The following is a 103,717-nucleotide window of genomic DNA, read 5'->3' on the forward strand; positions in this document are numbered from 1 at the left end:
TCTTCCCCACTCCCAACCACAATCCTCTTTCAGGGGGCAAGGGGAGATGTGATACTTGCGCATCAAGGGACTCGCCCTCTATGCCAGATTCCAGCAGGATGATTCAGACCCTGCCAATAAAGACCTCAACTGGACTAGTGTAGTGTTTAGAGACCCAGGTCCAAATCCCCAGTCAAGTTCACTGGGTGACCTCTGGGCCAGTCAACCTTTCTCAGCCTAACCCACCTGACAGGGTTGCTGTGAAGAGAAAATGTAAGGGGGCTATGTGGACACCTTGTGCTTCCCCTAGTTACGGAACTCCCTTCTGATTGAATTCTGCTACCCTCTTCAGAACAAGCATTCGGTGTTGAAATTATCCCCCTTTTCCCCAATTGATAATTGATGTGATGCAGGGCTGCTTTCTCATACTATTGTATACTATTCTGATGTGTTTAAAGCAGGGATTCTGAAATGTTCTACTTGCAGGGCCCACTTAGGACAGATGAAAATTAGAGACCCACCAATTACAAAATGGGGGCAGGCAGAGGCAGAGTTTGGCATGATCAGCTGACAATTATTAGCATCACTTTCTGCTGATATTGAATCCATCTTTGGGAATTGCTGAATTATTTGGCACAGTGTTTTCCTTGTGGCAAATAGTTCCCTAGTTCAGCTTTCCTCTAGCTAAGTAGAGACATTTGCTCTGGAGATATTATGACAGCCTCCCTCATTTTAAGTAGAATTTCTTGATCCAGAGGCAGAAAAGGGTTTTGCTTTTATATTTTTCTCCCTTCCCAGCCCCACATGCTTCCTTTCCCCTAACATTGGTGTGATGTATCTTCATTTTTATTTTTCGTTGTTTGCAAGAGCATGACCCAGAAAAACAGCTTTATAAGTACTTTGAATAACCAACAAAGATGGAGAAGAAAAAAAGACAGAGCCTGCAAGACTTTATCCATGGAGAAACCAGTCAATGCTTTATTACTAGGGCTGCCAAGATGACCCAGCCACACAGGGGGGAGGCTGAGGACACAGTTCTGAGCAGGGGAGTCCGTAATACATACAGACAAACATACAGGAAACAGAATAGTAATAATAGTAATGACAAAATGGAAATGGACTGCCCTTCAAGTTGATTCCGACTTATGGGCAACCCTATGAATAGGGTTTTCATTGTAAGTGTTGTTCAGAGAGGGTTTACCATAGCCTTCCTCTGAGGCTGACAGGCAGTGACTGGTCCAAGGTCACCCAGTGAGCTCCATGGCTGTGTGGGGATGCGAACCCTGGTCTCCCAGGTTGTAGTCCAACACTCTAACCACTATGCCACACTGTCTCTCAATTATAGTAATAGTAATGGCAATAGTAATACTACTATGAAAGAAAGAGGGATTCTAGGAAAACCGTTTATTGCAGTGAGTTCAAGACATTTTGGGCAGGAAATCCATTTTCAACTACAAGTACCGTACAAGTATTCCCTCACTTGGCCTTAAAGATGATGCTGCCATTCCCCCCTCCCATACGAACGGTAGAGAGATTTTGCAAAACGTTCTGCCTGCTTGCCAATCCCCAAGTTATCTGAGCCGAGCTCCCCTGGGCTTTTATACCTCCATTTATCCAGCTATCAGGTTAACTTCTGTTCCAATACAAAAAAACTGGAGGTCAGAAAACCACAGTAGTATTCCAAGACAACAGCAGGGGGCACTTGTGCACTGCTTGAACCCCTTGGAACACCAGGCTACACGGGCTGGTCTCAGTCAAGCTGTAAGCCAGGGACGGGTGAAATCTGTAGCCCTTCAGATACTGTTCCCATGAGCTGCAGGCAGCATGGCCAATACTCAGGGGTGATGCAATGTCGTATGGTTGTAAGTGAAGCTCTGCTCTTGTTTGGGGCCTGCTTACCTGTTGGATAACTTTGAAGTTTTACTCTGGGTCAGAGTAACAGCAAGCAGGCTGATTTCAGCTATATGCTTCAAAACTGATGTTCTCCAAAAGACTGCTACTCAACACAGTGGAAATGTTCCCAGGACCCTCTTGTGATTTTGCCCAGCAAGGGATGGGTGGGCAGGATGGAGCTGTGCTGGCTGGGGCTGGCTGGGAATTGTAGTCCAAAAAAACTGGAGGGCACCAGGCTGGGAAGGCTAATCTAAAGAAAGAACGTGGACCAAAAAGCTAAAAGGACTGGGAGGGGGAATTGAAGGAGGAGGAAGAGAGGCAGGGTAAGAGGAAAAAACGGTGTCAGCAAAATGAGGCTGGTGTGGGGAACCTTTGGCCCTCCAGATGTTGCTGAACTACAGTTCCCATCAGTCCCAGCAAGCATGGCCAGTGACCAGGGATGATGGGAGCTGTCATTCAGCATTATCTGGAGGGCCCAAGGTTTCCCCAGTCCTTGCTCTAAGCAGCAGCATTCCCTAACAGCATTTGAAAAGTGGAGGAATGCCTCTATTTAGAAAAGGCATTCCTGCCTGAGAGAGGGAATGCCTCTTAGAGCCCGAATGGGGAACCTGGTGCCCTCCAGTTGATGCTGAGACTCCCATCAGCCCCAACCAGTATGGCCAGTGGTTCAGGGATGATGGGAGTCTGGCAACATCTGGAGGGCATTGTGTTGGCTACCCGAGTGAGGCTCTTGGCAGGATAATGGGACAGCCAGGAGGACACAGGGGTGCAGAGGGCACAAAATAGCTTGGTCTACCTATCCCAGCAGGCAGCCACAGAAGAGCATCGTTTGGGGTCCCTCGGGCTATGAATCCCTTTGGTCCATACATTGGGAGGCTATGCTGACACCGGGGCAGGCTGGTGAGGATAATACTCAAGGTCCCTTGCCCTTCCCAGCATCTGCTAGGTACTGCGGGCTCAGTCATCCCAGAAAACGTGCCACTGCCACCAAGAGGTTGCAGGGTTTGTTCTGTCCTTCTTCCATCTCGGCACTTTCAGGCAGATTTCTTCCCAGATTTCCGGTTTTTCCATGTGATGGTGGCTATAAACGTTCCTACCCAACAAAAGAGAAGAGAAATCCAATTAAGGACACTGCCCTGAGCAACAGTTAACACTCCGGCGTCAGGTTACTGGAGAAAGGAAGCTGTTCTGCGGAGAGGGAGCTTTGGGAGCTGGAAGGGAAGTTGTGCCCTGCTAAAACTCTTCCCCAGATATTTCGAAGCAGGGAGGAATCTCATTCCACTCCCCTTCCCTGCTAGGCTTTAAATTATTTATTCATTTTTATTTAACAGAATGTACAGTATGTACCACTTGATTGTGAGAAAACCTGTAAATGGCTTACAAGAAACTTTAAAATTATTTAAAAAAACAGTTTAAAAAAGTAATCAAAACATTTGAGAAACAAAATAGCAGTAAACTAAAAAGAGATGAAAACACGTCAGCATCTATGATTCTGGATAGGTTTGCCTAAACAGAAATGTTTTAAGCAGGCCCCAAAAATACAGAGAAGGCACCTGCCTGAGTTCCAAGATGTAGATGCTGCCACACTAACAGGCTGATTTCTTACAAGTGCAGAATTAGTATTATGTGGCACCTGTAACAGGTCCAGTTCCACAGATTGAAGCAATCAAGCGGGCATATTTGGGGTAAGGCAATCCCAGAAGTAAACTGATCCCAAAGTGTCAAGGGCTTTATATATCAGGTTTTCTAGGTTATCATGTGAAAGAAAGAATTGAAAACAAGTAAGACAGGCTCTGCTGAGAAGTCACTTCCATCCAGACTTCTCCCTCCCTCAATTGTCACCTGGCAGGAGCTATTCCATCAGGCCACAGAACAGAAGCAGAACTACTCTATCAGCTCTGCTGAAAGACCAGCAGTTTCTGATTCTTTAAACTGTTTTCCAGTCCAGCTCGTTGCAAGGTATGGTTCAGTCCTGCTTTCCCCAGGGTTCAGGTGCATCAGTCAGTTCCCAGCAGGAGCTTGCTGGCACACCCGAACCAAGCAGGATTGAACTCACCATGCATCAAGGTTCAATCCTGCTTGCTGTAGGGTTTGAGCACATCAGCTAGTTCCTGGTAGGAAATGGCTGTCGCACCCAAACCAAGCAGTATTGAACTGCTTGAGTCAAGCAATATTGATCAGCTGATGTGTGAGGAATTCAATCCTGGTTTTTGCAGCCATGCCTCTCCATTTGCCACATACCAGATGTCACATATGTCAGGGTGGGGAGGAGGATGTGGACTGCAATCAGGCCGCACACCAGAAGTTTCCCATCCCTGAACTAGTGCCTGAATTTGCTTTTCCCCTCCACTTCAGTTTTGAGTAAAATCTTTCTGAGGGCAGGGATTTTCTTCCTGATCTTTGTAAGTCACTCTAGAAGGCTTTATTCACATGAAGAGGGGGGTTAAAAAATGCTCTAGATAAATAGTTGTGGGTTTTGGGTGCATGTGTGTGAATTATTAGAGCGTAACATTTCAAGACAATGTCCAACTTTATTATTTTCACTCATATAGTTTGACATTCTGCTTAAAATATAATTGCAATTAAGGATGCCTAATAAGTGTATACAGCACTCTTTAAACCATGACTTTCGTATATGGAACATGCAATTATGAAATTATATTTATGTTTCATGTTTACATATATAATGTTATTTATTTTGTTTGTTGTTATATGTCTTCAAGTCGATTTTGACTTATGGCAACCCTAAGAATCTTTTTTTGGATATATTCATAGGGTTTTCTTGGTAAGAGGTATTCAGAGGTGGTTTACCATTGCCTTCCTCTAAGCCTACGGCACCCAGTATTCCCAGGCGGTCTCCCATCCAAGTACTAACCAGGCCTGACCCTGCTTAGCTTCCGAGATCAGACGAGATTGGGCGTGTTCAGGGTTGCTTGGCCGTATTTATTTTGTAATGATTTTAATTTTTGCAGTAAAAATTTAAAAATCTATTTATGAGAGGTTATTCCATAATAATTTTTTTCTTCTCATCTTTAAACATGGCGTAAGAGAGCCAGTGTGGCGTAGTGATTAGACTGTTGGACTATGACCCAAGACCAGGGTTCGAATTCCCACACCAGCCATGAAGCTCAATGGGTGACCTTGGACGAGTCACCGCCTCTCAGCCTCAGAGGAAGGCAATGGTAAACCACCTCTGAATACTGCTTACCATGAAAAACCGTATTCATAGGGTTGCCATAAGTCGGAATCGACTTGGAGGCAGTCCAAGACTCTTTTTTCAAATGGGATGCCATTAGGGAGGTCATGTTTTAATTGATTAATGAATTACATCAGGGAAGAGGAATGTGCAGCGCTTCAGACATTGTTGGACAACTCCCATCATCCCTGGCCCCATGCTGGCAGGGCAGATGGGAGCTGGAATCTAATGACATCTGAAGGCTCCCCCCAAAAAAAATTTATGGCTTTTAAATAATATATTGTTTACTCCCCAGAGTATTTTATCTATTGGACAGTATAATAATGATAATAAATGAATGAACTAGTACAAAGATCCTTTGCTAAGTTCTTATCCCAAGCTTCCATCTGAAAAAAAAAACCACCAAGACACAGATCTGACTCACCTACAAACAACAGCAACAGCAGCCCTGCAACCACAGGGATGATCACAGAATATTCCCGTGGCAAAAAATACTTGTGAATCAGATGGTCGCTTTCAATGAAAGGCTGAGGGAAGACACACAAATGTCAGTGAGCGTAAGAGGAGAAAGACTTCTGCCTGCTCCCTTTAGCAGTTGCGCGTAACCTCAAAGCTGTTGCACAAAGTCCCCGGCACTTTTTTGGGGGGTGAGAGTTTGTGAAAGTTGAAGGGCTTCCTTATTAGTGGAAAGACCACAAACTCAACAATAAGGGGGGGCACACTTTGCATCCAGCAATCCCTGGATCTTCCAGTTAAAAGGATCATGCACCAGGCAATGGGACTTTCTTGGGAAAGGTCAATAGCTCAGTGGGAAGGCATCTGTTTTCCATGAAGAAGGCCACAGGTTCAATCCCCAGCATCTCCAGATCAAGACTGGAAAAGACAACAATCTAAAACCCTGGAGAACTGCTGCCACTCAGTGTAGACAATACTGAGTTAGTACTAAACCAGCTAGGCCTGGAGGACCACATTTGGCCCCAGGGCCTGAGGTTCCCCACCTCAGGATACAAGTGTACCAAAATAAAGATTTAGAAATACAATCATTAAGCAAGTAAAGACCATACCAGTATGATAATCCAGGTGGTATAGTAAGCAAAGAGAACAAGACTGAAGGCTACTAAGCCATATCCGACCAACTGGTCTGTAGCAGTGGCCTGAAACAATGGAAGGAAGAAGAAAAATGAGGGTCATTCCAATGATAAACAGTCAAGATAAAACATAGATCTGCAACTTTATTATTTGACAAAATTTGTATGCCACTTACTCAACATCAAACCTCTAAATGGTTTACAAAGAACAGATTAAAGCATTCATTAAAAATACCAATAAAAGCAGACATTAAAAATAAGTTGACATGAAATGTTATCAATATTTAAACACAGGATTAAAAAAAACCAATTATACATAATAAAAGTGCAGGTTAAAACTACATGCCTGGATAGCCTTCCTGAAATAAAGATGATTTCAGGTGTTGAAAACAGTACAGGGTTGGTCCCTGCCTAATATCTATAGGCAGGGAGTTTCAAAGAGGAAGTGCTGACACACTGAAGGACTGACTCCTTGCAAGTGATTTCAGGGTGGGATATAAGATATAAGTGGGATATACAATGAAACAACAAGATATGATTAAAACTGTCAATAACCCGTATAGTTATCTATAGCAACTTTCTGTAACTATGCAGCTATGTCCATAGGCATTTGGGAGGCCAGGAGTAAGAAAAAGGTATTTAGCTGGCATTGAAAGTTAAATGAAGTTGGTGCCAGCCAGATCTCTGGGGCAGGGCCAGGAGGGTGGTCCACAACCAGAGCGCCATTGCCGAGAAAGCTCTCTGGCAATCTATAGATCCGCTAACCCAATGGCTTGCAAATGTTTTTGCTTCTGGGCAACCTTCCAAGGGCCACATGCCTGTGGTGGATGGGGCCGGAACCAAAAGTGGGCAGAGCAACAGATGTAAATTTCACCTTTGTACACCAGGCTGGTTTCTACACACAATCACTCACACGCACGCCATCCATGCAACCAAGGAAGTGAGTTCAAGGACACATCCTAGCCAGGCAAACACTCAAGGAGTGGGTGAAGCAGGGCTGGTGAGTAGTGTGGCTTGGAGAGAATTCCAGGATCCAGCTAGAGAGGCCCAGAGGGCTGCATTTGGCCCCCCGGCCTGAGGCTCCCCACCCTTACTGTACTCTCATTTAATGATGGTCCTGCCAGAAGGGCCCCTCAGGCCAGTCAATCTCAAAAGCCAGGCAGGATGATATAGGAAGAAGCCCTCATTCAGTCCACTGACTCCTGAGCCATTCAGGGTTTTAACATGTTAGGGTTCAACAAAAATGGGAGCCGCTCAAAAAAATGGGGCAGACAAAAAAAGTCTTACCCCTTATAGATCCAACCAATCACTGCACCATGTGGGAGAAGACCTCCTACAGATACCATCTCATCAGGTGGGATGAGAACCAGGTAGGAATTGGGCCTTTAGTGTGGTACTGCCTACCTTTTGGAACTCCTTTCCATTACATCACACAGGTACCATATTTATTGTCTATTTGGCAGGTACTGAAATCTTCCTTTTTCAACAAGCCTTTTAAGTGAAGGTCTTTATCCCAATCTGTACCTGTACTGGATATGATTTGGGGGGGGGATACTTATTTATTTTTACATTTAAATCCCATCTTTCCTTCAAGGAGCTTAAGGTGGTCTACATGGTTCTCTTCCCTCTCCATTTTAACCTCACGACAACCCTGTGAGGTACGTTAAGCTGAGAGGCAGCAACTGGTCCAAAGTCACCCAGCAAGCTTCATGGCTTAGTGGGGATTTAAATCCTGGCGTCCCAGGTTCTAGTCCAACACACTAACCACTACACCATAAAACTGTTCATAATTGTTCTTTAATTGTATAATTGTTTTTAAAAAATGAAACTGGGTAATTGTTTTCATTGCTGACTTTTTATTGTGAAATCACTTCACGATATTTTATGGGAAAATGGAAATGGACTGCCTTCAAGTCAATTCCAACTTATGGCGACCGTATGAATAGGGTTTTCATGGTAAGCGGTATTCAGAGGGGGTTTACCATTCCTCCCTCTGAGGCTGAGAGGCAGTGACTGGGCCAAGGTCACCCAGTGAGCTTCATGGCTGTGTGGGGATTCGAACCCTGGTCTCCCAGGTTGTAGTCCAGCACCTGGATTTATAAATGGAGTAAAATAACTAAATAGGTTTATTGATTCCACACATTTCAGACATCTGAATTTTGAAGTGTTGTTCTCTGAATTTCCCGAGTAAGGGAAAACTCTTTCCTGAGTTTTATACACTGAATATTTTCTTACAGAAACTTGCAAATTCTGTAACTAGAAAACAATTTAAATAAGTGAATGAATAAATGAAATGCATTTTCTTTGTTTGTTTTTCTGAACGTTTATACATTATGTTTTACAATGTAAACCATTCGTTAAAATTGTTGTAAATTTGGAAATAATATTAATTAGTTAAATTGCTGGGGGGCGGTGCCAGAGAAATGTTGCAGCCCTTCCAACGCCATTCCATTTATTCCCAACGAAGGAGAGAAAAGGGGTCGTATGCTAAGTCCTACTCAAAGTAGACCTACTGAAATGAATGAACCTAAGCTAGTCATGTCGATTAACTGCAGTGAGTAGGACTAGAACTGAGCACCACCTAAAGAAATGGGCATCCCTTCTCCGGCCCTCCAACGAGACCCTAAACCAGGGCAGAAGGGACTCACCATAGCCCACCGTAGCGGCGTGACCAGCGCTAGTCCTCCCTCTGCTGAGGGGCTGCTCTGGCTTTTCCAAGGCCTGCTCTCTTACTTCCTGTCCGGCTGTCCAATCACACCTCGCAGAACTGAGAAAGAATGGGCAGACAGCAGCCAATAGTCACACAGCCATAGAGATGGGAGGAGAAGGTTAGAGCGACACATGCACATGTCGGCAGCTGAACTTCCGGTAAAGTCGAAAGCCCCTGTAGACTTGTTAAATACAATAGAGTGAACCACTGAGCACGTTTTGGTCTTACAACCTTTATTTTATATTAAGGACAAGCTGCTCCCAGTCAGAGCTTGGAAAAGTTACTTTTTTGAACTACAACTCCCATCAGCCCAATCCAGTGGCCATGCTGGCTGGGGCTGATGGGAGTTGTAGTTCAAAAAAGTAACTTTTCCAAGCTCTGCTCCCTGTTATCAGTGAACAATATTTTAACGTAACTGAAATTGGGCGGCAGCCTGCGTCCAACGCCCCAAACAATAGGGGCCAGCAAAAGAAAGGCTCTTCTTTCTCAGTTAGATATTATTTCATGTGAAACGTTTAATTTTGTTGAGTGTTCGAACCTTTTCAGTGCTTCTACTCGGAAATAAGTTTCATTCATTGGCTTCAGTGCGACTTTCTCCCAGGTAAGTATGTATGGGACTGCAGCCTTAAGCACTGAAGAGGGCTTCTTCTTTTTTGGGGGGGGAAGAGTTGGTTGAGAATTCAAACCAGTTTCAGCCCACCTGCAGTATTTCCTTTGGAAAAACATTGCAGGATTATGGTCAACTTCAGCCCAGCTTGCAGTGTAGGGCTGACGACAACTCTGGACACCACTGCAGGGGTGCTGTGTACAGTACTTTCGGCCTGATGTCAGCACCCTAATTAAGCGCAGCGTTGTTGATTCTCTCTACACTCTCCTTCTCTGCCTCAGCCTGATCTCCAACCTGTCATCAGGGTGAAATATGATCAGACTACATGGCAGCGTAGTCTCAGCCTCGGCTCTCAACGTAAGAATGTCAGAATGACCTACACTGCAGGGCTGTCATCAGCCACTCTTCAATCTGCAAAATGTATTTTAATTACATTTTTTTTTTAAAAAAATCGTTGTCACTGGCTTTCATACTTTGTAAACCATTTCAAAGGCTATTTTGAAATTAAATGGTATATAAATGGACAACAACCTGAATTTGCGTGGGAATTTGCATTGGCAGGGTTGTTTTTGTTAGGCTGCAAAACTATAGATAGATATAAAATAGCAGAGGTGGGCAACTTTTTTCTGTCGAGGTCCACATTCTCTCAGGGATAACCTGGTGGTGGGCAAGGCAGAAACAGAAAGAGGGCAGGCCCAGAATGAATACGTGGGACCCCCTCCGTTTCTTTCTCAGGCTTCCACCACCTTCTCCATTGCCCCCTCCTTGCCTTTCACATTAAATTAAGCTAGGCTGCCAACCCCCATTTTACTTGGAGCAGCACCCGCATTAGAAAGAGCAAAAAACTAATTTCTTTGCTGCTATAGTATTTGTTTGTTTGATGATGGAGTAGCCACATGGATGTTCAGTTAAGAGCATCATTAAAAGAGGGCGTTTCCCCACTGATTCCTATGGGCAGCTTTCACTTACGCCCAGGGGGCCTTCAAACATGACTTCTCCCTATGAACTACTAGGAAATGTCAGGTGACACCATTTCCTGCCTTCTTCCGAAAACTATTATTTAAACAGGCCTCTCCCTTTTTAACAAGTATTTATGGATGTTTTGTTGATGTTTATAATATTTTAGGGATACTTTTACTGATTTTATTATAATTTGCATGTTGTATACAGCCTTGATATACTTTTATGAAAGTGCACGTTATAAATAAAGAAAATAAACTCTCAAACGGACGAGCGGCTATAACCTTTGGAATCTCTATGGTGAAGTCCCACCACACCAGTGGAGGCTGGCTTTGTTAGCCCCACCAACCTCAGCCGGCCCTCGCCTGCCTGCCTTACTGACAACTCAGCTGAGCCTGCCTTGGCTCCGGCTCCACGCCTTCCACGCCACCAGTCCCAATAGGCACCAGCTGGCCCTGCACACCAGCCCTATACGATAGATACACACACCTTTCTAAATGGTATACATAGGACTCAAATGGTGGTTGTTTTGGACCCCCACGTCCCTCCTGGCAGAAGTAGGTGGCTGGTGCCCATTGGGACTGGTGGAGCAAATTGCAGAGGGACCAACACTAGGTGGAGTCAGAGGCAACTCATACTAGTTTGTGCCATCCTTCCATAGTGAGAAAAATGTAAGAATTCAGGATGTTTGCAGAGGTGTGTAATGAGGCAACAAGTTGTTGTTGCTGGAGGCGGCGCTGCTGCCACCACCCTTTCCTAAAGTAACATTAGCAGCAACAACAGGCATTCCTACATTTTCTAACTCAGGTCTTATTATGTGTGTGTGTGTGTATAAATAGAAAAAAACTCTTTACGATTGCAACCCTACACAAATTTACCTGTAAGGCATTGCTCCTGGAGTAGACATGCATAGGACTGCCGTGCAAATTTCAAGTATAGTGAAATATACGTTAGTATACTATATTTATACAAGAGGCAGTGATGGCCAGCAAACCTGGATGACTTTAAAAGAGAATGAGACAAATTCATGGAGGATAAGTGTGTGAATGGCTATTCGTCACAAGAGCTCAGCTCTGCTTCCACAGTCAGGAAGTTTACTTCTGAATACCAGTCGCTACAAACCACAGGAGGGGAGAGTGTTCTTGCTCTCAGGTCCTGCTTTTGGGGTTCCCACAACGGGCATCTGGTTGGCCACTGAGATAACAGGATGCTGGACTAGATGGGCCCTCTTTGGTCTATTCCAGAAGGTTCTCTACACATGGACGTATGGAAACTTTTAAAAACAGTGTGAAAAAGAACAGAGAAACCCCATGTTAAAAGAACTGATTTTTCAACACATGTTTTTTTTTTGTAATAATTTTTATTATTCAAATTTTTATAAAACAAACACAACAAAATCAAACAACAAAAACAATACAACAAAAATAAAAAGAACTTGACTTCCGATTTGTTACAGATCAGCTATAAGTATATAATATATATCAAACCTGTCCCCTAAAACATACGAAATTCACTTTTTTCCATAGTCTATCTTAATTAATCGTCAAATCCCATTATCATCATTTCATTTTTTTCTTTCAACAAAAAGTCCAAAAGAGGCTTCCATTCCTTAAGAAATGTATCTGTCGTTTTTTCTCTGAGAAGGCATGTCAATTTGTCCGTCTCTACTAAGTCCATTAATTTCAATAGCCATTCTTCCATTGTTGGTATTGATTCCATTTTCCATTTTTGTGCATATAATAATCTTGCTGCCGTAATCATATATAATATTATTCTTCCATATTTCTTTTCCTTTTGTTTATCCATATAACCCAATAAAAAAAATTCTGTCTTTGACTGAATGTTTATCTTGAAGATTTTTTGCATCATCCTACCTATCTGTGCCCAAAATAATTTTGCCTGTTTACACGACCACCACATATGATAAAAAGATCCTTCTTGTTGTTTACATGTCCAACATACATTAGAAACATTACTATACATTTTTGACAACTGTTCTGGAGTCATATACCAACGATACATCATTTTATAAAAATTTTCTTTAAGATTATAGCATAATGTAAATTTCAAACCTTTTTTCCACATATTTTCCCATTGATCCATTTGTATATTATAACCAAAGTTTTTTGCCCACTTGACCATACACTCTTTTACTTGTTCTTCTTCCATGTCCATTTTCAATAAAAATTTATACATTTTTGCAATTATACATTCATCATTTGTACACAAACCTATTTCAAAATCAGATTTATTTATTTCAAACCCATACATTTTCTTGTCCATTTTGTATCTTTCTAACAATTGTAAATAGGCAAACCATTGTGAACTATATCCTTCCTTTATTAGTTGTTCTCTCTCTTTCATTATATATTCTCCATGCACATTTTCTAATAGTTCTTGGTAAGTTAACCATTTCTCTTTTCCAGCCATTTCTCTTCTATAAAATGCTTCTTGACTTGAAACACAATGTGGTATTTTAGAAAAAAACCTTGTTTTGTATTTATTCCATATTTTCAACAAAGGACGTCTTATAAAATGATTATTAAAATCCACATTAACTTTTACTTTATCATACCATAAATATCCATGCCATCCCCACTTCAAGTTGTGACCCTCCAAATCCAATAATCTTTTATTCCTCAATACAATCCATTCCTTTATCCAGACTAAGCAACAAGCAGCAAAGTAAAGTCTCAAATTTGGTAATCCCAATCCTCTTTCTTTGGCGTCTTGTAATAATTTAAATTTAACTCTTGGTTTTTCCCCCTGCCAAACAAATTTAGAAATATCTTTTTGCCATTGTTTAAAAGGTAAATCAGAGGATATGACAGGTATTGTTTGAAATAGAAACATCATTCTCGGCAATACATTCATTTTTATTACAGATATTCTACCCATTAATGACAACTGTAATTTATCCCATTTTAACAAATCTTTCTTAATCTCTGTCCATAATTTTTCATAATTATTATGAAACAACTTTGAATTTTTATTTGTCATAATAATACCTAAATATTTCACCTTTTCTTCTATTTTAAAATCTATCTTCTCCATTAACTCTTTTTGATCCCTTAAAGATAAATTTTTCACCATCTTTGTTTTTTGGTTGTTGATCTTAAATCCTGTTAATGGTCCAAATTCTTCTAGTTTATCCATCAATACTTTGATTCCTTCCAAGGGATTTTCTAATACAATTATCAAGTCGTCAGCAAATGCTCTCAATTTATATTCCTCTTTTTTTATCTTTATTCCCGAAATCCTTTTGTTTTGCCTTATGTCTCTAAGCAGCACTTCTAGAACCAAAATAAATAAAAGAGGGGACAGTGGACATCCCTGTCTTGTACCCTTTTGTATTTCACATGAGTCCGTTAAATCCCCATTGACAATTATCTGTGCCTTCTGTGATGTATAAATCGATCTGATCCATTTTATAAAATTATCTCCAAAGTCCATTTGCTCTAGAACCTTAAACATAAATTTCCAATTCAAATTATCAAATGCTTTCTCAGCATCCAAGAAAATCAAAGCTGCTTGTATGTCATTTCGTTGTTCTAGATATTCCAACACATTCAAAACATTCCTGACGTTATCACGTAATTGTCTTTTAGGTAAAAACCCCGCTTGATCTTCCTGAATAAATTGTTGCAATATTATTTTCATTCTTTCAGCCAAAATCATTGTAAAAATTTTGTAGTCATTATTCAATAAAGATATTGGCCGATAATTTTTTGTTTTGGTTAGATCCTGCTCCTCTTTAGGTATTAATGTTATATTGGCATTTTTCCAACTATCCGGTATCTTCCCCTCTTGCAAAATAGAATTCATTGTATACTGTAAAGGTAATAAAAGTTCCTCCTCCAAACATTTGTAATACATTGCTGATAGTCCATCCGGTCCTGGCGCCTTTCCTAATTTAATTTTACTTATAGCCTCAGATATTTCTCTTGACGTAATAGGACCATTAATAGCTTGTCGCTGAAAATCTGTAATTTTAGGCAAATTCTGTTTAGATATATACTCTTCTATTTTTTCAGAGGGAATTTCCTGACACTTGTACAAAGTTGAATAATATCGATGAAAAACCCTTTGGATTTTTATATTGTCTGTCAACATCTGATCTCCTTCTTGTATATTTAAAATAAGATGTTTTTGTCGTTCTTTTCTTAATTTATATGCTAGCAATTTCCCCGGTTTATTTGCAAATTCAAAAGTCCTTTGTTTAGCAAAGTTTAATTTACTTTCAATTTCTCTAACTGTCAACATTGACACTTGTTTCTGTAACATTTTAATTTGATTTACAGTAGAAGTTTTAGTTGGATTCTTTTTCAATTCTTCCTCTTTTTGTTTTATTTCTTCCAAGATTAATTGCATTTTCTGTTGTTTCTTCTTTTTTAATTCAGAATTACATTTAATAAAATATCCCCTCATAAATGCTTTACTTGTATCCCAAACAGGTGTGTCAAAAGCAAGCACCATGAAATGTACAAAGCGAGAAAGGCCCTTTTACGATAACAAAATGTCTTGCGGCACCTTAATTCTTTTTTAAAAAAACATATACATTTGTTAGATTTTTAAGGTGTCCCAGTCTGTTGATTTGCCACAGGAGAGTGAAACTACTACCCTTCAAATAATTATTTTCTGAGTCTACGCCATAGCATTCTTTGCTAACATTTTCAGGCCTGCATCTTCGCATCCTTAACTTCCAATGCACCACACACCTCAAGGTCTAGAGCAGGGTTTCCCATAGTTGATATTGATCCCCTGGGGTCAAAGGGACTGTGCAGGGGGTAAATAAAGACCTAGGGGTGGAATTGTGAGCCTCAGAAATAAAAGGCATGGCCATGTACAGAGTACATCATCCTTGCCAATGAACCCATTTTCATACACTTGCCAAAGCCCATCAGGCCCATTCATCTCATTAGAGAAGATTACAAGTACAGTATCATTTTCACTTGTTGTACTTATTTTTTTACATTTTATAATTCCTAGTAATGGGGATTGATGATTATTAAACATAGATTATATATTGATATTTCTTGACTTTATGTTATTTACATACATTCCTAAGTATTGGTTTGGGGTTGATGGCAACTTCCTAAGCTCATCAAGGGGTCAGCGAATTCAGAAATTTGGGAAACCCTGGTCTGGAGCAGGAGTTCTTAATTAGAGGTGCATGGAAAGACTTCCATGAACTGGGTGCAAAAAAACAATTTCCAATGCAACAACATGAATTTGATTTATTTATGGAAGTCCATCGCTTTTGTCAGATTCTCAAAAGGGATCTGTGACCCCCAAAAAGGTTAAGAACCATTGGTCTAGAGCAATGGTAATCATGGCAATGGTTAACTTTCAATGTATTTCCCGCAAACCAAAAAAGTTTGAGAACCACTGGGCTAGAGCAGTGGGCTGAAAACAACAGAATGAAATTCAACAGGGATAAATGCAAAGTTCTACACTTAGGAAAAAACCCAAATGCAGTTGTAACAGTGGTTCTCAAACTTTTTTGGTTTGCAGGGCACTGTAAAACATATATAAATTTCCTGGCGCACTTAGTGTACAAAATTAAAAATATATTAATATATTTTAAACTATGAATAAAAATAACTATAGAAAATTATTACTTACCCTATACAGATGGGTTTCTTCTCATTTTTAAAATATACTTTCATAATATTTGAGGCACACCTAGTGTGTCTGGGCACACCGTTTGAGAATCACTGAGTTATAAGATGGGGGATACTTGGCTCAGCAATACGACATGTGAGAAAGTTTGTGGAATTGTTGTTGATCACAAGCCGAGTATGATCCAACAGTGCAATGTGGCTGCAAAAAAGGTGAATGCTATATGAGGCTGCATTAACAGAAGTATAGTTTCCAAATCTCATGAAGTATTAGTTCCCCTCTACTCAGCACTGGTTAGGCCTCATCTTGAGCCCAGTTCTGGTCTCCGCACTTCAAGAAGGATGCAGACAAACTGGAACAGGTTTAGAGGAGGGCAACAAGGATGATCGGGACTGGAAACAAAGCCCTATGAGGGCATGCTTAGCCTGGAGAAGAGAAGGCTGAGGGGAGATATGATAGCACCTCTTCAAGTACATGAAAGGTTGCCACACAGAGGAGGGCCGGGATCTCTTCTCGATTGTCCCAGAGTGCAGGACACAGAATAATGGGCTCAAGTTACAGGAAGCCAGATTTCGACTGAACATTAGGAAAAACTTCCTGTCAGAGCCATACGACAATGGAACCAATGACCTAGAGAGGTAGCAGGCTCTCTGACACTGGAGGCATTCAAGAGGCAGGTGGCAGCCATCTGTCAGGAATGCTTTGATCTGGATTCCTGCATTGTGCAGAGGGTTGGACTCGATGGCCTTATAGGCCCCTTCCAACTCTACTATTCTATGATTCTATGAGGCACACAGCCCCATGTTAGACCAACTCAGGCAGCAATCCTTCATCCACGTACATTGAAGCAAGCCTTGTTAAACTCAATGGGTCTTACTTTTGAGTAGACACAGAATTGCTGCCAGAATCCCCTCTTCTCAACCCATCTAACACTATCGCCAATCCAACAGAGTGCACTTCAGACCAACACTTCATCTGCTTTCATCTTCTCTAGAGCTGCAAACAGTGGAGGGCAAAAGGGGGCATGGCCCCACCAGCTTCAATCCGCTCCCAGCCACTCACCACCTGCCTGCCTTCTTGCTTACAACTAGTCTGTGGTGGGGGGCTGGCTGCCAGCTTTGTCCTCCTCCTTAGTCTCAGTGTTCCCATTTGAACTCGGCAGTGGGGAGGATGGGAACAAACCAAGAATGAGTGGGTTCTGCCTGTCATTGGCTCTGGCTACACATACTGTTCGGGCTCCCTGCCTTCCGACCCACCAGTCCAAGTGGGCACCAGCCACCACTGGCTGCAGACATTCTTTGGGCCTAGATGCTACGCTAGACAAGGGATGCAGCAACTGATGTTGATTAGTGCTTTGTGTGTACCTTCTGTCCACATCAACCCATTTATGGAGTGGAAGACTGTTTCCGCATCCATGAGAAGGGAGTTTTAGGTAATTATGGTTCCTGTTGAGTTAACTGCACTGCATTCCTCATGCTAATAAAAGAGATCTTTAGCTTAGTCAGCATTCATGTTCTCCCTTTTAACTGGAGGGATGGGGACACAAAATTGAGGCTTGTAAAATTATGCATTGGGCAGGATAGAGAGATTTTTTTCTTCCAAATTTCAAATGCTTGTTTTATGGATAAATCAATGGATATGATGGGCTGTAGATTCAGGACAAAAAACTCTTTCCTCACACAACACATAAGCAACTCAGCAATACAAAGTAAATTCTAAAAGAAGCTGTTTCCTTCACATACCATTTTAGCTCTAATTGACACTAACTGTAATGTTTGCAGCTCATTGCCATTCAGTTCCAGCCTTACAATTTTCTTTTATATACCGGCCAACTAAGATTTCACTTCATGCATTGGACATGTCTGGTAAACAAATTTATGACAAGAACCTTCGTGCTGCGAGAGACTTAACACCGCTACCCCTCTGAAATGTTCAGTTAATGGAATTCACACACAAACTGGTTCTCTCCAGGGGGTTTGTACTGTAACTCTCAGCAGCAGATTGGCAAAGGCTGCAACTACGGCATGGTACAATAGTGATGGATACTGGCTGGTTTTCACCTATAAAGCTCTTTACAGCTCAGGACCACAATATCTTCTTAATGCCTCTCCCAATATGAACCTACTTGGACCCTTAGACCTTCTTCTGAGGCTCAGAGGATTGCAACAAGGCCTTTTTATTTGTGGCTCCCCACCTGCTCTCCCCAATGAGGTCTGTCTGGCACCTTCATTGACATCTTTTCAGCATCAGGTAGACTTTTGATAGACTATGTTGTTTTGTTACTACTGCGCTGCCAAAGTTTCCTGCGACCCTTGTACTTTGTTCTGTTCTTTTGGTATAATGTTTTTCACGTGCTGTCAGTCACTAGAAGACCTTCAGGTAACAAATGACTGGCAAGTCTAATAAATAATAATAATGACCAAGGCAGCAAGCTAGGCACCATTGTCTTCATGAGTTTCCCGGATGGGCTTCCTGGAAGCAGCTGGTTGGCCACTGTGGGGAGCGGGATGCTAAACAAGGCGGGCCTTTGGTTTGACCTAGCAGGGCTCTTATACTCTCAATGTCAACAGTGCTGTATTTAGAGGCGTTTATAACTTATGGATACCAAAGGACTGAAGACATAAAGGTAACACACACACAAAAACAGCCAAGACAAATCAGATGTGAAGTACCAAAAAAGGAAAAAGAACACCTTTATTACCCTCAAAACAGTAATAACATTTGACATTATAGTGATTTTCTCTTTTTATATTGGTGGCTTCTCTACATTAGGAACCAGGTATCAGAGTACAAACACAATTGGTTGAATCAGAGACAGCACACCATTCCATTAGGGAAAAACCCCAGAAAACACTGGTGGAGCAAGTTAAAAACTGTGGGGTGGTTGTGGTGGGGAAAGACACACTTGCAACAACCATTCTCCTCCAGCCCCACAAAATTTGTCAAAGAATCATTGAAAGAACAGAGCAAAGAACAGTGTGGTGGAACTAACATCTCTTCTATACTTGCTTTTTAATGACAACGGCATCTCTAGATTTTTTTTTTAAATCATTTAGATTTCAAAAGTTTAGAAAATGTTAAAACTATATCTTCAAGCGAGCAATTTTTTGAAGTTTGCATAGTCCCATTTTCCCTTTCCAAAAATATCTATGCGCACTCTCACACACAATAGAATTATCTGAATATAAACGGAGTGCATCTCTCTTCTGAGCTTCAATAACTTTTCCAAGAAAATAAACGTGATTTCTCTCAATTTTTTTCCTCTAACCCCCTCAAAAATATGGGCTTAAAAAACAAAACTAGCAAACATTATTTCTTGAAGTAAGGTAAAAGAATCAGATACTCTCCTCTTAAGTTCCACATTCCTTTTACTTCTTGGGAAGAGAGATCCCCCCTACTAGCCAAGGAGGGGAGAGGAAAGGTTAGGATAGGCTGGGGGTGGGGGGAACCTGTGGGCTGCCAAATGTCTTTGGACTACAGCTCCCATCGTCCCTGACCATATTGGCTGGGAATGATGGAAGTTGCCGTCGCCACAGGTTCTCCAACCCCGTCATAGGAGATGGCCGAATGCAGTCAGCCCACAGTGGGGACTGCAGAATAAGGCCTTTTGGAGGTGGAGGGCTGCAGATCCTACAAACACTTGCTACCAGGCACAGAGTTTATAGATCAGGCCCTAAGGATAGCAGCCCTGTCCAGAGGGCAAGAGAAAGAGCAGCAGACAGGTAGCTTGAAGGGGGGAGAGCAGGAATGGTGGATTCATTTAGCAGCTCCTGAGATCAAGCAACAAGGGAGAGATCTGCTCTCCCTCTTGTGGTCCCCCTCTCCAGGAGGGTACATTTCACTTGGGGACTTCAATGCAATGCGTACCTGGTACAGGGCCTTCCAGAGGTTCACAATGTGCGCACAGACCAGCTGCACAACCAAAATATTTGGGGAGGGAAATGCACAAAATGAAATATAACAGCAACTCACATTCTAGACCTTAATTCAATGATTCTTGGGATCTTGCCCTTTCTTTAAAAAAAAGAACCAACCATGCCTTTCAAAAGAAAATAAGTTCTCTGAAGCAGCCAGAGGCAGGCAGGTGAATTTAGAACATTTTTAGGGCAGCACATCACCTTCCTCTCCTCCAAGTGCCCGACAAATTGAGAAATTCAGCTCCTTGAGTTTCATCACCATTCTGGTCTTCAGGGACCCTGCTGTGTCCATCTCCAGCATCCGTGCAGCAGGGGATGAGCATGATTCCTTACGGCTCTCGGTAGTGGCGAGGCACCTCAAATGACACCACTTCCAAGAACATGACAATGAATACCTTTTGTATTCTGCAGAGCAGATTTACATACACACAGTGAGAGATATACCAAAACATAAGATTTATGTTGCAGAACAGTTGAAGGCGAATCTGTTCTCATTTGGCACTAGACAGGGAGGACAAAGATACCAGCTCTGCTCCCCCTCTATCAGTTTAACAGCAGCATTCTCCAATCTGCTCCTCCTCCAGATGTTGCTAGACTACAGCTCCCGTTGTCCCTGACCATTGGCCATGCTGGCTGGGGCTCCTGGGAGTTGGGAGTCCAACTGCACCTGGAGGACACAAGGATGGGAAAGGCTAACTTAAGAGTCTGAGCTGTATCCAACTACGTTCTACTCAGACCCACTGAAATTAATGAACCCAAGTTAGTCATGTTCTTTAGTATCAGTTGGTCTACTCTGAGTAGAACTAACACTGGATATATCTCTTTGCTCCTATAAAATCTTTTGCACAACTTGAGGGCTACGAATTTGACCATAGGGAAGGGGGGGGGGTTTCATCAGCAAAAATCCCAAAACCTCTGGATTTCAAAATATAATTCTCTCAAAAGGAGAAGCTTCCTGCTTTCTCCCCCCCCCTCAGCTAGAAATAACCATAATTTAAAAACCCTAAAAAACACAAGATAGCAATGAAATAATGGGTTTTTGAAAAGCTGCAAGACACCAGCCTGCTGGGTTTATAGACAAAATTCAACACATTTCAAGATTAAAAATAAAAAGGTTTCCAGGTGGAACCAGTGGTCTGAGAATGCCAATTAAAGAGAAACCAACCAACAGTATCTCCAAGCCACCTAGAAACAAACACACCAGTCATGCCAAGGGAGATAGTGCTTGCTATGTGACCACAATTTTAAGCAGCAGGGGCAGAATTGTTGAGTAAGAAACAACAATATTCCCAGCTCTATCACCACAGATCCTTTTCGACGAGCGAACTGCACTTAGGAAAAGAGCCACAGATGGAGTTTTAGGATAGACTGCGAAAGATCTGGGACCTTGCCAAGTCAGCAGTTTGGTGGTCCCTCCAAACCTGTATGCAAAGCACTCAAGAGAGAACTTTGATCTGCCTGCACCAGGCCCTATGCAAAGCACTCCACAAGACCCGTAAGAAAAGTTCACCCAACGTCATTGCGATGCCAGGTGGGCAGCTCCACCCACATGATCTAGCCCACCAAACAGACCCAGTTCCCTGCTCCTATAGTAGGTGATGCTCAGTCTTGAACTTTATAGCTGTGTGTGGCAGCAGCCACTGGGCTGTGGCTCCGTCTCAGAAGACAGTGGCTTAGTCTATAAGCACCAACAGCAACCCTAGAGCACCCCCCCTTTTCCCTTCCCAGTTCCCAGTCATCCACCTGAATTCCATCTGTGGTACTCCATTCACATGCACTTCTATTACAAACTTGGTCATTAGTTCACTTGGATATACAGGGGGAAAAGGAAACTGGAGACCCCTACCAATCCATTCTCCTTTGCTGCATGTGAAGTGGCTCACATGTGCCTTTGTGTACACACGCACCAGGTGCTGAGCTCACATGCATTAACAGAACATAATGGCCTCAGCCATGCTCTTCAATAGTGGCTCAGAGTAACCCACAAACATGTAAACTGGCAAGTGCGCCATCTGCAGAACTATGGCAAGAAAAGTGAAGCGGGGAGAGGTGCTAAAAGGAAAATAGCTTATAAAATGAAATTATACACAAAAGACCTTGCTGTAACCAGATCGTTTAGATCTGTGCCCAGAAATCTACTTGCCAGGATTATTGGGGGGGGGATTCAGAAACTTCAGGCTCTCCCCTGCTGTACTCACACAAATTGTATTTTTTTCTACAGTATCTGAATGTTGGCTGGGTGGGGTGGGGAGGAGGAAGAAGTGGAGGGAAAGCTCAAGCATCCTTTTCTTTTAAAAACTCAACCCTCTCACCTCCGCCCCAAAATCCTGGCAAATTAGGAGGAGGAGGAGGACACAGTTAAGCCTAAAATATGGCACATGCAGGCAGGAGAATGAAGTAGCAGCTGGCCTCAAGATGGCAGGTATTCCCTCATATAAAGAAGCCTCTTCTGCAAGTAGAAATCTAGCACAGCAAGGAGCAGATTGAACTAGACCTCTTCCTGCTGTGTTAAGTCTTCTATTTAGGAGAAAGGGTTTTTACTTATTTATATGGGGGAGTATTAAAAATGACACCTCTCACCTGCTGTTTTACTCTACCTCCTCATTCAGCTGCCCATGTGCAGCAAACTTGGCCTAGTAAGGGTGGAGTAGGCTCCATAGCCTAAATGCAGGAGGTTTCTGGGCAGATTTTAGGCACATGTTAGGCAAAGCTTCTCCACGATGGATTAGGTAGAGGGAGGGGGCTGGACTCATTATAGCAGCAGCAACCCCTGATCTAAATCAAAGCCTAAGGAATTTTTTTGCAGGGGGGAGGGAGAAATATCAATCATGTCTTAGCTTTGGAAAAGCATCCAACCTCTCCCACCCAGAATGGGAGGAAGACTACCCTAATTCAACGTCCTTTTCTGACCCAGAAGGCAACCATATTTAAGCGTATTAAAATGTTTCTCTGCTGGCCTCAAATGAGCAGACAAAATCATAATTGGATTCAGATGCGTAACCGTTGCAACCACCCCCACCAAACTATAACAGTGGCTCTCAATTGCAAAAATAAAGGAGAGCACAGATTCCACTTCTGAAAATGGCCTTTTGAGCCCACATCTGGAATCTGGAAAGCACTCCCTCTAATGGGAAGCCAAGGCTGGAATACCCTTCCATGCGCTGCAGTGGAGGGGGGGGGTCTGCAAGACTGCTAAGAGGTGCCCAGCATTCATAACCTTTGTTTCTTTTTCTTCAAATTTTTTTGTTCCATTTCTTAGTGACTCTCAAAATGCACTTTCAGAAGGAAAAATGACAACAAGCCATTTCCTATGAATGGATGATCTTTGGGGCTTCAAAAACAAATATGTCGGGTGCTTTGCTCAGCAGCTGTCCTCACAAGAAAGTTCTCCCATGATCCACAAGGCAGAAGCCCGCTGAAGAGAAAAAACGCATCAGTAATTGCACCCAAGTGGCTGCTTTCGCCTCGCCTTTTGCATTCAATTAGCAATGCTTCTCCTCAACACCAATTTGAGGGGGAGGGATGGGGGAGATGAAGGGAAGCGTTCACAGTGGTATAACCCAATGGCTGAGAGACAAAGGATCTGCAAGGTCCAATCAGTGAAAAGAAGCGGCTCATGGAATGAGGGTTTGACATGGAGTGCAGAATTCTCCTGCCCCTCCCCCCCCCCATGAGCAGGCTTTCAGGACGACACTTTTGAGATTGGCAGGAAAGTTATGGGTTGTTTCCAGATAAATCTGGGGAGACAAGAGGCGGAAAACGGCAAAGGTGCATGTCCTGTTCTTGGAACAGGTCTGCATTGCGCACACGTCAGGGGAGGGGCTTTGGAAAGTCCTGCTTGGAATGTTGCATGAAGAGAGGTTAAAAAAGAAAAAATGGCATTCATCATGATGGCAGACGGGGCAGAAGACCGTTTTCCAGCAGGTCCACCCCCTTCTGTTCACATTTAATGGGTTTCAATTACCACTGGCTCGTAAACTCCAGATGAGACTCTGCGGGAGAAAGAGGGGATAAAGCATTATCACCTGTGTGCGCAAGCCTCACTTCTAGAGTGCTGCAACTTTAAAACTAAGAAATTAAGAACTGTTCTAATGGAGATGTTGAAGGTAACTAACTGGGCCTGAAATCAAAGGTCAGAAAGCTTTTTGTAATTTTTTTTTGGTGGGAGAGGAGAGAGAGAGACAGACATCGCTTTAATATAAGACACTTCACTATGTTATTAGCAGGGCATTTCTAGACTAGTAAGAGCTGGATTTCCACAGAAGACAATATCCAGTTTCCTCCTCCTTTTTTTCCTTGTGTGCTATGCTTTTATTAATAAGACTGCCAAGTCTGTAGATATGGCCAACTTCTTCTAACTTAGTACTAAACCAGGGATGGGGAATCTTTTTTGGCCCAAGGGCTGCATTCCCTTTTGGCAACCTTCTGAGGGCCATATGCCAGTGGTGGGTGGGGCCAGAGGCAAAAGGGGGCAGAGCAACATATGTACATTTTGCCTTTCTACAATAGGCTACTATGTACACACTCTATCCCCCTGCCAGACAGGCAAGAGGCATTGTTAGAGTACAAGGACGCATTTCACCTGGGCAGAAACCAAGATGCAAAAACGGGGCCCATGAGAGGTATGCCTGGGAAGAGACAGTGTGGTCTGGGGAGAGTTCCAAGAGCCAGACACAGAGGACTGGAGAGCCACACTCGGCCTCCAGACCAGAGGTTCCCCACCCCAGTAGTATACAAAGGTGACTGTGACTTGGGAAGTGAAATAGCCTAAGGACAGTAGATTTGCACTTACAGAACAATGCCTAAGATTTATTATTTACAGCAAAACATTAAGCAATAGGATCCAAAGGAAACAGAGCTGAGGAGGATAGCTCAGGGCGAGAGTGCATGCTTTCCATGCAAAAAGTTCTGTGGTTCAGCCCTTGGCATCTCCAGGCAGAGCGGGGAAAGACTCCTGTCCAAGACCTCAGAAAGCCGCTTCCAGTGAAAGGAGGCCAGCGTCAGGTCCACCAATTGTTGCTGGACTCCAGCTCCCATCATCCCCAACTACCATGACCAATAGTCAGGGATGCTGGGATCTGTGTAGACAATGCTGAGCTAGATGAAGCAAAAGCTCACCTTTTGGAGGCAGCCGTATTCATTGGACAGGAAGACATGTGGACTAAGGGGTGACCAAGCAAGTGGCTGTAAAAACAGCACTGCCATTTTTCACCTTGCCAGTGCCAGGTCCTTCCCCATCCTCCTGCCAGAGAAGTATTTCCCAAGACCTTCTACTTCAGGATCTCTCAGGCACTGCTGAGATTCCCCCAACAGGACTTCCAAAGTTCTGTATTAGTGCACCCCCCCAAAAATATATATATACCAGCCAGAGCTTGGAAAAGTTACTTTTTTGAACTACAACTCCCATCAGCCCAATCCAGTGGCCATGCTGGCTGGTGCTGATGGGAATTGTAGTTTTAAAAAGTAACTTTTCCAAGCCCTGATACCAGCATACACCTCTTGTATGGGCATGGACTAACCCAGGCCTTTCATCAGGCATCTACTCTAGAACTCTTACCTGTTTGCAAGCTGAATCCCACTTAGTGTCGTTGTGCCATCTCTGCTCACAAACAGTCTCAGGTTGCTATCTGTAAAGGAGAACAAAGAAAGGAGAAGACTGAAATGGAATACCATGCCAACCCCCCTGGAGGCTTCCTATGGGCTACACAACACCGTGCACAGCAAGGGAATATACGCTCACGGTCACCGTTTTGCTTAGCCAGGAAATGACACCTTCTTCAGCATCCTACAGCATGCTTAGTGGCTTATGTGGGAAAGTGCTGTTCCTGCTAGGTTTGGCACGGTGAAGAGGGAGTATGTGGGACTCCTGGATCTGATCACACACAAGTGAAGTAAAAAAACAGGAGGGGGCTCCTCAGATATAAGAAATAAAAAAGGGAAAGTCACCAGAACCCAAGTGAGAGTAAACGACAGTGATTATTAGAACATGAATGACAATGTATGTACCCATGTGGAAGTATATGTGTACAAAATTACAAAGTGTAAGCAGTCCAAGCTGTAGCCACAATATATATAAAAAAATGAAGTTCTCCAAATAATACAGATAAGAATTGATGAGATCTCCAGGACTGTATCTTGTTTCATGCTTCTTCAGAAACAAAACAAATTGCAGAATTAGTAAATAACTGACAAGATCTCCAGGATTGTATCTAATTCTCCAATTTGTTTCTGAAGAAGCATGCAACAAGATACAGTCCTGGAGATCTCATCAATTATTATCTGTATAATTTGGATAACTTCATTTTTTTACATTATGGCTACAGCTTGGACTGCTTACATTTTGTACACATATACTTCCATATGGGTACGTATATCGTCATTCATGTTCTAATGATCACTGTCGTTTACTCTCACTTGAGTTCTGGTGGCCACAGCTTGGACTTCTTACATTTTTTACACATCTACTTCCAGACATATATAGTATGTATGCTATAGAATGTATACGTAAAGTGTGTATATACATATATATAGTCGTTCCTGTCCTAATAATCACTACCATTTTGCTGGGTGCAACTGAAGACAGGAAGTTGGACTGGGAAGCCACAAGAGGGATTAACAGAGCTATACACAAAAGCAAACATGCCTCACGCTCAAGAAAAGGCCTTCAAATAAAAACACGCCCATCGAGAGGACATTTACTTCAGGGCCAGCTTGTGATTTCATCACTTCCAAAAATAGCACTACCCTCCCCATCCCCAGATACACACACACACCACATTTTGGAAACTCGTTTGCTCTGCATTTGGACACCTCTTAAGATATTATAACAAAATTTTGCAAGATGCTTCCCAAGATGAAGGAACAGGCTGTTTATGTTTGGATACAAGCGGATGCCAGTTTGAATCAAGACAGTGGACTGATCCTTTCAAAACTGCACTGGGTTGTATCTTACTACATCCTACTCAGAGCAGACACACTGAACTTAAAGGACCTGAGTTTATCATATCCATACATTTCAATGGGCCTACTCTGACTAACATTAAATACAACCCACTGATTTTAACAACCATTTTCAAAACTGCACTGATTTTTTTGTTTCTTAGTATGTCTAAGCAATGCTGGATACGAGGCTGCTAGTAATTAATTACATGCCACAAGACATCCATTTGGGATAAAGTGATGCTGAGATGCCACCACTGCCACAGTTAACAGTGCCCAGGGGTTCAAGAAGGTTAGAGACTATGCCCTCTGGAAGGAGTAGTCTCATCGCCTCTCTGCCAGAGCAGCAGAGATGGCACTTGGGTGGCACAGCTGTATCTTGCAGGGGCTGGAGGAGGAGAACTGGCACAGTCTCACCAAAGCCAGCTGCTGTCCTCACCAGTAGCCCAAGCAAAGGACTTGGGTCCCCTCAGGCTGCTGCCAGGAACTTCATGCCAAACCCAAACTGTGCACTTAGGAAGCAAAGCGTCAATCCCCAGGGCCAAGCCTTACAAAGAGAGAACACCCCAAGACAGAGACTAGCTTCATTATGGAAAAGCTAGAAACCGCACCTTCAGTGTTGCTGACGTCTGTGAAGTCCTGGCTCTGCATGATCTTTTCCACTATGTCATCCGCATCAATTCTTGTGTCATCCACCCAGGTGGGGTGGCTTTCCACAGAATCCTTTTTTCGCCTGAGGGATATGGAAAGAATAGAAAAAGTGAAATGAGGATATCCTGGTAATGAAAATCTCAATTTCGGCTCAGAAGGGAAAACACAAAGATCTTCTTTTATATCCAAGGACTGGTGTCTGCATGTTTCAGCTCCATCTCTTTCATTTTAACCCACCCCAGAAAATTAAAATATTTGCTGTACGTTAAAATGCAAGAAAACCTTCAGGTATGCAAGATGCACATGTTTAAGAGGCTGTACTCTCTCCCTCATGCAGCATTCATACACTTAAGCACTGAAGAAACACAGGGGACAGTTGTGAGCTAGCGTCATCCCAAATTAATCTTTGGCCATTTCTGCATTTGTGCCATTTTAAATGTACAACATTCCATTGACTTACGTCTCAATTTCAAAGCCAGTCCCAAAAAGTAACTGAGGGCTACAGCACAGTGGTAGCACCCACACTTTGTATACAGACAGACCCAGGTTTAATCCCAGGCATTCACAGTTAAAGCAGGGGTGGGAAGCCCATCAGACCATTTTGGGAAAGCGATAGCTGCCTGCCCTACACCTGTTGTCTGGTAAAGGTGGGTGTTGGTTGAAAGAAGTGCTTGCAAAGCCCCACTGTGCAGTGCATCCCAGTCACCAAACAGCCAGCTTGGGAAGCGCTGCACAACCAGGGACTATCAGGTGTGAATCAACTGGCATCAGTATGACATCAGAGGACTGACAGATGGATTATTCCGCTCACCTGTCAAGGTTGGCCCACAGGGTTGGGGAGATAAGGATCTGGCCCACTGGGCCAAAATGATTCTCACCACTAAATTAAGGGATCTCATGGTGCAGACCTTTAAGAACTGCTGTCCATTGCAACTGACAGCCCAGGATTTGATGAACTTGAGTTCCGATTCAGAAAAAAGTAAAATGTTACAGGGACAGGCCATTAACTCAGTCACAGAACACACTGCATGCGTAACATCCAAACTGCAGACTCCAACAGTGATGGGAAACCTGTGGCCCTCCAGATGTTGCAGGACTACAGCTCCCAGAACCCCTGACCTCTGGCCACCCCAGCTTGGGCGGATGAGAGCTGAAGTCCGACACCACCTGGAGGGCCACAGGCTCCCCACCCCAGGTAAATGGTTTTGGGAAGCAGAGCTGGCAAAGGCCTTGGAGAGTGGTTGCAAATTAGAGTAACGTTAAGCTATATGGACCACTGGTCTGACTTGGGATAAGGAAGCTTCATATGTCCTTCAAACGACACAAGTGAGTTTTCCCCCTTTACATCAGGTCTGGGGAACCTTTTTCAGCCCAAGAGCCTCATTCTCTCTCGGGCAACCTTCTGGGGGCCATATGCCAGTGGTAATGAGGCCAGAGGCAAAAAGCTGGTGCAGCAATGGATGTGACTCTTTCCTCGGTACAGTTCAGCCATGCAGAAGAAGTCAGATGTTTCTACACACTCACCTACACATATATCCTCCACTCAGGAAGCAAAAGGCATTCTCAAAGTTCAAGGCACGCAGCAGCCGAGGAGGATGTGTAACAGAGCCCGTGAAAGAGGTGGGGCCTGGGCAAAGTCCTCCTTCAGCCTCTGGGCCTGAGGTTCCCCACCCCTGCGCATTACACCAACCTAGAGTTCCTCACCTGGACGATCTATCCAACAAAAGGCTGGGTCTTGGTGGGCGAGGTGGCTTCTCTGGCTTGTGCTCTCGCTCACCCTCTGGGCACTCCACTGTCATGCTGAGTCCTCCCGAGGTACTGCTGCTGGTGGAAGTGTTCCGGCGGTGGGTCAGGTCAGACAGGCTGGAGGACCGCGAGTGCTCAGTGCTGTAGCCTGTGAACAGATGGACCGAGTACTACCAGCGGATCCACTTCACACACCGCAGCCACAGGGCAGGGTGTATTTGCATGCAGCCTCTCCATATACAAGGAGAGCTTTAATCTTGCTACAAGCATGAAATCTCAAGTGCCTAAAAAGAAACTAAATGGAAGACCAAGGCTGAGAAACTCAGCTTGGCACCAAGAGAAGCCTCTGAGGGTGTGGGTCTATATATATATATATGTGCACGTAATTGCGAAAACGTTTCGGCTTCTGCCTTCATCACCTGCTAGCATACAAATGCTGTTACAGTGGCAGTTACAGAGCTTTGAGGATGGAATGCTCAGAGGGGCTTCACTTGCAGAAGCTAAGTGATGTTGGTACTGTCCTCCAGGTTCAGGCTATGTGGTGCCAATGTGTCCAGAGAGTATATCCAAGAGTTCTCCCTTTTGGTCAATGCTGCTGGATCTGTTGGCATCTCTATAGCTGTCATAGAAAAGTCCAACAGGCTGTGGCCCTCAGTGTTGAAATGTTTTGCAACTGGTTGCTCCACTTTTTTTGGTTAAGATTGCCAATTTGTGGTTTCTGAAGCATGTGAGTAGGTCAGTTGTGGTTTTTCCTACATATTGGATATGACATCCTGGTCTTTTGCATTCGATGACATAAATTATATTGCAGGACCTGCAGGTGATGTTCTGTTTGATGTAATAGGTCCTGCCTGTCCTAGTGCTTGTAAAAGTGGCTGTCTCCCTGAGGTACACACAGGTGATACAGCGTTTGGAGCGACAAGGATGAGACCCTGGATTGGTGACAGGTGGCTTAAGCACAGCTCTCACCAACAGTCTGCGCAAATTAGGAGGCTGGCGAAATGCTACAACAGGAGGCCTGCTGATGGCTCTAGCGAGATGCTCAGAGTGTGCCAGCAATGGGTAGCTCTCCCTGATTGCCTTTCCTGTATTGTTCACAACAGCCTGCATCAACTTGGTGCCCTCCAGACGTTTTGGACTACAACTCCCATCAGTCCAAAAACGAAGGGCACCCGGTTGGCAAAGGCTGCTCCTCAAGGTTCATGTATGTGTAGTTTCTGGCTTCATTTTCCAAAGTGGGAGCATTACAAACATGGAGCCCCATTAAGGGTCAGGAAGCAGCACACAGCTCGGCTCCTCCAGACACCGTTTTATGTGCCTTGAACTTGCCTTTATTTTTTTAGCAATATGTCTGGCTCTTACCAAAGAATTTTGCACTATCTGGAGTTCTGCAGAACTGCAGAGTTCTCCAGATTGGGCCAGCAAGAACAGGACAAAGCTTGCCAAGGGACAACCATACAGTGTATTTCATGTTTCCTCAGCAAGCTATGCCATGGGCATACCTACCAGAGATCTTGGATTGCTGGCTGGCGTAACTCGAATTCCGCGAATGTCCTGAATGGAATACTTCATCCGGACTGGACAGGTTCTGGTCCGATTCCTCTGTTAAACCTGATAAGGGAAGGAGACAAAGTAAGAGAAATTTGTTGGCTGACCATGAAGTTTTTTCCATGTTGAAAGATCACATGCAATCTCTGTTTCAACTGGCAAGTAGTGAGGAAGCCACACCAACTCAATATTATCTCTGCAGTAACAATGACAGCTTTGGAACTGCTAGGCAATTTTCTGCAGTGACTGCATGAGACATCACCCTTGGGACTGTCTTCCCTGACTTGCTTGCTGAGAGGCCAGCCAAACCCTGAACTTGCGAGATCCTTCAAGTTTCATTGGGTGAGGTTTACCCTCCATCTCTGCAGATCACTGATGGGAAACTTGCAGCCTCATGGGCCTAATTAGGCCGCGCATGTATCACAATTAGGCCTGCAAGGCCATTTTCCCCAAACTAAGCCCACTTTCCCAACACGTGACATCATGTGTGACATCAGGTGGGGGGCGGGTAAAGTCATGGCTGGCATCAGTTACACTCAGGCGGTCCCCACCGGTGCTGAGAGGGAGTCTCTTTGAAACTAATCACCCAGCTTCACAACAACAAGCGATTTGACAGGTAGGTTGCCCTGCCCACCTGTCAAAGCTGGCCCATGGGGAGGGGGAGAGGAGAAATTAAGAATGCTGCCCACCAACCAGATCCAGTTCCCGATCCCTGTGCAGAGGATTTCATTGAAAAAACCCTCACTGCGATCGTACATCAGGAATAACGTTCACATGCTTCATTCCTAAGGAGGAGTTTGGGATTTTTTGCCCTTGCTCCCCTCTGATGCCTCCTATCCTAAGCCTCTCTTTCCTGCAACACAGCAGCACTATATAAAGTTAGCACACGATGCATGCTGTCAATTGCCCAAGTGGAAAGGGGGAAGAGAGAGAGAAGGATCTGAAGGCAAGACAGAACAAGGCTAAAAATGGAAGGGCCACAGCTCAGGGGCAGAGCATCTCCTTTGCATGCAGAAGCCCCCCCAGGTTTAATCCCCAGCGTCCCCACACAGGGCTGGAAAAAACCTCCTGCCTGAAACCCAGAAAAGCTGTTAATAGACAATATTGAGCTAGATGGGCCAATGGTCTAATTTGGTATAAGGCTGCTTCCCATGTTCCCTACTGGTAGGGGAGCTGCTCCAGACCTAGACAGTAGTATGGCACAAGGAGAGAACAAGTAGAAAATGGTGGCCAAGAGCATCAGAAGAGCCTGGCTGCTGAATCAGGCTAGTGGCCCATCTTGTCCAGCATGCTGTTCTCACAGTGGCCAATCAGGTGCCCATTCTGAGAAGCCCACAGGCAGGACCCGAGCACAACAACTCTCTTCACTTGTGATTCCCAGCAACTGCCAATTCAGGGGAATAATCAGGTTGAGCAGAACAAGAGGAATGAGTCAAGCGTCAGAAGAGGTGCTCCCTGTGGGAAAGAGCTGCAGCGTTCAAAGCCCAAGGACTACAAGTTTGATGTTACATGCAGAATGCGGTAGAGATTTAGCAACAGTACTTCAGACAAAAGTATATTGTCTGTACCTGAGCCAAGAATGGTGGATCTGGGCTTGTTCTGACGGACTGAGCCGATGGTGCCAGATGTGCTAGTGGTGGCAGTTGTGCTGCTGCTGCTGGTCGTTCCCTCCCCTTTACAGGTCAACTGCAGGGTAGAGTCCTGGCCTGGGATGGCGATTGTTTTGGCCGTGGATGGAGGCCTGCAAAAAGCCAACATGCAGAAACACACTGTTTGGACACACAAAATCACATCGCTCGCGACACTGTAGCTAGGGGAACATTTGCACTGATCATTTGGCTTTGCTCTATGACAAGGAAGGAAAGAGTCAGGAAAGGGGTCTGTACATGGTAACTCACAACAGGAAGGAGGAAAAAAAAGACGTCTCTCATGAGAAGCTGAGATTTTTAGTAGCCTGAAAAAAACCATAGCGGCTGCATAAAGGAAATATACAATATGATTAGAGGTTAAACACCAGCAGCAGAGATGGAAATATCACAGGATGTAGAGAGAGGACTCTGCTGTGGCAAGGAGGACTTGATTTTGAGCAGAGGGCTCTCAGTCATCCTTCGCAGAAAGTGGAACTGTTCTGACAGTCTTGAGCCATAATCGCATTTTGCTTCCTTCCCTTAACCCAGTGAATGAGGACCAACCGTCAACAGTGACTCATGCAAGAGGCACTTTAAAAAGATTACTATGTGGTGCCTGCAGCCAGCAGTGAACCGGCAAAGTGGTCCTCAGGCAGAGAAACAGCTTGTCACTGCTGTAGGGCGATAACAGGAAAGTTCTCCTATACAGCAGCCATTGAAGCAGAGGTAGAGGCGGCTACTTGGTACTGGGCAAACAGAACCTCGCAGAGCATGGATGGGGGCTGCTGGCATCAGAGAGGCCTGCCAGCCGATCGGGTTCTGTTAGTCAGTCAGAAACACAGCGACACAGTTCTGACAGAAATGCCTCTGCAGTTCATCACCCGAGGCCCGTCTTCGTGTTCTTCCTTCCAAGGGAGGGGCAGAAGGTGGCGGCACGAGAACTGGCCTTTGCAGTGGTGGCTCCCTCATTGTGGTATGCTCTCCGGAGAGATGCGCCTGGCACCAAAAGTAACAATGTTTAGGTGCCAGGCAAAGACACTTCTGTTCACTCAGGCATTTGGTTCTTAACTGCAGAGAAGTGGCATGACAATACTTTAGCCTGTGTTGGCATTTGTCATTTAGGAGGGTGGGGTATAATTTGTCCTTTTTATGTTATAGCAGGATGAGGACTTTTAACCAATAATGTCCTTTTATCTTTTTGAACCTGCTTGGCCTTTGAGATCATCTGGTGAGACTCTTCTCTCTATTCCACCTTCTTCGCAAGTTTTTCTTGCACAGACACAGCATAGGGCCTTCTCAGTGGCTGCCCCTAGATTATGGAACTCCCTCCCCAATGAGGTTCGTATCGCTCCCTCGTTATCGTCTTTCCGTGCCCAGTTGAAGACTGTTTTATTTAGACGGGCTTTTAATTAATAATGTTATTCCTTTTTAATCTATTTTGATTTAATGTACTTTTAATTGTTTAATTGTATTCTTGTTTGATTTTAATTGTTCTGGTTTTTAATCTAATTATTGTTTTAATTGTAAGCCGCCCTGAGTCTTTGGAGAAAGGGCGGGGTATAAATATTTTAAATAATAAATAAATAATAATAATAATTTTTGATGCATTTTAAGTTTTATATTATGTATGCTTTTGTAAGTGTAAGCGGTTTTGAGATATTTTATGCTGTAAGAGCACAAATGCAAGTAACAATAAATGCAAGTACCAGTAATAATGGCAACAACAGCAGCAACAACGTTACTGGTGACAGAGGGACTGCCGCCCTGGGCTCCTTTGTGAAGAAAGGCAGAATATAAATTGAATGAAAAACTGCTCTCTTGACTGCCCCACAGCAGAAGCCAGCAGTTCCCACCAGCAAACCACTTCACTAGCTACTGCTGAGCATAAACCCTGCACAGAGGAGACCTCTCTACAGCAGAATGAAGTCCAACAGCAGAGATCATTCGGTACAAAACTTAACGGTTACTTCTGTTAGTAAGTCAGTACCGAAGACGAGGTATTCCCAGTTATAGACTATTTTGTTCAGTTAACCTTTACGAGGATGCTCTCTCTGGACCCCATCTCTTTATTTGCCTCCGCTAACAAAAAGTAGCTCACTTTAAAAAAAGGACTCACGTTTTGAAGCAGGGGTCTCCAGAGAGCAGGGACATTCCAATCGTTACCTGTGGAAGATTGAAATGCAAGCCTTTAATAACAAAAAATGTAGACTATGGTATTGTATACATTAAGCGTTATAAAAATTCCTACCAGTAAAATAAAAATAAACAACCCATGGTTTTAAAACAAGTCACAGTTCTGAGTTTCAATGTTACCAGGAACAGTGGTTTGTTTTTTTAAAAAATTGGAAGCAGAAGCTTTCTATCTTCTGCCAGCCATGAAAAAGGAGAGTGGAGGCTGAGTGTTTGAGCCCCTGCTTGCTGCAGCTTGTTGTCATAGCAGGAAATGATGTTCTCCATTTACATCTGAGCCAAGTCTGAAGAAATTTAAAATTGCCCCAAAAAGCATAGCACTAGGTGGCTTGTATGGATATTTTTCACTGGGCATGCAGTTCTCTACATCCTAAATAGGAAGCTGTTTTTCCTAGCATTGCAACAAGCAGCTTCAAGTCTCTCTTTTCAACACCTTGCTGCTGAAACACACCAGAAATGGAAGGAACGGGGGGGGGGAGAAGAGAGGTTTCTTCCAACAGCACCTGTCAATGGGCAATTGCTCTCAATTTACCTTCAAGATGGAATTATCTTGCCGGGTGTTCTTGGTATCATATCCCTCCAGCAAGCAGCACCGGACAGTAAAACCAGATCCTGCAAATTCTGCTAGATTCAGATCAGCAAAACCCAACTGTAAAGTCAACAGATGTAGATCAGCAAACCCCAGTAAATTAATACATTTCACACACATTTTCAACATTTTGTGCCGTACAGTAAACATGAAAGAAGGAGAGCACCAAGAGATACAGGCCCAGAATTTGGCAGCATCCAAATTCCAGGATGGAACATGCCACATTCCTCACCAGTAGGAAACTTTCAGGAGAAAGGTTCATTTAGGAAACCTTTACATATAGGGTCGAGGAAACAGAATTGTCATTCTGGCAAGAACAGCGTTAACCCGCCTGGAGTCATTGCATAACCAAGGACATAGAAGATACTAGGTCAATGATGTGGAAAAACGCACTCCTATTCGTGCACACACAAACATAATAAGGCAGCCTTTGTATGATGCCACCCCAGAATGCACTGCAGCACGCACACCAAGAGATGAAAGGATATTGTTGTCGATGAAAATCAGTGCACTGTTCCTAAGGAACAACATTGGGAGACTGTGGGGAAAGTTAATGTTTCAGACTCAGTTCTGGGGAATGGAACTGGAAGCTCTCTTACACAACAAGCCACAGGGAAGTCGAGGAATTTGCCCCAGGAGTATGAGATTGGCAATAGACCTCAAGTTGTGACATTCTGACATGCTGATCTAAAGAGAGCAAAGGAAATTTTAGGAGATACATTTTGAGGACTTAAAAGACCATTTCTCTCTCCAGTTACGGGAAGGACTGAAAGGAGGTATAAATTATTTGGGGGGGGGGAGAAGGATGACATCAACAGGAATGAAAGTGACAAAATAGAGATAAATGAAGAAAGGCAGGTAACTTCAATTTCTACAGTCTCCTTCCTACCAGCTCTTGGAGGAAAGTGGACCAAGAGTTGTAACCCTACTCAGAGTACACCCACTGGCATTAATGGACATTACTAACAGGTTTAATGGATCTACTCTGAGTAGAACTTAAATGGCTATAACCCTGCTGCAGAATCCAACTTTATTTTTATTTAAAATATTTATAGGGCACTTCTCTGGGTAAATGGCTGTCCAAAGCAGCTTACAAACAAAACAAAAGATAAAAATAGTACAAAAATTAAAACTGCAAGACATAATTGAGGCTGACGCAAGCTAATGGGCATCACACCTGGAGGGCTGGTTGAAACCTCCCTCCCCCAAGTCTTCAGGGCCTTCTGAGAAGCCTGAACCATAGAGATGGAGGACAGGACCAATGGGAGGGAGTTCCATAGCTGTGGAGGCACCACAGAGAAGGACCTCTCCCTCATGGCCACCCACCTTACCATCCCAGGGGATGGGCTCATCAGGTGACCATCCGAAGCAAAAACTGGGCTGCAGGCAGGATAGTATGGGTGCATATGGTCCAATAAATAGCTTCAGTCCAAATGGTTTAAATATATTCCTTAAGTAGCTAATTTTTAGTTAAGAACAAAGAGCCTGCTGGATCAGGCCAGTGGCCCATGTAGTCAAGCATCCTGTTCTCACAGTGGCCAACCAGATGTCCATGGGAAATTTGGCATTTTACTTATATATTTATGCACACATATTATATATTTATATATCCACCCCTGCTCACTTCACTCACCAACCCCTCCTACTGTTGCCAACTCCCCGTTGCCCCGGCTCGCCAAAGCACCCTTCTCCCATGGATCGCTGTAGCTCTCCCCCCCACCCCAGGGGTCGCCAGAACTCCCGTCCCCTGGCTGGCCTCCCACCTACCTGATAAGGCCAAGCTGCGGGCCCACCGTCATTCCCTAAACTGCGCCTGCCTCTTCCACTTATCTTGCAAGTGCCCCTCTTGCTGCAGCAGTCTACCTCATCTTGCCTGCCTCATCTGTTAGTGTCACGCTACCCATGAACGCTTACAAAAATATAACATAGGGGTGTGTGTGTGTGTGCGCGTGTGCATGCGTGCATATATATATATATAATATATATATTAGCTCAGTGTGGGACAAATCTAATTTCAAAACACTCAGTGAGACAAAATAGGCATTATCCAACTAACGTGTTCGGTCAGTGCAAGGATTTATGATTGCACAGAAGAATTCCCCTCACCTCCCTCTTTGTACCTCCTAAATCTGTTCTGGGGGTTCCTTCAACCCTCCGGAACAGATTTGGAAAGGATGTGGGCGCATGAGGAAATCCCTAAAGAAGAAGAATTGTTAAGGCACGCTCTTTTCCTTGTCAAAGATCCATAATCACCATTATATAGGGTTGTAGAAATCACAACATGTTGGAAGAGTTACCACTACTAACTGTATATAAGTGGTAAGGACAACTTTATTTTGGATCCAACGTTGGGCTGAAGTGCAATGGTGGAGGCTCCTGGCTTTCCTCTACCTGAGAACACTCCTGCAATCAGCCCTACAGCCACTGAAGAGTCCTCATCCATACCGCCTAGTAAGCAAGCACTCATTTACCTACAGCTTTTCCAGGATGTTCAAAGCACTTTGTGTATGTTAGCAACCCTTACAAACAACCTTACATGTTGCCTTGGTTATATTTTCTTAAAATAGCCCAAGACATTCTATAAATAGATGAAAGTATAAATTAATGTAGGTCAATATTTAATGAGATGTGGTATAGAAGCAGAGGAGGTGGTTTGCTTACACCCATCTAGGGAGTTTGCAGCACAGGTGATATTTGAACTGAGGATTTCCTCAACTCATTATTCGCTCTTAGGCAACAGATGAGAGATCGAGTTCAATCCCACCAGGAGGCCCAAAGATTACTCATCTCTGCACTAAAAAACAGAATAGGTAGATAATGCGCTCCTTTGGGAGGAGGGGCAGTAGTTCATATTACGATTTGTTCTCAATTGCTATTAAAGGCTCAAGAAAACATGGCAGACTTATCTGGGCACCTCTGCGACTTCATCACCCTAGCTACAAGGACAGCAACAGGCATTTCAGAAAACTGCTTCAGAATGTCTGAATTTGCAGTGGTCAACCACGTGTCACTTTTCACATGGCCAAGACAACATGCCAGCTGGCAACTCCTGTGATCCAGCTTCTTTCATAATGGAAACAGACTTTTGGAAGTCACAGATGTTTCCACGGCTGACATTTGCACGCTTTCTATATTCCACTGCTTATATGAATCATAAAGAGTTGGAAGGGATGTCAGTGATCAGTAGTCTGAACTCCTGCTGATGTCAGAAGTCCAATTTTACAGCATCCCTGACAGGCAGCTGTCCAGTCTCTGCTTAAATGCCTGCCATCTTCCAAGGCAGTCTGTTCCATTACTGGACTAGCTCATGCCCTCAGGAAGTAACAGTGGCATTTTCCAGTCAGCAAATCTCACCCCCACCGTTCTCATATTAGTCAACAACTTAGAACCCCAAAGGAACAGGAGGATTCCCTGGGAACTTTGATTCAGAGAGTTGGTGACCTACTTCTTAACTCCCCCCCCCATTTTTCCAATTTCCAATTTAAAATGGCCCATTTTTTAATTGGAAAAAAACCCTTATCCACTCGCTTCAAACAAAGAGGGAAGACCTCTTTGACAAGGAACCAGCCTCAGTTTTCTGCTATGTATTAATGCGGCCTCTGCCAACCCGGGGCCCTCCAGATGTTTTGGATTACAGCTCCCATCAGACCCAGCCAACACAACTTGCTTAACTCCCTACTTCTTAACTCCCCCCCCCCATTTTTCCAATTTCCAATTTAAAATGGCCCATTTTTTAATTGGAAAAAAACCCTTATCCACTCGCTTCAAACAAAGAGGGAAGACCTCTTTGACAAGGAACCAGCCTCAGTTTTCTGCTATGTATTAATGCAGCCTTTGCCAACCCGGGGCCCTCCAGATGTTTTGGATTACAGCTCCCGTCAGACCCAGCCAACACAACTTGCTGGCTGGGGCTGGAGGGAGATGCAGTGCAAAGCATCCAGAGGGCACCAGGTTGGTGAAGGCTGCCTTAACACATAGTGGAAAATAAGGACTCATGCTTGTTCCAAGCAGAACCATCAAAAGATCCTGTGGGCTTCAAACCTAGCAGCTGCCAATATTTTGTGCGGCACATGCTGAGGTCTGAACTTTTCCAGGAAACGGATTCCTGAGAGCAAAGAGGTGACTGAAGGCAGCCCGAAGCTGCAAGAGGAAGGTCACTCCTTTTAACAAAAGGATGTTCAGACACAACCTTTCAGCGTGGCTTCCTTCATTTTCTCATGCGACAGTCAGCACCATCATCCGGCTTAGAGACTGGAATTTCCGCTCCATGAAGGCATCCATCGAGCCTCCTTCCATCCATGCCCGCCTCCCCCCAAGAGAACTGAGTACAGAGGTCTCTGGAAGCCTGGCCTTTGAATAGTACATGAAGCCAGTTTAAAAATCAAGCATGGAATAGGAGCAGGGAACCTCAGGCCTGGGGGCCAAATGGGCCTCTCCAGGCTTCTCTCCCTAACCACACCCCCTCCTCCTCCTTCTAAGGCCAGCTCCTTATCATATGCCCCCTCTTCCTTGACTTCAGTCTAGAACCCTTCCACGTCAACATTGCCATCCAAATGTATTGCTCCATATTAGAGACTCAGGCCTTGTTTTCACTGAGGTAGTCACCCTGTCCCTTACATGCTGGTGGGGCTCACATGGACAGCATTCCTTGCCAAGCTTCCCCCCCCCTGCTCAAATTCCTTTACATAGAAGTCAGGGAGAAGGGTCCTAGCTTAGTTCTCTCCCCAACAGGCTAGCTTTCTATGTGGAGTTTGTTTGTTGTTTTAATAGGGAGGAGCATTCCATCTTGTGTGTCTCCCTCCACACCAGTTTGAAGTAGTATAGTCCAAACACAGGTTGACCGCCATAATGAGAACTATGCCTGACAAGAGGGGTGCATCCATGTTCAGATATCGCATGCATCTCTCCTTCCACTGGCTATTTCATTAAAAAACCTCTGCAGCTTGAGTGACAGAAGTGGCAGTCAGAGGCCTGAAATTATCCACAAACACAGAACCAGCATAGCCAAAGGCTGCAACTTTCCCTCTCTTAAATACGTCACACACTCTCACACCCCAGTCATGACAAAGGTTCTGAAAGAGCTTTGTAATGACACCTGAGGCAGAGGTGACTCCTCTACACCAGCATCCTAAGCCTGATGAGGCCAGTGTCTTCCACGATTTTAAGCATTTCTACAGCAGAGTCTGAAGAATCCCAGAAGTGCCGTGCATGTCATTTACAGAACGTATCCTTTTTCCTCTATAGGCAGTAAGCACATGGGGTAATTATCCTAAAAGAAAGATGGCAATAGGGAGAGATAGTAGCCACCTGGGACCTGCAGATGCAGCAAGGACACAGAGGGTGGTATGAACCAACTCTACTCGACAGAGTAATTTAGGAGGCTCCCCATTCCCTGGTACAGAGAAAGTGCACCCATACGTTCTGAGTTTCCCTGAACTATTTTGCCTGCCTTTGTGTAAGGCAGCATCATCAGTTCACTGGCTATCCACTCCCATCTGTTTTATGGGGATAATACTGAACTACCTTACAGGGCTATTGTAAGGAGTGCCGGGAATGTACGCAAAGTGCTTTGAACGTTCAAGAGCTTATTATTTTATGATTACAACAAGAACAGTTTGGCTGTACACATTCATCTTACCTTGGAATAAGTTTTCCCTCCCTTCAATTCCTGCAACGAGAAACAAAAAGAGGACACAGAAGAAAAGATGCATCAGTTCACTGCAGGAACGAAAGCGAAGGCAACTCTCTCCGTGGATGGCTTTAAAAGAGGCTTAAGACTAACTCACGGAGGATAAGGCTATCAGTGACTGCTAGCCATAATGGCTATGCTCTGGCTTTGTTGGGAATGGCAGGAGGGGTCCTGCTTGCAGGCTTCCCACCACGGGCATCTGGTTGGCCACTGTGAAACCAGGATGCTGGACTAGATGGGCCACATGGTGTCTTTTCCTTATTTGCTTGAGCCTCATGACTGGCCTCCGGGGATCACCCATCGGCAGTCACCCTATAAGTTGGAAAGTACCTTTCAGTGCAACAACGGAAGTAAAATGCAGTACTAAGTATTCATCCACTGCTTGAAACAATTGCTGCTTCCTTGGCTATCTAAAACAGGATGTCTTAGCTTCTCTGTAAAAATGAGGTGCACCGAACATAAGAACATAAGAAGAGCCTGCTGGATCAGGCCAGTGGCCCATCTAGTCCAGCATCCTGTTCTCACAGTGGCCAACCAGGTGCCTGGGGGAAGCCCGCAAACAGGACCCGAGTGCAAGAACACTCTCCCCTCCTGAGGCTTCCGGCAACTGGTTTTCAGAAGCATGCTGCCTCTGACTAGGGGGGCAGAGCACAGCCATCATGGCTAGTAGCCATTGATAGCCCTGTCCTCCATGAATTTGTCTAATCTTCTTTTAAAGCCATCCAAGCTGGTGGCCATTACTGCATCTTGTGGGAGCAAATTCCATAGTTTAACTATGCGCTGAGTAAAGAAGTACTTCCTTTTGTCTGTCCTGAATCTTCCAACATTCAGCTTCTTTGAATGTCCACGAGTTCTAGTATTATGAGAGAGGGAGAAGAACTTTTCTCTCTCCACTTTCTCAGCCGCAGAGCATCTGCCTTGTAAGCAGAAGGTTCCAGGTCCGGTCCCTGGCATCTCCCGGTAGAACTGGGAATGTCCTCCGCCTAAAACCATGGAGAGTAGCTGCCAGTCAGTGCAGATAATAATGAGCTAAATGGATCCATGGTCTGACTCGATATTGCAGCTAGCGTCCTATGTTCCTATGCTAGCCAAGCAGCAACCTCTTAGGACTGACACAAACGGGGTGTTTTTTGCTAGCTACCTCCAAGTTACCCGGTTTTATTACACTTTAAAAATGTATAAACCATATTGCACGGGCAGGTTGATACATGAGGAAATGCTTCTGTAGATATTTTGGTTCCAAGCCATGTAAGGCTTTTAAAAAGCAGGCATCAGCACCTTGAGTTGTGCTCGTTAATGAATAGGGAACCAATGTAGTTCCAATGCATTCCCTGCAACTTCCTTCTGGAAGAGTAGCCCATCAAGGAATGAATTTCACCTGAGAATTCCGCTACAATTAGCAATTTGTGGCCTTCTGTGTAAGGGGTGGTGGTAGGCAGGTTACAAGTCTACAGCTGTGGGGGAAACTGGATTTCTCTAAGTAATGGGCTCTAAGTTAGGAGAAGGTGAAGATAATATTCTCATTCTAAGCAGTGAGAACAGAAAAAAATCAGATGGCAAATTTTGCTGGACACAATATTGAAAGCCAACTTGGCTCTTTGATACTCCCCATCTAAAGCCATATTTCTAGGCCAGAAACCAAACAGAGGGCTAGAGTCAAGACAGGAAGTTTACCTTGCGGACAGACACACGGCAGATGCAAGGGTCCAAGAGGCCGGTGGCAGGATTGGCACTCATTTTACAGACAAAGGTGAATTTCTTCTTCCAGCGAACACAGTTCTCCTGAACCTCTTCTCTAAGGAGAGAACAAAAAGAGACAATTGAAGCACGCTACTACAGACAGATTCCAGGATCAAGCTACTTTGCCTGCAGACTCCATAAACCGAAAAAAAAGAGTAGCTTCTCACCCACTGTTCCCCTTGGGCTTTACATTCAGTTTGGGAACACATCTGCCTGCACAAGAGAGAGAGGAACCCCCCCCCAGGCTAAATGGGGCAAGTGTGTTCCTCTTTACTAATGCAGGGAGTGATATCAGTAAGTTCCCTGAATAAATTTGTTTAACCATATGAACAATGGCCAACACATGCATCTTTACCATCTGTATCAATCTGGAATAACGACCACACCCTGGTTCTGTATTACTTAACCACCAGCATTGTTTTGAACCCCCACCTCACCCCGAGAAAGTCACTTTGACCAAACTAGTCATTCTGGCAGCAAATACAATGGGGCTTCTTGCACCAGTTACCCTTTTGTAGCCCAAGCTGTAATCACAGAGTCATTGTGAAGATAAGGAGGAGCGGGAATCCACCATGTACCCTGCTCTGAGCTCCTTAGAGGAAGGGTGGATTAAAATGTAACTAGTCATAAAATAATTGGCATTAAATAATCCAGTCATTTGCCCTACCAGACCAAACAAGTGCCGACTGTGAGAGGTTGTAATACTTTGGGGGGGAGAGCAGCATAGAGTGGTCTGCATTTCAATAGTAAATGAAAACAGAAGCAGCAATAGCAAGAAATGGACTAGGTGGAGAAGTCAGGAAGGAGCTTGTACCCGACTCACACCTGCCGCCCAGAGAGGACAGTAGAATTTGAGCAACGGAAGGAAAACACGGAGACACGCAAAAAGAAACTAAACTGAACAGCTAAACTGCAAAGCGCACTTGTAACAAGTAGGGGATGTATAATACTGAAAAAAAGAAGAAGTCGGAAACGGCAAAGTTTAACAGATTCTTGTAACTAAGTTTGTAACACAAATCTGAAGCAGGCAGCCTGATAGTCACTTTGGGACAATTTAAATGAAGTCCTTTATAGGAAACTGCCCGCACCCCTCATTAATAACCATTCTAGGAAAATGCGTATGGATCACTTTGCATTTGATAAACTACCACATGGGTTTCAGCCGCGTATGGTAGAAGCGGGCAACCTGTGGCCCTTGACCTGATTTTATGCAGCCCTCAGCTGAATTTCAAAACTCTTCTGCAAGCAATTTGTCCAAATCTCTAGCAAGAGCCAGCTGTCCCTCTCCCAGCAGCACACTGAGTGAGAGGATCTGAGAGAAAGAGGGTGGCTCCCCCGCTTTTGGCTCTGGCCTTGCTCACAGTCCCCCCTCTACTTATATTGCCCTCAAGAGAATGTGGTCCTTGACAGACAACAAAAGATTGCCCACCCCGGATATGCTTGTTAATATGCTATTAATAAGGTCTTAATAGTCCCAGTTCTCATATGAGCACAAGGATGGCACTCTGCTTTTTCTGCAGTCCAGTTTGGCCTGCCTTCCAGCTCAGTCTGGAGATGTTATGCACTCTTTTATTGGCCTCTTGCCTCTTGCAAACCCAACCAGAAATGCATGCTACACCAGTCAGGGGTGTGGGGGGGGGGAAGAGAGGGAGAAAAAAATTGTGGGCAATGACACTGGCAACAGGACACCTAACTAAATAAATGGCTTGGCCGGGGCAGATAAGAACAGCCTGACTGACACAGGTTGCCTATTGTGCTCCAGCAGGCTCGCCCAGCTTGGCTTTACAGCACACAAACAAAAGCATTTAGGCTGCATCTGCTCATGGCAATTTGGGGGAGGGGAAGGCGCATGGTTTTATTTCTGCTCTGCACTGGGTCATCAAGGGCAGCTATGAATATGGATGGGAGATAGGATGAGTAGAACTGGACAAATCCTTTTCCAGGATGAATAGACATGTGTGTCTGTGTGCGTGCGTCATGTGCGTGAGTGTGAGTGTGTTTGTGAGCGAGACTGCATCTGTCTGCATGAGAGGATGCACTTTTTGAATCAGAAAGGTTTGTCTGAGCTATTTATGGGTCAGGCCTCAGCTTTCAAGGCAATTAAAAGTTCAAGGTGTAATCTGGAGAGGATAAGAAGAAAAATGGCAGTACTGAAATTACCTGGAATAAGAGTGCCGTAGCTACTAGGTAGCAATTTAAAAAGCATAGCGGCAAAGGAGTGGCAAACAAACAGTACCAGGACAGCATTAGATAAGCTTTTGCTTCAATAATTAAAAGCAGGTTTCTCTCCCAGTCTACCCCCAGGCATAACGCAAGCGAACAGAAAGAGAATCAGCTCAGCGTTGCTAGGAAGAACAGGCTTTATCCAGTTTGAATGCACTTGCTTTCCAGCATTTGAATATTCCATTGGATAAAAGGATCCTTTCCAATTTTCAGGTTTGCAAATACACCCTGAAAAGCTCCCAAAACTAAACAGTAACCCACATATCACCAGCATGGTCAACAGACAGATAATAATAATAATAATAATAAATACATTTTTATTACTACTACTATTGTTGGTTGCTTTTCTCACCAAGGTGACCCAAAGCAACTTACATTAACCAGCTAAAAACAGAATCAGTAAAACATAAAACACCTCTGCCAATTAAAAACCAAAATAAACACCATCATACAAATACAAATGAAGGGCAGGTATACAGGTCCAATCCCACTAGAAGAGATCATCAATAGCCAAGGCCCCATGCATCAAGGGTGAAAGAAATGGGTAAAGGAAAGGTCTTTGCCTGGCGCCTAAAGCTGGGGGACAGCATTCCATAGATATACCTATGTTTAACATCCGAATAGGGCCAGTGTAACACAGTAAGCAAGGTAAGCATGGCAGGAGGGTGCAATGCTTGAGGGGCGCCAGAGGCGCCTCTAAGCCCAAAAACCTTTTTTTAAAAACACCTGGAAAAATTAATAATAAATTACTAACATTTGAATTGAAAAATGATCACCAAAAATTATAAAAGGTAAGGGCGCCAATTTATAATTTGCAGGGGGGCGCCAAACACGTCAGCGCTGGCCCTGCATCCGAAAGCCACCCTAGCACAATACCTTTACTAAGACCATTTTTTCCAAAGTCGCAAAATGGTAGCGAGTAGCACCAGCTGTTCCCAGGCCATTCAGTGAGGCCTGTAAAGCTTTCTTGCCATAAAGACTTGGAGTAGGCAGACCCAGATTCAAATCCTCACTTAGCCACAAAAGTTCCCTAGGAGACACTGAGCCAGTCAGCTACCTCAGCCGAACCTACTTCACAAGGTTGCCATGAGGATATAATGGGGGAAGCAGGGAGGAGAGAACCATTGTCATAAGATAAAGAAATTATAGGATAATATGAACACTGTTGCAGCACTATATATCAGAAGGCTGTATCACTCCGAAGCAGAAGAGATTCCCTAAGAATTATGCCCCCCAATCCTTTTGGCCAGCAAGAGGAGTTGTGTTGCATTATTTTAACCAGAATTCTACAAAGAAGCCTTCATAAAGCCTGGGAGATATTTATATATATATATATATATATATATATATAGTGTGTGTGTGTGTTGTGGGTACGTATGCATGTGTGTGGCATTATAAGTGTGTGTGTGGTATATTTCTTGCCTCCCCAGCCACCATCTTTAAAAAGGAAGAAAATTACAGGGAGCATATTTTTAAAAGGTGACCCAGATGAGACTGAGAAAAAATGTGTGTATAACCACTGAGGGTACAATTAGCGAAGGGGCATACACAGGGAACAAAGCCATCAAGGAGCCAGAGACAAAGCACAATGACAGAGGAAAGCGACAACATTTCACAACCAAAATTACAAGGCAAGCCCGGCTTCGTACTAAATTAGATGTCAGAAATAGATGCACACAATTTTAAGACGCTGCCCAGTGACTGAGGAACAAAGAAAGAAATGATAGATTAGACCAGTGGCTCCCCAACTTTCCCTCCTCCCACGGACCACACTGCCAAGCGTCTTGGTGGACCACTTAATTATTTTTCGGCCTGTTGTAGCAGCATAATGCGCTGTGCTAGATGCTGTATGCTTTTTAATGTTATTTTTATTGTTTCTGATATATTTTACTGTACAGCACTGCAGTTTGAATTCCATAGACTGAAAAAATGAAATGGATCGCCTTAAAGTCGATTCCAACTTATGGGCGACCGTATGACTAGGGTTTTCATGGTAAGCGGTATTCAGAGGGGGTTTACCATTGCCTCCCTCTGAGGCTGAGAGGCAGTGACTGGGCCAAGGTCACCCAGTGAGCTTCATGGCTGTGTGGGGATTTGAACCCTGGTCTCCCAGGCTGTAGTCCAACACCTTAACCACTACACCACACTGACTACAGTATAACAAAGAAAATGAATAATGCAATGGATGTGCCATCTCCCGTCTTCAACCACAAATCCACAGACGTGCTACAGGCCACCTGAATGAAGCTCCTGGACCAGCTTGGGAACTCCTGGATTAGAGCAATGACTGGTCATTACAGCCAGTTCATCACTCAGATTGCAAGATTCTACTCAATGGTAGATTCTACTTCCAGTCCCAAGCTGAAAGACAAGTCCTGCCCCATCCCACTTAAGGGGAATACAGGGAGCATGCCAAGTGTTGCAACAATGTCTTCACTTGTGTAGCCATGCCTAGTAGTGCCATGCTGTGATCTCAATGCTGTGTGATCTGTAACCTGCCCTGTGTTCTGATCCTACGCTAAAGCCATTGGCAATAACTGAGCCAAGAATCCGGAAGGGGCCAGGACATTTGCCTTTGGGTAAGGTCACGTCAACACCATACATTTAAAGCACATGAATTCCCCAAAGAATCCTGGGAACTGTAGTTTATTAAGAGTGTTGGGAATTATAGGGGTAAACTAGTTTCCAGAATTCTTTGGGGAAGCCATGTGCTTTAAATTTATGGTGTGACTGTGGCCACTGTGATTTGATGCCCTCTTATCCCTTCTGGTTTTGACTTAGCTAGAAAAGCAAATAAATAAATAAATGATAATCTTTGGCAAAGACACACCCAACTACCCACAGGCCACAAGTGGTGCTTATGTTGCGTTTGCAAGCAAACTTTTAAGTTTTATGGAGCATTCAGCTTTCCATACTTCTATGACTAGCACATTTGGTCATGCTTCACAAACTAAAAGCAGAAAGAAGTTGCTCGAAAAGTGCAATACAGAAGGCAATGGAAGTGCAGCCATGAGTCAAAACACAGCAGATCTGATTCCGAGGCCTCCGGATGCAAGTTAAGGAAATGCGGGGGGGGGGGGAGATAGCAAACAGACTACAGCTGCGGTGATCTAGGGAGGTTACCATACTATCAGCAATTTGTCAGACTTATTTGTTGTAGTGTACTCTGCTTGTTCCGATTGCATCAGTTATAGTTACTCCAGAGGTTGTTTCTATCAAGTGCCACGTGGAAAGTTGTGGAGATGCTACTACGCCCGGCAGCCAGCCAGTAATGCAGGTAGCAAGAGCATGATCACAAGAGTCAGCGCAGGTAAGACAGCTTCCCAAGTGGCCACTACCATTGCAGGGTGAGATGAGGTGCACCACATGGCTCTTAGTGGTCTGAACCCACTACAAGCAAGTCAGCAACCAACCAAAGCAAACCCATCCTTCACCTAAGGCCTCCAGTTCAGCAGATTTCCTTTTTTTTTTACAATAATTTTTATTCAAATTTTCATAAAACATACAAAAAATCATAAAACATTCAAAGACAAAAAACAAAACAAAACAAAAATGATTAAACAAAAAAATAAAATGTTGACTTCCCATTTGTCGCACATCAAATCAGTTGTAGGTCTACAATATATAACAATCCTGTCTCTTAAATTATATTATAAAATCACTTTCCTCCAGTAGTTATCTTAATTAATCATCAAATCTCATAAACATTACTTTATTCTTTCCACAAAAAGTCAAAGAGAGGTTTCAATTCTTTAAGAAATATATCTATCAATTTTTCTCCAAATAAACATGTCGATTAATCCATCTCGTTAATAATAATAGTAATCTTATTGTCATAACCATAGTCCAAATAAACATATCGATTAATCCATCTCATCAAAATCTGTTAGGTCCAATAATTTCAATAGCCATTATTCCATTATCCATATTAATTCCATCTTCCATCTTCAATAGTCCTGTTAAGTCCAGTAATTTCAGTGTCCAATCTTCCATTATCAGTATTCCATAATAATCTTGCTGTCATAGCCATAGTCATATAATAAGAGTCTGATGGGAATTTCCTCTATCCCAAATATTTTCTTGCCATCAATTCTGAATAAGTTGCTGAAATATTGTTGTAAAGTCATATCTCTGTTCTTCTTTTTTACAGAATGCACTGGCTCATCTCTTGAGAGTTTTTCCATTGTGACGTGGCTGCAGTTAATTCCATAGATTTTCTCTATATCAAGCTCCATCACGTCATTCCAGTCCAGAAGATTATCCAAGCCATTGATAACTTTACCTCTAATATCTTCATTAATTTCTTCAGAGATAACGTTAAATTCCAAACAGTAGATTTTATTTCTAATATCCATAAACTCCAGATCTTTTTCCAATTCCACATTTGTTCCAATCTCCAGGGCTTGTATCTTCCCTTTATTTTTTCTTTTCTCATCTCTGATCTCATTCTCCTCTCTCACAGGATCCCCTATTTCTTTAAGCTCCTGCGTCATTTTGCTCAGTTCCATTTTCAGCTCCTTACTGCCCTGTCGCAGGGTTTGTTTCGTTATCTCAATCTCATCCATTATTTTCTGAAACATAATTACTTCCAGATTCTCAGCCACTTTCTTGATTGCCATTTTTAAAACCACGAAAACAAAACAAAACAAAAATAAAGAAGAACCACTTCTTATTTCAGCAACAATTGGGTTAATATTCCAGGCTTGATGACATCACAGTATAAACAGAGCAGCCTGCCTTATCTCTCTATGTTCAAGAACACAAAACAAATTTAGTTCCCAGCATCAAAACAGTTAGTGGCGTCGTGAAGAAGCAGATTCGTCAAAATAAAATAGACCAAAAAGAGAATAGTCCCAGACAATATAATGTTCCTCGGAATAGAAATCCCTCTTCTGTTTATATCTTTAGAATGCACTTCCAGGACAGCTTTTTGCAATAGAAACAGAGATAAGCTGTTAATTTTGTGAATAACAGAGAAGAGTTATAGCTCACCCAGAAGTTCTTTAAAGCTGATTCATTTGACAAATCTCTTTTTGCTGCAACAATTTAAACCAAGTAAAAAAAATAATAGAAAGAAGGGTGCTTGCCTGTTAGTCCGTTTTCTCTTTGAAGAAAAGATAAACGTATCGCATTAATCAGATAGAGCTTGTTCGGAAGTCCGTCCGGCATTGCTGGCTGGACCTTTTCTCATAAATTAATGAAATCCAGTCCTCCCAACAAAAACAGGCTTTTGAGGTTGATCTCTACGTTTCTCCCTGCCCGGGAGAAATTTCATCAGTCAAAAAAAAATGTTCTGACTGATTTATATCTGAATAAGCTTCTTTTGAGGGGGGAGCCCGTCTCAAAAGCAGGCACAAGCGAAGTCACCCTTCCCGGAAGTCCCCAGTTCAGCAGATTTCCAAAGTTTACACTCTATGTACCTGCACTTTTCTGGCAACTCATAAATGCATCCAGGGTGCACAGATGGCTCATCTCGCTTAGAAAGACTGAGAGGGGAAGAGACTTCTTATTTCTCCTAGGAGGAAGAGCTGAGGAGGCAAAGAATGAGGATGTTTTTGAAACTGTCTGCTTACATGCCACCTTTCCAACAAGTTGCTCAAGGTGGCATTGTGGTCCTACCAACTAAGATGCACATTTTGTCTCCACTTAAACCAAGCAACATTTTTTGCAAAGGCATAGTTCAGACAACAGTGGCTCAATGGGAGGGGGGATTCTTTAGACTCTCTCACCTTGACTACTGACTCTTGTGGAATTTGTTTTGTAGCTTTGGTTTAAGAGGAGTTGAACCAGCTACGGGCAGATTTGTCTTTCAAACGAAATTCCAGAACAGTCATCTTAAAGAAAAACAGAATTTCCGGGGACCTCCTTTTTAGACGTTCTGCGAGAGGGATCTCAAAGAAACTTTTAGCATGCTCTCTAAATCCAATACTATTGAGAATATTATCTTGAGAACATTATCTTGCCGCATGTAGCTTGACTCTTGTACACAAGCTGTCTGCCATGTACTGAAACTGGACTTAAAAATCTCAGGTGACGGGATCCCTAAAAAGGTAGTGCCAACACCCAGGCACTTGAAAGGTTTCTAAAAGCTCTGTGCAGGGGTGGCTCCAAAAAACAAAACAACTCCCCTTTTGCACTAAATACTTATTGAACTGGATGTGCAAAGGAGAATGGAACACTTTTCTACTCCATGTTCTTAACTGCACCCCACCTCACCTTATTTGTTCTCACGACCTCCAGGCATTGCCCAAATTCAAGCTTGCTTAGATCCCGCACTGGAACTGTATTACATGCCTTCAGAAAATGCCATGTTCTGGAGTTGTGGCATGAGGAGGCACGTTTTTCTGTAGGAAGGTGGTGCTGGGGAGGGGTGGGGGTCATTAAAGGCACAGAAAATCCTGACTTTGGGAAAGGGGATTCAAAGATCTCATGACTATGTGTACGAGTCATAGGCAGATTCCAAATCTCTAGCACCTAAATGAATGCCATTGCCCATGCACGACAGAGCCAGAACTCATAGAAGGGAAAGCTCACCATAGAAGGCAGGGCTGTGGAGTCGGTATGCCAAACCTTCGACTCTGATTCCGACTGCTCTATTTTTCTACTGTCCGACTCCGACTCCACCCAAAATTGCTTCCGACTCCACAGCCCTGGAAAGGGCTGTAAATGTCTTTTAAAATTGGAAGCTCTCGTCGGAGCATTTTTATCGCTGCCTGAATATGCACTGATCTTGGAATCACAGCGTTTGTCTTCATCTGGGTCTTGTGTCATACCCTGACACACAAAATGTTTTCCATCTTGAGTTATGGTGAAATGCTCAACTACAGCTGACTTCATGGGAAGCTTCCTTGACATTTTGAATTTATATTTTAAAAAATTTGTCAATCAAAATTTATTTTGAAGCCGGAGTCTGAGTCAGTACATTTCTACCGACTCTGACTCCAACTCCACCCAAAATTGCTTCCGACTCCGACTCCACAGCCCTGATAGAAGCTGCACATAAGTAGCAGAAATGGGTTTGGGCACAGTCACTACACTTTTCTCCCACCCTTCCTCTCAGTCTCTGGCTAGGTTGGGGTGAGAGAGGGGTGTACACACACACACACACAACTGGCCCGTGATCAGCAGAAGGTCCCAGGTTCAACTCCTGGCATCTCAAATTAAAAAGGATCATAGTAGTCAATAATGGCCAGACAGCCAAAGGCAGCTTCTAATGGTTTCAACTCCAACTCCATCCACTACAGCACATATATTACATTTATATCCTGCCTTTCTTCCAGGAGCTCCAGGTGGTATATATGGCTCTCCACCCCCACCCCCCATTTCATCCTAATAGCCATCCTGAGAGTGATGTCAGGCTGAGATATGGTCAGACCGGCACAAGATCACATAGAAAACTCAGTGTGCAAGTGCGGACTAGAACCTGAGCCTCCTCAGTCCGAAGCCAACACCACACTGACTCTTTCACACAGAGTATAAACGCATCTTCAACCTGCCACCTTTTTTTTGTAGGAAACAGCTACTAGTTCCATCTTACCTGCACCCAGAGTGAAAATCCACATACATAATCTTACTTATAAGTACTGTTGTAGAGATTTGGGGGGGAGGTTTGGTGGACATTACATATTTTCAAGCATGAGGACCATGACAACCAGCTTCACTTCCACATACATTTTGTGCCATTTCCGCTTTACTTTCTAGCTCTGAGACTACTACAGTAATACTTTAAAAATGTATGACACAGAACGTTAAGATCCAACTAGTTACAAACCCCGTAACACAACAGCAAGACTCCAGATCAACACCATTTTGTCTTGGGCCACAAGATGTAACCATGACACAGCCAGTCACACTAAAAAGTCATTTGTTCATGACTTCACTCGCGTCATCTAAGACAAACAGCCGACCTTAACAGATGAACATTCAGCTGTTTTCATCCTCTGCACATCGTTTCTTACCCAGAACACTGCTGTAATTCTCCAAGCAATGAGAAGGGAAAAGCCATTTCTAAAATGGAAAGGGAATGGCTCAGACACAGATGATGTAACCTTTGTTATCAAGACAAATCTTAAATTCAGTTTGTTGATGCAAAATAACACTCAGATGTTCCACAGTGAGCATTTACTGAAAGTCACTCAAGTGAGTTACCACATCCTCCTACTCACGAAGTTACACTCATGCTTTTCTAACCCACACAACTACCAACCTGCCTCCATCCCATCTTTCTAAGGCCCTATACGCAAAACATCTAATATGCTTGCTGGAAAGCTGCTTGTTTGCGCACTGTGCATTTGGATACCTCTTAAGAGATCACAAACAAATCTTGCATGATGAGATCAAGGAGCAGGGTCTTAGTTCATGTCTGGATACAATTGGATGCCTAAGTGAATCAAAACAACCTGCAAAACTGTACTAATTTTAACCACTGGTTTTAAAAAATGCACTCTTTTTGGTTTCTTAGTATTCCTGAGCAACGCCAAAGTATACAAGGTATAATATATATCAGGTATATGATTTGTCTAGGCAAGTTTAGCGAGAGACTGTCAGTACACACTCTTAGCAGGATAGGGCAAAAGTAGAACCATCTGAGGCAACTGTATGCAGTGGAAACAAGGTCAGTTAAACATATGAGATCCATTAAGATACTAGAATAAGACTCTGATGGGGATAAATCCTTTTGAAATATGAGAGGCTTCACCTGTACTGCCATTCCACTGGCTCCTGAAGACATGCCTATTCAGGTAAGAATACCCCGGCACTTGAACTTTTGACTTTATTAACTGGTTTGATGTTTGTTTTTAACTCGTTTAATTGTCATGTTTTACTGTATATTTTAATTAAGGATGTTTTAATTGTAATTTGGTATTTTAACTAAGTATGCATTTTATAATTGATTTTATGTTGGAAATTGCCATTTTGGCATACAAACAGTACATAAACCAATCAATCAACAATAAAAGCTCACATCATTCATTAGTAGCCCCTTTGAACTTGATCTTGTTACCAGATCTGCTTATGTGTCTATAAACGTATACATATGGACCCAAATCATACACATGAAAATATTACTTTGCAGATCTGAGGGTGCCCAGTTATAGGAAAGAGACTTCATGATGGGTGGTTGCTCTAAACACAAAAGATGATCAACTAGATGGGATATTAAAGTGACAAAGGACACAGGTAATGAGCTGTCATTAGACATCATAATACAATGTTCCTGCTGCAGAGTGGCAGTGAGGGGTTGCTGACCAATTAGAATTTGCAGCCTGGTGGCACAAGAGGTTCCTTGTGGGGAAAGGTGGAGAGGTGTCCCAATAAATGTCAACAAGATTTAATCCAATTAGCAATGGAAGATAATTGCTGGAGAATGCTCTATTGTCACATTCCTAGAGTTAATTAATAACTGAATAACAGGCATAGAGGTGGACACATATTAGGTATGACAGTTCTGGGGGTTTATTAGGCTAAAGCAGGCACCTTTTCTCATGAATAAGTTCAGTCTCTAGTACAGATGCTATACTAGGACTGCTTTTAACTTAAACCATAGCTGTTTCCGCCAATTCATTACAATGACACCATGCTCATTGTTCAGAGCAAAGCTGAAATACACAGTCTCAGGGCATGTGCAGAGTTGAAACACATTTCTCGATTAAACAGAAAATGCCCACATTCAGACACAACACAAATCCATTAATCATAGTTCATTGCATTAGCGTGTGCACAAGCTGGAGCCTCAACATTCCCTTCTTTGACCTGTGGGAAAACAAACCATGGTGTGGGTAGCTATGTACGAATCAGCACCTACGGTTTGTGCTTTCCACACAAATCTGATTGGGAAGTCAGCAACAAATCTTGGCTTCAGATCATCGTTTTGGAGATAAACAAACCACAGGACTGTTTCGGACACAATGCTAAGCCAGCCACTCCAGGGTTTGTTTCTCCACTCAAGTAAGGGAGGAGTGAAGCAGGAACACAGGGCAATTTGCTTAATGGCTTTGTTACTTCCAATGCAGCCAGTGCCTGCCAAGAAGTCACTGGATGTGTAAGATGCTAGCTAGGCATGAAATGTACAAAGAGGATGGGGAATCGATAAGCACAGATTACATTTGAAATACCAAAATGGTCTGCTATTGTTGTACCTTTATTATATAACAGGTTTTACAGGTTTTTTTTAAAAAAAGATCATCATTATGCAATGGACAGGTCATGCACAACTTGGATCTACAAATTCAAGACAGTCTTTCCTGGCTATTATGGGACTGTCTGAGAGGGTTTCCAACCAGGTGTTGAATACCTGCTACTTGCTGTGGGAAAGATTCCCCTACACTCCAAAAAACTACGGAAATATTAATTGCAATTCAAAATAACATCAAGCCATTATAGTGAGGTTAAGACAACTCAAAGTGACACAGCAAAAAAAAAAAGAAGGGGGAAGCAAGAGTCAAAGATTGCAAGGTCTAAAGCAAGGCATTACAGGGGTTAACAGATTACGAGTTCCAATCAACTGCTACAAGGGAACGCTGAAGCACCAGCACGACTGAGGTGGGTGGGCAGTTCCAACGCTTGCTGTCTTAACGCCACATCTACAGAAGGAACATGGATTGCTTTTGGTCAGAGGCCAGGGATGCTTGCCAGAGAGAAATATCACAAGGGTCACAAAGTGAGCTGATGCTGCAGCTTGAAGAGGGAGATGAGCCTTGACAGCAGGAAAGCAGTAACTGGGCAAGCGGCACTCTGTTCTTGAGAAACACGTCCAGAACTTTCTGCAGCACAAGTGCATGCAACACAGCTTAGCACATAACCCCACAAAAAGGCTATCAACAACTACTCCCCATGGTGGCTATTTACTGCCCCCGGGATCAGAAGCAACAATCCTCTGAGTAACGGTTGCTGTGGAACAGTCGCTGTTGCCCTCCTGTCTTGCTTGCTTCTGGGCCTCCCAGCAGCATCCGAATGGCCACAGTGTGAAACAGGATCTTGGATTAGATAGACCTTTGGTCTGACCCAGCAGTTTTTCAAAAAGTTGTCTTATCTATTTTAACCACTTTGGGTCCACAAGAGGGAAAAAAAAAACATTTGTAGAGCTCCCATATTTACAACACTCTCCCCATTTACTAGGGACAGCTTCTTTTTACTGGCATGTTCTCACCTATTAGAGATGCCTTGTTAAAACATTTATTGGCAAGAGCGGCTAGAATTGACATTCTTCAGAAACTGGCTCCCTCCTTATGGTTGTCTAGAGGGAAATGGATATATCTCATTATCTAGTAATGCTGTTGGAGATTGCCGATTCATGTGGTCGCCATAAGTCGTAGTCAACTTGAAGGCACATAACAACAACAGTAAATACATGCATATATGTGCACGGACATTAAGGGACCAGACAAAGCATAGCCTGCCATTTCACACACTGCAGTTGCAGGGTGCATCATGCACATATATACCAATAATTCCTGGTATGATAATTAGGCAAATACAAGCATGTTCCTGTTTTCATCTGTCAGATAGGCGGAATGACACGGCTTCAGTTCTGAGGCCAATATGGAGCCGATTACGAGGGCAAAGCAGTAAGAGAGTGCTCCACTTCACTAGCTTGATCAGCTATCAGTGAAACCAGGAAGGGGGTAGGGGCAAGGCCAGGGGACAGGCTGGTCGGCCAGAAGATTCTCACCTCTGTGTTACAGCTTACAACTCAGCTGGGGCAAAACACAGCAGTTGCATCCTGATAATTCGCGTAGTGCTAGCATGCATGCTAGCACTACATCTGCTCTGGCTACTGGAACCTTTCCAAGCATAATTCAAGCTTGCCTATACAACTCTAGTCATTTGGGAACAATACTGACTGCCACCTCCTCCTCTGCAATCCACTATGGAGTCCAGGGCCAGCCAGGAATATCACCCTCGAATTTGCCATCTCAACATCAATTTTGGAAGGTAAGGGCATGCAGAAATATATTCTTTGAAGCCACCTCACAACACTGAGCAGCCTTTCCCAATGAATCATTTAAGGCCACATGTCTTTCAGAACTATTATTTAAGATATAATTTTCACTTAACTTTTGGTGGCTGAGGTTAAGCCGGAAAAAGGGTGGGGTTTTATTGCCTGAATTTTTTTTTAAGTTTGATTTTAATAAATTGCTGACCTATGCTCTCATTACAGTTGGTTACCTTCAGACATTTAAATAAGAGCACATGTACGTTAAAAGCTGGTCCATCAATAAGAACTGGTTAAGCAACAAGATAAGTATAATTCTCCTTTAGTCAATGTCAACAAACTATGAACAATACAGGAAAACTGAGTGCACCCACTAGATCACACCCTGTTATTCTGGATTTGGGGAACAGCTACTATCGCCTTGCAGATTACTCACATAGTAAATATAAGTTACAATGCTACTCTATAAAATAAATTTATGGATACAACAAGAGTCTCTTTTCTGTCATCTCTCCTGGAAAAAGAATGTGTGATGAGTGATAAGCAGTAATCATGTGAGATCATCTTGCTACGCATCCTAGAAGTAAAACACTAATGCTAGCACTGAAATGGAGACAGACATGAAGTCACCTCCTTCATTTGTCAAACTGAACAACAGCATATAGTGAAGGGGGAAAGAGGCAGTAAGTTTTAAGGTCATTAGATGGAAGTCTTGTAGGTACATGCTTTGTCATAGGTAGATCCATTCTGAAAACTGGGATTTGAGTTCTAGTATTAATGAGTTTTCCAGCCAAGCAAAATGCTATCGTTGGAAGGTTAATCCACAAAACTGAGCTACTGTTTAAATCATCAAGGACAACTGAAGTCAGGGGTGGATAATCATTCAAGTTCCAGTGCCTTCACAAATCATTTACAGGGAGCTCCACATTCCATCCAATTCAGCACACTATGGAAGGCAAGTCTATGGATGCCTATTAACTGTGAGTTAAAACTGATTTCATCTTTACTGCATCTTTGTAACCTTGCTGTACACCTCTTAGACGAAGGTGTTAAGCAGTATATAAGTTGTTGAACTAAAATAAATAAGAACTGAATTTACATTGTCAGGGCGGCACCATTTATTTCCAGATGGTGGGGACAAAGTATCCTAGGAGCATCTGGATGGCTGCAGAGACAAGCCTTGTTCACGTGTCACTTTAAACCGTAGTTAAGATTTCACTATGGTTTGAAGGAGCAGCATGATGGTGAACAGGAAGTAGCTCCTCCTCCACTCCTGCTGTGCTGCTGGGAGCTGAGGCATGGTTAGGCTTAGCATTATGACTGAATCTGGGCTTGTGGCTTGTTTTCCCCAAACCTATAGGTCGTGGAGAGAAAAACCATGAGTACAGGTTAAGACATGCTCTGCTCTTTGCAGGAGTGCGGGGAGGAGCAAAGTACCCATAGTTTTAGCCCTGTGTGCCACCACATTGCATATTCACCTTTGAACCATAAATGTGGCATGCAGACAAGGCCACAGAGTACTCTAGGGGAATCAGATGCATTAACCCTGGTCACACTGTCTTTTTCGGAGCCTTGGCTTAGGAAAGTATGAGGCAGAATTCCCTAATCAAAGGTAAGGTGGATCAAGAGCTTGAACTCCTCGATTTGCTCCAGTGCAGAGGTACACTAAAGACCCCCCCCCTCAATTTCAACTGGCCTTTCACTCCTTGGTCTACCCTTCAAAGCACACTACCACAAAGTACTCTACTTCCCCCCTACTTTAAAAAATTGTTCCCAGACCTCAGATTGAGTAAACATATTGGTTCCATTTTTATTTTGCCTTGTACAGCCATGGTAAGGCCCAAAGCATCTTCGCTTGATGAAAATTAAAATGGACTGCCTTGACTTATGGTGAGCCTATGAACAGAGTTTTCATGGTAAGTGGTATTAAGAGGTGGTTTACCATTGCCTTCCTCTGAGGCTGAGAGGCACTGACAAGGTCACCCAGTCATGGCTATGTGGGGATTTGAACCCTGGTCTCCCAGGTCCCAGAACCTGGGAGAACCTGGTTCTGTCCTAGAACAGCTTTTTTAAGGTGAAAAAAGAAGAAGTCCAGAGCTATTGGTTTTACTAGATATCCTCATCATACATACAGTTTCCAATTCACCCTTTGGACATGCAAACAGAAGTGCAAGTGAGCTACACCCAGATAATATAAGGCTAACTTCAGTCACGCAGTCATCTTTCCCTCTGCTTTTATCTCTCAAGTTACACCACCTTTAAGCTCAATACAGGAAGCACCAGCATAACCTGTATTATGTAAGAGTCATTTTAAAAATCCCTGATTAAACAAGATGGCCACACCCCAACATATGTGGATATGTCCCATCTAGTATCCCTGCCACATGCTACCCAGTCCACATAGGAACAGGCCATCACCACCATCAAATTATGTTCTACCTCCACCGTTGGAAGCAGTATGCCTCTGAATATCAGTTGCTGGGAATTGCCAGTGGGGAGAGTGCTGTTGTGCTCAGACTGCTTCTGGGCTTCTCATAGGTAACTGGTTGGCCACTGTGAGAACAGAGTGCTGGACTAGATGGGCATTTGGCCTGATGCAGGGCTCTTCTTTATAAGCACCCGTTGCATTGCAGTCTTAATGTGGCAGAGCAGTCAGTTCCTTGTGGGAGGCGGGCTCTCAACAGCAACCAACATTTCTGCCACCACCAAGAGGTCTTCAGCAATACAGGATAAAGAAGTGTGAACAGAGCACAGAAGAAGTATCTCAACACAGGAATTTACTTCTATTAAATGGCAGCAACTATTGCGTGTGGGACTGTTAAGCTGCATCATTTTGATGATTCCTTCTCATTTCAGAAGCACACCAGCTGCATAGTGATGTAATGGCCTACTACGCTGAGAATCTCCAAGCTCCAGTCTACAGCAGCATAAATCTGTATCCTGAAATTTGGGGTTAATTCAGTCATTACATATTCCAACTAGCTTTTTTCTAAAAAGGTGGGGAAGCCCAAAAAAGGAGAGTAAAACATGGCAAAAGAGGTGTCACTGACATTTTGAACACGAGATGAAACAAAGGTGCTTCAGGCTGTTTTGCAACATACACCTCATTTGTGCCATGTTGTGACATTAAAACAGGGATGGTAAACCTGTGGCCCTTCAGTTGTTGTCGGATTCCAACTCGCATCAGCCAATGGCCAGGAATGATGGGGCTTGATGTTCAACAACACTTGGAGGGTCACAGATTTCCCATCCCTATATTACAAGGATGATATCTTGATTTACAGTTCTCAAATATACCAGGGAAATTATTAGAAATTATTCTCATTTCCATTTGCAGATTATGCCAAGTTCTTTCAAAGCTCTACTTCTCCTTTACATCTTCTTCAGGTGTGGCAGTCGACGTGCTGAACTGTTGCCTGGCTGTGACAATGGACTGGATGAGAACTAACAAACTGAGACTCAATCCTGACAAGACTGAGATGCTGTTGGTGGATGGTTTCTCTGATCGGATGGTGGATATATACCCTGTCCTGGATGGGGTTACACTCCCCCTAAAGGAACAGGTGCGTAGTCTGGGAGTCATCTTAGACTCTTCCCTCACACTTGAGGCTCATGTAGCCTCGGTGGCCGGAATGCATTCTACCAACTTCGGTTGGTAGCCCAGCTACGTCCCTATCTGAGTAAGGAGGACCTCTCATCAGTGGTACATGCTATGGTAACCTCGCGTCTGGACTACTGCAATGCGTTTTACGTAGGGCTACCTTTGAAGACGATTCGGAAGCTACAGCTAGTGCAAAATGCGGTGGCCAGACTGCTAACAAGAACTAAGCGGTCTGAGCATATAACACCTGTGCTAGCCCGTTTGCACTGGCTTCCAATATGCTTCCGGGCCAGATTCAAAGTGTTGGTACTTACCTATAAAGCCTTATACGGTGCGGGACCACGATATCTGTCGGAACGCCTCTCCCGATATGAACCGGCCCGTACACTACGGTCTACTACGAAGGCCCTCCTCCGGGTTCTGACTCATAGGGAAGCCCGGAGAGTGGTGACTAGATCTAGGGCCTTCTCAGTGGTGGCCCCCGAACTATGGAATGGTCTCCCCGAGGAGGTGCGCCTGGCGCTGACACTATCATCTTTTCGGCGCCAGGTTAAAACCTTTCTCTTCTCTGAGGCATTTTAATTCCTGTTAATTCTAAATTATTATATTCTGATTTTAGACTGTACAGTTTTGTGTACAGTTTTGTGTTATTTTTATTGTATTTTTAATGTTCACCGCCCAGAGAGCTGTTGCTAGTCGGGCGGTATATAAGCTTAATTAAATAAAATAAATAAATAAATAATTTCAGAGTTCCAGAATCGGCAGTAAAGTGGATTTCACATGACTCATAAGGACGTATGAAGAGACCTAGTGGATCAGGCCAGTGGCCATCCAGTCTAGCATCCTGTTCTCACAGTGGCCAACCAGTTCCCTACGGAAAGCCCACAAGCATAACAGGAGTGGAACAGCGGCCCTCCCCACTTGTGAATCCCAGCAACTGGTATTCAAAGTCATATTGCCTGCCCCAGTGGAGGTATGCCCTCAGGTCAGTCTGTGCCCTAGTTATGGACAGCTTCATTGTCCAATTGATGAAAGATGCTTATTGTGGTGCGGAACACTTAGTGCCAGCAGTGGAAGTTGTAGAACACCTGTGTCCACCTAGAGAGAAGCCTTAATGTGAACAGGGCTCCCATTGCTAGTTACCGAGCAGAAGGACCTGCAGCCAACAAGTGATTCCCAAACTTTTTTCCCCCTCACAGACCATTTGAAAATTGCTGAGGGTCTTGGCAGACCACTGAATGTTATAGCAACTGATATGCACTGGGCGAGATGTTGCATGATGTTTCGTTGCATTTTGACTGCTTCGTTTCTTTCCTATATTGTATCTGATAGTACTACAATTTGCATTCCACAGAATTCAAACTGTAATACAATAAACTAAGAAAAAAGCAACAAACAATAGAATGAAACATCAATATCAATATTTAATGTGGGCATGCCGCGGACCACCTGAATGAAGCTCGTGGACCACTAGTGGTCTACGGACCACAGTTTGGAACCCCTGATCTACAGCGCCAATGTACCAATGGACTGGGGTCAATAGGCTTGATTGTATCTTCTGGCCCGGGGTTCCCACCAAGTTCCCCTACCATCTCTGTGCTCTCTAAAGAGAGCCTGTGTTTTAACTGTGAATCCTTTTTTTTGAAAACGGAGGTATCCAGACTAGTTGCTCTTGTTGCTCACTTTGTATCTTACAACCGCTAATCGGCATAACAATTCCCCAGGAGGCATTAAACACAGCAGACAGTCAGGATTCCCAACTCTGAGCAAACAGTTGCTAGGAGAGCCACAAAAATCATTCCCCTACCTAATTTGTTGTGTGGAGACCCCTACCCATTTCCCCCCTCCATTTCCATTTTTCTAGGGTCCATGGGAACATGCTTCATACCCTTCATGTTCATTCTCTGATTGTTACAGTGGATTAGCCCTAGGGGAATGTGCCCAGCCCAATATAAATTTCTAAGTGCAGTCAAACCCCTTGTCCCGTACCATGGTGTGATATGGCCCCTTCTTTGTAGCATAGACTGATTAAGCACACCCACTCCTGAACCTATCAACAGGGACTGAGCCACACTAGTGAGAGGAAACCACATTCATAGAGTGCTATGGGAGTGGTCAGGCATACTTGCTGGCCACCCCAAAATCTACTTCCTCCTCTAATGCCCGCCCACCGATGGTGCAGAAGCAGGAGGGTATAAACCCTCTTCTGCTGACCTGCCTATTACGAAGTAAGGGATGGGGGGACAGGGGAGAAAATGTAAAGCCCATTGGGAGAAAGGGGATATAATTTGTTTGCTTTCTCCCCTTCCTCCCTCCCCATCAGTCAGTTCAGTGTGATGACACACAGACAATAAGTAAACAGAATGAAATTCAACGGGATAAATGCAAAGTTCTACACTTAGGGAAAAAAAACCAAATACACAGTTATGGGATGGGGAATACTTGGTTCAGCAATACGACATGTGAGAAGGATCTTGGAATTGTCGTTGATCACAAGCTGAATATGAGCCAACAGTGCGATGTGGCTGCAAAAAAGGCAAATGCTATATTAGTCTGTATTAACAGAAGTATAGTTTCCAAACTGCATAAAGTATTAGTTCCCCTCTATTCAGCACTCGTTAGGCCTCATCTTGAATACTGCGTCCAGTTCTGGTGTCTGCACTTCAAGAAGGATGCAGACAAACTGGAACAGGTTCAGAGGAGGGCAACAAGGATGATCAGGGGATTGGAAACAAAGTCCTATGAGGAGAGACTGAAAGAAATTGGCATGTTTAGCCTGGAGAAGAGAAGACTGAGGGGAGATATGATAGCACTCTTCAAATACATGAAAGGTTGTCACACACAGGAGGGCCCGGGATCTCTTCTCGATCGTCCCAGAGTGCAGGACACAGAAAAATGGGCTCAAGTTGTAGGAAGCCAGTTTTCGACTGGACATCAGGAAAACCTTCCTAACTGTTAGAGCCATATGACAATGGAACCAATTACCTAGAGAGGTAGTGGGCTCTCCGACACTGGAGGCATTCAAGAGGCAGCTGGACAGCCATCTGTCGGGAATGCTTTGATTTGGATTCCTGCATTGCGCAGGGGGTTGGACTTGATGGCCTTATAGGCCCCTTCCAACTCTACTATTCTATGATTCACTAATTAGACAGTTGGTTGAGAATAAAAACCACACTGTGTCATATAGCTCTATGGGGCACACACACCCAGGCAGAATACGGTCAAAATAGAGGGTGATCTGAACTAAAAAAGGAACTGTCAAAAGGTGAAACAAAGGAAAAGTGTATCTACAATGAGTTGAACTATCTTCCTTGACAACAGTCTAAGGAGACTGGAATGGGTATAGTTTAGAAAGACATACTACACTCACTGATCCAATTAATACATGGTGGCATTGTTCTTTTATTAAAAACTTGAGGTTTTTAAATATTAAGCTATTTCAGAAATTACAGGTGCAAACATGTCACTCACTAAGAAAATGAGCACGGATTTAATTTCCCCTTTAATATCAATGAGAATATCAGTTAACTGGTACTGCTGAGGTGGGAACCTCAGGCCTGGGGCTGAATGCGCCCTCCAGGCCTCTCTAGCTGGACCTCAGAACCCTCTCCAGGCCACACCTTTCATTGGCCCCCACTACAGAAAGATAAGATGTACATTCCCTGCTCTGCTGTTTCGCATCTGCAACCACCCAGCATTGGTTGGTTCTCGGAAGCTTGCCCAAAGGAGAATGTGGCCAGGCCAAAATAGGTCCCCCCATCCCTACAGTCCTGGAAGGAAGAGGGAGTGTCATCACTCCAACTTGTGAAGTTCATTAAGATTTATTAAAAACCAGTCTGCTTCTTTAATATTAAATAAAAACCTGTTTTTTTCATGTTGTAGAGGTAGCTCATTTTTCTATTCTAGGGAACAAGCTGCAGAGAAAGCATTATAAACAGGATTGATTTTATTGATAAATATTGTAATTATGCATCTGCGCAATGAACAATGCAATATTACACAGTCTTGAATTACAATAAGCCAATTAATTTGACATATGCATTATTTTAATAATGTATATTTAAAACCTATGGCTCTCCAAATGATGCTGAACTACAATTCCCATAATCTCATGCTGGCTGGGGCTAATGCGAGTTGGAGTCCATCATCTGGAATTTACCCAATTTGAAAATATAAGGGCAGATGATAGAAACTGATAAATTACCAGTTGCATGGAGAGTTCAAAGGAATTTACTCTTGCATAACTGGAACTTTGTCACCCACCTAAAATTATTGGCAGCAAGTTAAGCACTTCCTTCACACCATCCATAGTTTACTTAGGAAGCAATTCAACCAGACTAACTCACTGATTTTTTATCAAGGAAAGGGTTAAATCATGTGAGATCAATGGGGCTTAAAAATACCTGACTGGGTCATGTCATAAGTCATTATGATAAGAGCACTGATGTCCACTAGCAACAGAAGGCTTCTTAATTAAAATTATATTAATGAATATTATATCAATTGCTATAATAGGCCACGGTGGCCAAAACTGGAATCTTAATTACATGGGATCCTCTCTCTCGAATTACCAGACACAAAAGACAACAGAGGATGGCTGCATAACTGTTCCCAAGGCATCTGGTTAGCCTTTGCTGAAAGACAAATCTCTACTAGATCTTTGGTGTGTTCCAGCAAGGCAAGTTTAGGAAAATTCAGGTCAGACAAAAGGAAATATTTCTTCACATGGCATAAAACTATGGAATTTGCTCCTACAAGATGTAGTGATGGCAACATGGCTGGCTTTAAAAGAAGGTTATTCATGAAGGATTTGGCTATCAATGGCTACTAGTCACAATGGCTATGTTCTACCTTCACTGTTGGAGACAGTATGGTTCTGAATGCCAGTTGCTGGGGAAGAGAAGTGGGGAAAGTGCTACTGTGCTCATGTCCTGCTTCTGGGCTTCCCATAGGCATCTGGTTGGCCACTTTGAGGACCGGATGCTGAACTAGGTGAGCCTTTGGCCTGATCCCACACAGCCCTTATGTCCTTACAGAGGCACCCTATGAGGAAATAGATGGAATCCTTATTATGGCCGGGTTCTCAAAACCCCTGAACTAACAGCAGCACCACCAACTCCCTTAAACACATTTTACATAATATCCTTCAGTTCTCTGTTTCAAGAGTTTAATGAACTGAAATAACCTTCTAAAAATATGACTGGACATCATATTTTTCTGAGCCAGACTCACTGATGTGATGGAAGGCGGGTGGGTCATGAGAAGGCAACTGGAAGGAGGAACAGCCGTTATAGAAACAATTTCATTTCCTCTACCTCCACAACAGATTCACTGCCTCCCTCACACAAACTGCACTATTCATTTTTGTGAACATAAGCACAACTGTTTTATCTAGCGGGAGTAGTCTTTCAAGCCTAAGCAGCACATGAGATTCAGGGCCCAACAGCATTGTACCACATCGAGATTAGCTCAGGACAACACAGTGATAGGGGCTCTGATTGCTACATGCTACATGCAAAGAGCAACCTTGCAGGAACAAGAACCAAGTCTCAGGAAATGTCTTCATTCTGCATCAGATAGACCTTCCAACCCTGAGATGAAGGAGTTAGAACTCAGGGACTAACAGTACCAAGCAGGTCTGTGTTTGACCACCAGGCTTTTGGAAGAAGCTCACTTGCAGAAAGAAATTAACCCACTCTGCTGAAGAAGTGGATGAACTTTCACAGCTTCGTAAAATTATTCAGTGAATGGAATTGCCAGAAACCCAAGGCAACAGTGGTTGACTGAGATCAATAGCTAGCAATTTTGTGCTGTTAGCGAAGACCAAGGATCTTTAAAGTCTACCAGAAGGATAGTAATCCTGCTGCCAGGGTTGCAACTGAGGCACAAAAAGCAACTGGCTCAAACTAGCTGTACACAAGCTAGTTTTTAGGGATGGAAAGAGGAGGTGGTGATAAGATGCAGTGGCGCGTTTGCTTCCTTTCCCACCCACCCTTTTAAAAGCTACTCAGAAAGCCAGGTGGCAACAGTAGAGGGAAGATATTTTGAGTATGCATGGGTCAAATTTTACAGGCCGCCCACCTCTGATCAAATTCCTGATCAGAATGGCTGCAGACTAGCATAAGGAGCAATGCTAGAAAGCAGTTACTCCATGAATTCAACCTTTCCCTTTTTCTGTGAGAATCGGTCAGAAACTTCTCTATTTTACAGCTTCAGATGTTAATGATCTTTCTAGTTCTTCCCTTCCAGTGTTCTGTCCCCATGTTCCCGGTATGCAAGACAGTCATCTGGCTTTTCCATTGCTTGTCCTCCTCCACTTAAGATCTCCAAAACCCTCTGATCTTTCCTGGTGCGTACTTCTCTCTGACCTCCCCTTCCATCCTATCCTTCTTCACTCTCCTTTTGCTACTGCGCTTCTAACTTTTCTTCATTCCTGCCTCTGTCCTCCTCCTGTTGACGTCCCTTTCCCTCCTCTCCACATTCCACCTGCCTACCACCCCTTGGAATTGATTACACACGCTCAAGATGGTCCACAAAAGCTTATGCCATAGTATACTTGTTAGCCTTTAAGACAGCCTTTGCCAGCTTGGGGCCCTCCAGATGTTGTTGGACTATCAGCACCCATCAGCCCCAGCCAGCACAACATGTAGAGGGCACCAGGTTGGTGAAAATTACTTTAACATATTACAAGGTTCTTTGTTGTTGTTAAGGCAGCGAGGAGTGGTTCAAAGGCAAACTCATACAAACCTTGAGCAAGCAAGGGCTCCTTTCAAGCCATTAGGCCTGGAAGCATTACAATCGCTGCGAGGGCAGTCTTCCCACACCTTTAGGCCACAAATGATTGACTGGGGGGTATATTCTAAGCTAATAACTTGGACTGATGTCTTTGCAAGACCGATTTAACACATTAACAAAATGGCTCAAGATTGAGGGTGACCCTATTCCTTCCCTTTCAAGCAAAAGTCAAGTGGGAATTCTAGTCTGTGTTAGAGATTTTGAGAGATTCTGAACAGACAAGAGGTGTTGGTTGCTCAAGTTTGAAGACAGGGGATTTATCTAATTTTTAAAGAAATGCCTGTTAGCGTTACTTCATCACTGACAACCAGGGCTGGAAAAATCCCATGGTATTTAACACTTAGTTGGTTTATTCAAGTTTTGCCCCGATGGCTCAGAAGGTAGAAGTATTTTAGAATCCTACAAGGAGAAACATACTCAAAGGTCCCACCCAACAAATATATAAGTATTTATTTATTTATTTAATTTATCTACCACCCCATAGCCGAAGCTCTCTGGGTGGTTTACAGTAACTAAAAATATTAAAAACAAATATACAAAGTATGGCAACATTATTTTTTTTTTAAGCCAAAGAGGAGCAGGGCAATAGTTAAAAGAATAAGAGGAAGGCCTCTCCCAATAGCACAAGTAGTTATTAGTGGAGACATAAAATCCTGTCTAGTCCGACTATTTCCTCAAAATGTAACAAAATTAATTTCAATTAACTAGTAATATGGAGAAGGGTAAGTCTTTCAGTATCACTACATTCATATCCCACCTTTCTTCCATGGAACTCAAAATGATGTGCACATGGATAGGGTAAACATGCAAAGGATGACCCTGGGTTCAGCAGCTTAACTCCTGTATAAATGTGCATAGGATGGGCCCAGTGAATGGCCTAGGCCAGCAGTTCCCCCACCCACCCCGATCACTTGAAAATTGCTGAGGGTATTGGTGAACCACTTAATGATTCTTTGGACTGTTTTAGCCACTGCAATGTACTGTGCTAGATGCTATATGGTTTTCAATGGTTTAAAAATCTCAAGACCACCTAAATGAAGCTCATGGACACAGTTGAGAACTCCTGGTCTAGGCTAGGAGTATGTGATGATGCGGCATGGCTGAAGCTAAGCAAGTGTAATTCCTTAGATAGGAAACCTCTGGGAGCCTCATACAGTCAGCAAGATATAATATTTTTAAGTGCACATAAGGGTTAGCTTGACATGTTACCAGGAAAGAGATCACATCAGAAGTTTGGCTCTTATTGCCAGTGTTATCAACACAGCAGTTAACACCCCATGAAGAAAACTCTTCTCCATCACACTGCAAGTGCAAAAGCAAACAGGAAAAAAAGGAAGTCAGAACCTACAGGGCCTCCCCTTACATAACAGGATGCAGACCTCCACAGGATGGAAGTTTTTTTTATCACCCCTTTCACAAAAGGAGCAGCACCTCTTCCTATAGCCTGTACGGCAGAAAGCTTCGCTCAGGCAAACATGCAACAGTCTGCACTAGTTTCCATTTCATCAGAAGATACAGGTGCACAAACCACAACCTGGCAAGACATCAGGGTGAAAATGCAACCTGGAACGTGGGGCACATTTACGCTGCCTGCTCAGTTGCTCCCTTCCACAAAGCTTTCCCACTTCCCACTCTTAACTGAGAAGTGTCCTTTCAGAAGCTAGTGCCATCTGGACCTTCCCCCTGCCTAACCGGTTTTCAAAATTTCACTGGAAAGAGCCCAGAGCTATTGTCTTGTTCATACTGCTAAATTTCTCTCTCTCCATTATGTGTTGTTTTTGGGGGGTGGAAGAGGGATGACGGCAGCGTGCCCAGTCACGTGTTTGACTGTTACAGCCTTCTGCGCAAACTACATCTCAATGTAAAACTGCTCTAGTAACAGCAAGCTACGTTTAGAAGCCAATTCCATCAAGGCCAGCCACCTCTAACAAAGGCTCAAATACCTGTTCCACTTCTCAACTCCTGAAAAACAGAAGTCCTCGGTGTCATGGAAGGCTCTCAAGTTTGCTGGCAAGAGAAAGCAAGGCAGATACAGGGGCATGATTTCTTTTTTTAAAAAAAATGCCACGTCTCTGGCCATTCTGGAAGACGTGCTTTCCATTCCAAAAGCCCTTTGTACAGAGTCCTGATTTGTGGGGACTGGGTGTGGCTATTTACAACAGGAGAAAGGTAGTTGTGCTTTGTTTGCTCTGGGGTGGAGTTCTGGCATGGAAATAATTTCTTCAACTTCAGAAGTCATGCCACCAGGACTCCAGAATACCAAGACTGCGCTTAGAAGAATTCTGAGGACCACACATAGCAGCTTACACTTTGAAAGCAGAGGTGTTAGCCCATATTTGGGGATTACCTTCCATCTTCTGCAGTGCACTGGTTGAATTTGACCTCCAGTAAACGAAAGTGTCTGCATTTCAATGGTGACAAAGAGAGAATTGCACCCTGATCAGAGGTACCATGTATTTTCATTTTTCATAAAAAGGCTAATTCCCATCTGTTGGGAGTTGAGGAAACACTCTTTCACTTTCATGGCATTTGGTCAAGAATAATACAAACCCTGGGTCAGAAACTTTCAGTCTAACCTACAGCATTGTAAAATTTTCTAACCCAGAGAATAGCAAGATGGTCAGACTACCATGTTTACCTTGCCTTACTATAGCTGTGGGGAACCTCCAGTCAGCAGGCCAAAGTTGGCCTGCCAGGCCTCCCCATTTGACCCATGAGGCTGTTTTGCAGAAACACCCACCACCCTACAACTGAAGTCACACATGACGTTGGGTGTGGGGCAGCTAAAGGCAGAGCTTCAAAGGAACCACTGGGAGCTTGAAGCGGGCTCCTGATTGTTCCTTTGCTGAAGCAAGACACGCTCCCAACTGCCCACCAGCTGACAGGTGGTAGGCGCATGCCTTGCTCCAGGAGGGGGAAGAGGTTTCCATTGAATGGAAATTGTTCCACCCTCCAGCGCTGCTTGTTGAAGCTGTCCCATGCTTCTTTCCACCTCCAAGATCTGAGGGAGGAAAAAGAAGCAGTGGGGGGAGGCTTGCAAACCTCAGGAATGGTAATGGACAACCCATCTGCCAATCATGTGACATCCTAATGATCCTAATGATGTCTGCCCCACCAACCTGTCAAAGTTGGCCTGTAGGGTGCCCACCCCTGCTTTGCAGGAGACACACACCACACAGCTGTCTCACCAACTTGCACTGAAGAGGAGAAGCATGTGTGTCCAGAGGGTGGGACAGAGGGGGAGGGAATAACTAAGAAGCTGCACCAAGCAAAAGGAACATCCACCTCCTTTCTTAAAAGAACCATTAAGAATTCATGTCATGAGTTTCTGTATCAACAAGAAAATATTCAAGGATTTTTTAAAAAATGACTTATTTCCAGAGTCATGAAAATCAGAGTGAAAAAAATGTCCCTGGACAAAAAGAAGCACATACTTGAGGGAAAATATTTAGTTGCCGTGCAAGGAATAGCTAAACAAACATTGTTTGGAAAGGCTCTTAGATGTAGGACTGCAGCCTATGTGCATTTATGGGACAAATATTTGGATGGATGATGGTTTTACTAAACAGAGGAGTCTTGTGGCACCCTAAAGACCAACAGATTTATTGCAACACAGCCCTCATGGATTTCAAATGTATGAAGCGTTCTACTCTGTGGGCAGATTGTGTGCCTAATATAGATATACACACAGACATACAAATAGAGAGGTTGTCTGCAATTTTCTAAGCAATTTTCTTTTTTTAAAAAAAAGCACCTAAAAACTGGACTCAAAATGCCTAACAAACAGAGAATTAGACATGGTAACATATTTTAGTCTAGAAATTTGTCTATTTTGCGGCTGCAGATTTCTTAAACTGGAAGAACCTTGATGTCATAAGTAGTTACTTTAGCCATGTGCAATCAAATCTCTGCTACATGAACAAACACATATACCTGCCACTTGCATGTGGGGAAACACTGCCTTATAGTTTCCCACGATGATCCAACTGGGAAACGATGGTTAATGGCTTCTAAACAAGCTAGGATGCAGAGTCATAAGCTAGGATGTGAAGCCACACGGTGGCACATCTTAGCTTGTTAGAAGACATTAACCATGGTTTCCCAGCTTGGATATTACAGGAAACTATGAATTGCGGCTTCCTTGCTTGTTTCCTCGCTCATGCAAAGGGAGGAGCAAAGCAGTTGTGTGTGGGTGCAGGGTTCATGTATCAGTTTATTAAGTCGAGATTGGATCATCTGACGATAGCCTTAGAATCACACACCAAGCTTCATAATTAAAGGCATTTAAAGACATTAAAGACATTTGTTGTAAGCAAGCAAGTGGTAGAGCAAGTGTTTTACATGCAAAAAGTTCCAGATTCAATAAGCAGCTGGGAGACTCCTACATGATACCTTGGAGAGTTGCTGCCAGCCAGAGTAGGCAATATTGAGCTACATGGACCAATGGCTTTCTATGACAGACTCAGAGTCAGGTTTCTGCAAACTCAACACTGGTACTCTTGATTTTTCAACACGTCATTTTGCAAATTTTGGGAGACAGGAGCATAAACAATGACAGCCACAGAAATATTTCTTCCCTGTACAGTAGGGCCCCGCTCATACGGCGGGTTCCATTCCAGACCCCCGCCGTAAAGCGGAAATCGCCGTAAAGCAAAACCCACTGACAATAATGGGACACATCGCATGAAAATGACGTCAAAATGGCAACGGAAAAAAACGCTGTAAAAACGGAACAAGCGCCTTAAGCCGCCGCATTAGCGAATCGCTGTAAAGCGAAGCGCCGTAAAGCGGGGCCCTACTGTAATTGGCAAACTACACCTGCATATCAGCATTTGGAGATTTGGCAAAGACCTGCTTTCCTTAACACAAAGTCTTCAAAACCAGCTACAGAGTGATAAGCAGACTGTCACACAACAGGGTTCAGTTATACCAGGGCATCAATAAACCTACCTCAAGCCTCTCCTGTCTTGTACTAGGAGACAAATCAAATTGCAGGGAAGGAAAAGAAATCAGCAATTGTCTTCAAATATCTAAAACACACAATGTGAGGGCGTGTGCAAAAGGGCACCTTTCTGAGAATTCAGAATTCTTAACCAACTGACTGTGCTCACAAGACTTGAGGCCTTTCCAGGATGTTTCAAATTCCTGATAGTGTCAAATCTCAATGCCTTTTGAATAAGCGTCCCTCCAAGCTGGGCTGCTTTGGTTTCTGCTATAAGCTAAGGAGGAGAAAGATAAAGGGAGTGAGGGCAAGAATTAGTACGAAGAATAGGGCAATTCCTTCTAGGCTTTGCAGTACGACTTCTGCGTGCAACACGCACAGTTCAGGCACTCCTGGACTTGGAAACATTTGGGCAACAAGGAAAAGTGTTTCCAAGTTCCACTTCTTATTTCTGGATGTACAACTGATTGGTTAGATCACTTTAATTATGCTTTTATTTATTATTACTTTTCAACTTCTGTCCCACCCTTCCTCCCAGAAGGAGCCAGGGCAGTAAACAAAGGACAAACACTAAAAACATCTCAAAACAAAGCATCCTCAAAACATTTTTTAAAAAAATCTTTAAAAACATCTTAACAGGCAATTCCGAAACAGATGCAGACTGGGATAAGGTCTCTACTTAAAAGTCTTGTTGAAAGAGGAAGGTCTTCAGTAGTAACCAAAAAGATAAAGGGCTAGCCCTCGTGATTATTTTGCCTTGCAAAGGTAATTCACTGTCAAGGCTAGGAGTTGGGTACCTAAATGGACTTTGGACCCAGGATAACTACATCACACTACTCATGTTTTCAGTGTATTAAATGAGAACCTGCCTCACAGATTTGTTTTGAATATAAAAGTTTAAACTTTGTAACAGACATGTATGAGTGTAAGAAAGTTTACACGTCAATGCAACAGTTCATAATCCTGACTGCGATTCTCTATATTTTAAGGATCTTGTTAAGGGAAAAAAGGCTGCAAGGATTAAGCCCAGTTCAGATGTGCAACACACACTAGGGTTTAGGGTGTATACCATGGATCATACACTCTCCACCCTGACCCTTTTCTGACATATGAATTCCCCTAGTCACCACTTACCTGATTGTGTGTGACCATCTCAAACCCATGAAAAATTCACATGCTTCTAAACTCATTTTGAGAACCTTGAGTTTTAGCAGCATATCCAATTCCTATTAATCCAGGTTGATGAAAATCACATACAACCACACTAAAGGTGGGTAAAGGAGGTATTCACACAAGCAAGGGAATGGGGGATGCAAAATCCCACAGCCCACTCCCAACCCTTGACCCTTGGTGTTTGTACATCCAAAACATCCAAACCCCAGATAAAGAACATAAAGGATAGTCTGGAGAAAGTTTCCATGTCAGCTTTCTGAATGTAATGTGTGAAGTCACTATAGAGGCTGCAAGAGGAGAGGTCCTAGTGGACCACACACCATGAAGCTTAGCCGAAAGGGAATAAGTTTCCATATGCTGTCCACAGGTGGGTAGGTGATCAGGCTGCATACCCTATTGCCAGTAATCCACTTTACTGGTTTATGAGTAACCAAGCCTATAGAGAGAAAAATGCCAGCATTTGGCTTAAATTAAAGGCAGTTTCTCTGCTGGAACATGTCTGCAATCTGCAACAATCACATGCCGAGAGTACTGCTGAACAGCCAGAAAAAAAACCCAAAATCCCAAGCAACATAAGGTTAGCGGCAGCAGCACTGACAGAGGCAAACACTAAAGGTACACTCCTGTATCCAAGGTCAACAAGGAGGCATAATAAGCACTACCTGCAAGCAAATAATCTGCGTTTGTGAAGTAATTCCTTCCTCTTCCCAAGCTTTCACAGGGTTCAAATTCCTGAAATAAATCTCTTTCATCCAAAGCAATGAATCAAAATAAAGTGGGAGCAAGCAAACCAAAAAAACAAAACGGCCTCAAGGGGGTGGCGATAATCACACAGCACTTCTGAAGAATTCAAGCCTTAAATTAAAGGGTCTCTGGATTCTGAGGGAAAAGAATCTGGCCTCTGCGGGGGGAGTACTGGGGGTGGGGGAGTGCTTCTTCCAAGAAGAATCAGCAAAGGGACAACGTTCTTGTAATTAAGTTTGCCTCTGTTCTTTAATGCCTATAATGAAGGGACAAAAAAAGTCTTGATCTTTGTGCTGCTGTATTAGAAGAAAGCCACACAAAAATCAGTTTCTGTCCCTTCCCAGAGGCCGACATGCTTTTGAACTAATACAAGAAAAGATTCTAAAGTCTCCTGCCATGAGTTATGGAACAAGGCACTTCATGAGCAAGTCCAGCATTGTTTTGGAATTTGTGTTGGCACAACGCTAGGCGAGTGTGTACACAGCTGACAACAAAAGCAAGCTTTGATTAGCAGTTACTGAGATGGGGCAGTCGCTTTTTAAAGTAAGAGAGTAAGGTAACCTACAATTTAAATTATTTAAAAAAACAGGGCAACCTCTGCAGTATTGTATCAGTTCAGATTTATGCTGCAGCATTTTGGTGTATTAAACAATGTAAAGGCAACAACAACAACAGGAAAGAGAACCACACATCACATAAAGTGCAGCAGCATCTAAAACTGTGACTTTTCAAGCAGATTTGCCTGTAACATGCTCTTTGCAATTCTAGAAAAAGTTGTTCTGAACCTTAAAAAAAGAGCAAAAGAAAAGGAAGGACACTCAGAATAATCTTTCCCAAATCTCAGGTTCCTCACCGAGTAGCAACACACATGATAGACACCACTGGGGTGAGGAAGGGAAGAAGTACCTTGGACCGCAAAAGCTTTAGTTTGCAGACACTTGGAAAAGGAGTACCTAACTCCTTGAAGAATTGAAGGTTCAGTCCCTTGCCCCCTTCCATGCAGCACAAAGAACTGGGATTGCACTAGGCTACAGGAAAGAGTCCTAGCCACACAGACAATTGCTCAATACAACAGAGATCAAATAGGGACAGGCATTACATGAATAACGTCTTACCTGGAAGACAAAGTGGCAAAATCTCCTCCATCCAGCAGCCTAATTTTGCAGAACAGAACCCCATTCACAAAAGGGACTGCAGTCAGCTCCTCTAAAGTGAAACTGGTTTGAAATTTGAACTTCTTTTTCTTCATCAAAAAAGCCATGGGCAAATTCAAACAAGGCCAAAAATGAAAAGCCTAGAAACTCCCAGTTTTTTTAAAAAAAGGTCAAAGTAACTCGAGAGGAACAGCTCCAAACATAAACAATAAAGATGTTTAAAAAAGGTGTAACCACAAAATAAAAACTAAGAATAAAAATAAATCCCTAGTCGATCCAATTGTCAAAAACAGAGCACAAGGATCTCAGTTCAGATGCAATGGCAGCCTAGCTTTAAATGAAAAATTGTATTCTCTCTTTGGTGGTCTGATCTGGCTATAGTATCATTGCTGATATAGACTCCAGGTGAAGAAGAGGGCAGGTGAAGTCTCTGGTTCATCTCCAAGGGGTGAAAACGGAAGGGGGAAAAAATCTAAGCTCCAGACCAGCAGGAGCTCCCTTGATTAGAAGCTGCAGTGCTCGGTTTCTCTCAGGGCTTCTCTTGAAAGCATTGCTGGCTTCTCTCTGAGCTGGTGCACGGCACAGTCAACGCTCCACCACTCCAGTCTCCCTCCCCTTGTGCAAAAGCGTCACGTGGATAAGTGCATCTACAGCATACGTTGCGGCTCCCCACAGGTTTGTCGTCAGCTTAGGGAAGGGAGAAAGGTAGTTAGACCCAGCCAGTGTCAGCTCCTCCCTCTGTCCTCTGCCCCCAGCAGCCTAATTAGAATGGATGAATATTGAAGTCTTATCTCATGCTGATCTACAAGGAACTCAAGATGCCTTCCTCAAAACCAAAATATTATTCTTTCCTATGCATAGCAATTGCTTCCACAACCTGACTGAATAGTATCTATTTTTCTGTGTTGTGTACATCAATATTAGATCTTTAAAAGGTTATCTTCAGTAAGCAGTCTCAGAAAAGGATGGATGCTCGTGGACACACTCTTGCATGCATGCATGCACCCTCTCTCTAATACACACTAACAGTCTTCCAGTGAGAAGAATGTTTAAGAGAGAAATAAGTACATCATAGATGCCAGCTATATATCAGACTGGAGCATATCAAGAAAATGCACTTTCCATCCACCAGCACCCCTTACTTTCCAGCCAACTTCTCCACGATGAGAAGGAAGCAAAAAGCAAGCCAAGTAATTTGCTCAAGGTTACAAAAACCTGGTCCCAACAAGGCTGGCTTCTCCCAGGCTTCAGACCTGCCTTCACATCAGGGGTATAAATCTCCAGATTTAATCAGCCTGCTAGCTCTTAGGAGAAGACAAAGCAGATAACTGGCTAACTCAGATTAGAAGTTACACTACAATGAGATGAACCTGTTGTAAGTAAAATATAAAAAATCTTATGAAACTGTTTTTCAAGAACCTAACCCACACTACAGCTCTTGAGATTCTTCCAGCATCCTTTCCTGACCCCACTCTCCACTCTGAGGAATGCTTCTAAAGTTCAGTGTCACAAGCTCAGGTTGATCTCTAGCTTGCCTGCTGTGGTCAGCTCTATTTCCCACAAACTGTTGACCCAAGTGAGTCCTGGGACTTCCCCAACACCTGCCCAATGACCCACTTCCTTCCTGCCAATATTAAGCCCACCCCGCATACACACACACAGCAGCAGCACTTTGCCACGTCAAAGTGATTTGCCCAGATCCCCAACTTGCCCCACCTCGCAGACCGAGTCTTCCATTAGACATGTTAAGTGCATACAACCCAAATGCCTTCAAAGTGGGTTTGCCTTTAACCCACCATCACAAGCAGCCCTGTGAAACAAAATGGACAAACATGTGCAGCAGGAGTCACCTCCCTCTCACTTCCACCCCTGTCTTAACATGGTTTCCCCACCTCCAAGGTTGCCAAATCTCCACAGCCTCAGACCTGAGGTAGGAGGTTGTGTCTGGAGAATCAGGGGTAAAGCCTGACAGAGCAGAAGGCAATATTTAATGGTACATAGCAAGGACCAACAGCCTATAGCCAATCTTTACCATCTATACATGGTTTTTATAGTCATTTCAGTACACATTGTACTTAATTTACATTACCCATTATTTATTCTGAGGAATGAGGGCAATGACAACTCCCCCCCCCAAATCTTACTCCCTGACAGGTAAAACATACATCAGGGTCTACTGGTGGACCACTTGCCAACTTCCAGAGGACCACATAGCTCCTGCTGGTTTAGTACGATTACTGCCAAGAATGTTGGACAGCATGGACCTTGGCCTGATATAGAAGGGTTCTCCTTACATTCCTAAGCATTGAGCACCCACTGAGGATCACAGCCAATGGTAGTTATGCTTTAATTGTTAACAGGGATCCTGAATATTCACTCTTGCTTTGTAACAATTAAAACACATTGGTGAGCCACAGGGATTCTTCTTGTAAAGAAAAAAGTAGGTCACACGAGATTAAAGTCAGTTTATCCTTGTAATATGCCTTTGCTTCTAAAATCCTGAGGAGACTAAAGCTGCAATCCAATAGACACTTACCTGGGAGTAAGTCCCAGTGAACCCAATGGAGCTTACTTTTGAGTAGACATGTATTGGATCACAGCCCAAGTATCTGAAACTACAGGGTTAACCTCTCACCAAACTCTGGCACCCCTAGCCCTCATATATGTCTTTTTAGACAGATTCTGAAAAAGCAGCTCTGTTGTGGAGCAATCCAAGACATGTCTATTTCAAAGTAAGCGCCTGTGTGTTCAGGGGCCTTACTCCTAGATACGTTTACATAGGATTTCAAACTTTTTAGGTTGCAGCAATCCTAGACATGCTAAGAAGGAAGCTCCCATAGAAACAGTCTTGCCTGCACTTCATCGCTGATGCAATCCCAGAGTGGGTTACGTTAAAATCTAATGCATAACACACATTAAAACAAAACAGGCGTATGAGGAGGGGGTATATACACAACTAACAAATTAAACAGTGATGCAGCAATTCTCACATAAAGGCCTAGGCAGGTAAGTAGGTCTTCAGCTTGTCCTGAGAATCATAGGAGTTGGTGCCAGCTGTATCTGAGAATTCCATAAATGGGGTACCAATGCCAAGAAGACCTTTCCTCACTTGTCATGTATCAGATTCCACTTATCTGTGGCACCGGCAAGAGGGCCTCCCTCATAGATCACAATGCAAGGGCACATCAGCACCGAAGAAGACCCTTTGTCAGGTGCATAAAATGTGTTGGTGCATGTGATGTTCCTATATATTAGTGTATATATGGTAAGTGCTGGTTGTTTAGAGTATACATGGTAAGTAGTGAAAGAGGAGGGGGAGTGAATAGGCAATAGAATGCTTGATGATTGGCTGAATGTTTAAAATGGCTGACAGTATAAATGAAAGGATGACAGGTAAATCTGGGGGAATGTGAGGTGGTGAATTGTGGAATCTGGGGGGAGAAGAGAAAGAGTGGATTGCTTGGTGGGGTTTGAGAGAGTTGTTTGCCAGGAGAGAGTGGAGAAGGAGGGAGGTGGAGTTCGGATTAGTATTGAGTAAAACCATATGCTTATGTGCCTTAAGAAGAAATCTTGTTAATCTTGTTAGCTTTGTTATTTGTAATAAATACTTAATTTGGTTTACCAAAGGCCTGATCCTTGGCTGGGGTTTCACAGACCAGAAGGGAGGGTAAGGTAATGACCAAGGCTGAAGGGGAACTGTAACAAATGGTGGCAGCGGTGAAGAGAATAACAATACCAGTATTCAGAGTCTCTGGGAATACTAGTATTGGGACATTACTGGTGGTTGCCTAGCAGGGGGATCTGTTGAGATCTGTGCTAGGGCAGGGAGAGAAATCATAAGAGAGAGCGGTCCGGACTGATGGAGTCCCTGGTGGTGCCTAGAGACAGGCAGTAACCACGAGCAGGTAGGAACCTGACAGGAGAGCCAGGGAAGGACGCACCACAGTGCACACCACCATACATGTATCTATACACACACTCATATAAATCCACATATAAGATAAACACACATAGGTGTATATTTTTACACAAAATATATTTATATAACATACATGCCTACATACACATATAGGTATTTGCATGTATGTATACATGCATTACATATATATATATATTATATATATTATATATATATATATATATATATATATATATAAAGTGTGTGTGTATGTACAGGCACAAACACAACATAGATACTGATGTGCATACGTTTGAATACACATATGATTAGATCCAGACTTCCCAAACTGCATACACACCAGACCTTTAAAGCACACTTCTCCCCCTGCAAAAAAAAAAAAAAAAAGAATCCTGGAAACTATAGTTTACTTAAGGGTACTGCGAATTGTGTGTCTGTGAGGGGTAAACTACAGTTCCCATAGTTCTTTGATAATGTGTAGCTTATATTAGCCTAACTTAAAGCCCCATGGATTTATTTCTATGGATCTGTTCCAAGTACAACCAACCCTGGGTCCAACCCACAGGCTTACATGTTATATTCAAGATACCTGGGTTGTAGCATCCAATGTTAGCCTCACCCAAGTAGAGCCACTGAAAAGGATGGACTTGACCAATTTAGTTTCATTAACTCAGTGGGTCTACTCTGAGCAGAACTTAGTCAGGGACAACCCTGTAAGTGCAGGAGTGCTATTTTTCTTGTCTTAGAAAAACCGACCATCTCACTGGAAAAGAAAAACCATCTTTCCCTTTACTCCTCCCCATTTTTTTTTACAAACCGATTCTAAACTCACTCATTTTGGAGACCCCCCTCCACAATATATTTTGGAAAAACTCTCCTCCTATCCCAGCTGACCCCAACCTCAGCCCCCCGGGCCTTGACAACGGCCCTCGCTCAACCCCCTCCCCACAACCCGCCCCCTCCGACCCCACGCAGCCCCTCTTAGCCCCCCAAACGACCGAGGTTTTCTTCTGTACACCCCCAAACCTCTTCCCTGGCTTAATTCCCATCACTCCGCCCCCCCCCAATCTTCTCGTTCATTTCATGCAGCAGACCCCCCCTCCTCTTCCAGGGTGGGAAAGAGAGTCCCCAAGCCAAATCCCCCCCCCCTTACCTCAGCCCCAGCTTCTCTCGCTCTGCCTTCCTCCTCTCGTCTCTCCACCTTTTCTGCTGGCTGGCCCGGCCAGCGCTACGCCAAATGCGTCCGCTGCGCTAACAGCGTGAGGAGAAAATGAAAGGGCGGAGCGAAGGGCGGTCAAGCTTCTCTCCTCAAGTGGGCGGGGACACAGAGCAAGCCGCTCTCCAGGGATTGGGCAATTATAGGGGAAAACGAGGGGGCGGGAAAGCATTCGGCTTCCCATTGCTTGTGTTATGACCACGACTGCGAAAAGAGGATCGGCGATTGGGCGGGAGCGCCTTCGCTCACAGAAGGGCCCGCCTTCCTTTTTCCATCATTTTTTTAACCTCAGGGTTTTCTGGAAGATGGGGCGGCGAGAGGGGTTGGAAGGGGGGTCGTGAGAGGACGGGAGTGAATCGAGAGAGGGATGGAAAGAATTAGGAAAGGAAGGGATGATGAAAAGAAGTGGGTGGAAAATACCTCAGGCAAGAGTCTACGTTGATTTTACTCATTTATTTCTTGGAATAATAATAGTTATGTGTTTGCATCTTGTTGTTACAGTTATAACGTGCCATCCCTCCAAGGAGCTTAATGCATCATGCACAGCTGTCCTGCCTCCATTCCCCCCCCCCCTCACAACAGCCCTGTGAGACTGGACAGGCTAAGTGGCGGGGAATGACTGGCCCATATTGGCTGGCTGGCTGGCTGTGTGGAGGGGAGGAAAACTAGATAGGAGGTAGGAGTGGAGTGGAGTATTGTGGGGAAAGGTACGGCTGACTGGAACAGTGAAGAGGAGCTCCCCACGCTGTAACATTTTGTAGTAGGTCAAACTATGGACTTCGTTTTCTACAAGAAGTAGTGGTGGCCACCAGGTAAATGAGGATTGGACAGATTGATGAGGATAAGGCTGTCAATGGCTATTAGCCACAATGGCTATGTTCTGCCTCCACGGTCAGAGCCGGTATGCCTCTGAATGCCAGTCGCTGGGGACCACAAGTGGGGAGAGTTGCTGTTGTACTTAGTTCCTGCTTGTGGGCTTCCCTTTGGGGCATCTGGTTGGTCACTGGGAGAACAGGCTGCTGGACTCGGTGGGTAACTGTCTTGATTCATCTTTAGGGCTCTTAGAATAGAGTTGGAAGGGGCCTATAAGGCCATCAAGTCCAACCCCCTGCTCAGTGCAGGAATCCAAATCAAAGCATTCCTGACAGATGGCTGTCCAGCTGCCTCTTGAATGCCTCCAGTGTCAGAGAGCCCACCACCTCTCTAGGTAATTGGTTCCATTGTCATATGGCTCTAACAGTCAGGAAGTTTTTTCTGATGTCCAGTCGAAATCTGGCTTCCTGCAACTTGAGCCCATTATTCCGTGTCCCGCACTCTGGGATGATCGAGAAGAGATCCCAGCCCTCCTCTGTGTGGCAACCTTTCACGTACTTGAAGAGTGCTATCATATCTCCCCTCAGTCTTCTCCAGGCTAAACATGCCCAGTTCTTTCAGTCTCTTCTCATAGGGCTATGCTTCCAGTCCCCTGATCATCCTTGTTGCCCTCCTCTAAACCTGTTCCAGTTTGTCTGCATCCTTCTTGAAGTGTGGAGACCAGAACTGGACTCAAGATGAGGCCTAACGAGTGCTGAATAGAGGGGAACTAATACTTTATGCAGTTTGGAAACTATACTTCTGTTAATGCAGACTAATATAGCATTTGCCTTTTTTGCAGCCACACCACACTGTTGGCTCATATTCAGCTTGTGATCAATGACAATTCCAAGATCCTTCTCACATGTCGTATGGGTGAGCCAAGTATTCCCCATCTGATAACTGTGCATTTGGTTTCTTTTTCCTAAGTGTAGAACTTTGCATTTATCCCTGTTGAATTTAATTCTGTTGTTTTCAGCCCAATGCTCCAGCCTATCAAAGTCCCTTTGAATTTTGTTTCTGTCTTCCACGGTATTAGCTATGCCCCCCAATTTTGTATCGTCTGCAAATTTGATAAGCATGCTCTTCTTTTGTTCTTAGGGAGATGATCTGGCCACAATTATCCATGTCCCCTACATGGTGCCCATGTGCACCCAAGGGCCCACAAAGATTTACTAGGGCACCCACCAGGCGTTCTTCTAACCCCTTTTGCCGCAGATTAAAATTTAGAATGACTGTGTGAGTATCTCTTCACTCCCCTAAGCACTGCCCACACTAACAAGGGCTACTAGCCATGATGGCTCTGCTCTCCCTCCATTGTCGGAGGCAGGTTGCCTCTGCATGCCAGTTGCTGGGCGACAGAGAGTGCTATTGCACTCAGGTCCTGCTTGCAGGCTTCCCAGAGGCATCTAGTTAGCCCTTGTAAGAAGAACAGGATGCTGGACTAGATGGGCCTTTGGTCTGATCCAGCAGGGCTGTTCTTACATTCTTACGTCGAGGCTAATTCAGCTGTTGATGGATCTGCCCTCCATTAATTGCCTCGTTCTGTTTCTTGTAGCAGCAAATCCCATGCATTAATGATGTCGCCATGTGATGAAACACTTTCTTTTGTGGGTCTGAATCTACTGCCAATGTGGGATATAACATTCCATCATCCTTATGGCAAGGATACAGCTGCTGGTCTGTCCGTTTCACCCCAGGCTCACTGGATAATCATTGCATAATCATCTCTTCCTGTTGCCTGACGCACATATACATACACACACCCTAGCAACAGAAACAAGCCCACTAAGGTAGCGTTGGGGGGGGGGGAACGCTTTTTCTGGGAGCTAAACGCTTTGTTGCTGCAAGACTGGAGAACAGAAGGGAAGCACATTCTGACCTCTGCCTCCAGCTAAGCACGAATGTACCCAGGCCTGCCCCTACCATTAGGCAAAGCGAGAACATAAGAAGAGGCCGGCTGGCTCAGGCCAAAGGCCATCGAATCCAGGACTCTTCTCAAAGCGGTCAACTCAATGCCTATGGGAAGCCAGCAAGCAGAACCGGAGTGCAACAGTGTCCCCCGATTGTAATGTCCAGCATCTGGTATTCAGAGGCATACAGATCGTGGAGGTAAAACATAACCATATCCTCCATGAATTAATCCTCTTTTAAAGCCATCCACGTTGGTGGCCATCATTGCCTTTTGCTAAGCCCTATTTTAACTATGTGCTGTGTGAAGAAGCGCTGAATCTTCCAACGTTCAGCTTTGTTAGTTGCCCCCAATTTCTAGTATTATGAGAGAGGGAGAAAAAAAACATCTCAGGCAGCAGATGCTGGAGATGGCATCAGCCCCCTAACCGTTCCCCCTGAATCCCCTAAGCTAGCTGCTACCCTCCAGTGGGATAGAGAATGTGGTTCCTTCACCAGAATTGAAGTAAAATTCAGCAGCCAGTCCAGTGGGATTCTGTACCTGGAGTGGGAAGGGGGGATGCCATCTGTGCCTCAGGCAGCAAAATGTCTTGGGCCAGTCCTGGTTGCACCCACAGCCTCCCAGAAAGGACGTCACAGCACGGGAAAGACCAGTTTGGCCCCATCCATCAACCAGAGAAGGAGCAGCTGCAGGGATTATGCTTCCCCTGTTCCTAGCAGAAAAAATACTCTAGTCCAACTGCCGCTTTGCCCTGGGACTGAAGGAAATCAGAGCTTGTCTAATCTTATAAGACCATAAGAAGAGCCTGCTGGATCAGGCCAGTGGCCCATCTAGTCCAGCATCCTGTTCTCACAGTGGCCAACCAGGTGCCTGGGGGAAGCCCGCAAGCAGGACCCAAATGCAAGAACACTCTCCCCTCCTGAGGCTTCCGGCAACTGGTTTTCAGAAGCGTGCTGCCTCTGACTAGGGTGGCAGAGCACAGCCATCATGGCTAGTAGCCATTCATAGCCCTGTCCTCCATGAATTTGGAGCTGATCCCCATCCAGAGTGGCCAGGAGACCAAGGGCTAATGGGTTTGTTTGTTTTGTGTCATTACATGTTGCTCATAAGCTACCTTGAGAATAATTTGATTGAAAGTTTGGAGAGAAATCTTCAAATTTATTTGTTTATTGCTTGACTTGAAAATGGAAACGGAACACAAGTTCCTGAACATCACCCTGGCCACGGAGAACAACCAGGAGCTGCAAACTATGCAGTTGCACAGGTGAAGAAATTCTTCACCCCTTAGGGACTAACAGAGCAATCCAATTCAGGGGAAGCCGGCCTAAGTGGTGCCGGCGCAAGAGAAGCTGGTGTAAAGTTCCACCGCAACCAGTTACAGTTCAGGAGCCTCTGGCTTGACTGAACGCCGGCTCAGCCGGGAGCTGCATGCAGGGACCAGAAAGAAAAGCTTGTTCTCCCAAGTACCCCTGCCAGGGAGTAAGCCCTCCCCACTGACTTGTATTTATTTTCCTAGATTAACCTTTTTCCCAGCATAACTTTTGCCTGAACTGGGACCTGCAGGAGTGCTTCAAACACAAGTTGGATGCGGGCGGCCTAAGTCCCCACACCTTGGCCTCCACGACATGCCCCTGGAACACCCCTTTCTGGGGACTTATGCCTGCCTATGCCAGCTTCACTTACACTGGTTTCGGCTGAGCCAGCTAAGCCCCAGCTGAGCCAAAACCCAGCCAGCTCAGCTGGAGATCTGCCACATCCAACTCCCCTCAGCCCGGCATAAATGTGAGTTGGATTGTGCCCTAAAACATCTCGTGCTACCTGGTCCAGGTTGACAGGTAGCACAACCCCCCTTCCCACCCTATGGTTGCTAGGGAACATTCCAGGGGGGAAATAGCCACAATAGGAGCAACACTAATTTGTAAGGCAGGGATTGGGAAGCTGTGGCCCTCCAGCCGTTGTTGGAATTCATCTCCCATCTTTCCTGATCGTTGGCCATGCTGGCCATGGCTCATGGAAGTTGGAGTTCAGCAACAGCCATTTCTAGAGGGCCAAATATTCTCCATCCCTGATCAAAGGCATGGGGAGTGGACATTTTATACATCGTCTTATGACCATCCCAGGGCCTTCAACAGTCACCACTGACTTTAAAAGCATTGATTATGTGTTATGTAAGTTCATGAGGAATTGATGCTAGAATTTGCTCATTCCCCTCTTCCCTCCCTGCTTGCTTTTCTTTTTTCTTTCTCTTTTCAGCTGGAGTTTAATTATGTCTGCTCAGAAGTAATTCCTACCGAATTCAATGGGCCTTACTTCACGGTAAGTGGGGTTAGGATTGCAGCCTCATTACTGTCTGTTCTTTGTAAATGTAAAGTATACTAGAGCAGGTGTGGGGAACCTGCGGTCCTGCAGATGTTGCTGAACTACAACACTCATTGCCCCTGGCCTTTGGTTATGCTTGCCAGGGCTCATGAAAGTTGTAGTTCAGCAACATCTGGAGGGCCAAAAGTTCCTGACACCTGCATTAGAAGACCATAGAGAGTCTCGTAAAACAAGACCAGCCGACCCTTGACCTAAGGTTTACGGCATCCATCCTGATTTACTTGCATGGTGTTTATCTATCCCTGTCATTCATTCATTCATCCCACACTTTTCAGTACATTTCCCTGCCACTTTCTTAACCGCAAAAAGTCCATGCATTGTTGCACTAGAGCAAGAGAACATCTTAATCCACTTTAATTGCACAAATCTAAATTTCCAGTATGTGATTGAATTCCTCCTGCAGGATACTGACAGTCTGGAGTTGAGCTTAGAGAATCCTTTGTAGCACTCACTTCCCTCACTGGAAAAAAATAATAATGTTTTCCTAAATTCTTAATATGATACAGAGCTTAAACATCTCCCTTGTGATTAATGATCTTCACTTCCCCTTTGGATTCCCCTCACATGTTTATAGCAACAGGCAGTGAATGTTAAAAGTTTGCTAGGATAATAAATCCTGCTGTTCTCACGCATATTTATTCTACGGCATTCATCAGAAACATTTTTCTCCCGAGTGTTTGCTTTGTAATTAATTGGATAATGTGACTGATGTTATAAATAAACAGGCTTGGAAAAATGCCTGGAGAATTGCTGAACACACTGTAATTTAACAAAGTTGAGTTCTCAGGGATCTGCATTTTCCTTGACAAAAGGTAGGCAAATAGAACTGGGGATTAAAGAGCCTCACTGGGACTGATTATTCATGTGAAACCCTTTTCTGCTGGCTGGCACTTTGAGTGCATCTGTGTACGTGATCAATTAGCATTTCAAAAAGGGATCTGGGATAAGCATTACTTAATGTTCTTGTAATGTTGCGTCCCCTCTTTCAAGAGACAAATTCATTCACAAATTTTAGCCACCCTTCATAATTTCTGAGGACAATATCCGTTAATTTCTGAGAATGAGATCCAGGTTTTGCATCAGGTTGAGAAACTTTTTTGCAAAGTTCCATACCGAGTGTCAATATAAAACCCTCAACTGTGGATGTCAGTGACACAATATATTAAAATGATGGGGAATATTTTTCAGCCCGAGGTCTGCATTCCCTTTAGGGCAACCCTTGGAGGGGGAGCACATGTCAGTAGTAGGCGGGGCCAGAGACACAAGAAGGAGGAGCAATGGATGTAAAAATTCCTTTGTAGAGTAGGCTAGTTTCTACACACTCTGTCTTCCATCCAGAAAAGCAAGAGGTATTATAAGAATTCAAGGACACATTGCAACAAGGCAAAAACACTGGGAGAGTGGAGCAGGGCTAGTGAGGGGTGTGGCCTGGGAAGAGGGCGTATGGCCTGGAGAGAGTTCCGAGGGCCAGATAGAGGCTTGGAGGGCCACATTTTGCCCCCAGGCGTGAGGTTCCCCACTCTTGCATGTTACAAAGTTCTTCAAAGTATGGAGGCCTTTGGTATAGTAACATTTGGGGTACTGGAATGTGGGTCCTTGGCGTAAACAGTGGAAAGCCAGACTAAGACATAGACCAGCCTTGTAGTTAATAACTTGCCCAGTAGCCATAGATCACCACTAATTCCATGCAAGAGAGTGAAAGGGCTGGTGGCGGTGGGAAGGTTGCTCCACCCCTTAGTTTGGTTTATTAAATTTCCATTTATCTCCCCACTAAATAAAAGTGCTAAAATGATCTACAACCAAGTTTAGAATAAAACAATAACATTACAAAGAAACATTGAAAACAAATTGAACACCACAATATATCATTGGTGCTGCCCAAATGCCCAGGAAAAGAAAACTTCCTTTGCCAGGCACCAAAAGGAAAACAAAGAGACCAGGTGAACCTCCCTAGGAAGAGAATTCCACACATGGAGCAGGGAAGTCTTGTTCTCTTGTTGGCCCCCTTCTAGTCCTCCCTCGGAGGTGAGGTGACATACAGAGAAGGGATTCAGATGACGATCTCAGGGCCCAGGCAGGTTAATATGGGGAAAGACAGCCCTTTTCAAAACCAGTTGCGCTCAGGTCCTGCTTGGGGGCTTCTGACAGGCATCTGGTTGGTCACTGTGACAACAGGCTGCTGGTCCAGATGGGCCACTGGCCTGATCCAGCAGGCTCTTCTTACGTTTAGGGTGGCGTCCAGAACTGGAGTTCCTGAACTTACATAGGTTTTGGTTTCCTTGGGGAAAAAGTCAGAGGAGATTGTGGTGTCTTATAGGATATATGGTTTTTACAACCTGAGCATAAGATGGAGGGGTTCTCAGCATTAACAGTCCATCAGATCTTGCTCTCCAAAGCCTTTGGGGGTACAAACACAGAGGACAGGCCTCTCTGTGTGTCTTCCTAGTTCCCAGCTTCTCCCTGACTAGACTAAAAAATGCAAGGCTCTCCTTGGTTTCAGGATGGAGGAGGGGAGGGCCTCTCCAGAAAGAGCCAATAACAACAGCTCCCTGTGCTATATTCTTGCATATGCTAATAGTGGCCACTTGACAAACGCATTAGCTCATAGGCTCCCTTTACAAAGGAAACCAGTCTGACCAGTGAAGCGGGTTTCTTCCCCTGCAAATCCCAAATAAAAAGCTGGAAAGGGGATTCATAGAAATCATCCATCGCACTTCAAGAAGGATGCAGACAAACTGGAACAGGTTCAGAGGAGGGCAACAAGGATGCTCAGGGGACTGGAAACAAAGTCCTATGAGGAGAGACTGAAAGAACTGGGCATGTTTAGCCTGGAAAAGAGAAGACTGAGGAGAGATATGATAGCACTCTTCAAGTACATGAAAGGTTGCCACACATAGAGGAGGGCCCGGGATCTTTTCTCTGTCGTCCCAGAGTGCAGGACACGGAATAATGGGCTCAAGTTGCAGGAAGCCAGATTTCGACTGAACATCAGGAAAAAACTTCCTAACTGTTAGAGCCATACGACAATGGAACCAATTAGCTAGAGAGGTAGTGGGCTCTCCAACCCTGGAGGGATTCAAGAGGCAGCTGGACAGCCATCTGTCGGGAATGCTTCGATTTGGATTCCTGCATTGAGCAGGGGGTTGGACTTGATGGCCTTACAGGCCCCTTCCAACTCTACTATCCTATGATTCTATTAAGTTGGTGGCCATCACTACCTCTTTTGGGAGTGAATCCCACACTTTAACAATATGCTGTGTAAAGAAGTACTTTCTTTCCAACATTCAGCTTCATGGGTTCTAATATTATGAGAGAGGGAGAAAAAGTCTCCCTATCCACCTTGTCCACATCTTATAAACCTCTGTCATGTACCCCCCTTACTCATCTTTCTCCTAAACTAAAAATCTACATGGTATTATAGGCTTAAGCAAAAGGATTAGATCACTTCTGAGGTGTGGTGGTTTGAGTGTTGGAAGAGAATTGGGGAATAGGTTTGAGGTTCTAATCCCCACCCAGCCTTGAGCCAGTTGCTTTCTCCCAGCCTAAGCTTCCTCACAGGAAGGCATGGGGGAGAAATTTGATTCAGTTTGCAGTTAAAGCCAAACTTGTCAAATCCACACTTTACGAAACAATTTGAGAACTGAAAATTAGCCATCCTTTGAAATTTGCACTTATTCAGATTTTGCACTGCAGTTCTCCAATCAAACAAATGTTTACAAATATGCATATATAAGAGGAAAGTGTGCATAAAAATGAATATACAGTGCCTTGCCAAAGTACTCGGACCCCTGACCAATGCTCTCATATTACTGAATTACAGATGGTACATTGTAATTTCGTTCTGTATGATATTTTATTTTGAAACACTGAAACTCAAAATCAATTATTGTAAGGTGACATTGGTTTCATGTTGGGAAGTGTTTGTAAGAAACATACAAAACTGAAAGATGTTGCTTGCATAAGTATTCAGCCCCTGTGCTGTGGAAGCTCCCAGTTTATACAGATGAAAGAAATTGCCCGATCGAGGACACATTTACCTTACCATTGGCCTCCACCTGTGAACCATTAAAGTTGCTGTCACATTGTCAGGATAAAAACCCCACTGTTGAAGGCTCACTGGTCAGGCTGTGGATCTGAAGGAAAATGAAGACCAAAGAGCATTCTACAGAAATGAGAGATAATGTAATACAAATGCATAGATTAGGAAAAAGGTACAAACTAATATCCAAGTGTTTGAATATCCTAGTGAGCACAGTTGGATCAATAATCAGGAAGTGGAAGCTGCATCACACCACCCAGGCACTGCCAAGTAAAGGCCATCCCTCAAAACTCAGCGCTCGAACAAAAAGGAGACTTCTGAGAGAAGCCACAGAGAGGCCAACTTGGAAGGAGCTACAGAGTTCAGTGGCTGGGATAACGGTGCACCAGTCAACCATATCAAGAGCTGTGCATAACACTGGCTGGTACGGGAGGGTGGCAAGAAAGAAGCTGTTACTCAAAAAGTACCATCAGAAAGCATGAGAGTGCCCCAGCTGCAATGTGGGAAAAAGTTTTGTGGTCAGATGAGACCAAGGTAGAGCTTTTTGGCAAAAAAGTGCTATGTGTGGCACAAACCTAACACTGCCCATGCCTCAAGACATACCATCCCTACAGTGAAGTATGGTGATGGCAGCATGATGCTGTGGGGATGCTTCTCATCAGCAGGGACTGGGCATCTTGTTAAAATCGAAGGAAGAATGGATGGAGCAAAAGAAAGGGAAATAGTGCAAGAGAACCTGCTTCAGTCCATTAAAAAACTGAAGCTTGGGAGGAAATTCCCTTTTCAGCAGGACAATGATCCCAAACACAAGGCCAAAGCAACACTGGAGTGGCTCAAAAACGAAAAGGTGAATGTCCTACAGTGGTCCAGTCAAAGTCCTAATCTCAATCCCATTGAGAATCTGTGGCGCTATTTGAAAGTCCATAAGCGATGTCCAACCAACCTGAACAACCTGGAGAGAATCTGCCAAGAATAATGGGCCAAAATCCCTCCGACACTGTATGCAAAGCTGGTAAAACTGACCATGGGGAGGGAGGCCGGGAGTGCACAGGGGAGGACACAGAAGGAAGAGACGAGGAGGAGAAGAAGGGAGGAAGAAAGGAGAGGAGAGGGGGAGAAAGGCAAGTCTGATCATTTGCATACTTATTGAGTTCAGTCAGATTTATTTGTGTGCAATCATGGCTAGGATATATAAAACTGACCATGGGGGAGGAGGAGGGGGAACAGATGACAGGGGAGGAGGAAGGGGGGGAGAGGGGAGCAGAAAGAGGGGGGAGGGGGAAGGAGGGGATAGGGAGAGGGAGGGAAGGGGCAAAAGGGAGGTGATGAGAGGGAGGAGGAGGTGAGGGCCGGTTTGATCTTTGGCTTGCTTATTGAGTTCAGTGGGATTTACTCCCATGCAATCATGCTTAGGATAGGTAAAACTGACCATGGGAGAGGGAAGGAGGGGATTGGAAGGGGATGGGGGAGGTGAAGGGAGGAGTGAAGGAAGGGGAGGGAAGGGGCAAGAGGGAGGGGATAGGAGGGAGGAGGAAGAGAGGGCAGGTTTGATCATTTGCATGCTTTTTTACTTCAGTGGGATTTATTCCTGTGCAATTATGCTTAGGATAGGTGAAACTGACCAGGGACAGGAGGAGGGCGGGAGGGGGAGGGGGAGGGGAGGAGATTGGGTGGGCGGGCACTGGGCAGAGGGGAAGCCCCTTTCCTTTCCAAAAGGAAAACATTGTGAACAGTATCATTCTTTTTCAGGGTTTCCCCCACCTTTTTATTCTACATCAGGCACATGTAGCCTCCCACCCAAATTTAAACCAAAGTTGTCCCTGGCCACATCCACGCCAGACCTTTATATCACTTTAGACAGTCATGGCTTTCCCCAAAGAATCCTGGGGAGTGTAGTTAGTGAAGGGTGCTGAGAGTTGCTAGGAGACACCCTGTTCCCCTCACAGAGCTTCAGTCAGAGCGGCTGACTGTGAAACCGCTCTGGCCACTGGAGCTCTGTCAGGGGAATAGGAGTCTCCTCTCAGCACCCTTCACAAACTACACTTCCCAGTATTCTTTCGGAGAAGCCATGACTGTCTAAAGTGAAATAAAGGTCTGGTGTGGGTGTGACGCCTGTTTAGGCAAGCCCAGCAGCTGTGAGTCTGGCTTTTAGAACACTGACAGATGGCTCTTACTGAGCATGCCCAGCCTTATCATTGAGTTCAATGCTAATTTTCTTAAATTAATTAAAAATTAGCCAGGCATTGTTTTAACTTTTAAACTGGAAAAGATGAAGGTCAGAGTATGGGGCAAGATCAGTAATAGGATTACAGGTACACTGTGAACATGGCTGATTTTTAATCAATTTCAATGAATTATGATAACTCTGAGAGAAAAAAGTCCAAAAGGGGTCTGGTTTTTTTTCTTTCTCTTTTTACTTTGAACTCTCGATTCTCTCTGACTGTTTTTGTGTATCACCATGAAAATTTAAAGCATTGTTAAGCAAGCATTTCTGAGTTCGGGACTATAAGCTTTGTAAGGTTTTGTTTTGAAATGAGCTTATGGGAAGCACCAGAATGGCATGGGCGTATTTTCAATTTAACATTGCAGAATGTGAAAAATCCATGCTGACTATAGTATACAGCCACTCTGTACCATTTGTAATTCAGTGATATGAGAGCATTGGTCCGGGGTCTGAGTAGTTTTGGAAGGCACTGTATTAGTGAAAATAACATACAAAATGCATCCTATCAGGATAAATTGTTTGCACAGATGTGTATATTAGTCAAACTGCATACAAAAATGTATGCGGGAGAAATTCACATTAAAATGCTGAAGAATTTTATGAGGATTTTTTTTTAAATCTGCAAATTGGTGCAGAAATGTGGAGAACTGAATTTAACTGGAAAAATGAGAAACTAAGAGAACCGAAATTAACAGATCCTTCCATCCCTATGCACAGGTTTCTTGTGAGTGTAAAATGGCGCACATGTGTGTTTCTGTCCATGTGTGTGAGAGAACCACTCCTCCTTGCGCAAAGGGTAGTATAGAAAGGTAATAAATACAATAAAATAATGAAATAAAACAGTGGCATCTATTAGCTGATGAAAACAAATTCAAAAGGTTTATAGACTTTATAGACCTGATTCAGAGGCAAGGCTGATTTTGCCTTCTGCAGTTAGACTACAGAGATTAGGAAAGAGTTTATCGTTCTAGTTTGGGAGCCCCATCCTATGCATGTCTACTCAGAAGTATTCACTGAGACCTACACCAATGCAAGTGTGTATAGAATTGCTGCCTTGATCTCACTAATGGTGGAGATGACTTACCCAGGTGCAAAGAAGAAACACATAAAAACAGGACAGTGAGAACAATAATACTACGGATCAACTGGTTGTAGATCCATTTTGACCATTATGTCTTTTCCAGACATGTCCCAATTAGTCCCAAGTCCTTGGGAAAGGTTCTCAAAACAATCGTCTTTGGAGAATGTGTCCAAATGAACAAGATTAATTATTTGGACATGTTCCCCAAAGATGATGGTTTTGAGACATACAGGGATCACCCACATGGTGCCAGTGGGCACCAATGTGCCCACCAGCACCTTCTGTGGCACCCAAGAAAGTTCTCAGTAAATATCCCCTCAAAAATCCTCAGTGCACGAGTGTTTCCTCAGTTTCTGCTCAGTTCCTGTCTGCACTAGCTCAACCTCTCCTATGCTGAACATGCTCCCTTAAAACATGTCCACATTTCATATATTGGATACCGGCCGTCCCTTCCAAACAGAAGAGAGGTGCAAAGAGCTTCTCTGTATGAGTGAGTGGAAGCATGGCTGACGTAGGTGCTTTTCCCTCCTTAAATTTGGGCGGGGGGGATGCCTGCACCATTTTGTTGCCCTGTTTCTTTTTCTGCTCTTTTAAATGTGGCAGCTATTTTGTGTTATGCCAAACCCCTATGGCAGCCATTTTGTGACTGGTGCCCATGGCACTTTCACTACTTGTATTCACTGGCCCAAATGAAATACACTGTATGGAATATGCTAGAACTGATTTCTGAGTAGACATGCATAGGATTGCATGTAGGGTTGCCAGGTTCAGGGCCTGAGACTGATCCTGTATCTTCAGGAGAAGAGAAAGTCAGCCAAGTGCAGGTGTTCCTGCAACCCTGTAATGGGAAAAACGACAAGGTGGAATTCTCCCTTCCCAGAATTCCACCTTGTGGTTTTTCCCATTATAGTCTTGCAAGAACACCTGCTCTTGGCTGACTTTCTCTTCTCCTAAAGATACAGGATCAGTCTCAGGCCCTGAACCTGGCAACCCTAACTGCATGGTATTTAGTGAATCATTTGGATCAAGATGAAATTTGACCCATTTGTGTATTCATTGTGTTACTGTTTCAAGGAACTATTTTTTGTGTTATTATGACCTAGAGGTGGTGGAAGGAGCAAGCACATTCTAGTGAGTGAGGCTGACCCAGGCTCTAGTACTGGTCTCAGGTTTGAGAGCAGTAGGGAGTCAGAGGCAGAGATGTTGACTTGGGGGTTGGAAGGCAACAGGGGTTTGAAAAGAGAACTAAAACCAGATTAGAGAAGGGTTCTTTTGGAAACCATTGTGATTTAAAGTTAATAACGGGGTATTTACTCTACTAAAACCTTAGAGTTAACAACTTTTAACAAGATATATAAATAATTTTATCTATTTATTTCAACTATATACTGCCTCTGTAGTTTCTACATGGCACACAAGGAGGTTGTAAAAGATAAAATAAGTTTAAAATGAGCCATAAAAACCAGAGATAATCTGTGATCTCTGCTGTTATTTATTTTAAATGGATGTTAATGTTGTATATGTTATCTGTTGTATTTACTTATATGTATTTATTCGTTTTAGTTTTCTAATACATATTATTATATTCTGATGTTTAAATTATACTCTGCCAATTCCCAGAAGAGTTGGAATTTAAATATATAAATAAATATAGTCTTAATTGGGTATCTGTTTCTCAACAGTGTTAGATGATACAATAGTTTTTAAAATTAAAATGAAAGAAAACAGACTGAATTAATCTTCATGAAAATAGGGACAATAAATTGTTGAAGATGATGGGCTTTTGAAAAAGACCCCAAGCGAGAACTTAACCAAGCAAAATTTAAACTGAAAATTTAAGAAAATTACCAAGATTAAGATTTTTAAAAAATAATCCAGAAAAATAAATACTTGATGAATGGAAAAGCCAAGACTAAAATGAAGATATATGTAGAAATGTAGAAGATATATGTAGAAATTTAAATTTATTTAAATGATGCAGCAGACAGAATTTCCTTATATAAGTTTATAATGTACCTGCCTAGAGTAACACCCCTCTTGAGCAGCTGGCTTCAAAGTGGTGGCATCTTGTTCTGTAGCTAGGAAGGAGCCAATGTGCAAGGAGCCAGTGCAAATTGGTGAACCTAGCAGAAAAATGAAGGTATGAAAAGCAAGATAACTACTGAGCAAGAAAAGCTGGGAAGGATCTTGGCTTTAGGAGCAACTAGACTTTGAGAATCCAGTTTTGGGGAAATGAGTGAAGAACATCTACGTGATGGGTAACATAACAGAAAGTCCTCTGCAGTCTTCTTAGTAATATAGCTTTTGCTAATGTGGAGCCCTCCAGATGTTGTTGGATGACAAACTTCATCATTCCTGACCATTTGGCCATGCCTGCTAGGATTGATGGAAGTTGGAGTCCAGCTACATTTGGAGGGCACCAGATTGGCAAAGGCTGCAGTAATACTTGCTAAAGACTGTTTCCTAACTGAGGTTGTTGCAGGGAGGGGAGATATTTTGGTGTCCTGGGCCTCTCTTTACAGGCATATTGACTTGTTTCCTGCTGGAGAAGCCTGCAAAATCCTCACATGTGCACCATCTCCCTGAAATGCTCATCCTCCCCCCCCATCTCACAGAATGGCATCTAGCATCTGTAACGCTCCCCAGAATGATCACGTCAAGATCCTGGTGGCAGACAGGATCTGTGCCCTTGCAACAGCACCCAAAAGGTATGATACTTAAAAGGTATGGTGGGGAGTTGCATGTCTCCCCTGAGTAGGGTGGACACCAAACTCTAGCTGAGTTTTTGTCCCTTCAGATGTGTGTAGATTCAGAAGATTCGAAACGTTCTAGTCTTTTAGAAAGGGGGAAAAACACTCACCCAGGCACCTACGCAGATGAAGCCTTATTGAAGAGGTCTTGCTGATTCCAGTGTGGAAAAAGCAAAGGAGGCATTCTGAGGATGAACCTGCAGATGGGAACGGTAAGGAGGAGGTGATCTGTCCTTGGCGCCTATGGAGAAGAAAGAGTTGGGGAGCCGTTGCTCAGGGACATGGCAAATCTGGGATGCTGAGAAGTCACAGATGGTAAGAACAGCTGGGTCCAGAAACCCTTTCTATAGGGTTAATGGGAGGAGGCTGGGGAGAAATGTGCCTCTGGATTGCTTTTCATAGAGCAGTGGAGTGTCCTGTTTTTTCAGTGCAACACTCTCCTCTTTTCTGCAGCTCTTCCTGTGGATGGGAATCACAGACGTCATATGTTGGTAAGAACAGCTATGTTCAAAAACCCTTTCTGGGGCTGTGAGTCTCTAGATTGCTTTTCACAAAGCAGTACACAAAGGAACAGCCAGCCACATAGAATTCAAACATTAATAGACAAAAGAAAAGGAGAACCATCTTTTCTCTATTTCTACACCTAGCATAAACCAGATTTTTTTTCTCTGCAAACTACCACAAAGGGATGGACAAATCTGATCTTTTCAGTTTCTCTCCATTTCTCTTTTCTCCAGGCTTAAATTCAGTTTTCCACTTTGCTGCAGCAATTTGTATTATTTTGGCTTTAAAAAAAACAAAAACCTCATAACAATTTGTCAGCATTTTGCCGCATTTTTTTCCTTTTTTTGTATGCAGTTTTGGCTAATATACACATTTTGCAAGCAATTTTCCCTAATAAAAACATTTTTGCATATTTTCACTGATTGATGTCTGGACTTATTGATTGGAGAATTGCATCACAGAATCCGGAGAAGTGTGCATTTTGAAAGACAGCTGTGTTTCAGTTCGCAAATTTGGTTTGAGAAATGCAAATCATGGAGATTCTCATTAAAAAGCAAACAAAATAGAATTTCTCCCTTGCCATCCCTGCTCCCGCATGCAATTGGATGTGTCTGGAGTCTTGGAAGCTTGTTCTCTTACAAATGGACCTCCCATCCCAGAATGTTAAGACTTAAATCTCGCTCTCTGTTCTGCCCTCATAGATTAAAATGGCTTCATACTAAAACTAAAGTCAAGATAGTACTACCTGAAGGCCATCCTAGAGCCATTTTAGCAAGATGAGTTGAGACTAGGAATAAGGAGAGAAATTCCATTCAGTTCGCATTTGAAGGTGAACCTACATAATTTGTACTCTCCAAAAATACCCAAGTTAAAACACAGCCACCTTTCAAAATATGCACTTCTCTGAATTTCGTAACACAGTTCTTCAGGCAAGTAATGTGTATAAAAATGCATTATATTAGGGGAACTTGCTTTGCAAAATTGTGTATATTAGGCAAAATTGCATGTGTTCCTTAGGATAAATTTGGCATAAAATGATGAATGTTCATGAGGCCTTTTGGGGGGGGGAATCACACACTGATGTGGAAATGTGGAGAACTGAATTTAAGACTGGAAAAATGAAAAAAGAGAGAAACCAGAATAGATAGATTTATTACCCATCGCTATTTTAGGCCTGTTATGTTTCAGGACTCTTGGGTCTATCCCCATTTCAAATTGATCCTTATGCTCTGGAATAGTCTTTGCCAACCAGGTGTCTTCCAGATGTTTTGGACTACAACTCCCATCAGAACATGCTTATTGGAGCTGTTGAGAGTTGTAGTCCAAAACATATGGAGGGAACCAGGCTGGTGAAGGCTGCTCTAGAACTGTCCAGTATGTCTTGCAACGCATGCTTCAAGTGGAGGAAGAACAAATACTAGGGTTGTATAAAAACATACTGGACGGACTGGCTTGTCTAGCAGAATCTGTACGATTACGTAAGGATCTCGAAAGGTAACTCAGTAACTCTCTGCAAAGGGAAATGATCCTCAATACATATTGACCTGTGGCTGTGGTGGTAATAACTCAAATCTTGGCCCACCTTTTGACCGACAACTGCATGGGGGAGGATGGGAGGGATTATGCTGCAGCCAGTTATTTAGTTTTTTGCTAAGCATCTTCCAGGAGCAGCAATTTCATCCGCAGCTCAGAGTCAGACAACACAAAGCAGTTGACTCCATACTGAAACTTGGAACCTCTCCAGTAACTTCTGTTCTCAAGATAATATGTTTTGGAATACCAATTTTAAAAATGAATCTAGCACAAAACCATTTTTGCCTGCAGCTTCTCACCCGGAAGATAACATTGCAGGTGAAGCAAGGTAACTATCAAAACTTGCCTGTACTTTCTCCCTTTGAAGCTAACATTGCAATCACTGGTGGTTGGCTGGTGCCCATTCGGGCGGGTGGAGTGGAAAGTAAGGAGACCAACAGTAGGTGTATGTAAGAAGGCATCTTAAGATTGCATTAACACAAGAAATGAAACCTTGCAGTCCTTCAAGAAACTGAATTAGCAAGTATGATTTAACATTCCACTAGGCAGTTACCTTTTTTTAGGGCAATACTTTTGTGTGTGTGTGAGAGAGAGAGGGGGGGGGTCTCTTCACAGTTCTGTCCATGATTGCTCAGCACCCCAATACAGCCAGCAGCTCTTCTTGGGGAGTCACCGAAGTCCTGTTAAGAACAACTCTCTTCAGAAGCACTTTCCATAAAGTTAGTAGGAAGGATCTGGGGAGAAACTCTCTAGATTGCTTTTCACAGATCAGAAAAAGGAACAGCCCACGTTTCTTTGTATACCTGTAATGGAAAATTAATAAAAGTAGTTAAAAAAAAAAAGAACAGCCAGGTACATGAAATTCACACATCAGACAAGAGAAAAGGTAAACCATATTTTCTCTCTTTCCACACCAAGCATGAAACCATTTTGTATTCCCCCCCCAATGACTATATTGAGACAGACTGTCCATTTTGATTTCTTTTCTCTTTTTCCAACCGTTACGTTCAGTTCTCCACATTTCTGCAGCAATTTTTTAAAAAATCATAAAAAATCATCAGTATTTTAGTGCAAATTTCTGCTGCGGAACACATTTTTTATACAGTTTTGATTAATATACACACATTGCAAGTAATTTTTCTTAGTATACTGCATAATTTATATGTTATGTTCACTAATACATGCATTTTAGGCACACTTTCCTGGCCTAATAAATGCATTTTTGCACACATGGTTTGCTTGGAGAACTGTATAACAGAATCTGAGAAGTGTGAATTTTGAAGAATAGATGTTTCAGTTTGTGTATTGGTCTGAGAAGTGCAAATCGGAGTGTCTAAAATGCAAACAAAATCAAATTTCTCCCCTCACCATCCTTGCTCCCATTTGTAATGGCACACTTGGAGGTGTCTGGAGTCTTGGAAGCTGTTCTCCTACAAATGGACCTCCCACCCCAGAACTGAGGACTTAAATCTCCCTCTCAGTTCTGCCCCTGTAAGTTAGAATGGCTGACCCAGCTTCATGCCAAAACTGCAGTCAAGATGGTGCCACGTGAAAGCCATCCTAGAGCCGTTTTAGGGTTAGGCAAGATGAATTGAGACTAGAAACAGAAGGAGAAATTAGATTTCATTCACATTTGAAGGCAAATCTACATAATCCGTACTTTCCAAAACAATGCAAAAACCAAAACACAGCCATCCTTCAAAAATATTTCAGCTAAGCAATGTGTTCAAAATGCATATACTAGAGAAAATAACCTACAAAAATGCATTTCACTGAGAAAAATTGCTTTTCAAAATTGTGTATATGAAGCAAAATTTCATTAAAAACATGTAAATATTAGTAGAAATTTGCACTAAATTGCTGGTGAATTTTCATGAGGACTTTAAATAAATAACTGATGAGGAACTGTGCAGAAACTGAACTTAAGGTTATAATAATAATAATAATAATAATAAAATTTTATTTATGAGTCGCCTATCTGGCCGAATTAACGCCCACTCTAGGCGACGTACATTGATACAGTAAAATACAATATAAAACCAGTAAAAACCACAGTCAATAATTAAACTAAACACCACTCTTCCAGTTAATCAACAGCATTAAAAACTAACCCACCCCAGAAATCCCATAGGCCTGTCTAAACAGCCAGGTCTTCAAGGCTCGGCAGAAACTTATCAGGGAGGGGGCATGGCGGCGGTCGAACGGAAGGGAATTCCAGAGGGCGGGGGCCACAATCGAAAATGCTCTCTCTCTAGTCCGCACCAGCCTCGCTATTTTAACTGGTGGGACTGAGAGAAGGTCTTGTGTGGCTGATCTTGTCAGGCGGCATAATTGGTGAGGTTGGAAAAATGAGAAGCTGAATCTGAAAGATTTGCCCACCCCTTGACCTTGTTACTCTTATCGGGCCTGTCTAGCTCCATTCAAAATTGAGCCTTACACTCCAGAATAGTCTTTGCCAACCCAGTGCTGTCAGGGTAATATATTTAAAGTATCAATTTCTAAATCAGATCTAGCAGGAAGTTTGTTCTGCCTTTAACTTCTCACTTCAAAGGTACTGTCCCAGCAACTGAGGCAAGGTAACTATCAAAACTTGCCTGTAACTTTTTCACTTAGAAGCTAACATCACAATTGATTCAGCAAAACAAAATACAGTAACTGTCAAAGGCCGGCGTAAAGAGATGCATCTTCAGCATACGGGAACAGCTGTTTGAAGACCCTTGATGTACCTCTGTGGGAAGGGACTTCCCCACTGCAACTGAGGCAAGGTAACTATCAAAACTCTTGGAATAATCCAAGATAGCGACAGGCAAACATTCCTCACAAGTCGAGGTGCCATATCATAAATCTAACAACAGTCCCCAGTTGTATGTATTCTGACCGGAGGGCATCTAGGTGAGTATCTCCAGCTTGGCTAGCGAGAAAATTTCACTTGTGTTCCTTCTGCAACTCTTTGCGCTAAGACTCTTTTGTTCTAAGAATCTTTCAGATCGTAGTGAGTGAACAGTCAGAAGTGGAAGCTTTATGGAGCAGATTTCTTCAGGTTTTTCCTCGTATGTGTTCTGACTGAAGGGCATCTAGGTAAGCTAGACTAAGGAGAAAATTTCAGTTGTGTCCCGTCTGCAATGTTTGTGTGTGCCAAGACTCTTTCAGGTCGCAGTGAGTGAGCAGTCTGACGTAGAAGCTTTATGGAGCATATTTCTTTCTAACTCCTAAGGGTTTTTCTTTTCCGAGAAAACATTCTGTTGTCTCCGGTTTTGCTTTTTACCTTGTTGCATTGGCACAAAAACAAAAGCAAAAGACGCTGGTGGTTGGCACTCCTGCTCTCCAGGATGGGGTTCAAGTCCCTACAGTGTCCTTGCTTGCTTGCTCCAATGCAACTGCTACTTTTTTTTATCTCTTCCTGTCCCTAACTGCCCAAACAGCCATTTGGCCCCTTTTTCGTAAGACAAAGGATTAGCCCGAGAGGATTTTTATTTTGATGGTGATTTTAGCAAACAAGCTTGGCCAGTGATGACTTGATGCTGAATGGTGCCACTGATGTTCACCATTGCAACCTGATGGTTTCCCTGCCTCTTGCTCTGTCCTGACAATGGGGGAGCAGGTGATGGAGAATAAAGATCAGTGGATGCCATGGCTGGCTTGCTCCATTGGCTCCCTGCCTGGCAGGCAAACCACCAAGCAAACAGGTGGTAGTGAGGAAGAGGAGGAGGAAAAGGTGGTGACACTGGGAGTAAGGAGATAGACTCATGGAGGGTAGCCCACCCAGTCCCTGATGTCTTGCCCTAGAAGCCTCCAAGAAGCAGCTCATGAATTGCCTGTCCCCAGGTATGTACATAAGAACATAAGAATATAAGAAGAGCCTGCTGGATCAGGCCAGTGAGGGAGTCGCTCCATCCCCTTGATCATTCTGGTTGCCCTCTTCTGAACCCTTTCCAACTCTATAATATCCTTTTTGAGATGAGGCGACCAGAACTGTACACAGTATTCCAAATGCGGCCGCACCATAGATTTATACAACGGCATTATGATATCGACTGTTTTATTTTCAATACCTTTCCTAATTATCCCTAGCATGGAATTTGCCTTTTTCACAACTGCTGCACACTGGGTCGACATTTTCATCGTGCTGTCCACTACAACCCTGAGGTCTCTCTCCTGGTTGGTCACCGCCAGTTCAGACCCCATGAGCGTATATGTGAAATTAAGATTTTTTGCTCCAATATGCATAATTTTACACTTGTTTATATTGAATTGCACTTGCCATTTTCCCGCCCATCCCCTCCCGAGTTGGTTTTCTTCTTTTGGCAAATCTCAGTACTTCATTTTGTTGCCTTGGTTTGTTAAGACACCCAAGACAAATTTTTTTCCTATGTTTCACAAACGTTGGTGGCTGAATGATGACTGCTTGGTTTATGCAAGTTCAAGCTGGAATGCCCAACTGCAGTTGGAGAACCAGTATGGTGTAATGGTTAGAGTGTCAAACAACTTGTGAGATCTAGGCTTCAAATCCCCACTCAGCCATATAGCTTAATGAATGCCTGTGGGCCAGTCATCTCAGCCTAATCTACCTCACAAGGTTGTTGTGAGACTAAAATGAGCATCTGGACAGGAGAACCATTTGTCCCACCCTGAGTCCCTTGGAGATAGGATGGGACAAAAAGGGTTAATTGGATGAATAAATGGCTTTAGGAGGTTGTTTTCAGTTCATCTAACAGAAGTGAAGCTTGGCAGTGCACGAAATGTTGTACTCTAGTGACGACAAGTGCCTTCAGCTTACACCCTAGACAGGTCCAAATCTCACCTTCCCTTATACCAGCAGCCAATAGGCATATGAACCCTAACTTGCTGTAGTGGTTAGTTTCCCAGGATGGGTGAGACCCTAATTCAAATCCCTGCTCAGCCATGAGATTCACTGGGTGACCTTGGGCCAGTCATATATCTCTTAGCTTAAGCTACCTCACAGGGTTGTTGTGAAGATAAAATGTGGGAGGAAGGGAGAGACAACCTTCTATACACTTTGGAGGAAGCGTAGGGTTAAAAAGGGTAATACTGGAAGTAGAGGACTTTTGGTAATGTGCAAACGTACCTCCTGGGAAATGTTTGTAGAGACACAGCTTAGGCGGGGACTAGCTGTTGAGTACCAGGTAGCTGCAGCCAGCTCCATAGTACATTTTCTTGTACTCACATGGCTGCAAATATGTTTGTTGTGTGTGCATGTTAACAGATTTATATTCCCCGCACACACACACACCTGTAAAAAAGAAAAAAAAGGCTGAAGCAACCCTGCACATCATGCATTTGAACAGGCGCGGCTTTAATGACTAGTTGGTGGTATTCACCGCCTCTTCACTAAGACATGCTTTTGAGGTCCCTCCCATCTCTAGGATTCTATGCCACTGGGCATGCTCTCCAACATGGTAAGAGTGTCGTTAAGTGTGGTCGTTTGATGCTCTCCGACTTGCCACTGTGGCAGTCTCGATTACTTGATATAGCATTTTCTACCTGGCAGCATGTTTTCTTTCCTTGGTACGTTTTGATCCCATCTGTTCCTCTTTTTTATCCTCACAACCCTGTGATGGTTAGGCAGATTATGAAGAGCTGGCTTAAGGGCACATCACCCAGTGTGGTCTTAAAGGCCAGTGGGGATTTGAACCTGGGTCTGTCCAACACTCTAACCACTAAGCCTATGCTGTTCTCTGCAGAATACAGTCACAGCAGCTTTTCCCAACCTGGTGCCCTCCTGATGGACTACAACTCCTGTAGGCTGGTGGGAGTTGTAGTCCAAAACATCAGGAAGGCGCCAGGTCAGAGAAGCTTGACCTGCCTGCCCTTTGGGGTAGCCAGGGGGAGAAAAGTCCCCTTTGTGGAGCAAGTGGAGGCTGGTGGCTCCAACGCCGCCACCGGGCAGTGAATCTGCTCTGTGTTTTAGTGCCGACTGAGTGCCTTGGACAGCTCCTTGGAAGTTGAAACTAAAACCTGGAGTGGATTCACTGTCTAATGACATCAGAGCTACCAGCCTCCACTTGACCAACACATAAAGTCTTGGTGA

At 43.7% G+C, this 103,717-nt stretch overlaps 2 protein-coding genes and 1 pseudogene across 3 annotated transcripts; all 3 read right to left on the bottom strand.

The window, feature by feature from the left end:
* Positions 1–929: 929 nt before the first annotated feature.
* Positions 930–8,913, bottom strand: DPM2 (dolichyl-phosphate mannosyltransferase subunit 2, regulatory). The gene is made up of 4 exons (XM_061603851.1): positions 8,805–8,913; positions 6,133–6,222; positions 5,493–5,595; positions 930–2,965 (listed from the first exon to the last, which is right to left on the bottom strand). Exons 1-4 carry the CDS (start codon positions 8,805–8,807, stop codon positions 2,907–2,909), a joined length of 255 nt encoding a protein of 84 aa, XP_061459835.1. The 5' UTR covers positions 8,808–8,913; the 3' UTR covers positions 930–2,906.
* On the bottom strand, positions 4,699–4,817 carry LOC133374083 (5S ribosomal RNA; annotated as a pseudogene).
* Positions 8,914–18,719: 9,806 nt separating the features above from the next.
* On the bottom strand, positions 18,720–80,494 carry EEIG1 (estrogen-induced osteoclastogenesis regulator 1). Of its 2 annotated transcripts, XM_061604086.1 has the most exons (13): positions 80,332–80,494; positions 75,221–75,946; positions 42,627–42,747; positions 40,902–40,931; positions 35,207–35,323; positions 34,601–34,647; positions 32,425–32,597; positions 30,815–30,919; positions 29,267–29,456; positions 27,523–27,644; positions 25,530–25,599; positions 23,937–23,964; positions 18,720–20,639 (listed from the first exon to the last, which is right to left on the bottom strand). In XM_061604086.1, exons 2-13 carry the CDS (start codon positions 75,364–75,366, stop codon positions 20,568–20,570), a joined length of 1,221 nt encoding a protein of 406 aa, XP_061460070.1. In that variant the 5' UTR covers positions 75,367–75,946; positions 80,332–80,494; the 3' UTR covers positions 18,720–20,567. The 2 variants fall into 2 exon arrangements, with proteins under 2 accessions (XP_061460070.1, XP_061460071.1); XM_061604087.1 differs by having other exon boundaries at positions 18,720–23,964.
* Positions 80,495–103,717: the final 23,223 nt, after the last annotated feature.

The sequence above is a fragment of the Rhineura floridana genome, chromosome 20, assembly GCF_030035675.1.
Source record: "Rhineura floridana isolate rRhiFlo1 chromosome 20, rRhiFlo1.hap2, whole genome shotgun sequence".
Taxonomy (NCBI): Eukaryota; Metazoa; Chordata; class Lepidosauria; order Squamata; family Rhineuridae; genus Rhineura; species Rhineura floridana.

Coding starts and splice junctions, on each gene's coding strand:
- DPM2 (XM_061603851.1), bottom strand. Junction 5,596..6,132: donor CCACCTGGATTATCATACTG/GTATGGTCTTTA, acceptor GTCTTCCCTCAG/CCTTTCATTGAAAGCGACCA. Junction 2,966..5,492: donor GCTGTTGCTGTTGTTTGTAG/GTGAGTCAGATC, acceptor TTTGTTGGGTAG/GAACGTTTATAGCCACCATC.
- EEIG1 (XM_061604086.1), bottom strand. CDS start 75,366: ATGGCTTTTTTGATGAAGAAAAAGAAGTTCAAATTTCAAACCAGTTTC. Junction 27,645..29,266: donor TTGTTGGATAGATCGTCCAG/GTGAGGAACTCT, acceptor CATATCCCTCAG/GCGAAAAAAGGATTCTGTGG. Junction 25,600..27,522: donor AGACGTCAGCAACACTGAAG/GTGCGGTTTCTA, acceptor TCTCCTTTACAG/ATAGCAACCTGAGACTGTTT.